Source organism: Spermophilus citellus (assembly GCF_964194105.1).
Source record: "Spermophilus citellus genome assembly, chromosome: 1".
Lineage (NCBI taxonomy): Eukaryota > Metazoa > Chordata > Mammalia > Rodentia > Sciuridae > Spermophilus > Spermophilus citellus.
The window spans coordinates 249,191,060-249,335,238 of record NC_138182.1 but is presented as its reverse complement, the minus strand read 5'-3'; the positions used below and the strand labels follow the sequence as shown (position 1 = coordinate 249,335,238).

Genomic DNA, 144,179 nt, shown 5'->3' with positions numbered 1-144,179 from the left:
AGTTTGTTTTCCTCTCTAGGCTATTATGAATAATGTTACAATGGACATTAGAATGCAGATATCTCTTTGACACACTGACCAAACTGATTATTTCTAAAACATTAGCTTATAGTTGGAGAAATAATGCGTCACCAAGCATACACTATTATTTTCCATTCAGAAATATTTACCACCAGTTTTCATATGCTATGATCAGCTTACTGAAATTGTCATCATAATAACCATAAGTCAATATTTTGGTTTTGCATTTATCACTATCTACTTAAGATATTTTCATTTTTTCCCATTATCTTTATTTTTCATGAATACTATGAATATATACTGACTTAATTGATCATTCCCTTTTAAAAATGTTTATTGTTTCCAATGTTACTTGACTCAAAATTTTACTGAATTTATTTTCATGTATAGAAACTTTTATTTAAAAATGAGTCATAACTACATATCAGGGATTAAAGGCAATATCTGGAATGAATGTTCTTTTTGGCATTCAAAACTAATATCAACTATATTCAAATTATGAATCAAAGCTTTGGATGATGTAGATTTATGCTGTGAATCCAAATGTTTCCAAGAGACAACAATTCAATGGGTACTCACACGTGTGCAGCACTGACTTAAGCATAAGAAGAAACAAGACACAATTTTCTTACATTGGAAAACATCATTTGTTGGTATAGATGAAATGTAGAAAAACACTTCTGATGCAAGGCAGAAATGGAATTGCAATGACAAAATTCAAAGAAAAAACAGCTTTCAGAAAGAATTTTCATTTACCAACAGAATTAAACTTTTAAAAAGAGTATGAATTCTGATATCTCATTCACTTATTACATGTCTACAGATTAATAAATTTATAAATTTAATGTTAAAAAATGTTTCATGATTGGATCATTAGTGTAAGAAATTTCTAAGGTGGCATTGCTACAAACTGGGATTTACTGCATAAATTTTTACTAGTTTTTTAAAAAATAAACAATCACACCACAATGCAGTGAAAAGAATATTGATAAATCTAGACTCTGGAGATTCAGCTATTTTCCCAGCTTCACAACTGCTTTGTAAAATCAGATCTGAGAAAAATTCAACCCATTCATTACACATCTCTGCCTTAGTTCATGATATATCAAGAAAGACCACACGTGTGCACGCACGTGTGCGCATACACACACACATACACACAATGTAATTTTCAAGTATTTTTAAGTAACAGGAGGAATTTTATGAAGAAGATCAACCTAGAAATCAGCTAAAATTGCAGCTACTATGTTAAAAGATGTGGACAGTAGCCCAAGAAGCCCAGATTAGCCCAATCTCTGCCTCTTCTCTTGCTTCATCTCCCCTACGTAGAGATATGTTAGATAAGAACAGTCATGCAGGAACCAAGCTGACACAACTAGGCCATGGTGCTTTAGAGGTTGTCTTGTGCTCACGTATTGGCGGTGCCTTGCCCTACTGGACCTAAACACAGCCACTTTGCAACCCTGTGTGACAAAACAAATCCACATCATAATTTCATCTAAGTGAGAAGAAAGCAAGGTCACTGGGAAAAACAATGGAACATCCAACATCTTCCCTCTCCAGGCAAGATGAGTGAACAGAGTTTTTCAATTCTCTGTAGTAACATAGAATACAGTAATGTACTTAATCTACTGCTTCTCTCCCCATTACAGCATTAGGCTGGACACCTGATCCATGGCTGGGGCAGCTGAGATTAATTAAAACACCTAATCCAGGGCTAGGGTTGCTGAGATTAAGATACCTAATCCAGGGCTGAGTAGGCCAGTAGTAGAGCACTTGCCTACCAAATGTGAGGCCCTGTGTCTGAACTCAGAACAACAAGGAAGAAAAAAAGGGGGGGGGGGGGCCTTGGTCTGTGTTTTTCTTTTATTGTGATGCTCTTGTTTAGCTTCAGTATTAGGGCAATGTTGGCCGTACAGAAAGGCTTGGCAAACATTCTACCTTCTTCTATCTTTTGTTAGCACTTTGTTTCTCAAATATGTGACATTCTTGCTCTTGTTTCCTAGGATAAATCTTTTATCACTTTTATTTTTATTTCTTTCTGTGTAATCTGTTTCCTATCCCTATTCCCATCCCACCCCTGCAGTCAGAGGAGGATTTAAAATTTTTCTTTTCCTCACTGATTTTGAGTAATTTTGTCCTGTGACCCCTTTGCTCTCATCTCTGTTCAGTCTCCTTCTTGCTCACTGTCCTCTTGACATCACTGTCTTATTTGCTATTTTCAGAATATCCTACATACACTGCAGCCTCAGAACCTTCTTTCTCTCTACCTGTATCCATCTTTGTACAGCTCTTCACCTCCTTTGAATCTTCACTTGAGCATCCTGAGCTCATTGATTCCTTCTGTGGTTACCTTATTTAAAGCCACAGTCCTCCTGGTACTTCCCAGCCACACTTCTTATTATGCAACATGATTTTCCAGAAGGCTTGTCACTTTCTGCCTCTCCATATGCATTGTTATGTTTCTGTCTCCCCAGCTGGACGCACATTATACAGGGCAGTAAACCTTGTCTATTTTGTTCACTGCTGTATACCCAGTTCCAAAAATGATATCTAGAACTGTTTGCAGAATACTGTATTGGCAGAAAATATTGTTGAAAAATTAATTACTGAATAAATTAAAATTGAAGACTAAATTGAAATTCTACTTTGAAAAGAATGTTTTAAATAATGTTCTTTTGGGTTGGGATCTACTTTATCTTAGGACATCTTTAAGACATTTTCTTCCAGGAAGTGAATAGGCCCTTAAAAAATATTTGCTAAATGATTAAATGGTAAATTTTACATTGTGTGCTCAAAGAAGGGGCACATATTGACATGATGTTCAGTTTATAAATATAATGGAATGCAAATCTAATTGCAATTTAATTTGTAGAGCCTCTGCCATTAACGATTTTGTATTTGTCATTAATAATCTTTACTGACATGTTCTTTTGCTACTAAATGTTTATTTTGGAAAATATTAAAACTGGTATGTATGATTTTAAGAGTATTTACATAAGGGTCAGAAAATTTAAATTTAAGTTCACTTTCTAGACTTTATGACCATAGGAAAATTTCTTTAACTTTCCAAATCTCCATTTTCTTATCTTTAAAATAAAGAAGTAATTTGAATTCCCCAAGTCTTTCCTAGAACTGACATTCTGAGAATCTATTGCAATAAATCACCTGTCCAAACTCAGTGTTGTAAAGATAGTATTTTCTCCTAGACAAGATTAGTATCATAATAACAAATGTCCATAATGATGACGTCAAGACATTCTGAGGTTCCAAAATTGCTTCCTGAATCATCCAAAATCTAATGTTAGTTTCTAGTCTGTCCTTACCAAGGAATTTTTTTTTTTAATTCTCCCATACATAAGAATTTGTAAGACACAGACAGAAGTCTTTTTTCCTGGTCCCAGAGTAGTGCATTTGCTGATTCTATTATTAGCCCATGTTGGCCTTTTGAAGAATAAATCTCTACTCAGGCTTTTTTTGCAATGACATAACATACTGCCCTAACCATAGTATCTCTAAAACTCCAGTAATCTATAAGTCTTGAATTTTCTATGTAGATCTACAAAAATATGTATTTGGGAGATTTTCTTGTTATCTGAAATACTGTCTGTCACCTCATGAATGCCTTTGCTGTACTGTGCACTGTCACTGTTTCCAAATGTTTGCTGCTCAATTGAAACTCTTGCTGTGGGAGATCCTAGGCTACAAAAACAGTTTTCCAGATAAGTATCAACAGAAAAGACCCCTCACATACTACAAACCCCATAACAAGCATCCAGTTATACATACATGCATATAGACGTAGGATTGCCAACATTGTATTGTGCCATGAACAATTTTTTAAAAGCAACTACCCTTCTTATCCTCATTCTGTAAATAAGAGAATTTTTCAAAAATAATAATATTAGAATAAAAGGCAATAATTTTTATTCTAATAAATACTCATTTATAAATAGCTCACTATAATGACATTACCCCCCCCCTCTCTCTTTCAGGAAATGACTAAGTGATAGCTTAGTCACAGCATGCCCACAGTTGTCTGAAGGTCTGTGCTCTATAGCACATCCTGTTGTCTCCTAACCAAATAGCCCAGAGATGTATTAATCATTTGATGCTCGTCATATCTGTGTGACGCTTAAATTTACCACAGATTTAGGGGGGGAAATCACCAAAATGATAAAATTCAAAGGCCACCTGAGAACTCAGGATGTGTGGGAATGCATGTCTCTGCAACAAGATATCGATAACATTCGGTCATTCTGTGAGTCTCTCCCCAGAGATCTGATTTGGTTGATGGCAACAGTACCAATTCCAAAAACATGCCAATGTGAGCAAAGACCATTGTGCTATATGGTTTATAAATAACAGAAACGTATTTCTCACATCTCTGGAAGCTGAGCACTCCAAGGTCAAGGTGCTGGTAGGTTTGGTGTATGACAAGGCTGCTCTCTTCTTCTAAGATGGCATCTTGTTGCTGCATCATCTGGAGGACACAGACACGGTGTCCTCATGTGCCCAAAGGGACAGGAAGAAGGTGGCCCACTCCCTCAAGCCCCCTTACAAAGTCCTTTTGACCTTTCAGAATCATAATTGTCTTCTCTCCCAATATTATTTAATGGACATTATTCCTTAATGATTTTGTTTCTTTCTATTCAACTATAAGTATATGAGGAGCTCAGTATACCTCCTCCATTTTTATACCCCTTTAATGCCAAATGGATTACTAAGCAATATTCTACACTCAGTAAACAATTATGGAATCAATATTATATTATTATTATTTAGGAATTATTATTACTAAATTATTAAATTATTATTATTAAATAGGAATACATTGAGGCAAGAAACCTGAAGTAGAAAATGGACCCTTTGGCTTTAATGCCAGCTTTCTTTTATTATTTGGTCAATTTTGCATATTTGACCAAAGTCTATTGTTATTATGCATAAGTGAAGTCGATTTTTATGCTATGCCTATTTCATATTAATATATGCAAGCACAATGGAATATTACTCAGCCATAAAGAAGAATGAAATTAGGGCATTTGCCTGTAAATGGATGGAACTGAAGAATATCATGCTAAGTGAAATAAGCCAATCCCAAAAAAACAAAAGCTGAATGTTCTTTCTGATTTGTGGATGCTAACCCACAATGAGGGAGGTGGGGCAGATAGAAGTTCATTGGATTAGACAAAGAGAAATGAAGGGAAGGGAGGGGTGGGTAATAAGAAAGACAGTAGGGGCTGGGGATGTGGCTCAAGCAGTAGCCCACTCGCCTGGCATGCATGCGGCCACATACAAATCCTCAGCACCACATACAAATAAAGATGTTGTGTCTGCCAATAACTAAAGAATATATTAAAAAATTCTCTCTCTCTCTCTCTCTCTCTCTCTGTCTCTCTCTCTCTCTCTCTCTGTCTCTCTCTCTCTTTCTCTCTCTCTCTCTCTAAAAAAAAAAAGAAAGAAAGACAGTAGAATTAATTGGTCATAAGTTTCCTCGGCTTGTATTTGAATACACAGCCAGGGTAACCCCACATCATGTACAACCACAAGAACGGGAATCTAAATAGAATAACTTATATTCTATGTATGTATAGTCTGCAAAATACATTCTACTGTCATGTATAACTAAAAATAAGATTAATCATGCAAACAAATGGAATAAATTGTTTTCAAAAGTGAAGAATACCCACCCCACTCCTCCCCCCCCCAAAAAAAAAAGCAGGAGAATCTGACAATGAAGTCTGAATTCTTTAAGGAACACTTTGGGAAGAAGAGTGTAGTTGGGTTTTATGTGTGATTACTCTTAGCATAAGGGACAGAAAAAATAGAAATACTGTTTCAACCAAGGGAAGGGTAGGAGGGCCAGAGGTCAAGAATGAATATGGCCTTGCAGAACAAGGGCCTAAATGACAGCCGTGGCCCCACCAGCTCTGCCCCATCTTGTCTGCACTTCTTATGCAGCATGCATCAAGAATACAACACCCTGAAATGGGCAAAAACTGTACGAACCCAGATTTTGTCCTCATACTTCCTAGAACAAGATGTCCTGCCTTGCTTGAGTTCAGCAATCCTGGTTTCTCCAGGGCGGGGGCTTTCAGAGCCCCTCAGCTGTGGTGTGAAGTGGGGCACAAGCAGACCTGGCTCCTTCCATCCTGGGCAGCTTTCTTTAACTTTAAGAGACTGACAACTCATGGATTTCAGGCTTTTGTTGATTTCCACTGCATATATGTGAATAATAAGTTTGCTTTGCCTGATTTGTGGTGCAAGTGTTCCATTTCACACTAATATTACGGCAGCTTGGTTTATAGAAAACCTCCTGCAAGATCTGAGAATGTTACCAAAAATGAGCAAGTTGTTTAGCATGTTCCCCTGAGATTGGTAACTGGTGCATGGTGTTCCCCTCCCAGGGACTGATATCCGTGCAAGGTATGCTATTGCATAAACCAAGAGAAACCAACCTACAGGCACTCATCCCTTTCAAATGAAATTGAAAACAAAGAAGTTTTTTTTTTCTGTTACTCCTTTGACAAGTTGGAAATACAGAATTTCCATTCTTTTTTAGTGAATATTTGACTCCGAGTCTATAAAATATCAGGAGGAATTAATTTAAAAAAAATAAAAGCAACCATTGCCCGTCAAACCAATTCTATCACAACATCACAAAAGGGAAGGAATACAATGAGAAGATATCTGGTCATATCTAGTTCTTTTAAGATTTGGTTCAGAGAATGCTTTTACTTTCCAGCCAAGGAGTCAACTTTTCCATGACTACAACCAAGTTTTACATTCTTTTTAAAATGAAAATTATTATTATGTCACAACATTCAGCATACACACAGAAATGCATTTAGTTGGTACAAAACCCCCAAAGAGCCTTAATTTTGGAAAGGATAGATTGATTCTCAGTCTTTAAGCTAGAGGTCTACTAGGCAGGTGTTTTTGTTGTTTTGTTGTTGTTCTTTTGTTTTTTGCTTTTTGTTGTTGTTGTTTTGTTTTCTGTTTTCTTGTGTGAAAAAAAAAAAAGCTATACTCCTAACCCTATACTTGATTCTTTCCATCCTTTTTTCTTCTCACTGTTAACTTGTGGTTAAAATAAACATGATATTCCTGGGAGAAATCTAAAATCCCCAAGAGGATTATTACCTAACAATAGGGACAAACAGGAAAACACATGAAGTTCATTTAGATAAGTTTCAAATCCCTGGCCATTCGACTCTAACAAACAAGTGTAAGCAATTTTAAAAATACCGTGACATCAGTGTGCTTCCCGCTGGCACTTGAGCCACCTAACTTCAGGAAGGGAATGCCTAGGAGTTGTTACCGATGAATTTAATAATCACATAACAGTTACTGTGACTTTTCTCAAGAATCAACTGAAATATATCCTTCTTTCATACTGCTCAATGTATAAACTTCTTGAACTTGAGACAAACTTTTATAAATTTTGAACTCATAAATATCATATAAGGAAGTACTCTTCTCGTTTTTACTTCTGAAGAGTGTATCACCAATCATAAAAGGAGGGGTAATCTCATCACATCACATTTCCTCAATATCTCAAATAAAAGGATTTTTTTTTACTGTTACTAGGAACATGGAGAAGGAACATCATTCATTGTTGAATATATTTTAGTGCAACTTTTCTACAAGACAGTTTATCATTTTTAAATGTTACCTAGAAATCCTACTGCTAGGATTTTACTCTAAAGAGACATGATTTTATCAGAATATACATACAAGGATTTCATTTCAACATTTTGCAGCTGCAAAAATAAAAATGAACAGCAACAACAAAACAGCAAATGCTAAAACTGCTGTTGTCAGCTGGAAGAATTCAAATCACATTTTTAACAATGATTATCTTTGAGAAGTGGAAAAAGAGCAAATGGAGGAAGAAGATTTTCATTGTGCTTTGGTTTTAGTTTTTATCACACACATTTAACGATCTGCAACTTGTCGTGATCTTTACAAACTATAACAAGTAATGAATTGTGTTTAGTTGGTGCAGAGAACTGATCACAGTTGTATATAAAGATGATGTTTGTTCTGTTTTTTAAAATACACTTTTATGTTTAATTCATACATCATTGTGTATATTAATAGGTTATAGTGTGGCAATTTAGTACATGTATACAATGTGTAACAATCAGATTAGAGTAACTGGCAAATCCATTGCCTCAGACATTTATCATTTCTTTGTGTTGGGAACATTCAAAATCCTCTTTACTGACTACTGAAATATTTAATTAACTGTTGTTAACCACAGTGACCCTACTGTGCTATACAACATCAGAATTTTTCCTCCCTTTCAACTGTACCCTGCACTCATTAACCAGCTCTGAGGAAGGAGGTTTTTGTTTTTTAATCCTATAGCTTTCCATGCTTCACTTCCTTTCCATGTATGTGCAAAACTTCGTTATTGTTTTTAATTATTTTTAATTCCACTAGTATTATTTGCACAATGAGTGTTTGGACAATAGTTCCTATTTGTGCTATAATATGCTTTTTGATGGGGGGCGGGGGGCGGGAATACCAGGGACTGAATTTAGGGGTACTTAACAACTGAGCCACATTTCCAGCCCAATTTTGTATTTTATTAGAGACAGGGTCTCACTGAGTTGCTTAGTGCCTCATTGTTGCAGAGGCTGGCTCTAAACTCGAGAGCCTCCTGTTTCAGCCTCCAGAGTGAGCTGCTGGGATTAAAGGCATTAATGTGCTTTTTTAAAAAGCATAATTTATAGATACATGTTATATTATACACACACAGTGAAAATGGGAAATGTGATTGCTTAAGGGATTTTATTATAGCAAAGAGTATGAGGATTTTCCAAGAAAGGAAGAAGGTATTCGTCCTCTTTCCAAGTTGTTTAACTGCAGAACCTATTTTTAAAGAAATATCCACAGACCAAATATTCCATACAAGAAATGTTACTAAGTTTTGATTTTAACAATCAGTAAAATCTCAATTGAATGGATCACTTGGTGGTGTTAATTATAGGGAGCATGATAAGATTTAATTGATTTAGCTATGAATCCTTTTATCTGGACATATATTTTATAACAGCTAAATTTATAATTATGTAATTTAGAGCATGGATCAGCTTTTTTTTGTAAAGGGCCAGATAGTAAATATTATCTGCTTCTTTATTCCAGCTACTCAACTCTATAGATATAGAGAGCAAGCAACCACAGACAATACATAAATAATTAGATGTAACTGCATTCCCATTAAATTTTATGTACAAAAAAAAGGCAGCAGTCTAGATTTGGTCCATGGATTATTGATTGCAAATCCCTAGTTAACATTATGTTTCATACGTAATGTTTAAACTAAGAAACTAAATGGGTCTATAAAGCTTTTTGTATGCTATGTTATTGGATCATACAATCTGTGACAGGCTATGCAACTCTGTTTAGCCAACGGTAATCCCATGCATTGCTGCCACCTGAGAATGTCAGCCTACAACATTCTCAGGAATCAGGAAAAAAGTTCCTTCAGTCCTAAAGGGGAACGCACACTTTACGCACTACACACTGACTCTCTTTCAACACATATATTTAGCATGAGCACTAACAAGAGCCTTTAGGGAATATCTCACATCCAAACCATAACAGGTGCTGAAAACTTATATTGTGTAAAAGATAGCCTTCTTACTAAATGGTACTGGGAAAACTGATTATCCATACATAAAAGAATGAGACTAGGTCCTTATCACTCACCCTACAAAAAAAAAATTAACTCAAAATGGAAAAAGACATAGAGATTAGACCAGAAACTATGCAACTTCTAGAAGAAAACATAAGGTCAACACTCCAACACTCTATAAAGCTCAGGATATGGTACCGAAAATTAATAAAAGGGACACCATTCAATTAAAAAGCTTCTGCACAACTAAGGAAACAATGAAGAATGTAAAAACAGAACTTATAGAATGGGAGAGAATCTTTGCCAGCTATTCTTCTTAATATATAGAATATATACAAAATTTAAAAACAAAAAACAAAAACTTAATACCCCCCCAAAAAAAAAAACTCAATTAGAGCTAAAGAGATAGTTTTCAAAAGAAGAAATTCAAATGGCCTACAAATATAAGGGGAAATTTTCAACATTATTAGTAATTAGGTAAATGCAAATCAAAACTTTATTGAGATTTTGTCCCACTCCAGGTAGAATGGCAGCCATCAAGAATACAAACACTAATATATGTTGGAGAGGATGTAGAGAGAAAGGAACATTATTACACTGTTGGTGAGATCGGTACAACCACTGTGGAAATCAATATGGAGGTTCTTCAAAACACTGGGACTGGAACCATATATCCAGATATCCCACTCCTCAGTATTTCTGCTAAAGGATTAAAATCAGCATATGATAGCAGTACATGCATACCCATGTTTATAGTGGAATGAATCACAAAAGCCTAATTATGGAATCAGCCCAGGTACCCATCGATGGATGAATGGATGAATGGAAAATGATATATTCACAATAAAGTTTTATTCAGTCACAAAGAAAAGTGAAATTATGTTGTTTGCAGGAAAATGGATGGAACTTGAGACCATTATGTTAAGTAAAATAAACCAAACTTAGAAAGTCAAGGGTTGTATTTTTCTCTCATATGTGGAAGCTTGAGAGAGAAAAAGAAAAGAAAGGTGTGATGGGTGGATCTCCTGAAAATCAAAGGGAGATCAGTAGAGTAGAGGAAAGGATCCAGGAGGAGGAAGGAGGGGAGGGAAAGCAGAAATGCTGGGGAGTGACATGGGCCAATTCATATTGTTACTTGAGCCAATTCATATTGAAGTGTGACAGTTTTATTAAACAATACCTATTGTTTTATTATTCTGAATTGGCCATTTGAATTTTCTTCATATTAATACATGTGTATGTGTTGATATATAACAATAAATCCACCATTATATGTCATTATAAAATCTATATCTATATCTATATCTATATCTATATCTATATCTATATATATATATATATATATATATATATATATATATATATGCTGGGGATGAATCCTAGGACCTCACACACACTAAGCAAACATTCTACCACTGAGCTACATTCGCTGTCCCATTTATCATTCTTCAACATAATCTCCATCTTTGCTTTAGAATTAGATCACCAATTAAAAATTCCAAATGCCATCAATTATTTTGTGAAGTGTCCTTATTATTTCTTAATTGGAAAAATCTCTTCTTTCTTATGTTACCTAAGAAATTGTCCCTGACAAAAATCTTGAATTGTTTTCATTGGTAGCCTTGATACCTAAGAGACAGTTTGCCTAGATAAGAAAGCCTTTTTCCTATGTTCTTCCCTTGAGTGTCCTGACAATGTTATTTGTTGTCTTGATTTCTGTGTTGTTTTGAAAAGATTGGTGGCGCTCTAATTTCATGATATGTATTGATTGATTGGTTGATTGGTTGGTTAGTTTGCTGATTCGTTTATTTAGGCCTGAGAGACCAGGTAATTCTTTTCCTTTGACGTTTGACAGTTTTAGTAAACAAAAACTAAGTGCTCGAGAATATTTTGTTTATTTAAAAATGTTTGTTAAAGATTCTACTTTCTGTGCATGGAAGAGGAAACTTTCATTCACCAAAATACTTACATTCTCATAATTTTTTCTTCTCATAAAGTGTTAATGGGGAATCAAAGCCCCTCTTACCTTGCATTTCATGGCCAGGACTATTGGCTTTGGGTGGCTTCAATACTCTTAGTGGAAGGATGACCTCTCTCCTCCCTTGTCAGTGAGGAAAAGAGAAGCTTCGTTAATTGATTATGAGACAGATTTTATGTTTTGTGCTCTGATTTTTCTCTTATAGCTCAATTTCCTAAATTTCTACTTGCTCCTTTTTTCCTTCACTGCACAATTTCTAAAGTTTATCTCCATCTCTTCCTTTTTTATCCATTAATGCCAGAAGCAATACCTGTCTAAGACTGCATCCTTTTAAGTCTCTTTTCTATGGCAGTGCATTGATATTCAAGGGCTTATTTTCAACATTTTAGTATTTAATATAGACTTCCTGGTGGCAATTTTACTTCAGTATGAAGCCCTTGATTTTCTCCTCCTGTCTTCAAATGAGTTTTTCAACTAACTACCTCCCTATTCTCTGAAAAGTTGTGTGGGAGCTCAAAGAAATAGTTCCACTAAAAAATTATGTTAATTTTCTTAAATTTGAAGTGGTAGTGTTCTCTGTTTCTGTTTATACTGCAGGCATGACATTCACAAGAACTTCTTTGCTGTTTTTGTTGATCTGTACTGTTTTGAAGGATATATTGGAAAATTTGAATTTAGGTAGCCACTGATACTTGAACTATACAGAATCAACATACATAACACAAAGAATTATAGTCATGTTTCATATGAGTTTATGTGCCGAAGAAAATAACTTTTCAAGATTTTATCCAAAATCCTTCACAATATGGGTCCTATTTATTTCTGCAGGTCCATCAACCCAATATTTAACTTGGATCCACTACTTCTGTAATCTCACATTTTAATAATTCATGCCACAGTTTTTATTTTTTGCCTAACATTTCTCATCTCTATGTCTTTGTTGGGCTCTTTTCCTCAAGAAAAATAAATAAATAAACCTTCACTAACTTATTCACTAGTCCAAATAATTATTTGTCCTTTAAGTTTCTGACTTTCCCCCATAGTATTAATTAAATTCTTAAACCATGGTTATTTGGAGAGAATTGGATCAGGACTCATTTCCCACTGTTGAGATTCAGTACCATTTAGTGGGATGACTAGAAGCCACATATGAGCAAAAGAATATATTTTCTATTTCTAAAGATAATTACTATGGAAGGAACAAATGCAAGTAAATCAGTCATCTATGATTCATTGAAATTGAACTCGAATTTCATATTTTGGTAGCATATGGCAACATTTTCCTTGGAAACATTGTAATTATCAAGTGTGGATTCCTTCAGTATTTCATATTCTTCCAAAGAGACATTTTTAAAGATATGAGAAATATTAAATTATTAAATGCATCATTGTTTCTCACAGCATGAGTATTTAATATCCTTGATTAACCACTTCATGGACAAAATTAGAAGATTGGATGCCAATTTCAAGTTTTAAAATAAAGATATGCTTTTTAGTAAAGAAGACACTTTGATATTTTCCAATTCATAACTGTAAGAGTTGACCTTAACCAACACTAGTGTTCATAAACTGGGGCATTATTTTGACTTTATCTAAACATCTATAATATTTACATTTATCTACCAATGAATTAAGTGAACATTTTGTAAAAGTGTAGCTCACTGACCTATGAAAATCTTCTGAAACAACTACTATATTTTAGTACCTAACCCCACTTAAATTGTTATGGGACTAGTCTAGTTAAACTAAATTTACACCCCCTTATAGAACCAACATGATAATTTAAGTGTATTGTTTATAGAGTCACATTTCCTTTACTGAAGAACATCCTAAGATAATTTTGTTCAACTCCGATTCTTACCACAATAAAGTATAAAAATATTGAAATATTATTCATCCTAGGCTATTTATATGCAGATAGCTCATCATTCATTTTTTTGCTCCATAGAAGACAGACTTTGAAGTCCTTTCTGTGCCACGACTCTCAAAGTGGTGCTTTCCTAAATGAGTGATTTCACTGTAGGAAGTAAAAGAAAAGGTGGAAAAAAAAATACACTGGAGAAACGAAAACCTTCTTTTTTTAATTTTTTTTTATTGTTGGTCGTTCAAAACATTACATAGTTCTTAATATATCATATTTCACAATTTGATTCAAGTGGGTTATGAACTCCCATTTTTACCCCGTATACAAATTGCTGTATCACATCAGTTACACTTCCGTTGATTTACATATTGCCATTCTAGTGTCTGATGTATTCTGCTGTCTATCCTATTCTCTACTATCCCCCCTCCCCTTCCCTCCCCTCCCCTCTTCTCTCTCTACCCCCTCTACTGTAAATCATTTCTTCCACTTGTATAATTCTTCTCTTACCCCTCATTTCCTCTTATATGTAATTTTGTATAACCCTGAGGATCACCTTCCATTTCCATGCAATTTCCCTTCTCTCTCCCTTTCCCTCCCACCTCTCATCCCTGTTTAATGTTAATCTTCTTGTCAAGCTCTTCGTCCCTACCCTGTCCTTGGTTACTCCCCTTATATCAAAGAAGACATTTGGCATTTGTTTTTTAAGGATTGGCTAGCTTCGCTTAGCATAATCTGCTCTAATCCCTCCAAATTCTATGATTTTGTCATTTCTTAATGCAGAGTAATACTCCATTGTGTATAAATGCCACATTTTTTTATCCATTCATCTATTGAAGGGCATCTAGGTTGGTTCCACAATCTTGCTATCATGAATTGTGCTGCTATGAACATCGATGTAGCAGTGTCCCTGTAGCATGCTCTTATTAGGTCTTTAGGGAATAGACCGAGAAGGGGAATAGCTGGGTCAAATGGTGGTTCCATTCCCAGCTTTCCAAGAAATCTCCATACTGCTTTCCAAATTGGCTGCACCAATTTGCAGTCCCACCAACAATGAACAAGTGTACCCTTTTCCCTGCATCCTCGCCAGCACTTGTTGTTGTTGGACTTCCTAATGGCTGCCAATCTTACTGGAGTGAGATGGTATCTTAGGGTGGTTTTGATTTGCATTTCTCTGACTGCTAGCGATGGTGAGCATTTTTTCATGTACTTATTGATTGATTGTATGTCCTCCTCTGAGAAGTGTCTGTTCAGGTCCTTAGCCCATTTGTTGATTGGGTTATTCGTTATCTTATTGTCTAATTTTTTGAGTTCTTTGTATACTCTGGATATTAGGGCTCTATCTGAAGTGTGTGGAGTAAAGATTTGTTCCCAGGATGTAGGCTCCCTGTTTACCTCTCTTATTGTTTCTCTTGCTGAGAAAAAACTTTTTAGTTTGAGTAAGTCCCATTTGTTGATTCTAGTTGTTAACTCTTGCGCTATGGGTGTCTTATTGAGGAATTTGGAGCCCGACCCCACAGTATGTAGATCATAGCCAACTTTTTCTTCTATCAGACGCAGAGTCTCTGACTTAATATCAAGCTCCTTGATCCATTTTGAGTAAACTTTTGTGCATGGTGAGAGAAAGGGATTCAGTTTCATTTTGATGCAAATAGATTTCCAATTTTCCCAGCACCATTTGTTGAAGATGCTATCCTTCCTCCATTGCATGTTTTTAGCCCCTTTATCAAATATAAGATAGTTGTAGTTTTGTGGATTGGTTACTGTGTCCTCTATTCTGTACCATTGGTCCACCCGCCTGTTTTGGTACCAGTACCATGCTGTTTTTGTTACTATTGCTCTGTAGTATAGTTTGAAGTCTGGTATCGCTATACCACCTGATTCACACTTCCTGCTTAGCATTGTTTTTGCTATTCTGGGTCTTTTATTATTCCATATAAATTTCATGATTGTTTTATCTATTTCTACAAGAAATGCTGTTGGGATTTTGATTGGCATTGCATTGAACTTATAGAGAACTTTTGGTAATATCGCCATTTTGATGATGTTAGTTCTGCCTATCCATGAACAGGGTATATTTTTCCATCTTCTAAAGTCTTCTTCTATATCTCTCTTTAGGGTTCTGTAGTTTTCATTGTATAAGTCTTTCACCTCTTTTGTTAGGTTGATTCCCAAGTATTTTATTTTTGGGGGTGGATATTGTGAATGGAGTAGTTGTCCTCATTTCTGTTTCAGAGGATTTGTCGCTTATATACAGGAATGCATTTGATTTATGCGTGTTGATTTTATATTCTGCCACTTTGCTGAATTCATTTATTAGCTCTAATAGTTTCTTTGTAGACCCTTTTGGGTCTGCTAGGTATAGAATCATGTCATCCGCAAATAGTGATAATTTAAGTTCTTCTTTTCCTATTTTTATGCCTTTAATTTCTTTTGTCTGTCTAATTGCTCTGGCCAGTGTTTCGAGGACTATGTTGAACAGAAGTGGTGAGAGAGGGCAACCCTGTCTTGTTCCAGATTTTAGAGGGAATGCCTTCAATTTTTCTCCTTTCAGAATGATGCTGGCCTGTGGCTTATCATAGATTGCTTTTACAATGTTGAGGTATGATCCTGTTAAACCTAATTTTTCTAGAGTTTTGAACATAAAGGGATGCTGTACTTTGTCGAATGCTTTTTCTGCATCTATCGAGATGATCATATGGTTCTTATTTTTAAGTCTATTGATGTGGTGAATAACATTTATTGATTTCCGTATATTGAACCAGCCTTGCATCCCAGGGATGAATCCTACTTGATCATGGTGTATAATTTTTTTGATATGTTTTTGAATTCGATTCACCAGAATTTTATTGAGGATTTTTGCATCTAGGTTCATTAGAGATATTGGTCTGTAGTTTTCTTTCTTTGAAGTGTCTTTGTCTGGTTTAGGTATCAGGGTGATGTTGGCCTCGTAGAATGTATTTGGAAGTTCTCCCTCTTTTTCTATTTCCTGAAATAGCTTGAAAAGTATTGGTGTTAGTTCCTCTTTAAAGGTGTTGTAAAACTCTGCTGTATACCCATCCGGTCCTGGGCTTTTCTTAGTTGGTAGTCTTTTGATGGTTTCTTCTATTTCCTCTATTGTTATTGGTCTGTTTAGGTTGTCTATATCCTCCTGACTCAATTTAGGCAGATCATATGACTTAAGAAATTTATCTATGCCTTCACTATCTTCTATTTTATTGGAGTATAAGGATTCAAAATAATTTCTGATTATCTTCTGTATTTCTGAAGTGTCTGTTGTGATATTGCCTTTTTCATCCCGTATGCTAGTAATTTGAGTTCTCTCTCTTCTTCTCTTCATTAGCATGGCTAAGGGTCTGTCGATTTTATTTATTTTTTCAAAGAACCAACTTTTAGTTTTGTCAATTTTTTCAATAGTTTCTTTTGTTTCGATTTCATTAATTTCAGCTCTGATTTTAATTATTTCTTGCCTTCTACTTCTTTTGCTATTGTTTTGCTCTTCTTTTTCTAGGATTTTGAGATGAAGTATGAGATCATTTATTTGTTGGTTTTTTCTTTTTTTAAGGAATGAACTCCAAGCAATGAATTTTCCTCTTAGAACTGCTTTCAATGTGTCCCATAGATTCCGATATGTTGTGTCTGTGTTTTCATTTAACTCTAAGAAGTTTTTAATTTCCTCCTTGATGTCTTCTAAAACCCATTGATCATTCAGTAACCTATTGTTCATTCTCCAAGTGATGCATGATTTTTCCTTCCTTCTTTTGTTGTTGATTTTCAATTTCATTCCATTATGATCAGATAAGATGCATGGTATTATCTCTACTCCTTTATATTGTCTAAGAATTGCCCTGTGACATAATATATGATCTATTTTTGAGAAGGATCCATGTGCTGCTGAGAAAAAAGTGTAACTGCTTGATGTTGGGTGGTATATTCTATATATGTCAATTAAGTCTAGGTTATTAATTGTGTTATTGAGTTCTATAGTTTCCTTATTTAACTTTTGTTTGGAAGATCTGTCCAGTGGTGAGAGAGGTGTGTTGAAGTCTCCCATGATTATTGTCTGGTGGTCTATTAGACTCTTGAACTTGAGAAGAGTTTGCTTGATGAACATAGCTGCACCATTGTTTGGGGCATATATATTTATGATTGTTATGTCTTGTTGGTGTATGGTTCCCTTGAGCAGTATGTAGTGTCCCTCTTTATCCCTTTTGATTAACTTTGGCTTGAAATCTATTTTATTAGTTATGAGTATGGACACTCCTGCTTGTTTCCGCAGTCCATATGAGTGATATGATTTTTCCCAACCTTTCACCTTCAGTCTATGTATATCTTTTCCTATCAGATGCATCTCCTGTAGGCAGCATATTGTTGGGTCTTGTTTTGTGATCCATTCAACTAGCCTGTGTCTCTTAATTGGTGAGTTTAAGCCATTAACATTTACGGTTATTATTGAGATATGGTTTGTTCTTCCAGCCATATTTGTTTATTAATGTTACTAAACCTGATTTGTTTTCCTCTTTGATTACTTTCCCCCCTTTACTGTCCTACCTCCCACTGTTGGTTTTCATTGTTATTTTCCATTTCCTCTTCCTGTAATGTTTTGCCAAGGATTTTTTGAAGAGATGGTTTTCTAGCTGCAAATTCTTTTAACTTTTGTTTATCGTGGAAAGTTTTAATTTCATCTTCCATCCTGAAGCTTAATTTCGCCGGATACACGATTCTTGGTTGGAACCCATTTTCTTTCAGTGTTTGAAATATGTTATTCCAGGATCTTCTAGCTTTCAGAGTCTGTGTTGAGAGATCAGCTGTTATCCTGATTGGTTTACCCCTAAATGTAATCTGCTTCCTTTCTCTTGTAGCTTTTAAAATTTTCTCCTTATTCTGTATGTTGGGCATCTTCATTATAATGTGTCTAGGTGTGGATCTCTTATGATTTTGCACATTCGGCATCCTGTAGGCTTCTAGGATTTGGGATTCTGTCTCATTCTTCAAGTCTGGGAAGTTTTCTCGTATTATTTCATTGAATAGATTGTTTATTCCTTTGGTTTGGAGCTCTGTGCCTTCCTGTATCCCAATGACTCTTAGGTTTGGTCTTTTAATGTTATCCCATATTTCTTGGATGTTCTGCTCATGGTTTCTTAGCAGTCTTGCTGAGCTGTCTATGTTCTTTTCAAGTTGAAATACTTTGTCTTCATTGTCTGATGTTCTATCTTCTAAGTGATCTACTCTGCTGATAGTATTCTCAATTGAGTTTTTAAGTTGGTTTATTGCTTCCTGCATTTCTAGGATTTCTATTTGTTTGTTTTTTATTATCTCTATCTCCCTGTGTAATTGATCTTTTGCTTCCTGGATTTGTTTATGTAGTTCCTTGTCAAAGTGATCTTTCATTGTCTGATTTTGCTGTCTCATGTCTTCCTTGAGACTCCAGATCATCTGAAGCATGTATATCCTGAACTCTTTATCTGACATTCCATCTGTTGCAGCTGTTACCTCTTCTAAAGTTGAGTTGACCTGCATTGCTTGTGGTCCTTTCTTTCCTTGTCTTTTCATACTGCTCGCGTTTCTTTCTGCTTGGTGAAACTGTTGTGTTTTTGAAATTTTCCCTCTATTTATTTATATTGCTCTTGTATAGTTGAAAAATCTCCCTTGCAGGGCAGGTAATGGCTGTGATCCTCCTCCAATTGGGGTGATCTGTCTACCACGCTGGCGGGCCGCTAGGTCTGCTCTGCTGGTCGGTCGCAGGTCCGCCTACACTGCAGGTGCGGGGGGAGGAGGCGGCTCCGCCCCTCAGCAGGCTGCTGGGCCTGATCTGCTGGTGGTCACAGTTCCGCCTACCTTGCAGGCACTGGGGGAGGGGGCGGGCCTGCCCCTCAGCAGGCCGCTGGACCTGTTCTGCTGGTGTGTCGCAGGTCCGCCTACCCTGCAGGAGCGTGGGGCAGCTCTGCCACTCCGCAGGTTGCTGGGCCTGACCTGCTGGTGGGTCACAGGTCCGCCTACCTTGCAGGTGCAGGGGGAGGGGGCGGCTCCGCCCCTCTGCAGGCCGCTGGGCCTGATCTGCCGGTGGTCACAGATCCGCCTACCTTCCAGGCACGGGGGGAGGGGGCGGGCCTGCCCCTCAGCAGGCCACTGGACCTTTTCTGCTCACGAAAACCTTCTTAACAGATGGTTCTGGGAAAACTTCATATCCATATGGAGAAGAATGAAACCAGATCTCTATCTTTCACAAAAGTCAACTCAAAAATGGATCAAAGACCTAGGAATTAGACCAGAAACATTGAAACTTCTAGAAGAAAATGTAGGCTCCATACTCCACGTATCTGTGCAAGCACTGACTTCCTTAACAAGACCCCTAAAGTTCAAGAAATAAAACCAAGAATTCATAAGCAAGACAGCGTCAAATTCAAAAGCTTCTGCACAACAAAGGAAACAAGAGAATTAAGAGAGAGCTCTCAGAATGGGAGATGTTTGCCAGCTGCTCCTCTGACAGGGGATTAATATCCAGAACATATAAAGAACTCAGAAAGCTTAACGCCAAAAAATAAAAATCAATAAATGGCCAAAAGAACTAAACAGACATGTCTCAAAAGAAGAAATCCAATGGCCAACAAATATACAAAAAAAAATGTTCAACATCCTTAGTAATCAAGGAAATGTAAAGCAGAACTACACTGAGATTTCATCTCACTCTAGGCAGAATGGCAATGATCAAGAATACAGACAATAATAAATGCTGGTGAGGTTGGTGGGGAAAAGATATAGACTGTAGACTAGTACAACCACTCAATCAAAGCAGTATGGAGATTTCTCAAAAACTAGGATTGGAACTACCATATGACCCATCTAGCCCACTTATTGGTATTTATCCTAAAGAACTAAAATCAGCATATTGTAGTGATACAGGTACATCAATGTTTAGAGCAGCACAATTCACAATAGCCAAGTTACGGAACCAGCCCTAGTGCTCATTAACAGATAAATGGATAAAGAAAATGTGATATACATACACAATGGAGTTTTACTCAGCCATAAAGAAGAATAAAGTTAGCCGAGCATGATGGTGCTCACCTATAAGCCCAGTGGCTCAGGAGGCTGAGGCAGGAGGATCATGAGTTCAAAGCCAACCTCAGCAAAAGTGAGGCACAAAGAAACTCAGTGAGACCCTGTCTCTATATAAAATACAAAATAGGGTTGGAGATGTGTCTCAGTGGGTCAAGTGCCCCTAATTCAATCCCTGATACCAAAAGACAAAGACAAAGATGAAGAAGAAGATGATGAAGATGAAGAAGAAGAAAAGGAGGAGAAGGAGGAGGAGGAGGAGAAGGAAGAGGAGGAGGAGGAGGAAGAAAGTTATGGTATTTGCAGGAAAGTGGATGGAACTGAAGAGCATCATGCTAAGTGAAATAAGCCAGACTCAGAAAGTCGAGGTGGAATATGTTTTCTCAGATATAGAAAATAGACCAAAATAAAGAAGAAAAAGAGGCAAGGAAAATAGGTAATCTCAAGGAAATAAAAGGGAGATTAGTAGAGTAGAGGAGGGAGATTGCAGGGGAAGATGAAGGGAGGAATGGTGGGATTAAAATGACTAAATTATACTATGTACATATATGAATATACCCCAGTGAAGTTCCCCTTTATGTATATCTATAAAGCACCAATTTAAAAATACTATAAATAGAAAGATGGCCAGTAAAGGAAGGAGCCCAGGAGAGGGAGGAGGAGAGGCAAAGAGTTAGTACTGGGGACTAAAATGGAGCAACTTATATTTCATGCATGCATGGTTACATCAAAATGACCCCAATATCATGTATAACTATAATGCACTGATAAATACCAAAAAAATAAGCAAAGGAAATATTTGTAATCAGAGATATTTTCCTAATACTTCTTATCATATCACTGCACAATCAGCTGGTCTTAATATCGAGATATGGAGATGGAGTACATCAAGTCATTTTGGAAATCAAATTCAGTGCACTTTCTCTGATGAAAACATAATGACTTGTTTCCTGGCTCTCTTTCTTTCCCCTCTACTTTGGCCTCAGGCATGCATAACACAAACTGCATGTTCATAACCAAGTTGGAAGATAGATCTGTTCAGAAATAAAGCAGAATTTTTGTCTCCTTGATGAAAAAAAAGCTGTGCATTATTAAGAATTATTAAGATGAAGAATTACAGGGAAATAGTCAAAATTCTAAATAAGTTTTCAAGATTATTTTTCTTGTTGCTTTCCATCCTGGCCCCCCATAAGAATGACTCCTCATTTGGCTTCTCACAGAAGAGATATCTGTATTAAGTGTAAATTATACTTCAGAATTTACTCCATCCAGGCTGGCAAGAGAATGATGGGAAATGTTTTGTCATGAGGTGTGTTGTGCAGTGCAAAATATGAATTTCAATGATTTCTCTAAAGACTAGTAGTGTACTGAACATGTGCTACTTTGTTTTGTCATGAATGTTGTACAAGTTATTAATATTTAATATACAGATAGAATTTTCTTTCAATGAGATTTTGATGAGCATTTCATTGGAGTAAGAATAAACAAAAAGTTTTCTATATTGACTGTATTCTTTTTTTTATACTGGGGATTGAAACTAAAGGGGTTTTACTGCTGAATCCCAGTCCCAGCCTTTTTGTTTTTTATCTTCAGTCAGTATCTCACTAAGTTGCTTAGAGCCTCGTCTACTTGCTGAAGCTGGCTTTGAACTTGTGATCCTCCCGCCTCAGGCTCCTGAGTTGCTGGCTGTATATTTGAAACAATATTAAGCGAATAATCAAGGAAATAAAAACATAAGGAAGAAACAACTGATATGTGGTGGCTAATTCTAAGCAAATTTTTAAAATTACAGATCTATTAAGCCATTACTAAGATGACTTTAATAGAATTTAGATTGTTATAGATTTTTAGGTGGTCTCACAATGTGAACTCTCCATTCTTCAGTCCTCCATTCTTCACATAGCAAGAAAAGGGATCCTTTAATAATTGTTATGGTCTGGATATTAAGTGTCCCCTAATGATTCATGTGTTGAAGGCTTGGTTCCCAATGCAGCAGTGTTCAAAGGTAGGGCTCTCTTGGGAAGTGATGGGATCAGAAGGACTCTGCCTCATCAGCAGATCAAACCACTGACGGGTGAAGAATTCCATGACAATAGTGGGAGGTGGTGGGAATCGTACATGGTGGCATCTAGTTGGAGGAAGTAGATCACCAGGTAAGGGACACCCTGGATGTGTACACCTTGTCCTCAGCCCCTTCCTGGCTCACTGTCTATGCTTACCAGCTTCTATAATCTGAGCAGCTTCACTCTGTCCACCATGCTCTTCTGCCAAGAAGTTTCTGCCTTGGAGTTAGCTGATCACGGACTGAAATCCCTGAAACTGAGACAAAATAAATCATTGCTCTTTTAGTTGTTTATGTCAGATATTTTGGTCATAGTGATGAAAAGCTGACTAATACAACAATGTAAATGAGTTTGTGTCCTGTTTGTGCTTGACACTCTCCAGAGACTTATGGCTTCAGAGTTGACTCATCATCCACTAATGACTGCTTACTATTCTTTGGAAATTGAACTCAAGACATGATGAAACAAATGATTAGAATTAAAACTACATTTCCTACTTTCTCTCAGAACTAGGGATAGCCATAAGACTAGGCTATGTTCAATGGAATGTAAGTAAAAGTGTCTTTTACACCTTCTGGGACATAACTTTAGAGACAGAAACTTTTTTCTCTCTCTCTCTCTCTTTTTCTTTTTTTCTTTGTGGTTTCTGGTGGTTGAAATGTCAGGTTGATGACTAGAGCTCATTCAACCATGTCAGTCCCTGAGGCAGAAGCCACATTCTAAGTATGATTGAATAGCAAAAGAGAAGAGTCCAGGTTCCTGCAATTTTAGGAAGCTAAACAGTGTGCCTATATCTTAATGTCTTTATATGAATGAGAATTAGTATTCTATCTTTCCTAAGCTATACATTTTTCATTACTTGAAATTATGCCTAATTCTAATTTTTCACAAAGTTGAGAATATAATTCAAAGTCCTTTCCTTCACCTGCATGTTCCTATGTGGTTTGATCCTGGGCTTTCTGCAGTGTTTCCACACCTCACTTTCATTGATCTCTTTTAGCTATATTGGACTTTTTTGCTGTTCCTTAAACATACTATGAATTTATTCTCTTAGGCTCTCTTTTCTCCAACTATAATGCTCTTGCCTCAGATATTTACATGACTTCTGTATGATCTCTGCTTAGACCTTCTCCAGAAAAGTATTCTATAAACTATACCTTAGTTAAAAGCACAGACTAGTCTTTCTTTTGCTGCATCACTTTTCTTTGTACACCTATTAATTGTAGTTAAAACATTAGATATTTTATTTCTTCTTAATTTGTCTATATTCTTCATTATAAAGTAAGTTCCATGGGAGCAGGTACTTTATTTTGTTTAATATACCATCTCTTAGACCAAACACAGTTATAATATATATTTTATATATTTATATAAATAGTGCATATAGATACTATACATTTGTATACACACATATATGTACACACTACACATGCATATATAGATGTGCTATATGAATGCATGAATAATTGATTATACATGTACTTATCTGTATAATTATACTATTATATGTTTATATGGTTCAAAATAGTATCTATCATAGTATATATTATATTATTATCATGAAGTAAAATTATATCCTTTCTCTCTTTTTTTTGAATATATTTATTTGTATATGGACACAAAACCTCTATTTTGCTTATTTAGTTTTGTTTTATATATATATATGGTGCTGGGGATCAAACCCAGTGCCTCACGCTTGCTAGGCAAGCACTCTACCACTGAGCTACAACCCCAGCCCTACTTATATCCTTTCTACAAGTTAGATAGGTTGGTAAACTTATATGACTAGTCATTTTTTGGATGATAATTTGATAAAGTTCTCCTAAAGAATCTTCAAACTACCATTTGGAGAATTATCGTATGTTTTTTTTTTTTTTTTTTTAATTTGGTGAGAAGAGAATGAAAGGGAAATACAATGACTTTTTTGTGCTTCAGCCTGAATTGTACAATTTTTGACTCAGCATGGTATGAACTAACATTATGTATTTCAGAATTCTAGAAATATGCTGATCTCACACTACTTTGGTGTATTCAAATATGGGTATGTTATGGACAGGACTAGAATTTTCCCTCAACAGATGTATGTGTTCCTAGTCATTGGTGTGGTTGATGGTCACTCAGCTATGTCAGTCATGGGGCGGGGGGGGGGGGAGGGGTCGAGATGCAGTGTCAAATCAACATGGACATCGGGAGCTGGTGAGAAACTAGCTGATGAAAAACCGGAGTCAACATTCAACAAACTCCGGCAACATTCAGCAAGCTCAAGCTCATTTATTTTTGGAATGCATACAGCTGTTATAGGGTTCAGGTAAGGCATGCCAGCCAATCACACATAAGCACCTTAACTTATATAAGCCAATCATCTAATGCCTAATGTAACCGCACTATGAGGAAGCACTAAATATTTCTGTCGTGATGGAAGGCAGTCTGGAAGGGTCTTTGTCCCTAAAGGAGGGGGGCTTTATGAGTTGGGGGGTTACATGTCCTGAAGCACTTGACTCTCGGTTTCCTGACTTGGTTGTCTGGTAGCTTGACAATGCTGACCACAAGCACTGAGGATGCGGTTTCACTGATGGCTCACTAGAGCAGAGCACCCCATCCTACAAGTGTTCCTGTCAGGCCTGTACAAGCATAGGTTTTCCTGCACTCTGAGCTGCTTGTAGCTACTAGCTGTGAACGGAAAGTTATTCCAACAAATAGATATTCTCAGAGTCAGGTATGCTGGAAAGAAATCGGTACTAAGGAAGAATATGAGCCTCAAGAGGTGCCCTGCAGGCTGAGAAGTGTAGACATCTATGTTGTCTCTGTGGGTTTCACAACTTGGCCTGCACACTTAGTCAGGAACTGTGATTTTCCCGTTGGTGAAGGAACCTTGGATGAGGACAGGCAGTGGGCCTGGTAAAAAACTACAGGGTAGTGCTACAACAGTGCAATATTAGAAAATTTTTTCCTATGCAGCATTCTCCTCCCAGTGCCGTCAAGTCTTGAGTGAAAACTTGACAAATGTTCTCTGTGTTAGGAGAACTTAAAGGAAAGGCATGATTCCACATCTTAGGATGAAGGCAGTCAGAGAGAACATAAAAGCCCCTTCCAAAACTCAGGGCTGGACTCATCCTGGGTGTAACTATACCCCAAAGAGTGGCAATTAACCTGGACAATATAGCTGAGGCAGCAACATCATAGGATAATAAGAAGGTCAGAGGGGCACCTTCATGGGACTTAACATTTAAAAGCCAGGACTCTAAAACATTTTTAAGAATTGGTAAAATGGAGAATTTGAGAAGGTATTCATTTCTGCAGAAAAGTCAATGATAAGTCATTCTTTTTTTTAATATTTATATCTTAATTTAGTTGGACACATATCTTTATTTTATTTTTATGTGGTGCTGAGGATCAAACCCAGTGCCTCATGCATGCATGCTAGGTGTGCACTCTACCACTGAGCCACAACACCAGCCCAATGGGAAGTAATTCTATTTTAAAGAAGGCTGCCAACATAAAGGTCCCTTTCTATACTCCTTTGAATTTATTCCAGAGATTATTCAGTAAAATATAATAAAAAATAAAGCATTTTTCACATTGTGTTAAGAATTATTGTTCATCTTTCTACCCAGCACTAGCCTATAAACTCTTTCAAGGCAGGAACTACTTCATATAGATAGATCGATAGATAGATAGAGATAGAGACATACATTATATATAATATGTTTATGTAATATATATAAAATATAAGCTACCATATAATATATTTTAGTATATAGATATATATGTGTGTATATATATATATATATATATATATATATATATATATATATATATAGGCTAAAATATATTTACTTCTGAGTAAAGTAAGACTGCAATAAATATTTAGAAAGCAAAAAATGAATCATTTAAATAGCATTAAAAGAAATTCTCATAATTTGAATAAAATAATATACCCAAAATATATCTTAATGATGTTAATTGAATCTTAAGTGATGCTAAGAATTGTGTACAAACAAAACCTTAAAAATTGAGCAAGGAAAATTTCAATATGTTTTTATTGCTAAAACACTTGGGTGTTGTATTAGAAGAAGAGGTTAAGTGAAGTGAAAAGAATACTCTGTAGGATTCAAGAATTTCTTCCCCACATTTTTGCAATTCCTATTCTGTATTTCAAAGTCATAAAACTGGAATTTGGGGTGGAGAGTAGCCTGGGGAAGAAATGTGGGAATAAAAAAGGCCTTTTCCCTCAGCACAGTTGTGACCTAATTCCAAGAAAACAAGCTAGATACAAATTATGATCTCTATAAATATCTTAATTTCCCCAAATTTAAGTTCTTAGGATTTCTAAGCAAAGAAAAGCAAAGACTGGCTGATGCTCAACTTTCTCCCTCACTACATAATGGTTAGCAACAGCCTTGCCAGATATGACTTACCAAACTCTACCACATCCTATTTTATATGTGTAGTGTAAAATGAAAATTGATAGAAAATAAACACATAAGTTAGTTCTTATTTATGATCTCAGTGGTTCAAAGATCATAAAATAAAGCATTTTGCCATAGCTCCCAGGAATTTGCAAAAATTCAGCTGCATCACATTTCATTTGTTTGGGATCATTCTTTTTGAGTCAGTCCAAAGCAGGGGCATTCAGCTCTTATCTTTTAATAACTATCATTTGAACTGAAAAGCTTCTAGCCTAAGCTCAATCCTATGGTTGATGATTGCTTTTCAGAAATATATTATTACATTAATTGGAGCCCATTTAGTCTGTGTGCACAATGGTAGGGAGACAGATACAAAGGAATTAGTACTTTGGCAAATTGATATGATTAAAACAGAAATGTTAAGAGTGGCAGATGAATTTCACATGGTCTAGAGTCTGACTAAGAGCCAAAAATTAGATAATGCTGTTCTCAACACAATGAAGCATCTGCCATTTATTTCTACAACTGACTTTAATGGGTAAGTTTGGGGATCAATGAGCTCAAACTGTATTTTCATTGTGAATTGTTAAGCTCAGAATAACACCATAGAAAATAGCAAGGCACTGCTTAAGTGTAAGAATAGATAACTCAAGTTTCATGACAGAAGACTAATTTTTTAATTGTAGTTTGACCTCTATATAAGTAGATATGCAGAGTCTTGTCATCTCTTTGTGTACTTCTATAACGTTGAAAAAACAACCTTCAGGAGTGTGATGTTAGCAAAGTGGAAAAATAGGAGGTCACTACCTTCATCACCCCCCAAAAAAACACCAAACTAAAAATGATACATGGCCCTAAATACTTCCATGGGTAATGTAAAATGTAGGTAAGAAATTGCATCACCCCAAACAATCACAAAACCAAGAGTGATCACATTGAAATAATCAGGAAAAGCAATTTCACTTTATCCACATTACCTTTCCACAAAACTGGTAGAGCTCAGGATCAAGGGAAATTGTCTTGCCTATGATATCTACTAAGAAAAAAAAATTCAAATAAATAAAATCAGAAATAATGGTGGAGAAATGATATTTGACACCAATAGAAATCAGTCTCTAATGGATCATAAAAGACTACTATTATAGATAACATGTGAACAAATTGGATAACTTGGAAGAAATGGAAGAATCATTGAATTCACAAGAAATTAATTTTAAAACTATGGGTAAATTGCAGAAAGATCAGTAGAGCTAAGGGAGCAGGGGGTGGGGGAGTGGAGGGGGAGTAGAGATACTAAAGACTTAATTAAAACAAGATATATTCCATGCTTTTATATAATGTCAAAATGGATTCTACTGTCCTGTATAATTATAAAGAACAAATAAGGAGCTGGGGATATAGCTCAGTTAGTAGAGTGTTTGCCTCACATCAACAAGGCCTGGGTTCAATCCCCAGCACCACCAAATAAATAAATAAATAAATGGAGCTGGAAGAAGGAGGAGAAGGAGGTGGATGTTTGGGGAAGAGAAAGAAGGAGAAGGAGAAACCTGAACCTACTGATAGTAAACAAGGATATTAAATCAGTAGTTCAAACCTCTCTCCCTCCCAAGAAAGTAAAGTCCAAACCAGATGCCTTCACTAGTAAATTCCAGTAAATATTTAAAAATTAACAAAATCCTTTATAAACTCTTACAAAAAAGAAAACAAAACTGAAGGACAAAGAACATTTCCAAATTCATTTTGTGAGGCTAAAATTACCCTGATATCAAAATCAAAGATACCATAAGAAATCTATAGGACAATATCCATGGTAAACCCAGATGCAAAATCATCAGGAAAAAAGCTAGCAAACCAGATGAAAGAGCAGAATTAAAAAGGTTTATGTATCATGATCAGTGAGTTTCATCCCTGTGATGCAAGATGGCTCAACATGTGAAAATCAATTAGCATTATATTCATTAACATAATGAAAAATAACAATCACATGATCATCGTAATAGATGCAGAAAATAATTTTACAAAATTAACACCTTTCATGATTAAAACTCTTTACAAACCTGGTATAAAAGGAATGGATCTCAACACAGTTAAGGCCACACATGAAACCCACAGCCAACACATCATACCCAATGGTAAAAAAAAAAAAAAAAGAATCACTTTTTCTAAAAGATCAGGATTCCCAAGACAAGCAACTTTACTATCATCATTTCTATTCAACATAATACTGGAAGTCCTAGAAAGAGCAATTAGGTAAGTAAAAGAAATAAAAAATAGAAAATTAGAAAGGAAGAGGTAAAATTATCTGCTTTCAAATAATATAATCTGACACATTTTTTAAAAACCTAAAACCCCACAAACACACACATATACACACAGTTAGAATTAATAAATGAATTCAGTAGTTTCAAGGTTTAATATTAATACAAAATAGCAATTCATTTCTATGCATTAACAACAGAAAAACTAAAAAAGAAGTCAAGAAAGTAATTCCATTTCAGGTAGCAACAGAAAGAATAAGATAGAAATAAATTTAACCAATGATGTGAAGGTATATACACTAAAACCACAAAACGTTGATGAACAAAATTGAAGAAGATACAAATGAATGGAAAGCCATCATGTTCATGAGTTGGAAGAATTAATATTATTAAAATGTCCATCCTATCTGTAACAATCTACAGAGTCAATGGAATACCTATTAAAATCTCAATGATATTTTCCACAGAAATAGAAAAAAAATCTAAAATTCTTATGAAAAACAAAAGGTTCTGAATAGCCAAAGCAATCCAGAGCAAGAGGACTACACTTACAATCATCATACCATCTGATTTCAAACTATGCTACAAAGAATCAAGAGTATGGTTCCACCATAAAACCAGACATCAAGCCCAATGGACAAGAATAGACAGACCAGAAATAAAACCTAGTTAAGTGATCTACAATGAAGATGCCAAGAATATGCAGTACAGAATGATTAGTCTCGTTAATAAATGCTGAGAAAAAACTGGGTATTCACATGCAGAAAAATGAAACTGGAACCTCACCCCATACCATACATGAATCAACTGAAAATGAATCAATTAAAGACTTAAATATAAGACCTGAAACTGTGAAACTCATAGAAATAGCTCTTGGCATTGGCATTGACAATTATTACCTAGACATGACACCAAAAGCACAGAAAATAACAGTTAAGAAATAAACAAATGGAACTACATCATACTAAAAATCTTCTGGACTCCAAAGCAAACAACCACTAGTGTGAAAAGACCATTCCTGGAATGGGAGAAAATATTTGCAAACTATATATCTGATAATGAGATTGTCTCTAAATGAATAAGAAATTCCTACAACAACTTCTTCTTCTTCTTCTTATTATTATTATTATTATTATTATTATTATTATTATTATTATTATTTTAAAACTAAAATAGGTGAAAGCCTTGGATGGACATTTCTCTGAAGAAGACATACAGGAGGTTGTAAGATGGCAGACCAAAGAGAGGCAGCATTCTGTGTTGCTCTGTGATCCAGATCTCACCTAGTGGGAATACTGAATCTCTGAGAGTGTTAGAGGACCCCTATACAGCTACTCTCTGCATAAATCACCAGCACTGTGACCCCGTGCAGGGTTCTGGGCCTCAGTGTTCCAGCAGGACCCAAAGCCCGAAGTTCCAGTTTACGCAAGACACATCAAGTGCTTTAGCAGAATTACCTATCAACACATCTCCAGACAGCAGAGACTTTGCTCTGCTCCCATGCAGATCACAACAGCACAACACCATTGCTCAGAGCCCCCAACCTCACCAGACACTCCAGAACTGGAAACAGAGTGACTCCATCTTGGAAAAACTTCCTCAGTATTTTATGGTGGGCGTGGCTATCAGATCAGATCACCATTTGAGCAGGTACCTGATTTCCAATTCCTCCCCCTCTACAACAGCATTAACTTGGCACAGTGGCCACCCAACACAAGAACAGCTCTCAGTTGGACAGGATTGCAGTGGGAACAGGGCGCCGCCCACCTGGTGTGAGCCTGCCAGTGAGAGTTCCCACAGTTGGGAGCTGATAAATAAGAGAGGGGAGAGGACTAAAGTCTGGAGCATAACAGAGAGATCAGGATTTGGAAAAGCTCCAGGCAAGAGATGGAAACGATACAGGGGGCTCAAGTCAGATGAGTGGTCACAAAAAAAGACCCCATGAGGCACTATTTCCCTGCTGGGATTGGTGTGCGACACTCCCCACTTCCAGGCACTTCACACCAGGTCCAATCTTCACATCCTGGTTACCTACACCTTCTGGAGGGCAGAGACACCTACTGCATGAGACAACCCCACCAACTGGATGATAGGAGAAAGAAAGGATCTCTAAGAGTATTTTTTCTCTTCTTTCTCTTCTATCCTTCTATCCTCTAGCCCTCACATCCACAACATATGTAAAATCAAGAACTTTGCACAAAATAGGACTTTGAGGACTGAGTCACCTGAATAATATAATATAGAGGAATTGCATAAGCTCTTTTATTTCTCCCTTTTTTCCTTTTTTTCTCTTTTTTATTTCTTTTTTTTCCTTTTTTTCTCTTTCGTCTTCCTTCACCCTACAAATTATACTTTTTTAACATCTTGTATTTTTCTAAAAACATGTGTGTTTGTTTTATGTACAAACGAGGGTCTTAGAAGAATCTTCCCATGTAATTGTCTACCCCAAATTACCTCCTATGTATTCTCCTGTTACTTACCCTCTTCACTAGATTTCTCCTTCATGTTTCCTAAGATATATTAACTATAAATGCTCACATCTTCTCCCCTCAACATATTACCCTACTCCTGACCCCTAGTTCATTGTCTACCACCAGAAACTATAAACCTTTTTATGAAACTACTGATTATATTTTAAGTAATAATTGAATCCAGCATTTCTGGACATTGAGATTAAACTTTAAATGTCTTAATAACAATAATCTGTTCATAAGTGATGTATTGTTGAAATTGGGATCTGTTAACATTGTCCTTTCCCACAAAGGAGAGATCTTGGAACTCTACAAAAGCACTATAAATCTATAGGTTAAAAACAATAATACACCATCCACCAAGCTGGAAAGGAAGACACATGAGCAACATGAATAGACAAGGGAAAAAAGTACCACAAACAAATCAAGACAACACATCATTAGAAGAATTGGCAGCTACCGCAGAAAAAAATTACAAAGAAAGATTTCAGGGTATACATGGTTAAAATGTTTTGGGATCTCAAAGAAGACATAAGAGAACAAATACAGGCAGTGAAAGATCACTTCGAATATGGGCTACATAAACAAATTCAAGAAGCAAAATATCACCTCAACAGGGAGATAGAGGTTCTACCAAAAAACAAAACAGAAATCCTTGAAATTAAAGAAATAATAAACCAAATTAAAAACTCAAATGAAAACATCACCAACAGAATAGACCATTTAGAATATAGGACATCAGACAAAGAAGACCAAATAAATCATCTTGAAAAGAACATAGACCACACAGCAAAAATACAAAACCAAGAGCAGAACATTCAAGAAATATGGGATAGCATAAAAAGACCAAATATAAGAGTTATTGAGATAGAGGAAGGCATAGAGGTCCAAACCAAAGGAATGAACAATTTATTCAATGAATTTAAAATCGGAAAACTTTCCAAACTTGAAGAATGAATTGAAAATCCAAATTCAAGAAGTCTACAGAATGCCAAATGTAGAAAATCACAACAGACCCACACCAAGGCACATTATAATGTCCAACATACAGAATAAGGAGAGAATTTTAAAAGCCACAAGAGAAAGGAATCAGATTACATATAAGGGAAAACCAATTAGGTTAACGGCAGATTTTTCAACACAGACTCTGAAAGTTAGAAGATCCTGGAACAACATATATCAAGCTCTGAAAGATAATGGGTGCCAACCAAGAATCTTGTATCCAGCAAAATTAAGCTTTAGATTTGAAGATGAAATTAAAAACCTTCCACAATAAGCAAAAGTTAAAATAATTTATAGCTAGAAAACTACAGCACAAAACATCCTTAGCAAAATATTTCATGAAGAAGAAAGGAAAAACAGTAATGAAAATCAGCAGAGGGAGAAAAACTAATCAAAGAGGAAAAACTAATCAAAGAGGAAAAGCAATTCAAGTAAAATAATAAAAATAAACAAATATGGCTGGAAATGCAAACCATGACTCAATAGTAACCCTAAATGTTAATGGCTTAAACTCACCAATCAAAAAATCTAGCAGACTGGATTTAAAAAAAGACCAAACAATAATCTGCCTCCAGAAGACTCATCTGATAGGAAAAGACATACACAGACTGAAGGTGAAAGGTTGAGAAAAATCATACCACTCACATGGACTGCAGAAGCAAGCAGGGGTTTCCATACTCATTTCAAATAAAGTAGACTTCAAGCCAAGGTTAATCAAAAAGATTAAAGATGGACATTGCATACTGCTCAAGGGAACCATACACCATTACATACTGCTCATTACATACTGCTCAAGGGAACCATAACAAGACATAACAATCATAAATATATATGCCACTAACAATGGTGCAACTCTGTTCATCAAACAAACTCTTCTCAAGTTCAAGAGTCAAATTGACCACAACACAATAATCTTGGGGGACTTTAACACACCTGTGTCACCACTAGATAGATCTTCCAAACAAAAGTTGAATAAAAAAACTATAGAACTCAATAACACAATTAATAACTTAGACTTAACTGACATATATAGAATATTTCACACTGCATCAAGCAGATACACTTTCTTCTCAGCAGCCATGGATCATTCTCTAAAATAGACCATATACTATGCCACAAAGCAACTCTTAGCAAATACAAAAAAGTAGAGATACTATCATGTATTTTATCAGATCATAATGGAATAAAATTGGAAATCAATGACAAAATAAAAAATTAAAATGTCTCTATCACCTGGAGACTAAGCAATATGCTACTGAATGAACAATGGGTCACAGAAGACAAGAAATATGGGATAGTATAAAAAGACCAAATATAAGAGTTATTGGGATAGAGGAAGGCATAGAGGAGATTAAAAAATTCCTAGAGGTAAATAAGGACATAGACACAACATATCAAAATCTCTGGGAAACTATGAAAGCAGTACTAAAAGGAAAATTCATTGCATGGAGTTCATTCCTTAAAAGAAGAAAAAGTAAACAAATAAATGACCTCACACTACATCTCAAATCCCTAGAAAAAGAAGAACAAACCAGCAGCAAAAGCAGTATAAGGCAATAAATAATTAAAATTAGAGCTGAAATCAATGAAATTAAAACAAAAGAAACAATTGAAAAAATTGACAAAACAAAAAGTTGTTGGTTCTTTGAAAAAATAAATAAAATTGACAGACCCTTAGCCTGCTAACAAAGAGAAGGAAAGGGAGAACTCAAATTACCAGCATAAGTGATGAAAAAGGTAATATCACAACAGACACTACAAAAATACATAGGATAATTAGAAATTATTTTGAAATCTTATACTCCAAAAAAAATACAAGACATTGAAGGCATTGACAAATTTCTTGCCAAGACTGAGTCAGGAAGATATACACAATTTAAACATACCAATATCAAGTGAGGAAATAGAAGAAGCCATCAGAAGCTTACCAACCAAGAAAAGCCCAGGACTGGATGGAAACACAACCAAGTTCTACAAGACCTTTACAGGAGAACTAATACCAATATTCTTCTATTTATTTCAAGAAATAGAAAAAGAGTCAGTAATTCTAAATTCATTTTATGAGGCCAAAATCACTCTGATCCCAAAACCAAGCAAAGACACATCAAAGAAAGAAAACTTCAGATCAATATCTCTAATGAACATAGATGCAAAAATTCTCAATAAAATTCTGGCAAATCAAATACAAAAACATATCAGAAAGATTGTGTAACATAATCAAGTGGGATTCATCCCAGGGATGCAAGGTTGGTTCAACATACGGAAATCAATAAATGTAATTCATCACATCAATAGACTTAACAATAAGAATCATATGATCATCTCAATAGATACAGAAAAAGCATTTAACAGAATACAGCACCCCTTTATTTTCAAAATACTGGAAAAACTAGGGATAACAGGAACATATCTCAACATCTACGTTAAGCCTCAGGCCAACATAATTCTAAAACAGAGAAAAATTGAAGGCATTCCTCCTAAAAACTGGAACAAGACGAGGACGCCCTCTTTCACCACTTCTATTCAACATAGTTCTTGAAACACTGGCCATAGCAATCAGACAGATGAAAGAAATCAAAGGGATATGTATAGGAAAAGAAGAATTTAAATTAGCACTATTTGCTGATGATATTATTCTATATCTAGAAGACCCCCAAAAAAACCAACTCCACCAGAAAACTTTTAGAACTAGTAAATGAATTCAGCAAAGTAGCAGGATATAAAATCAACACCCATAGATCAAAGGCATTTCTGTATATCAGTGACAAAGCCTCTGAGAAGGAAATGAGGAAAAACACTCCATTCACCATAACCACATAAAAAATAAGATACTTGGGAGTCAACTTAACAAAAGAAGTGAAAGATCTATACAATGCAAATTATAGAACCTTAAAGAGAGAAATCAAAGAAGACCTTAGAAGATGGAAAGATCTGCCTTGCTCTTGGATAGGCAGAATTAATATTATCAAAATGACCATGCTACTAAAAGCACTATATAGAGTTAATGCAATTCCAATCAAAATCCCAATGGCATTCCTCATAGAAATAGAAAAAGCAATCATGAAATTCATCTGGAAAAATAAGAGACCCAGAATAGCTAAAGCAATCCTTATCAGGAAGAGTGATGCAGGTGGCATCGGTACCCCAGGCCTTAAACTATACTACAGAGCAATAGTAACAAAAACAGCATGGTATTGGCACCAAAATAGACTGGTAGACCAATGGTACAGAATAGAGGACACAGAAACTAACCCACAAAATTACAATTATCTTATAATAGACAAAGGTGCCAAAAACATGCATTGGAGAACAGATAGCACTTTCAACAAATGGTGCTGGGAAAACTGAAAATTCATGTGCAACAAAATGAAATTAAACCCATATCTCTCACCATGCACAAAAGTTAACTCAAAATGGATCAAGGACCTAGGAATTAAACCAGAGACTCTGTGTGTCTAATAGAAGAAAAAGTAGGCCCTAATCTTCATCATGTCGGATTAGGCCACAACTTCCTTAATAAGACTCCTATAGTGCAAGAATTAAAACCAAAAATCAATAAATGGGATGGAATCAAACTAAAAAGTTTTTTATCAGCAAAAGAAACAATCTATGAGGTTAACAGAAAGCCTACATCCTGGGAGTAAATCTTTACCCCTCACACATCAGATAGAGCACAATCTCTAGAGAACTCAAAAAGCTAAGCACCGAAAAAACAAATAACCCAATCAACAAATGGGCCAAGGACATGAACAGACACTTCTCGGAAAAGGATATACAATCAATCAACAAATATATGAAAATATGTTCATCATCTCTAGCAATCAGAGAATTTCAAATCAAAACTACTCTAAGATATCATCTCACTCCAGTCAGAATGGCAGCTATTATGAAGACAAACAACAATAAGTGTTGGCAAGAATGTGGGGAAAAAGATAAACTCATACATTATTGGTGGGACTATAAATTGGTGCAGCCAATATGGAAAGCAGAATGGAGATTCCTTGGAAATCTGGGAATGGAACCACCATTTGATCCAGCTATCCCTCTCCTCGGACTATACCCAAAGACTTAAAAACAGCATACTACAGGACACAGCCACATCAATGTTTATAGCAGCACAGTTCACAATAGCTAAACTGTGGAGCCAACCTATGTGCTCTTCAGTAGAAGAATGGATAAAAAAAATGTGGCATATATACACAATGGAATTTTACTCAACAATAAAAGAGAATAAAATCATAGCATTTGCAAGTAAATGGATGGTGTTGGAGAAGATAATGCTAAGTGAAGTTAGCCAATCCCAAAAAAACAAATGCTGAATGTTTTCTCTGATATAAGGAGGCTGACTCATAGTGGGGTGAGGAGGGGAACATGGGAGGAATAGATGAATACTAGATAGGGAAAAGGGGAGGGAGGGAAAGGGAGAAGGCAGAATTAGCAAGGATGGTGGAATGTGATGGACATCATTATCCAAAGTACATGTATGAAGACATGAATTGGGTGTCAACCTACTTTATATAAAAACAGAGATATGAAAAGTTGTGGTATATATGTGTAATAAGAATTGCAATGCATTCTGCTGTTGTGTATTTAAAAAAATAAAAACAATTTTAAAAAAAGACATACAATTGGCTAACATATATAAAAATCTATATTACTTCACCAATCATCAGTAAAATGCAAATTATCTTACAAACCTGTTAGGATAACTTATCAAAAAGAAGATGTGGAAAAGTTGTATATTTTATACGCTGACAATGGGAATGGAAACTCGTGCAGGGCCATGGAAAGTGATGTGAAGGGTTCTCAGAAAATTGAAAATAGAGCTACCATCTGATCTAGTAATTCCACTTCTAAACATATATCCAAAAGACCTAAAATCAAAGTCTGAAAATGAAGTCTGTATTCCTATGTTGGTTGCAGCATTATTCACAGAAGCCAAGATATGGAAATAAACTATCCATCCAAGATGAATGGATAAAGAATAATGGCAAATGTGTACAATGGAATATTATTTAGCTTTTAAAAAGAAGGAAATCCCACAATATACAAGAACATAGATAATTATATTATGCTAAGTGAGATAGCCAGTTGTAGAAGGACAAACACTATGATTCCACACTATGATTCTAATACATAGTCAATCTCTCAGAAATAGAGAGCATATGGTGGTTGCTAAAAATTGGTGTGAGGGGATGGAAGCTTGCTGTTAAAGAATATAAAGTTTCAGGTTGGTCAAATGAATAAATCCTCGTGGCGCATGCCTGTAATCCCAGCAGCTCAGGAGGCTGAGGCAGGAGGATTACGAGTTCAAAGCCAGCCTCAGCAAAAGTGAGGTGCTAAGCACCTCAGTGACACCCTGTCCCCCCAAAAAAATACAAAATAGGCCGGGAGATGTGGCCCAGTTGTCAAGTGCTCCTGAATTAATTTTTTTTTTTTAAAGATGAGTAAGTCCTAACAACCTGCTGTAAACATTGTACCTATACTTAACAGCACTGCATTGTGCACTTAAATTTTGGTTAAGGAGATATAAGGCTAAGTGTCTCTACCACAACAAAAACTGAATAAAACTTTTTTTAAAAATAAACTTTGGTTTCTCTTTACATAACAGCTATTTTATAATGTTTTAAATTACTCTATTTTATATTTAGGCTTAAGGTTTTTCTTGGCCCAACACAGGAAATTGTGGAGAATAACAAAGAACAGAATTAGAGTATATTTTAATAAGTATTTTTAGAATCTCAGAAGAAGTTTTAAAAGCATAGAAAAAAATATTGCATGGAATTTTAATGTTGTAATAGAATACACAACAGGCTGGTTCATGGTGTTACCAGGCAGATAGTGTCTCATGAGCACATCCTGTTTAATGCTATATCTAGCCACAACTCTCTCCTGCTTCTACAAACCATTGTGAACTCTGATTGATCACTCTTGTCTTCTGCTCTACATTGTAGCTACAATAAAGGAGCAGAATACCTATTCAAAGAGCATACATATGAGAAAATACAGTTAGGATAGGGATATGATTATTTGCTCTGATGTTTTTGTATATATAGAGATATCTTTGTAAATGTGCAAGATTTTTATTAAACTTTGATAATATCTTTACTTCAGAAATAAAATAACATTTTTCAGTATAGAATATCTATTGTAGCAATGGTTAAATGCAATGAAAGATCTAATATAATTTTCCTTTCTTACACAACTACAATAATACAGAATAAAGATACTTACACATAGATTACCTTTATCAAGTTTATATATAAATGTTGTCAATCATTCAATGGAAAGGAGGGATTTTTAAATGCATTGTAATTTAAATAGGAATAAAAAATTTTTTTTGCAAAGTCTGGTAAGACATTATAATCTGAGCACAAGTTATACCTAACCCTATACTTTGCTTTTTACCAATGGTTTTAGCTCATCTTTTAGATTGACTTTCTTCTACCTGAATCAATAATAAATAAGTAGAATTCTAAACCATATTCTTGTCTAATATAGTACTAGTCATCTAATGCTTAGATGATATGATTTTTTTTTGAGAAAATGATAATCGTCTCAGGAAGTTCCAAAGCTAGAGCAGAGACCCATTCCTACTAATTCAGTTTCCTCCTATGACATGAGCTTATGCCTTAAGTTATTATAGTATCATCTCCAAAGAAGGAAATTGACATTGATATAACATGTGTATATAGTTCTGTTTTGTGTCACATATGTAGATTCATATAATGACCAAGAAAGAAACGTAACCCATCTCCACAAGTATTTCCCTATTACTACCTCTTTATAGTCTTCTTCACTTCCACTTGCCCCTAGAATTCCCTACCTTGGCAACTACTAATTTGTTCTTAATCTCTACAATTTCATCATTTGGGAGATGTCATATAAATGGAGTCACATCTCTTGAGATGTGCTTTTTTTTTTAAGCTCAGCATAATGTCTTTGAAATCCATCCAAGTGGTTTCAAGTATCAATAGTTTGTTCCTTTTATTGCTGAGTAATATTACATGCTGCAGGTGTATATGTTAATCACCTTTCTGTTACTTTAAGAAATACCTTAAGAAATTAACTTACAAATAGGAAAAGTTTTTTTTTTTTTTTTGCCTCACAGTTTTAGAGGTTTTGATTTATGATTGATTGGCCCTGCCACTTTGGGCCTGTGGCCAGGCAGTACATCACGGCAGGAGAATATGGAAAAAAAAATTCATCTTGTAACTGGGAATGAAAGAGAAAGAGGAGAAATCAAGAGTCCCAACATTTCCTTCAAGGGCAGAGGTTTTGACTGGAAGACCTCCCGGAGTCCCAATCTCTTATTAAAGTTTCTCCCACCTCCCAATAGTAATAAGTTGAGAACTGAGTCCTCTATCTCATGGGCCTTTGGAGAACAAATAAAATCCAAGCTGTAGCAGTATAGTACAGTTGTTTAAATATTTACCTATTTAAGATGTTTGTTTCTGGTTTTAAACTATTATAACTAAAGATGCTGTAACAACCATGGACACTTTTTCTGTGTGAATATTAGTTTTTATTTCTCTGAGATAAATGCTGAGAAGTAAGATTGTTCGATCATATCCCAAGTGCATGTTTATATTTTAAGAAATTTCAATATCAATTTCCATAGTGTCTATGTATTTCTACAAACAATGTATGAGATATATGATTTCTGTGCATCCACACCCAGCATTTGGGTATTTTCAGTATTTTTATTTTTGTTATGCTCATACATATATAGTGATATCAAAGGCTTGGATGTTGAATGACTTTGCCTATGTTTCTTTGTCATGTTCAAATGGTCCTCAGCTTACAATGATATGATGCCCAGATAAACTCATTCTAAGTTGAAGGTATAATCAAGTGAAAATGCATTAAATTTATCTAAACTACCAATAACTATAACTTAATCTAGCCTACTTTAAATGTGCTCAGAACACATACATTAAGCCTACAGTTGGATGAAAAAAAATCTTAACACAAGGCATATTTTTAATAAAGTTTTTAATATCACAGATAACTTATTGGAAACATTATGTATACTGCAGAACATCAGTCATTTACCCTCGTGATACATGGCTGACTAGGAGCTATGGCTAGGTGCTGCTTTGCAGCATCAAGAGAATATTATACCATGTGTCACTGGCCCCAGAAAAGATCAAAACTCAAATTCAAAGCAAAGTTTCTACTGAATGTGTATAACTTTGGAATTATTATAAAGCCAAAAATCATAAGCCCATGGCTATGGGTATAGTTCATAGTTCATTGGTAGTGTATGTGCCTAGCATGTGTGAGACCCTGAATTCCATCCTCAGCACCAAAAAAAAAAAAGAAAAGAAAAGAAAAAAGAAAAAAAGAAATAAAAGGAAGAAAGAAAAAGAAAGAAAACTAATAACATCAAGCAATCATTAGTTGGGAGGACCATCTGCAGCTGTAGAGCTACTCAATTACTTTTTGCATATTTCAAGATCTATGGTGGTTTTCGTGGTCATTGTGTGGACCATTTTATCTAAATTGCCTAATTTATGTGTCAGAATTGTTTATACTATTTATTATCCTTTTGATATATCTAGGGTCTACAATGATATTGCTTTTTACATTTCTGGTATTGTTAATTTGTCTTTTTTCCCCCTTTGTAGTCTTGCTGGAGGTTTGCCAATTTTATTCATCTTTTCAAAAATTAAAAAAAAAACTAGGATTTTGTCTCATTGATTTTCTCCATTTTTTGGTTTCAATTTCATTGATTTCTGTTCTTGTCTTCATTATCCTCTTTGTTTTGCTTTCTGCTGCAGCCCAAGACAATAAGAAAGTATCATACTGCAAATTACTGACTTGGAAAATAAGACTAAATGCTTTAGATTTATTTGTTCTTTTTTCTAGTTTCTTGGAGTAGGAGCTTAGGGTGATTTGAGACTTTTTCACTTTTCTAACATAAAATTTTAATGCTCCAAGTGTCCCTCAAAGCACTGCTTTTGCTAAGTCACAGATTTTGATATATTTTTCTTTCTGAACAATGTGCATTTTAGATTTGCCTTAAAACTTATTTAACTCGAGAATTATTTACAAACATGTTAACATCCAAGTGGGGGAAAATTTTCCCATTATTTTTTTTTATTACTCATTCTAGTTTGATTCCATTTTGGTCAGAAAAACATACTCTATAATTTCAGTGTTGAGAGAGGACTGTTGAGGTCTCCAACTAATTGTAGATTTGTCTATTTAGTTCTCTAAGTTTTTGCTGCTAGGTGTATCACATTGCAAGTTGGTTGTCTGGTTTATATTTTCTTGCTGGGTTAACACTTTTATTATGTGTGGTGTAATGTCCTTTGTTGTTCCTGGTAGTTTTTTTCTTTTACTCTGACTCCCATTTCATCTGATATTAATACAGTCACTTCTGCTTTCTTTTGGTTAAAGTCTATTTGGCATATATTTCCATCTTTTCATTTTCAGTTTACCTATATTGTCACATTTAAATTGTTTCTTATGGGCAACATATAGTTGGTTTATTCTAAATCTATTCTGCCAATCTCTGCCTTATTGGCATAGAAGTCTATTTAGACTTACAAAAAAATATTTTTTAATTTATATATGACAGTGGGATGCATTACAATTCTTATTACATATATAAAGCACAATTTTTCATATCTCTGGTTGTATACACGGCATATTGACACCAATTCATGTCTTCATACATGTACTTTGTATAATGTATAGTGATCATCACATTCCACCATCATTAATAACCCCATGCCCCCTTCCTTCCCCTCCAGCCCCTCTGCCCTATCTAGAGTTCATCTCTCCCCATGCTCCTGCTCCCTATCCTACTATGAATCAGCCTCCTTATATCAAATAAAACATTTGGCATTTAATTTTTTGGGATTGACTAACTTCACTTAGCATTATCTTCTCTACCTCCAGCCATTTACCTGCAAACGTAGACTTACAAAATTATTGGTGCTATTAGGGCCTAACCCTGACATTTTCTTTTTCTGTTTATTGTTTTTCCTGTTATGTTTTCCCCTGAACTTCTGTGGAGTCATCATAACATGTTTTAGAATTTCACTTTGATTTATCTGTAATGATTTTACCACATCTCTTTTATAGCTTTCTTTAGTGGTAGCTCTCGGTATTACACAATTTTATGTATAATTTATTACAATTTACTATTGCTGACACTTTACAATTTGAAGTGAAGTATAGAAAACTTACCTTCTTTCATGTCCCTTTGCATCCTCACTCAATACTAAATATTCATAATATTAAATATTTCCTTTACATTACATTATATTGGCAACCAGATCAATATTGTCATTCTTTGCCTTAAGAGTCAAACATAAGAAAAATCAGAAAAGGAGATGCTGTGTTTATTGATAATTTTATTCTTTTCATTGTTACTTCTTCCTTCCTGATGTTCCAAAATTCCTTTTTTTTTTATCATTCCCTTTCTCTTTGGAGAATTTCTTTAGCCATTCTTTTGAAGTGAGTCTGCTGGTGACAAGGATTTTTATTGTCCTTCATTGAGAATGTCTTGATTTCCAAATGCATTACTAAGAATTATTTCACCAGATGCAGAATTTTACTGGCAGTAAGAGCATCTGACTAATGCTGTGACACTTTTCTAGGTTCTATGTCTCTGATGAGAGTACGCTGCCATTCAACTTGCTTTTCTCCACTAATTGATAAGGTATTGTTTCTGTATTGCTGCTCTCAGGATTATCTCGTCTCTAGTTTTCACAATTGTGATGATGGTGTACCTTGGCAAGGATTTTATTGAATGCACTCTGCTTGGGGTTTTCTCACTTTCTTGACTCTATAGGTATTTGTTAAATTTGGGGAGTCACAAAGTCCAGGTTCCTGCCAGGCATGGTGACACATTCCTGTAGTGCCAGCTACCCAAGAGGCTGAGACACAGGATCACTTGAGCCCAGAAATTCAACACCAATCAACCCATGCCAAATATCAAGACTTCATTTCAAAAACAAAAAACAAAAACAAAAGTTCAGGTACCACACTCTGCCTCCATTGACAATATAGAAGAAGGGTATATAGCTCTTCTAGGGCAAAAGCAGAAGTTCAGAATTTTCAGTAAGAATGAGAGGAGTTTCTCATTATCAGGGATGAAAAATTTTAGCTCCCATTCCCAACTCTTCACTCAGCATTTGCTGCTGAGGGTAGGTTTGGGGCAACACTAGTAATGTTTGGCTCATGTCAGAATCATTGTTTGTTTTGTAAGGCCTAACATTGTTATCTGCACTTAATGGAATAGGAAAAAACATATCTACTCCAAATTTCAGAGGATGACCTTCTAACCATGGTTTTTAATCTAATTTCTGCAAAATACTATTGCTCACTTCCTTCAAATTGGCCACATGTTTTAGAACACAGATACTTCTTTGTTAACCATTGGTAATTTAAATATATATTTGTTTTATTAAAGTAAGAGTCAAATATAATACATAATAAGATATTCTAATATTCTCAATATTTTTCTCCTTTAACTATTAGAATCATTAAAATGCACTAATTAGAATATTGATTCTTTTTGTAGCAGTAGACATTTTAATAGAATACAAAATTAACCATAATTTTTGCTCAATCAATCCAAAATGGTACTGAAAAGTTGAAAAAAAAAATACCCAGGACCATGAGCAAATTTATTCTATGCATCAATTTCATTTTAAATGTTCATTTTTATCAAAGTCATGGTTGCCATTTAAATTTTAAAAAAATATAGTTTAGTACATTTTGAAAATTGCTTTCTGACTAGCTTTCAATTTGATGTGTCAAACAAAATGCAGTTTCAGTGGCTGGGGCTGCAGCTCAGTAGCGAAGTACTTGCCTAACACCTGTAAGGCAGTGGGTTTGATCCTTAGCACCACATAAAAAATAAACAAATAAAATAAAGGCATGCTGTCCATCTACAACTACAAAAATAAATAAATAAAATTTAAAAAAAAAACAGAGTTTCAGCTTTGGTGAACTTTTGTGTTAGGCTTGAAAAAAGATAAATTGTCTAATAAAACTTTAAGTTTCTTATGAGTACATACAAAGAAAAAAATGTTTTCTATTAACATTCATTTATAGATACTAACAATGTAAAGTTTGAAAGTATATTTCCAATATTTAAATTTTTAATTCACAAAATTTATTTCCTTGAGTTTAACTGTATATTAGATACATGCTGGGTTATGCAAATGCAACACAAAAAATTTTATAATATTCTTATACATATATTTTCTGTACTATTTACACAATACAGAAAGGCATTGATGAGAATTTACACATGGGCTAATAAAAGAAATCATTACAATTATTAGGAAATATGTCATAATAAGTCAATGGTCCTTGACTTAAATAAGATTAAAGTTTATGGTCAAATTTTAACTTAAAAGGTACAAAAACAGTTAATATAATCATATTTTGTGCTATTCATTTTACAGTATTAAATAATATTACAGTTAATTCCATATGTAATAAATCTAATATTTTCATTTATTTATGAAACTTTAGAAAAAATAATTTGTGATAAATAATTTTCTGAATTAAATTAAAAATTGCATAGCAAAATTAATTTTCATGAACAACATTTTAAAACATATTAGATAACACACCAAAATAATATGTAGATTTTAACCAGTACTCTAAACAGGTTTCCCTCACATTTTCCCATGGGGTAATGAAAGAGTAAGAAATATAGATGTTATAGGTTAGTCGTGGAATTAAAAGAAATTTTGACAATGCTATTCACAGGAAAATATTGTAATAAAGGCATAACGGGGCATGCCTGATTCACCTAAAACCCCAGACATTATTATAATGATGAATTAATCAGAGGATACACATATCCAAATAACTGTCCAGTTCATCCCATAAGCTAGCAAAAAACAAGATTTTATTTGCCATTTTCTCTTTTAACTTGTGAATCATACTTTTAATGCCAATAAATCTGAGTCATATCACATACTTGCACAAAGTATTAATGAAACTTTAAGCTTAGTAGATGGTCTCACTATAGGCACTTCTCCACAGTGACATTCATCTGACATTTATTAAAAATGACTATTTTCAGCATTACCTAATTGGCTATCCTCTGAAAGTTAATTTCTGTTAATCATTCAAACTTGCTGCAGATGTTACCACTGTGTCTATGGTAGAACATCCATAAAATACTCAGTTCCTCCCTGTAGGCTAAAAGTGTGACCACCAGGTTCATTTTCTGTCTTTTGTCTCGGTGATTCTATAATTAACATCTTCTTTCATTTTCAGTGTTGTGAAAAATTTTATGGTCACACTCACCACTCACAAGTAGAATTAGAAAAAGTGTTAAAACAAATTAAGGTATTTTGATTCCCCAGCACCAATGGAGAGACACAGGATGCCAAAGCATGGGTTCCCTATATCTTGAGAGAAAGATTATGGAATTTATGATATAATTGGCCAGCCAGAAGAGTGAATTTCAAAAATCACAGAAAGATAATACATAATAACCTTATTTTCTAAGAAGTGTGTAACTAGCAGGTAGAGTTGCTCCACAAGGTAGATAAGCCTAAGGCTTCTGAAGCACTTGGGATTTCAGTCCCAATTCTAAACATGACAGGCAGGATGACTTGAGGCACTTACTCCATCTCTCTGAGCCTAAGTTCCCTCATCTATAAATATAAAATAGCAGGAAATAACTGTTTAGGATGATGTGGAGAATTAAATGATATAAAATATTCCAAAGCATTTTGCATGGTGCCTATCACACACTATGCACTCAATAAATGTCAGTTGTTGTTATTAAATAATGTAATATTCCTTAATGAAGAACTCAGTTGGCAAAAAGGCATATAACTGACTTTCCAGATGGAGTGCAAAGACATCTCTAAGTGTGGTATGAAAGAAGTGCACATAGTGCCAGTTTTCTTTTTCTGTATGATAGGATAAATTCGCAGTTAATCAAAATCAAAGTAGACATGTATAAATATGTATGATTTAAGATTCCAAAATAATTGAATCATTCCTCTATTTCTCATTCACTTCATAAATATTTATTCAGAGCACCAACAAGTAGGTCACTGTCTTTTAATTAATACTGGAACACATTCTTGAAGTCATTCCTATCTAAAGTTGAGTATCGCTAATGTGAAGTAAGTCCCCAATTCCGTGTATAGATTTGTTCAGTTACAGAAGATTCATTTTCCTACCAAGAAGTAGAGCAGATACTCAGTAAATCATTTTGCATAAACCTATTTAAGTGCCTCAAAGATAAGGACCCAGTGCATAGGCAAGCAGAACTGACAATTTTTCCTTTTGATGAATTTGATGAAAGGTATGCTTTCAAGTATCCAAATTAAAATGTTTTTTAAAAAAATTGTTTCTTTTAAAATTAAAGTCTGAAGTGAATTCTGAGAATAAGGTATCAGAAGACACTGTCAGGACAGGGACAGTGGAATGAGATTAGTGAAGTGGACACAACTATCAACTCTCCAGGGAACCATACAAAAGAATATAATTACTGAAATTCTTTACATTTAAAGTCAACACATTAACTTACAAAATAAAAGAAAAAATGGGCTTACCTGTGTACTGTCCATGAAACATGGAGGACAATAGGAACTTAAGTTAAAAACAATACTTTCTGTATAATAGTTTAGGCAAGTTATATGATTGTTTTCCCCTGTTAAAATATTTTTTAAATTCTGATTTGTCACCATTTAAATTGTTTCTCTAAAATAAGCACAAATTTACAAAAGTTGATTTAATTTTTTTTTTAGTTATAGATGGACACAATGCCTTTATTTATTTATTTTTGTGGGGCTGAGGATCAAACCCAGTGTCTCACATGTGCCTGGCAAGTGCTCTACCACTAAGCCATAAGCCCAGCCCAAAACTTGATTTTTATTAATAAATTTATCCATTCAAAACACATTTTCATGACATCCTTAACATATGTTCATTGTGGTAGATACAGGGCATAAAAATAAAAGGCAAAATCCAGGAAAGAGTCCAGCAAATATATTTTATAATACAGGGCAATAAATGCAGAGAAGTTTGTGCACCTAAGTACATGTCTCACTGGGTATGAGAACTACCCAAAGTCATAAGATCAGCATAAAATTATGACAGGTAGTCTTGAGCTAGTGGATTAGGGAAAGACATCAGGGAGAGCATTCTGGGCTCAATCTCTATGTATAAAAGCTACTTCAAGACATTGGAGAGAGATCAGCAATTTGGTGAACTGCAATATTAAGAAACGGCAATGGTGAGCCTGTAGCAATTTGGCCTGGAACCTATCAGGTGAAGTTCAAAAGTGAGATTTGTATTTAAGAAAGAGGATCAAGCAGCAGCACAAAAGATGGGTTGATAGAAGATGAGACTGGGGAACAAAAATCAGCTGGTGAAGGTGGGATGGGGGAGGCAATGGGATGGATTAATGAGGTATTAAGGTAAAAGAAATGGAGATTCATGACCCATAAGTAAAGAAGAAGAAAGGAGCACAATCAATTTTAGAATTGGGCCTACATAAGTAATGCTAGGGAAAACAGACTGCAAAAGGAAAAGATATGCATTTTCATATAAACTGTATGTGAAAATATCTGGGAATTCTATGACATCATTAAATCCACTTATTATTCTGAAAATCCCCATGAGCTGGAAAGAATCACAAAATTTCCCTAGGTGTCTAATATATAAAGCTGGAGTGGTTTCTCTGCTTCAGCTTTTCTTCTGCTTAGTATCTGTAGTCCATTGACAATTGGACGTTCTTCATTATTCCATTTATCTTTTCCATGAGGTGAGGTAATGGAATCATTTCATTTTTAATAAACAGTGCTAAAGCAATTTTCCAGAGCCCTCCAGAGAGACTCTGAAAAGCCAAACATCAACTTAAATGTTGGAGTACCTTTTCTGCCTAAAGTTATTAAAATAACTTGTCTTTGCTAGAAAAAGTAAATGGTAAGCATTGCCACTTAAAAGCAATGCCACTTAAAATTTCAATTTCCTAGATAAATGTTTCAGATCATTTAACCTTAGGGCACCAATTTTCATTTTTTTTTCTTGAAATCTATTTTAACCTAAACAGTTGGTGGTGTCAAAATAGAAGCATGTATATGCAAAAGAGCTACACTGATTTGGTGTTGTACACAGCTAGTCACAGGTATACCAATTTGAATTGGACTTACTCAAATAACAGTTTTGATTAATTTTTCACTGAATTCAAGTTGTTTGGATTAAACTAACTGCCATGATATCACCCAAGATAATTTTTTCAAATTAATAATGAATTAAATCAAAACAAATGAATGGCTCTAAGACCAATAAAATGAATTTGGCCACAAAGCAGTGTATTCCAGTTTGATAAAATTTATATGTCTACTCAACCTGTTTTATGACAAAAGACTGCACTGCTGCAGCAATAAAGTAATGAGCAGTTTCCAAGTGCTTACTTTATGTGTATTACTTATGCTATTAATATTGGTAAACATTAGATAAGATACCATATAATTTTCACTATTAGAATCTTATAATTTTCTTAACCAATATGCATGGTGCAAGTTTCTATAAAATATTTCTTTTCAAATCACTGAATTTTCTTCCCTAAGTTTTAACCCTTTAATCACCAAGAAATGTGAATTTTTAACATAGTCCCAAGCTCTTCCCTCTTTGCTTCTAATTGTTCTTAACCCTGCTGCCCGATAAGCAGCAGGACCCCAGGTCCTTAAGTATCAAGAGCAACCAATCTAGTATGAGGCATAATTTCCATATTTCATTTAAAGCCATTGATCACTTTTCCTATCCATTTAGATTTCATTTCATTTAGTTATAGCGACCTTAGAGAATACTTCAGTTATATGTGCAATAAAAACTATTTTTTTCAAGATAAGTCTAAGGCATTTGCAACAACATAGAAGTACTTTAGTACTTTCAGATTTCAGTCTAAGGAATTATTATCATAAAGCATCAATTGTGTATTTTTACATATTTAACCAGTCATAAATTCTAAGAAACTACATAACAAATAAAAGATACTAGGAAACCATGAACCACAGATGAATTACAGATAGTCACAGTGTTGCATTATGACTATATAGTTCTGCAACTTAAAACATGAATACCAGGAGGTGTACCTGAAAAAGTTCAAATCCCATGGCGGGGAGAAGGGGATTCTACTTATAAAGACTAAGCAGATCTTTGGTTTGGTGTAGGAAAGCAATGGAAATGAGTGGATTAAGATTAGGAGGATTTGCTTTTGTAGTGACAACACTTTGGGACAAGCAAATGGTTTTATTTCCTTGCTTTAAACCATCATTTATGGATTAAAAGTATATATTTCTTCTACAAATTGTAGGATAACCATCATTAGCAAAAGCACAAAGTATTCATTTCCAAAGAAGACACATTATTTTACAGTATCACAGAAGGAAGAACTTTACATCAAAATTGTTACAAATACTTCACATACAGAGAAAGATTTGGGAAAAAAAATAACTTTTTTAGACAAATGGCAAAGGCTTTCTCTTTAATAAATTCTTTGGTTTTAAACAGGTCTTAAGTGACATTTGTTCAATAAACTATTAACTGATTTTGCCGGTGACTGTTCTGTGTGTCGGTTATGGAGCAGGCTGTAATTCATTATCTTGGGTTACAACTCATAGAACATGTTTGAAACAATTTACCTTGCTTTAACGTAAAAACAATAACAAAATAAAAATATATCTTTAGATATGAGATAGCACATTTTGTTTATGAAGCTACTACTTTGTGTGTTGCATAAACTTTTTATCTTTTAAAAAAATAAAAACTCTGATGGTCTTAAAAGAAAGGATAAACCAAGATGAAATACAAACTCTGCACACATCTTCCCATGACCCCTGACATGATCTTTCCATTTATTGGTTCCCAGATTCCTGCATTAAAAAAAATAATAAAACATAATTAATGTCCTCATTATTCTATAATAACTATCACTTTAGCAAAACAAAAATACTGGGAAACAGGGGTAACCTACTACCAAAGTGAGGAGCTCTGCTGTTGATGAATTAAGAAAATTTTAACTCAATAAAAAAATCAGCAATTATGAATTAATTCACAGCACTAAATATATGGGAATATATGAAAATAAAATGATAGAATAATACAGAAAACTTGAGAGAAAGAAAACGTTATGTGAAAAATTGTAAAAAGAAACTAGCCCAAGGTGATAAAAAAACAATACATAGAGAGTGCAATTGATTTACTTTTAGATTGGTTGCTACCTATTTTCTGGTGGGGAGAAGGATGCTATTAAGTTTTATATAACTATATATCTTCTTCTATAATAGTATAACAAGCATATTCAAGCACACTGTCAATCACTATGTCTGTTTTGAAACTCAAAAGAAACTGGATTAATAGCCTGTGTATATTGGATTTTGCCTTGTAGCTCAGTGATCATTTGGAAGTAACTTACAATTTTTCTGTGTCTTGGGGCATTATTTTCTATACCATTGCTATCATCTGATTTCCTGTGAGGAAAACAAAAAGGGAAATCATCATATGTTTACAATGCATAAAATTAAGTCAGTATATACCATTTACATCATGGCAATCAGGATAAAATGGAAAATGCCAATGCAGACAGAATGCATTTTTCTAAAAATTTTTTATTCTTAATGTTGATTTTTATTTTTGTGTCACTGCTTGAAGAAGGGTTGTTGCCTTGATGTCGATGATAAAAGCAGGTTTGTTCTATGCAAAGGGAAGAGCACGAATGGGATTTGGGCATATAACCATAACTTAGGCATTGTTTGGAATCATGCAAGATAATAGCCAATAAGGAGCTCAACTAGGTTGTGTCACACAGGTGTCATGCTTTGATGTTTATTACACATTGCATTAGAGGTCAAACACGATTCTTTACCCAATGTACATCAGAACAAGACTATAAATGTGGGCTTCAGATTCTTAAGAATGACTAAACTAGGTAACTGTTGTGCATTGTGAATGTCCTTGGAGATCTATGCAGGCTCGAGCTCATTAAACTACTGCCACTAAGCAATAAATTCAACCACCCAATCAATAATGTCAAAATTGGAGTGTGTGGATGGTGGTAGGTGGAACTGTGTGGATTATACATCCTTATACACCCAAGTAGAGCGAATAAATGCACAATCTCCTTATTGAACTATTTGCAGTAACTAGCTTGTTTTGATGTTATTGTGTATAGTATTATATTTTTAGATCTTTTTCATCAAGAAACTCCTATAATCATGGGGAATCTAAGTACATATATAAATGTTATATGTAAAATATATTTTGTGTATAATACATAAAAATATTTTCTGCCTCCCAAAATTATCTCTAACAAAAACACCTAAAAGAACATTGTTACAGGGTACAAGGTTGGGTTGGTCTAAATGAACTTAGAGTGTCCTCGCTCCTTGTACTAATCTTTTACTGAGATAACCTAAAAAATTGAGATATTTTCAATGATTTCTGTGGTACAGTGAAAGACGAAGAAAATCATGTGCACTACCCCAGTTCTCAAAAAAAAAAAAATTTCATTCTTTGTATTATAGATTGAATCAGTTTGATATTGTCTCTAAGATATCCTAAGGAAAAAATACTGAATAGGGGAGGCTGCGTAAATGACCATGAAATTATACAGAACTGACAGTCCATTCCACACTGTTCAGGCAATCTGCTTCTTAGTATGTCTTGCACAAACTAGAATGCAGCCTCTACTTGTGACCTCACAGGAATGGTCAGGGACTCTATGGAGGCTGAACCAGGGGAATAGAAGAAGCAAGGCAAGGTTATGCCTGTCTTCCAGTATGTGAACAGCTGTTGCATATTTAAGATTCTAAGAATAAGAAAGAGGTCCAATACATGGGAATCAGAACAATTCAAAGTTCAGGTCACAATAAACAAACTGCCCAAGTTCTCCAGGAAGACAGCAGACTGCCTTGGAAGAAGTGTGATTGCCAACCAACTGGGAGAATGTCAGATTCCAATACAAAGCCTTTTCTTCCCTACCTGGTTTCATGGAACTCCCTGTTTTAATTATTTTGTGCTATTAACTTGGAGGTCACCTCTTGATCTCTCCCTCTCTCTCTCTCTTTTTTTTTTTATTTAACCTGCTATTTGTGAACTGAGTCAAAATGCCTGTTTGAATGTCTGTGAATTGCTGCAGGACAACTGTCTGGCCCAATACTGTTCTTTCAGGTGGCTTCAGACTCACACCCCAGGACACCTAAGGGCTAATAAGGAAAAACTTCCAGTGTCATTTTGTGTTGGTGACAGTTGTCCAGATCTCCCACTTCTCAGGTTTTTTCATCTGCGATAGACTCACATTCTCAGTCTGTGGCCCTTTGCTCTGTTACTCAGACTTTAATCCCCATCTTGGGCACCTCTGTCACGGGCCTTCATACTTCATACTTCATTTCCACCTTCCCCATACCGAATTATATTCCCAGCTATTTTATTCCCAACCTTCCTCATGTTCTACTCTAAAAAGGGTTGTAGAAGAATTCATGACAAAATCTGTATTCTCTCAAGAATAATCACTAATAGAATTACAAACCAGTGATTTTCATTCTGACAATCAGAACTACTGGTAGATGTTTTCAAGAAATACAAATGCCCAGACCCAATCCCAGAGGTTGTGGTCTGGGGGATCCAGCAAGGTCTGAGTCACTGTATCTGACTATGTAGTCAAGAATGAGAACCATTTAAGCAAATAATATTTCCCTGTGGTCATTGAACACTGATGCATTAAAGCCTATGCTGAGCATTTTTACATTTATTATTTAATCCAATAGGTTTAAGTGATAAATTCTACTATGAACCCATTCTGTAAAGGAGAAAACTGAAGCACAGAGAAGTGTGGGCAGTAAGTGATACAGGGGAATTATTCTGTAGTTTTTATTGTTTTTAATCTTGTTTTGTAGTTATAAATGGACGGAATGCCTCTATTTTGTTTATTTTTATGCAGTGCTAAGACTCAAACCGAGTGCTTCACGCATAACTCTGCATCTGAGCTACAGCCTCAGCCCTAGATGGGGATTCTAACACAGGCAGAGGACTCCAGATGCCAATCTTCACTACCTCATGGACATGTTCAGAAAATAACATGCATATCATATATTCTGGTGCTTTTTGTGTTCCTGACTGTAAATAGTTCATTCAGTTCCATATTTATCTGTATTTAACTGAAGCAAAAATGAATCTGTAAAAAGTAATACTTACAGCTGTTCAATTTGTTCAAATTCTTTCCCTTCCTCTGTGTAACAAAAGAAGAATATGAGAAGAAAGGTTTACTATTTTGAATGAAACATACATGTTCAATTTAACCCCCCTCCCAAGCTAAGAATGCCCAGTGCTGCTCTTCCTGTTTGGAATAAAGCTAAAACACATTATCTTAACCAGAAACACCAACGCAGGTGCTCCTGCTTGCCTTCCTCTTTATCTACAGACTTCATCTCCATTTCTGACCAAGAAAAGCCTGGGATTTTCAAATATATGATTGATTATCTGCCACTATTTAAGTTATTAAAAATTCAATACAAAATCAGAAAAGAATACAGAATGTATAGTAGATTCTTTCAAGGGACCATTGGTTTCTCAACCCATATCCCATCAGGCACAGGCTACAAAAATAAGACACTGATTTTAAGAAAATGCCAGAATATTTGATAAAAATATTTTAAAATGAATTATCCAAGTGAAAAAAAAAACTGTCTTTAAGATCTTCTATATTAAGCAAAGCAGATTTTTCTAATATTGCAATGTCAACTGTCACATCCCCTCATTAGTGCTCAGGTATCAGTAGCATCAAAAGAAAAAAGTTAATTTATTACTAATATTTTTAAGCAAGTTGAAACAGGAAGACCATCAATATAGGCTCACAGCTCACTATCTCCCTTGTTGTTAACATAAATACTGCTGCAAATAATAAAACGGGATTCTTTCACAATACTTCAAAGTCACTGTGATATATTAAGTCATAGTACATATCATAAGTAAGTGATATCATAAATAAGTAACAATGAAAAAATAAATCCTACCTGGGTGCTTCTTTTTCTTTTGCGTGTACATTTCACAAAGCAGAATAAAAGCCACTAAAAGGATAACTTCAGCAATGATTGCAAGAAAGGGTTTGAGGGGCACCAAAAAGCTCAGCACAACAAGTTCAATGTGTTCCTCACTCTCGCCCAGCTGGAATATTGCATGGCACCAGTAGGATCCACCATCTTCCTCCGAAAGATGCATTATCTTGAGCCTTGTTTCATTAGCATGTTTTCCATTGATAACATATTTATCATTCACGTGAACATCAACAGGAACCTAATGTAAGGAAATGTTAAAATCCGATGCTATCATATCACATAAAAGACACATGTCCTATATGATCTAATTTTGAGCAAAGTTATCATGTAATGCCAAGAAAACTGCTTCCTGGAAAAAAGGCATACTAAAATTTGTGAGACCTTATATACAACAGAATTAAATCTTATCAAAGTTTCATCTTCCAGGTAGCAAATCAAGGAATAAATATTCTCTGTGATAAGAATTTAGCACTGAATGTTTTTAAAAAGTGAATAGATCATCATGGGTGAATATTACATGAGAATAAAAAACAGAAGAATTCCAGCCATCTGGGTTTTACATTCCAAGACTGACCAGCTCTTCACAAGCACAAGTACACAGTGAAACAACTCCCAACCCTGAAGCTACCCACTGTTTCTGATCACTCCCATGAAAGTCGACCACTAACCCTGACAATGGGAGCTCTCCACACTGGAACTGAAGCTGCAATCTTCAGGCCTTCCAAGCTGATACAAAAGCAATGGAAAAAGAGATTTGCTATCTACAGGGGCTTGTACCCCTTCTTATCCTTCACATCCCAAATTCTGTCTCACAGGCAAAATGGCTTCTGAGATTCTCTAGGTTTTTGCCAGGCTCATAACAGTCATACTAAACTATTTGGAAGCTACTATATTTAATCAATTTAAATCAGATTTTATTCCTAGGCCCATCTGATGTCTTCCCTGGTCTCACTGTTCAATAAATGTTACTCTGCATAAAAATATTCTCAGAGGTTACCTGAGGAAGAACTCTCTGTGAGTTTCTTGTTGGTCAAAAACATTGTAGTGACCTGACTCAATGTACATGGCACTGCCAGGGATGTTTAGGACAAATGCCCCCTCCCAGAGTCAGAGATGAAAAGTCAAAGTCTTGCATTTAAAATAAGTCCAGCTGATTCTGAATGCAGATGGTTGGTTACATTTTAGAAAAATACTTGACTTAAAGTTTTGACCTTGGACCTTCTTCCCTGCACTTTTCTCACATTTATTATGACCCATGCTCAGAGTCAACTTAAGAGAATAATTTGCCTAACAAATGGACAGAAGCACAGGTATATATATGTAAAATGACATTCTAAAAGTTTAATATAATTTATTTAGGGAGTTTTGTTCAGTAATAAAGAGAAATGAAAATATGTCATTTGCAGGAAAATGGATGGAACAAGAGGATACTATGTTCAGCAAAATAAGCCAAACTCAGAAGGTTTAAGGTCATATATTTTCTTTCACATGTGGAAGCTAGAGAAGAAAAAGGAAAGGAAAGATGGCGGAGGGATCACAGGGAAATCAGTAGAATGGAGAAAAGGGACAAAGGGCAGGGAAGAGGAGAAGGAAAGAAAAAATATATATGATTCAATTTAGGCCACCGTTTGATATCATATATGCACATATAAATCAGGTTGTGTATTTCAAACACTTGATTTATTTTTACGAATTTATTTTTTTAATATTTGCATACACCTTTCCTAATCATCAGTAACATGACAAAGAGAAGTATTAATTGGGTAAGTCTGCACAACCTGGAGCTATTGTTTGAAAACTTAAGCCAATGTTACCACAGAATCAGTCATTCCTGCTTTCCAAGTTCTCCCTCTGTCATCCTTCAGCTGTCTATGAGTCACCAATTTTGTCCAAGAAGGAATTTAACATTTCATTATAAAATCTATTCTGACGCATATGCTTCTTCAAGAATTATAGCCTGCCTTTAACAGAGCTTTAATTTCAATGATCATTAGCAGCAGAGCTAGGGAAGGATGTCCCTGAAGTCTTCTAGCCATTTGAGGCTATGTGGGAGGAAGAAACCAAAATTGATTTATTGAATCCTTTTTTCTTTCCTTCATATCAGCTCTTTGAATAGTCATTTCCCTTAAATAAATGAAAATTAAAGTACAGTGTTTGGCTCCCATCCAGTGACTGGAAGGCCAAAAAAAAAAAAAGCATATAGCACTTACAGATAGAACCTAAGTTTGTTACCAAATTTTCATTATTTTTCTCAAATGGAGTCTTATGTTACAATCTATCACAGATACTTCATAAGACAGAAATGAGAAATGAAGGAGTTTTTTTTTTTTCCAGTTACTTTCATGGAAGGTTAGGGAAAGAATCTCTTTTGATAAGTTTATTTCTAAAGTGGTTAACTATAAATGAAATCTAACTTCCTTTTGAAGAATTTAAATAAATTGCTAAACCTAAAAAAAAAAATTAAAGTACAAGCTAACGAAACTAAGATATCTTCATATGTACAATGCAATATGCTGAAACACCAAAAGACAACTCCATTTATCACTGTTCTTTCATTATGAGTACATACCAAAAAAATAAACATAGTAGGCATTTTGAGTCTATTATAATCTTGTTATCTATAAACTAAAGGGGTTTTGTTGGTGTTGTTGCTTTCTTCAAATCAAAGACGCAAGCTCTTACCTGTACACTCCCATTACTACGGTACCATGTCCAATTTGTAGGAAAACAATGTTCACATTTACACACCAGGACAGTAGAATCTCCCACATACGTGATCAATGGCTTGTGTTTTCCATGAAGCTCAGGAACTAAGAGAGATTTAGAAAAAAATGTACATACTGAAACTGTTCAAGTAAAAGAAATGTCTTAAATTTGAAGACATTTTCTCCTTTAATTTTCTCAACAATATGTGATTTGATTTTCTTTATGTTGTTTGAGTTATAGGTGAATTGAAACAAATTAATAGTCACTAGGGTATAGTTAATAGTAGTAAAAATACTAATAGCTAGACAGCTGCAATATAATTGTCTCCAAATTAGAAATGGAAGAAAGCTCTTCTTTGATTGAACCTAATAACAATTATAGCACTGCAATAAACTGTGACATGCGGCAAACACCTGTAATCCCAGCAACTCTGGAGGTAGGGCAAGAGAACCACAAGCTCAAGGCCAGCCTTGCAACTTAGTGAGACCTTGTATGAAAATTAAAAAAAAAATTAAAAGGCCTGGGAATATAGGTAGGTGGCAAAGCATCCCTGGGTTCAATCCGTGGTACCAAAAAAGAGAAAGAAGCTCCATGTTTCCAAGTTTATTATTCCTACCTATTATGTCACCATAGAGCAATCATTTTCTTCAAAGTTTTGCTTTTTGAAGGCATTTGAATAAAAAGAAAATTACCAAATGAAAATTGTTGGTTGATATAGATTTACCACGAATGGAACTGGAGGCTATCATGCTAAGTGCAATAAGTCAGTCCCAAAAATCTAAAGACTGAGTGTTCTCTATGATATGTGCATGCTAACATACAATAAGGGGTGGGGTCGGGGGAAGAATAGAAGTTCACAGGATTAGACAAAGGGGACTGAAGGGAAGGGAAGGAGGATGGGAATAGGAAAGACAGTAGTATAAAACCTATGTTCATATATGAATACATGACTAGTGAAAATCCACATTGTGTACAACCACAAGAATGGGATCCTAATTAGAATAAGTTATACTCCATGTATGTATAAAAAATCAAAATACACTCTATTGTCATGTACATCTAAAAATAACAAATATAAATAAATAAATAAATAAATAAATAAATAAATAACAGATTTATTAGAAGCCAGCAAAGAGTTAGAGAGGGTCAAAACATTAAAAAATAATAATAATAAATTAAGAAAAAAGAATAGTGTAAGAAAAAAGGTTAAATTGAAAAACACTTCATGTGACTTTTTAAAAATATATATGCTAATGTATACGATGACAAATTTCTTAGGTAAGTTTAACATAGATGTCATTATAGCAATAATTAGGTTTTAAGATTTGAACAATTAAAAATTAGGTTTTAGGATACAAACAATTTGGTGAAGAAAATTTTTAAAAAGAATACAAGTAATACAATAAAAACTCAGGCCTACATGAAGAAATCAGTTCCTCTGATTGACCTCAAAAGGATGTATCTAGAATGAACACTTAATCTAGGGATGTCAACTGATCAATGATGATTACTCTTTTTGATTTCTTTCTTGTTTTTTTTCCTTTTACTAACTTTAGCACATTATTTATTTTATTTTTTTTAACTTGTGTTTATTTGTTTAGTTTACTAGCAGGGGAAGAATGGATAAAATTATGACTGTCTAAATTTTTTATACTATGTTGTCAAATTTCATAGGTATTTTAAAAATTTTACTCATTATTCTATTTTTTTAGATTTTATATTTGAGAGGGACACAGTAGAAAGTGGGAAGATCAATTTTAATTGCTAAAGTTAAATATAAGATTAAATATATTTTTCAAGTACTCCTGAGTTCCTTCCTATTACCCAAAGATAATTGTGCAAGTATTTGCTGGAGGTATAAATTTTAATGATGAGCAAAAGGAAAATAATTGGTAATGACTGGGAAAAAATTCTAAATTGTGTAGCCCTAGACAAGGGTTTGTTGGAGAGCAAGGTTTCTTCATGGGTTCTGTCCTTCAGTGATTAATGTTACAATGGCAAGTGGGCAAGCCACCTTGTATTCCTTACTGTTTAAAATGTGCCTACATCATTGTCTCCAATATAATTAAACATATCCCCTCTTCATTGGGACTGCTGAGCAGAAGAGTACTGAATGAGACACTGTTAATAATAAAGAGGTGCACATAAAAGGAAGGTATGTCACCCCGAAGGAATAAATGCTTGGGTAATCCTAGCAGAGATGACAGAGAAATCTATAAATCAGAGGTTCCCATACTTTTAATAGCCAACTAAACATGTTTTGATTCAACTGAATAGGCAACAATTTTACATAAACCAAAGATGTGAAGTACCAGTCAGAATTTGCAGTCACCCCCTAATAAACTTTGGGCATCTGCAGAGGAACTATTCAGGTGCTTCTGAAGAAGCACATTACAGGAAGGTCGAGAGTATATAGCTCACTCAAGGTGCTGCTCACTACAGTCATCCCAGCCAGAAGAAGCTTGGTGGCTAATCTCACCAAAGATCTTCTTGGCATTCCTTTTGAAAGACTAATTGGAACTCCCTGTCACCATCAAGCTAGGGAGCATGAGGTTAAGTTCAAAGATCAGAAGTCAACACAATGTCACAAAGACAAGATTTGGGTGTAGGAGATACTTGACTTAGGACTACAGTTTTAGTGGTACCAGCTTTAAGGCTAAGGGTAGATCATCCCCATCCTGCGGTATTACAATAAAGATTAAACAAGAAAACATAATGTCCTTGGTGCATGGGAAACACCATAAAATTAAAAATTTTATTAAGATTATACACTGCTACTGCTTTCTTAATTAAGTTGTTTTATAATCTGCAATGCCCATGGCCCTTCTATGTCCTGTTCATTGGCCGAATTAATAGGATCAATTTTTTTTATGTGGAAAAATTATTTCTAGGCCAGCTAGCCCTGTGAATCAGAAAAGAAATAAAACCCAGGAAAGAGAGAGAGAGAGAGAGAGAGAGAGAGAGAGAGAGAGAGAGAGAGAGAGAGAGAGGAGAGAGAGAGAGAGACCTGGAAATTAACTGAACACATCTCAGAACCATGGGAATGAGAAAAAGATGCTAAACTGAGTCCTTTATGAAACAAGTAAAATGACAAAAAGTAGGAGATAAATAAGTAAAAAACAAGGGTCATGAAAAGAGTGAAGAAATAGAAGCGCTGAGATGCTAATTATGTAGATATGGCCCCAGTCCATCCCTAAATGGCCCCAGTCCATCCCTAAATGTAACTATCACTACAGAAAGGTAGAAAATCTTTGCCACCTGATCCTCACATAGAGCATTAATATCCAGGATATACAAAGAATTCAAAAAAACTAACACCGAAAAACAAATAACCCAATCAATAAATTGGTAAAAGAACTGAACAGACACTAATCAAAAGCTATACAAATGGTTGACAAATACATGAAAAAAATATTCAACATCTCTAGAAATTAGAGAAATGCAAATTAAAACTACTCTGAGATTTCGTCTCACTCCAGTCAGAATGGCAATTACCTAGAATACAAGTAACAATAAATGTTGATTAGGATGTGAGGAAAAAGGCACACTCACACATTGCTGGTGGGACTGCAAATTAGTGCAATCATTCTGGAAAGTAGAGATTCCTCAAAAAAAAAAAATTAGGAATGGAACCACCATATGACCCAGCTATTCCACTCCTTGGTATACATCCAAAAGATATAGCATATTACAGTGACACAGCCACATCAATGTTTATTGCAGCACAATTCACAACAGCCAACATATGGAGCCAACCTAGGTGCCCTACAACAGATGAAAGAATAAAGAAAATGTGATACACACACACACACACATATATATATCCAACAGATAAATGGATAAAGAAAATGTGATACACACACACACACACACACACACACACACACACACAAAGGAGTATGACTCTGCCATAAAGAAGAATGAAATTACGGTGTTTGTCAGTAAATGGATGGAACTGCAGACTATCATGCTAAGTGAAATAAGCCAGTCACAAAAAGTCAAAGGTAGGATGTTTTCTTTGATATTCGGAAGGAATCTAAAATTGGGAGGGGGGAGAATACAAAATAAAAGAATGATCAATGGAGTAGATGAAGGGGAAGGAAGGAGGGATGAGATAGCGAAAGACAGTGGAATGAATCTGACCTAACCTTCTTATGCACACATATATGATATACCACAGTGAATCTCACCATCATTACATTCACAAGACACTAAAAAAAAAAAAAAAAGGCAGGAAGATCAGTAGAGTAGAAGGAGGAGAACAGGAGAGGGAAGAAAGGAGGGAAAGAGGAAGTACTGGGGACTGAATTAGAGCAAATTATATTTCATGCTTTTAAAAATATATCAAAATGAATCCTAATGTTATGTATAACTAAAGATAATCAACTTTAAAAAAAAAAGCAAATTTCAGTGAATCCTACTGCTTTAACCACACATTCAAGTGGTTGGCTAAAGCCGCTAAATAAGATCATTGTGTTTGCAATGGAGTTTCATTCAGTTATAAAGAAGAAATTGTGTCATTTGCAAGAAAATGGATAGAACATGACAGCATTATATTAAGAAAAATAGGCCAGACTATATGGAGAAGGTAAAACGGAGAAAGGGGGAAAAGAGGGCATGGATCTCATGAAGACAGAAGGAAGACTGGGAGAGTAGGGGAAGAAGACAAGGGGTAGTGAGGAGGGGAGGGAAGGAGAGGCAATGGGGAATGAAACTGACCAAATTTTATGTGCATGTACAAATATGTCACAATGGATCCCACTATTATGTACAATTATAATGTAGAAATAAAAATTTTAAACATTATTGTGTTTGCATAAGCATTATAATTCAAACAAATCAGTACAATTTAAGTGAGGGTGCCCAGTTACTGCACCTTACAGATAATGCAAAATCAAACTGGCTAAAAAGACCTATGTAGTATGTAAAGCAGAAAGCATACATGAAATAAAATATAAGAATTAAAAAGGAAATAGCCCATTCCCAACAAACTAGTTTTAATGAGAAAAGGCAGAAAAAAAATCAAGTAATACTTTGAAACAACCAAGAACTAATTTTTTTAATAAAAAGACAACTGCAGTCTAGCTTATTTAAAGGGGGGAAAGGTTCTCTCTCACATAGGTGTTTTGCCCTATTAGCTAAGGCTATTTTCTTAGTTTTCATTTAATTTTCTTAGTGTGCAGCTACCACTTCAGAGATAGCACAGACATGGAGGAAAGTAACCAATATAAGAAATTGGAAGCAACTCTAGGATCCAAGAGAATAAGGGGACCATCTGTCTTAATATTAATGTAACAAGTATATTTTAAGTTCTTGAGAAAGAGAAAATGATTAAATGTTAAAGGCTCAAATCGGCTGAATCATGGAACATTTTGTTCTCTATTATTTTCCTTGGGGCAGAACCGATTTTTGCACTAGATATTTTAAGGCTGTGGTTAGAGAAGGCTGGCAATGCTCTACAGTCTGAGGTCCATGCTAACCTCTGTTATCAACTCCTTCCTCTTGTTCAGCCTTCTTGCTTTCCAGCCCTAAAGAGGGAGGCTATCCTCATATTATAGGGCATTAATTAGGCCCTATTTCCTATAACTGGGAATTTGGAAGCAGAAACAATTCAGCCCCATGCTCATCAGTTTTGTTTTTTTTTTTTCCCTGGTTGCAGGTGAATTATCTTCTTCTGTAGAATAAGTAGTACCAAACTGAGTTTGGGTTATGAAGGGATAGACTAGTTTACTTTGGCTTAAAGGCTAGTAACACCTAGCTGGTGGGCCAGTAATAATCCATCTTGGTTCCCCTTTCTGTGTGTATTTCCACAGCTTACATTTTGCTGTGAGGAGGAGTAACCGGATCAGTTCAGGGCTAATTTTTTTCCTGAATACCCTAACAGAGCACTATCAGTCTATCAACTCAATACTACTTTCTAATCACACTTACAGATTAGGTGAAGTATTAAAACACTGAAGCATTTGAAAATTAATGTCTCACTTGAAAAGATCAACCCTACTCTAGAACAGGTGTCAACTAAAGACCTGCAGTGGGATCCTCCACTAAAGATCTTTGCCTCACAAGCATAAGGCCCTGATTCAATCCCTAGCACCCCTGTCCCCCCCCCAAAAAGACACAAGGTTCCCTCCATCCTCAGATGGAGCAGAGCCACACTGCTTGACTTCTGTGGGAGAGGTACAAAGTGTATTCATGAAGCACTGGTCTTTGGCCAGATTAGGATCACCTTAGCACAAACACTGTTTAGAAGTGCAGACTTTGCAAATGGTTGTGCTGGGCATTGGTCAAGGCCAGAGTTTCTGCTTTCCTAGATTGGTGATCTTTCAGATATGCTATTTCTCAATTTCAGTATGTTTCCTTCCATAGATTAGGTCATGCTTTAACAGAAAATGTATTGAAATATAATCAAAATATTGAAAATTTCCCACAGGTTAAGAATCAAAAGTGGGAAAAGGTAACACTGGGAGGAAAACATGGAATATTATTTTTCAGCAAGTCTCCATGAGGCACATGCTTGGGACACATATCTGGCAGCTGAAAGGGGTTTTCTAGGAAATACTTGGGTATTATACAAGATCCAGGTTAGGATCACATGGCTATGCTACTTACCATCCCAATTAAATGTTGGGATTAAGCTGTACACTACAAACAAATGATAATGACCGAGTGATGACAAGGAGAAGATGAAACAAAATTCTGTTTTCTTTTTTTATCTCCTCTGTTTCCTTAACTGTCTCCTGGACTAATGTCCAAGTTCACATTGACCATTCCTCTGCTCTGCTTTATATGGGTAATAACAGCAGTGTGGGCTTGAATGATACAATGTACCATATTTAGAGAACATTAATTTGTTTGAACTATTGGGGAGGGAGGGTGGTCACAATTTGTTCTGGGTCACTACTTATGTTTGGAAATATTTATTAATATAAGGACAGTGTGACAGTATTCTAATGTGCCTTGCTGATTTTTTAAACTCTGGGTAAAGTAGGACACATGAGAGCCTTGGGGTTGGAATAATCAGGTTTGAAGGTAGTGAAATGGCTGATTTAGGATACTGTCTAGGAAGGTGGGTTCGAATCTAGCCAGTGGAAAAGTAGCTCTCTGGAGCTAGAAGGTTGGAGATCTGCATTTGCATATTAATAGACTAGAATAGATTAGCTTAAATGTCACAGTTGGTTTAAGGACATTTAGATGCTATCATATTAGGACAAAGATTCTTCCATATGGTCAAAGACAGCTAAGTGGACTTCAGCATGAAGACTGAGGACTAAAGTCCTAGCTACTTCTATGATGCTACTTTTCCACACTTTTACTTCTTGGATACTTCCCAGAGAGGACAGATGGCTGAGTCATGACAAGTCTCATAGCATTTGGTCCTATCAAAATCTCCCCATGAGTTCCAAAAAGTTCTCGTTTGTAACCAATTTAATTTTTGCATACTTTCTACAGAGATTTTTAATATTGATTCATATTATGGAAATTTTCAGCAACTAAAGATATTTGACCCACTACTGAAGAACTCTCATCTCTCATCTTTCTTGGATGAAAAATAATCATCAGCAGCTAGAAGCTCCCGACGTGCACTTTTGCTGTCTTGCAGGTTCTGGCATCCACAGCCAAACACACAAAGTCAGCGGGGGGTTTTGCCTTGTACTAATCAGTAATGTTGAAGCCCTGTTATACCCTTGTAGCAATAAATCAACTGGCTCCTGTAAAGACAGAAGCAGGGACTTTGAAGATGATTTTTTTCTAAGGGCTCAGGCTCGAGCTATAGTTGACTCATATAGTCTATGACCCCCCCCCCAAAAAAAAATTATTTTGGCTAATTTTAAAATAGTGGATAAAACAGGCTTTTCATGCACATTCAACTCTAGAGCTGCTAAGAAAAGAAAATTCTTCTTAGGAAAAACCATAAGCAAACCATGTAGAGAAAATATAATAGGACAGTGTTTTAGTCAGCTTTTCCCTGCTGTGACTAAATGATCTGACCAGAACAACTATAGAGGAAAACGAGTTCCTTTGAGGGCTCACAGTTTCAGAGGTTTTAGTCCTTAGAAGGCTGGCTCCATTCCTGAAGGCTCGAGGTGAGGCTGAACATCACGGCAGGAGAGGGTGGCAGAGGGAAGCAGCTCACATCACAGTGATCAGGAGGCAGAGAAAGAGACTCCACTCTCCAGATACAAATATATACTCCAAGCCATGCCTCAATCCCCACCTCCTCCAGTGACACCCTACCATTTTAGTCAACACTCAGTTAATCCCTATCAGGGGATTAGTTCACTGATTGGGTTAAGACTCTTACAACCCAATCATTTCTCCTCAGAACCTTCTTATGTTGTCTCACACGTGAGCTTTTGGGGGCCACCTCACATCCAAACCGTAACAGACAATTATAAAAATATAATATACAACACTCCACAAGCTTTACAGACCTAATAAAAGAATAACTATAACATTAATTATTGTGTTGATATCTTTAAATTCTACATAAATGAAATCATTTCTCCAAACAATATTCAACCTAAATGAATTATTATTTTTACCAAGGAAGATCTGGAAGGACTCAACTTATTAATTTCATAAAAACCTTCAGGATATAGTATGTACTTAAATGTTATATTACTGTGAAGCAGCAATTAAAACAAAACAAGTTATCTGGACACAGGGGTGCCTGTCTGTAATTTCATCTACTCAGGAAGCTGAGGCAGGAGGATTGCAAGTTTGAGCCAGCCTGAGAAACTTAGCAAAATACTGTCTTGATATAAATAGGCTGGTGATCACGCTGCTCAGTGGTAGAGTGCTTGCCTAGGCAGGCATGAGGCCCTGGGCTCAATCCCCAATATCACAAAAATAAAGAAGAATTTGAACTAAATTGCTTCACACAAATTAAAAAACAAGAGAAAAATGCAAATATTCAGTGGTTTCTTTGCATGCCTGAAAGACTTGATTTAAAAGCTCATCCCTGTATTGGTCAACGTCAGCTTAATAATGTCAAAAGAGTTGAGGAATCCAGAGGCCTTCCCTAAGAACACTTGGCATGAAATTGATATTTTTGAAAAGTAAAATGCTTCCAGTAATATTCACATTAGAGCCAAGAATGGTCATATATAGTAAATTGATTGATCTATGATGAGGGCTAATAAGGAAAAAAAATGTTGTATAGTCAATACTTAAACTTTGATCAGGCATGATAAGTCTGTATTTCCAGAAAACAATGCAATGTAGAGGACAGAGAGGAGACACACCACATACTAATTTTCACTAATAAGTGAAAAAGTATTAAACACACACACACACACACACACACACACATACACACACACCATTTAAAGTTGAATTTCCTGGGAGCACTTAAGTCATGAGATTTGGTGAGCAAAGACCTATAGGCCTTCTTTACATATTTAAAGGACACTCAATAAAATGTGATCGATCATTGGTATTTTGTGTGTATATATGCATGTGTGTGTTTAATACTTTTTCACTTATTAGGAATAGTGAAGGGGGGAGAAAAAGGAAAGAAAGAAAGGAAAAGGTAATAGAAAAGAAAAGGAGAAAAGGAGCAAAGAGGAGAATGAAAGGGAGGACAAGACAGGGAAAAGAAGAGAGGAAAAGGACACAGTAAGGAAATGCATATGGTCCATCCACTCCTCCACTAAGTTAAATTAGTCAACAGAAGAAAGAAGATTAAGAAAGAATATACATGATCAAAATAATCAAAGGAAAAAGACAATTTCTGCCTTTAGAAAGACCAAGGACTTGTTATCTTTACTAAATTGGAACATTTACAAAACATGCAAAGGAGGTGAGTCCCAGTGCAGAGAGGGCACAGGGAGGGACGTGGGAATGAACTACCTTCAATCGTGGAAATAAAGAAGCAGGTTATTCTGCTACTGGCAGGGCCTTCAGGGTAGGATCAGTATTCTGTTAGAATAAAGTTTTTGGAAAAAGGAGAAGAGTTTTCCAGTTCTCTGGAAGATTAATGTGTAGCAGAACTCTACACAGTTTTCAACAGGCTATATTTCTCAAATACCGGCATGAACACTATATTTCCTTAATCTACCACAAAACATTGGAATGTTCATAAAGATAATTACCCAACTCAAACAATTTGTCTTTATTATGGGACTATTTGAGTTGGATAATAGAGATTGTGACTTTGTAAAGTTTTGGTTTAATGATAGTAATAGTAAATATACCAATTTGCTTATTTCTATGAGGAAGAACTGTAGATTATATTGTGGGGTTTGAATAGTCATGTGGCACATAATGACATTTCAGTCAACAATAAATCCATATACAGTGGTGGTCCCAGAAGATTATAAGGGAGCTGAAAAATTCTTATTACCTAGTGAGTGAGTAACTGAGGAAGAGGCAAGAGAAAAGGAAACTGCAGGACAGAAGGGAAAATTCCCATGAAAAGTCAAAGTAAAGTGTTCAGCAGAAGTGGAATACTAAAGCTCCTTAAAAAATTTACAAGCATGGACCCGGACACAGCAAGGTTTTCATTAAGGGAGGAAGATTCATGGTGCATCATCTGCTTAAAAGCAAATCTATGACAAATCCGATGAAACAAATCAAGCAAACCACTCTGAACAGATTTCTGAATAGGTCTTCTGAAGAGAGCCTCATGCAGGTCCTTCAAGAATGTTCCAGAAAGAGAACTTGTTATCAGAGAGATGACAGCTCCTTGTGTGTTGCTGCCCCTAAAGACTGTCCATGGGACAAGAGGTGGCAGTGAGGGCACTCTGTGTAGGTCTAGACTCACATGTGTGTTTGTGTCTTCGCTTTAAACAAAAACATTTACAAAGTTAAAAAAAAAAAAGACTCTTTAATAAAAACAAAGGTTTGCAGATTAAGGACATGGAGAAAATAATTTTGCATAGCTATATAATGTGTGTTTTAGCCTATTAGAAAAGTCAAAAAAGTTTTTAAAAAGTTTAAAATTTATAAAGTAAAAAGTTACACTAAGCTAAAGATGACTTATTATTAAAGAAATTTTCATTTATAAATTTAGTGTAGCCTAAGTGTGCAAGGTTTACAAAGTCTACAGTGGTAGACAATTAAGCCCCAGGCCTTGACCCATATTCACCACCCACTCACTGACTCACCCAGGGCGACTCCCAATCCTTCAGGTCCCATTCACGGGAGCACCCCACAAAGGCATACCACTTTGTATCTTTCATACTGTATCTACTGTACCTGTTACATGTTTAGATACACAAATTCTTACCACTGGTTACAATGGCAAACAGTGTTCAATGCAGTAACACACTCTCCAGAGTCCTAACCTAAGAGCCACAAGCTCCACTACAGAGCACAGGTGTGTCGCAGGCCAACAATCAAGGTTTCTGTAAGTGTTCTGTATGTTTCCCACAGGAAAGCACCTGATGACACATTTCTCAGACTGTATCCTGCTGTTAAGGGATGCGTGGCTGTATTTTTAAACGGCCATACGTGATGATATAAAATGTACTCAACCCTTTGTGCATCTCCATACTATTTTTAAATTTTACAGATCTCTAAAATAACAAGGCCTGGAGTCAGTGATGTAGTACACCAAACCATATTCTCCTAATCTGGGAGAGCACAGTAACTCAGAAATCTGGAGGACTATTATAAAAGCTCTAAATTTAGAGGGCTGAATTAATAAATAAATTAAGAGACTAATATGATTTATGAAAACCTGGCAGGCTGGCCTTTGGAAGTAAAACCTGTATTTAAACTAAGAGATGGAAGCAGAGAGGGGAGTGGATTAGGGAATGCAAGACCATTTTCAAGGTCACCTTTGTGAGTCAATGGAAAGCATGTAATTTTTTTTCCAACTTCATTGTGTGTATTATTACAATAATAATTAAAATCAGGGACTTAAAAATCTAAGAACATAATGCTGAAGTTATTATTTCTCAAGTTATTAATACTGACCTTTGATATTAAATGTTCCCTTTTGTTCCTTTTCCTCTTCAAAGAAACAGGAATAACTTCCCATTTGTTTGCTATTAATGATGGTGAACCTAAAGGTAATTTAAATTATTAATCCAGGCTTAGTTCTTCAAATACTTCTTAATGAAAATGAAGACTTAACAATTAATCAAAATTTAAAAACAGAAATAATTCTGTAAACATGCAAATTAGAATATTAGCTTAACATTCATTAACTGCAAAGGAATTTTTTATTGTCAGTAAAAATATTTAGGATAAAACCAATTCTGGCTATTTGAAAATCTTGTATACTCACGTGTATTGGGTATACAGGGTGTTTCCTGATGCATTAATGAGATAATTATTATTCTCAAGTAGCTCATCACCTTTTCTCCAAGTAATGTTTATTGAATTCAAATCTCCAGATGTTGTGAACTGGCATGTGAGTTCCATATTAGAAGGCTTTTCTAATGTGATATTTTTTTCTACTAGCATACTGGACTTGTCTGTAAGTATGAAAGACAAAAAAATGTTTTAAAAGTTACATTTGCAGGGAAATCCAATATATAAAACCTTTTCTAAATTTTCAATGGTGCTATGTGAACAGTTTCTCAACATTCCATCCATTTGTTTGAAGAATTATTCCTCTGTCAACATAGATCTGGTTACTTTTCTTATTCTCCTTCACAGGCACAGCTGAAGAAAAGTTTTGATACAACATTAACAGAATCACAAAAGCATAAGTCTGTGATATTTATCTCTTGAAATCATGATAGCTAAATAGGATATAGGGAAGAGAGTACTAAAAAACATACTCCATATGCTCTGAAAGTGTGGGAACAGTATAACTGTAAACACCAACCCACACTAGTGGGTTGAGACTAGAGGGCCTATTTCAAATCTTTTCAATAAATATAGTGTTGGAACATGTTGCAAGAATGCTTTGTGTGTAGTGTGGATTGGACTGAGATGCTATATTCTGTCATTCCTGGTATTCTTAAGAACCTGTAAATCTAAAAAAAGAGAATTTACATAGGCATCCTATAGTTCTAAATTTTAACTGAATTCCAAACATCAGTATCAATTCATAAGATGTTATGAATTGATAACAGTCATAACATCTGTATATACACATATGTACACACCTACATATAGGAAAGGAGTTCAGGATATGCCAATAAGTATAAAAATTATTTTGTATATACACATATGTACACACCTACATATATGAAAGGAGTCCAGGATATGCTAATAAAGTATAAAAATTATTTTGAGCAGCAGACATTGAGTTCCTGAAATCTTTTATCTGACTAAACACAGAGCCTCCAAAAAGCACTCAGAAGAACTCACTTGTCATAAATCCCCTCCCCAGAAGCAAACAAGGAAGATAATTCTCATCACTAGAGAAGTCTCCATTCCACATCTGAACGGACACTGCCATAAAAACATCATGTCTGCTATCTTTTCTCCTATGGGCTGGCTTATCTTTCCAAGAAGAAATCTGTTTTGTTTGTTTGTTTGTTTGTTTGTTGTCCATAAGTAGCCCTTCGCCCCTCTCCTTTCTTTGTCAAGATGGTGTATGGATGAGACTGGAAGATATTGTTTAGTGAAGCATCAGGCACAGAAACTTACTTACCCTGTGATCCCAATTATACATGTAAGCTAAGAAAGCTGATTTCATAAAAACAGGGAGTAGAATAATGATTATCAGAGGATGAGAAGGGTGGTGGAAAGGCAGGTGGAGAGAGGATGGTTAACAGGTACAGGGGTAAAACTGGACAGAAGAAATAACTTAGAATGTTCTTCATAATAGTAGGATAACTAAGGTTGACAACAATCAATTGCATATTTCACAATAGCTAGTAGAGAAGATGTTGAATGCTCCCAACATAAAGAAATGATAAATGATGTGCAAATTATCCAGATGTGATCATTTACCATTATATCTTATATCTAAACATTATATTGTACCTTAAAATACATGCAATTATTATGTATCAGTTAAATTTTAAAAAATTAAAAGCAAAATAAGCCTTAATTCTAACTCTCTTTCTTTCTTTTCTTTCTTGCTTTCTTTCTTTACTTTTGCAATGCTGGGGATAGAGCCCAGGACTTTTTGCGTGCCAGGCAGATGCTCTACCACTAAGCCACATCCCCAGCCTCCTAACTGCCCCTTTGAGTCACACTGTTTCTGTGAACTACTATACATACATAATTAAATCTTTTTTTTCTTTGATAATCTTTCATCAATTTAATTAGTGGAATCTAAAGGGGAAGAGGAGAAGCTTTTCTTCCCCAATGTTTTATTTTTTTATTTTTTTTATTGGTTGTTTACAACATTACACAGCTCTTGACATATCATATTTCATACATTAGATTCAAGTGGGTTATGAACTCCAAATTTTTCCCCAATGTTTTAGCAATGAGGATGGGATACTAGGAACCAATCCTGTTCATCCTGGAGTCTGCAGTTGAGATTTCAGGACCTCTGACCAAGACAGCAAGGATAAGCTTTATTAACCAGTCAGGCTCAGCAGGGGGTCCAGTAGAGTCAGGGTGGCAGGAGCCACTCCTTATCTATTTTTCTGTCTCTCTCTTACACACACACACACACACACACACACACACACACACACACTACCATTTACAGAGGACATTACAGTACCAACTTTCATTCTGAATAGTGGTTAAGATAAAGGAAAAATATTAAGCACATACCTTGACACCAGCTCTACCACTAGCTGACCAAACAGTCAAGGAGAAGAATTCCACCCAATAAATAAATAAACAAAACATATAAATATAACCCAGTGATGCTCAATACCAAGGGAATCGTGGATCTCAGCATTTTGTATTAACTGTACTGTCATTTCAAAAATAGAATGATACCCCACCACCTGGGCAGTCATCTGTCCAGAAGAGGGAAGGGGAATCCTGACACAGAGGAAGTCCCCACGTCCAACTCCCAGTTTACAGGAAATATAGAGAATAAAAGAACATATTGAACCATATCCCATGGGAGTCAAGAACATTCAGATTGTGAGAAAATGTTACATGATCTGCTTTCTTCAACAGACAATTAAAAACAGGAGAGACAGTCATGTTGAGAAAGCTGAAGATAATAAGATACTTTAAAACTAATGTATCTTTTCAGGGGCTGGGGTTGTAGCTCAGCAGCAGAGTCCTCGCCTAGCGCATGCTTGGCCCTGGGTTTGATCCTCGGCACCACATAAAAATAAATAAATAAAACAAGGATATAAAATAAATATTTTTATTTAAAATAAAATTTAAAATTAAATATTTAAAAAACAAAACTAATGCATCTTTTTTAAGAGAAAGGTAAAACAAAATTGTAATATTTAGGGACATGATATTTATCACACCTGGGTAATACAACATGGAAAAGCAGGGAAGCAACTGTGCAGTTCCTCAGAAAGGTCAGGGAAGGGCAAAGGCACACTGCATTACGTAAACCAATCTCCCAAGTCCCTCCTGTGCATTCTTGTGAAATGCAGAGCCAAAGTTTATAAAGAAAAAGAAACATAACTTAAGTGAAATGTCCTATCACTTTTAATTACATTTAAAACTGCATAAAATGCTTTCTCAAGCAATGGCAAGGTGCAAAGTTTGCAAACAGGGAAATACAGCCAGTGTGAAGTGCTTTGTGAGCACAGGCTTGAAATAACTGCTTGTGTAACTGCAAAATTGCTGGATGGAGTTTTACTCTTAAAAAGAAAAAAACAAAAGCCAAGGTATAAAAGACCTGAACAAGAGTCAAATTATACAGGGTGAAACTGAGTAAGTAAAAGCTGAAGGAATTTACACATTTCACTGAATTGGGTGAGTGCTTACCACACAGTAGGAATTACATGTGGTAGTAGCTATGAGAGAAAATATTTTAGGGTCAACTGTATTTTTGGTCCTGAAATTGTTATCTCTAAATGTTCCTCATTTCACATTTAGCTCTGGGGTACCCTTCAAATTTAGTTCCATCTTTTAGTGAAATTTCTGCCAAAAAGAATGACAGAATTAGTCAATTTCTTCAAGTAATCAACTTCGCAGTCTCTGATCTCAGCTGCATTCCCACCTCAATACAACACATTTTGGTGTCTTCACCCACCATATTAAAAAAAAATGCTTTCACTTAGGTTAAAAAGGGTCTACTACTTAGCCTGATGACCTATTTGCACAGCTCATGCTTTACATATTTCATGTCCCTGGAATAACAAATATTGCTAAAGACTACCTATCCCTTGAAATTCGCTTTACATTGCTTCTATTTCACCATCCTAACTCTGACTCACATGCAATAGGATTCAGTTCATCTCACCTCTGAAATGTCAATCAAATTTCCTCACTGTAAGTCTTCATTACCTTTCACCAGAACCAGTCAAATGACCTCTTTTCTTGCTAGCTTCTCTTCCTTTATCTATTTTTTATAACATAAAAAGTTGTTCTTTTGTAAAAGTAAAACTCAGATTACTTAACTGCCCTGATGAGACATCTTTCATTTGCAAAAAAAGAAAAGAAAAAGTGTCTATGAAATGAATACCGCAGTTTCCTTGTTTGTCCCATTATCCTCATTGGTAAATTAGGACAATGGATATTTTCATTAGACTACAGAAAATGCTATCATATGAAAGAGCACTGATGATATAATATAGGAATTGTTCAATGTATGCTCCTGGTGTGGCTTGCATGTGATGGATCCTCCAAAAGCTCCTGTGTTGATGCAGAAAGATTCAGGGGTAAAATAATTAGATCATGAAAGTGGCAACCTACAAATGGATTAATCCATTTGGTAGATTAATAATTTCAAAGGATTCACTGGGTGGTACCTATAGGCAGGTGGGGTGTGAATGGAGGAGGTAGGACACAGGAGTGTTCCCTGCAAGAGTTTATCTTCTCTGCGGTCCCTTTTCACCCACCAGCTCTTCTTTCTTCTATGGAGTACTGAGTAGTTCTTCTCTGCCACGCCCTCCTACCATGGTGTTCTGCCTCACCTCACACCCAGAGCAACTGAGTTGATTGATCATGACCTAAGGCCTCTGAAACCAACCAAAATAAACTTTTCTTCCTCTATGAGTTATATGCTTAATCTTCAAACAGTTCTCAGAAGTATTATGGTTATCATTCCTACTTTATAGATGAGCACCGAATCTCAAATTTAGATTCAGATCCTCCTAACCAGTAGTACAAACCCACTCTCAATGATATGAAATTCTTGTAACAATGAAATTAACTTATTCATCACCTTCAAACTGTTCAATCAAGATTTTAAATGAAAGAAAATCTTAATAGAAGATGAAACTAACTTAGAATTTTAAATGTAGCGAAGAACAATGTGAACAGGATGATATTGACTGGCACAACCAGCACATTTAAAACATTCGCTCAGCCACACCCTCACCAAATGTTCTTTTATATGATGTAAACCACAATACAGGCTTTTCGAGTGTCAGACCATCCTCTGAGACTAATTGTTGTCTTATGTTTTCCTGTAATATTTCTGCAGCTTGCTTTCTTCCTGTCAAGTAATCACAGTATCATAAATACGTAGAAAGTTCTACCACTCACATTAAAATCTTTTGTGGTTAGCCAACAAATGTGAACTCAACAAACAACATTTCAACTTCCTGAATATTGCATAACTGCAATGCATTTCTGCTGTTTTGAAGTTTTGCAAAAACATCCATGACATTACACTTCTAAGACGGTAGAAACTTGCTCACTTTCTGAAATACATTCTGAAAAGACTAAAGTGATTTAAGATCATTTCAAAGAAAAATGGGAAATGGTGGTGCACAGTTCTATTTGAGTTTCAAAACTGCATCTTTCTTCTTGTTTTCAACAATATAATATCTGATTTGTGGAAATAACATTAATAATCCAAAAATTAAACATCTTTCCATAGTATAAAGACTGGAACATCACAGCATTATGTTTATCAGTTCCTAGAAAGCCATAGAAAATGGTTATATTGTTGTATTATGATCAAATTGATGTGCTGTTATTATTTCCAAGTAATTAACATGAAAGTTATCCAACACTATAGCAGTGGGTTTTATCACTATTGGGGGTGACAGGAATCTCAATACCCTTCTACTCCATGGAATACAAAGAAAGGGAAAGCTCTGTACTCAAGTGCACACCTAGAGCTGGATACTCCTCCCCTATGCCCTTCAGGCCTGGACACCTCACAAATCATATCCACCTACGCAGGGCTTTACAGTTAGGAAGGAGTCCAGAACTGAGAAACTAATCACAGTAGCAACAGCAAGTATACAGCAATCATAGGAAAGACAGTAGAGTGAATCAGACATAACTTTCCCATGTTCATATTTGAATACACGAACAGTAAAACTCCACATCATGTACCATCACAAGAATGGGAAGTGATTATTATGCATAATATGTCAAAATATACTCTACTGCCATGTATAACTAAAAAGAGCTAATTAAAAGATATAGAAATCACAGTGCATCACTATTCATTCATCCATTTGTCCAACTTATTTATGACATACCTATTACATGACGTTCATTTACCTATCCATGTAACAGTTCTACTAAAAATCTACTGTGATGGGAAAATAAACAAGGAGAGAAATGAATTACAGTAGATGGGGTAGAGAGAGAAGATGTGAGGGAAGGGGAGGGGGGATAGTAGGGGATAGGAAAGGTAGCAGAATACAACAATTACTAATAGGGCATTATGTAAAATTGTGGATGTATAACCGACGTGATTCTACAATCTACATTTGGGGTAAAATTGGGAGTTCATAACCCACTTCAATCTAATGTATGAAATATGATATGTCAAGAGCTTTGTAATGTTGTGAACAATCAATAAAAAAAATAAAATAAAATACAAAACACTTTTAAAAAAATCTACTGTGTGGGGCTAGGATTGTAACTTAGCAGTAGAGCACTTACCTGGCATGTATGAGCACGATCCTCAGCACCACATAAAATAATTAAATAAATAAATAAAGGTATTGTGTCCACCTCCAACTAAAAAAGTATTTTTTAAAAAAAATCTAGGGGCTGAAATTAAACCCCTATCTCTCATCATGCACAAAACTCAACTCAAAGTGGATCAAGGACCTAGGAATTAAGCCAGAGACTCTTCATCTAATAGAATAAAAAGTAGGCCCTAATCTTCAGCATGTGGGATTAGGCCCCAACTTCCTTAATAAGACTTCTATAGCGCAAGAATTAAAATCAAGAATCAATAAATGGGATGGAATCAAACTAAAAAATTTCTTCTCAGCAAAAGAAATAATCTGTGAGGTGAATAGAGAGCCTACATCCTGGGAGCAAATTTTTACCCATCATACATCAGATAGAGCACTAATCTCTAAGATATATAAAGAACTCAAAAAGCTAAACACCAAGAAAACAAATAACCCAATCAATAAATGAGCCAAGGACATGAACAGACACTTCTCAGAGGAGGATATACAATCAGTCAACATATGAAAAAATGTTCATCATCTCTAGCAATTAGAGAAATGCAAATCAAAACTACTCTAAGATATCATTTCACTCCAGTCAGAATGGCAGCTATTATAAAGACAAACAACAATAAGTGATGGCGAGGATGTGGGGGGAAAGGTACACATTGCTGGTGGGACTGCAAATTGGTGCAGCCAATATGGAAAGTAGTATGGAGATTCTTTGGAAATCTGGGAATGGAACCACTATTTGACCCAGCTATCCCAGTCTATACCCCAAAGACTTAAAAACAGTATATTACATGGACACAGCCACATCAATGTTTATAGCAGCACAATTCACAATAGCTAACCTGTGGAGCCAACCTAGATGCCCTTCAGTGGATGAATGGATAAAAAAAATGTGGCCTATACACACAATGGAATTTTACTCAGCCATAAAAGAGAATAAAATCATGGCATTTGCAGGTAAATGGATGCATTTGGAGAAGATAATGCTAAATGAAGTTAGTCAACCCCCAAAAAACACATACTGAATATTTTCTCTGATATAAGGAGGCTGACTCATAGTGGGGTAGGGAGGAGGAGCATGGGAGGAGTAGATGAATTCTAGATAGAGAAAAGGGGTGGGAGGGAAAAGGAGTGGGCAGGGGATTAACAATGATGGTGGAATGTGATACACATAATTATCTAAAGTACATGTATGAAGACACGAATTGGTGTCAACATACTTTATATACAACCAGAGATATGAAAAACTGTGCTGTATACATGTAATAAGAATTGTAATAAATTCTGCTGTCATATATTTTTTTTAAAAAAATCAATTAAAACAATCTACTGTGTGCCTCTATTCCAGGCACTGATATCAAGATTGTACAGTACCAACAGTAATATCCTAACCAGACTTATTTCAGTATTCCTTACTGTCTGTCCTCCTTAGGTCCTTGGCATTTCCAGGACTTGGGTTTCCAGCCTTCCCCTCAATTCTGCAAGGAAAATCTATTCAATAAATCATTTCCTGCTTCACTGATTAAAGACTGCTTCTATGGTTGAGATCATGAACCCAGCTCATTCTCACCTACCAAGATTTACAATGGCTGTTTCAAATATGCCTTCTTCCACTTCATGATTAATATTCCATAGCAATTGTGTTATTTGGTGCTTATAAAAATATGGACCATCTTTAATACTTGGCCCTCATAATAAATTCTGCAAGGTGTTAATTATAATACCTATTCAGGCAATCTAAAAGGCAAACCCTGAGGTTACATATAGGGGTGCAGGGAATGCAAGGTCTAGGTTTGGGCAGCAATCCAGGACTCAGAACAGCCCACCCCTGCCCTGTGCATTCCACTCACAGCTAGTCCTCGTTTATTTTTCCTGGAGCTATAAATCACATTTTTTGCATTTTACCATCTCTTTTGCATTCGCAAATTAAGAAAACTTCATGCAATAACTATCCTCCAACTTCCACCTTCTCTATGTTGATGAAAAGTTTCTACTTACTTTGAACCATTTTGTACAGCTTCATTTTATTTATTTATTTAGGTACTGGGGATTGAACCCAGGGGCATTTTAAGTTGCTTAGGGCCTCACTAAGTTGATGAGGCTGGCTTCAAACTTGTGATCCTCCTGCCTCAGTCTCCTGAGTCACTAGGATTACTGTCATGTACCACCACGCTTGGCCAGTACACCTTCATTTTAAAACAATGTAAGAAAACAGCAGCAAATGAAAACATTGTATATATAGATTCCCCAGTACAAGGGACTATTAAATTTTGAAATTTTCTATTGGCTTTAAAAATTCTTTTAGTAGCAAAACTAATTTTAAAATAAATCCAGGGAATCTTATGTAGAACCTCCCCCCCCACACACATACTGTTTAGAATTGATAAGTCTGTGGCTATGATGAGTTAAGACTAGGGTATACAAAGCATTCAAAATTGGCTTCTTCATCCCTTGGTCTTCTTTCTGCACCATGGATATATCAAGGGGATAAAGATTAAAAACTAACTGGACTTCATCAAAGAATTATTAAGCACAGATGCCTTAGGACTCACCCAATCAAGTGGAGAACTCATGAACACCTAATGTTTCATGACCCACTATTTTGATAAAGATTGTGTCCAGAATGCAGGTGATTGCAGATTCATGTCTATCCTGGAGATTTCACCCCAGCCAAATGGTTCGTGTTTCAGGCTATCAACTTCTAAAATTCTAAAAATGCAGATACCCAGGCCTCCTCCTCCCAGAGATTTTGATTCTATAGTCTTAGTAATATGCATTTTAGTACAAGCCTACATGCCTCCTTCTCAAAGAGGGCTCCCCTACCTGCTTTTTCCAACTCTGCTCTCCACAGTCACTCTTTATCATATCACCTTTGATTAATTTCCCTGCACTTGAAACTGCCCAGTGTTATCTTTTTAATTAATTTGTCTACCTATTTATTCACTGCCTGTCCCCACTGGAATGTAAACTATAAGATATTCAGGAGAGAGCAGTAGAAAGATGCCTGCTTTGTTCACCACTGTAAACCCTTTCTTGATGAATTTTTGCTGAACTGATTTTAATAATGCAAGTGGATCCTGGAATATAGAATTTAAAGTACTGAAACACTTCTCTAGATAGATCAGGTATCTTGCCTTAGAAGTAGTTTCAGGCTTACAAAAAAAAAAATGCTGCCTGGGGAGGTGAATGAGAAATTCTAGGCACAAAATACTTAAGGAGATATTCAGGAATGAATAAGAGGTTTATGTCTCAAACAGTTGATTCAGTTTTCAGCCAAAACAAATTTGTTCAGTACTATTATATGCTATGCATGATACAGAGGTTAATTAAAAATTGTTCTTGGTGCAGAGAAGATAACAATTCAAACATAAATAAACACAATTAAGATTAACTATAGTAGACACCCTAAATCAAATGAGATCTAGATCACAAGTGGCACTACTATATTGCAAAAACCATTCAGTTCTCCTCAACATTAATCTACAGATTTAAGGAAGGATCAGTCAAAACCCAAAAAGTACTCCTTTGCTTTAAAACATCTAAATAGTGGGGGGAAAGTCACACTCATACATTGCTGGTGGGACTGCAAATTGGTGTGATCAATCTGGAAAGCAGTATGGCAATTCCTTAGAAAACTTGCAATGGAGCCACCATTTGACCCAGCCAATCCACTCAATCTATACCCAGAGGACTTAAAATCAACATACTATAGCAATGCAGCTGCATCAATGTTTATAGCAGCTCAATTCACAATAGCTAAACTGTGGAAGCAACCTAGATGCCCTTCAATAGATGAATGAATAAAGAAATTGTAGTATATATACACAATGGAATATTACTCAGCATTAAAAGAAAATAAATTTATTACATTTGCAAGTAAATGGACAGAATTGGGGAATATCATGTTAACAAAGTAAGCCAATCCCAAAAAACAAAGGCCAAATGTTCTCTCTGATAAATGGATGCTGATCCATAATGGGGGTGGGGTAGGACATGGGAAAAAATGGAGAAACTGTGATTGGGTAAAAGGGAGAGAGGGGTTGGGAGGGAGCATGGGGGCAAGAAAGATGGTGCAATGAGATGGAATCATTACCCTAGGTACATGTAAGAATGCACATACGGTGCGACGCTACATTGTGTACAACCAGAGAGATGAAAAGTTGTGCTGCAATTGTGTACAATGAATCAAAATGCATTCTGCTGTCATATATACCTAATTAAAATAAATAAGTTAACTAATAAAAAAACACTATAGGAGGGGGCTCTTTCACCGTCATTTTATGAAAAAAATATGAACAGGAATTTTAAGAAAAATTTATTTTTCTCTTTAATAAGATTTTTTATAACCAATATTAGTTAATCTAATTGCCATAGCATCAATAGCAATACAGAATGCAAAGCAAAAATTCACAAAAGAGGGAACTCTGGATTGCAAATGCAAGTGTACCTTAAAGACTATCAAAACATCCCTTCATATTCTTCTTAGTTAGATCTAGAGTAAATATTCATTTCTGGATTGCACCTGACCTGGTTCTCATTGTTGGAGATAAACATTTCCATTTGTGGAACATGCTTGTTTTCCAATTCAGAAAGATCTTGTGCTTTGATGACATATCCTTTCCCATAGATTGCATCATTCATAAGATTTGTTAATTTCTTTTAGTCTTCTGTGCTGCTTCCTACCTCTCAGTTCGGGGACTCCTGATTTAAATGGTCTGACAAAACAAACCTGTTTCCTAAGACTAACATGAGGATGGGGAAGCAGGTGGACAATTTTTCCTGCTAATCTCTTTTCTTTACCCGTATGTGCTTTAACACATTTACTTTCCCCTCATCTTCTTTCCCTTGCTCTTTTTTTTTCTTCCAGCAATTCTCTATAAATGGAAAGAAGAAGAGAGGGAAGGAAAAAATAGGAACAGAGGAAAGAAGGAAGAAGCCTGGATGCACTGGATGGAAGTGATCAATGTCAAAAAAAAAATATGGCTGGGCTTCTAATAATTTATGGCCTTCGGTGCGCTATCAAAAAAGAACCAGGTCCCCACTGGCTGCTCTGAAAAGCCATCTTTGCATTGTTCCTGGGTCCAGCTCCCCACTCGCCGCAACCACCTCTGCCGTGCACCTCCTCCTCCTCCGCGGACTCCGGCAGCTTTATCACCAGAGTCCCTGAACTCTAGTTTCCTTTTTAACCCACTGCATCGCGTGCCCCACCATGTCAGACGCACTAGCTCTGAAATCACCACCAAGGACTTAAAGGAGAAGAAGGAAATTGTGGAGGAGGCAGAGCATGGAAGAGACGCCCCTGCTAATGGGAATGCTAATGAGGAAAATGGGGAGCAGGAGGCTGACAATGAGGTAGATGAAGAAGAGGAAGAGGGTGGTGAAGAAGAGGAGGAGGAGGAGGAAGGTGATGGTGAGGAAGAGGATAGAGATGAAGATGAGGAGGCCGAGGCAGCTACGGGCAAACGGGCAGCTGAAGATGATGATGATGATGTTGATACCAAGAAGCAGAAGACCGATGAGGATAACTAGACAGCAAAAAAGGAAAAGTTAAACTAAAAATAAAAGGCCACCGTGACCTATTCACCCTCCACTTCCCGTCTCAGAATCTAAACGTGGTCACCTTCGAGTAGAGAGGCCCGCCCGCCCACCACGGGCAGTGCCACCCGCAGATGACGTGCGCTCTTCACCACCCAACCAAAACCACAACGTGAATTTGCAACAGGGGAGGAAAAAAGAACCAAAACTTCCAAGGCCCTGCTTTTTTTCTTAAAAGTACTTTAAAAAAGGAAAATTTGTTTGTATTTTTTATTTACATTTTATATTTTTGTACATATTATTAGGGGTCAGCCATTTTTAATGATCTCGGATGACCAAACCAGCCTTTGGAGCATTCTCTGTCCTACTTCTGACTTTACTTGTGGTGTGACCATGTTCATTATAATCTCAAAGGAGAAAAAAAAAAACCTTGTAAAAAAAGCAAAAACAACAACAAAAAAACAATCTTATTCCAAGCATTCCAGTAACTTTTTTTGTGTATGTACTTTAGCTGTACTATAAGTAGTTGGTTTGTATGAGATGGTTAAAAAGGCCAAAGATAAAAAGGTTTCTTTTTTTTTTTCCTTTTTTTGTCTATGAAGTTGCTGTTTATTTTTTTGGCCTGTTTGATGTATGTGTGAAACAATGTTGTCCAACAATAAACCGGAATTTTATTTTGCTGAGTTGTTCTAACAAAAAAAAAAAAAAAAAAAGAACCAGGTTACTTGGGAATTAGCCAATTTGTTCTAGCTAATCCAACACCTTCAATGGTATGCAAGTTAAAATGACCCATAATGAAATATCAGCACAGTGGAAATATCAGCAACATTTAAAACCTGCAGTCAAATCTGAAATCTACCTTTAGTCAAAAATCAGAATTCACAGCAAAAGTTTGGCCTTTTAACAAAGAAAATGTTTGGGGCCCCCGTACATGTATCCCATGGACCACCCAGGCATTGCTAAAAAAAAAATCTAAATGCAAAAGTAAAAATCCAAGAATAGTAAAATCTATTTAAAAAACAAACACAAAGATATGAGATGTGTTTAAAAAACTAATATTAATGTATTAATGCAGGAAACATCAAGAAATCAATGGAATAAAATAGGCAGAATTTTTCAAGTTGCAAGTCAAAACCTACTCACAAGTCAGAAAATAATTTAGTAGTTATGACCAGATTTGCTTTTTCATGGGTTCAGAAGAGCAAGAGAAATTATCCAAATGTAGCACATGTATGAGGGGGTAAGGGTTGTTTGATGAAACTTTTGTTTCATGTGTGTGAATGTGTAAGCAGTGCATCAGATAAAATTTATTTATTACTTTGGGTAGCTTGAAAAATATTCAAACAGTTGAGAAACAATAATATAGGAATCTAGACTCTAACTAGCATACAGTCCAGTAAGATATTTTAAGAGTGATGACGTTTACATACTTTTTATTATTGTTGTTAATCTCTTACTATGTCTAATTTATACATTAAACTTTATTATAGATGTGTACATACAGGAGAAAACATAGAACAACCATCTCCCAGAATCTGTGAGGTATTCAGAATCCAAAATCCATAAATACTCAAAGCATATGATCTACATATATCCTCCTACACACTTTAATCTCTGGATTACTTAGAATACCTCATATCATGTACATTGTGTGTAAATTGCCATTCACTGTATTGTTTAGGAAATAATGACAAAACAAAAAAGCTGTAAACGTTCTATACATGTTTTTTCCCTAAATATTTTTTAATATTTTTGAATCCACAGATTCAGAGCCCATGGATAAAGAAGACTGCTCATGTACTGTTCAGTACTATGGTTTGGGGCATCCACTGGAGGTCTTGGAATATTCCCCCCTGAAAAAGGGAAGACTACTGAATGTATATAAAACAGAAGTATATGGTGCATATACTATATACACACACATATGTGTAAGTATATATATACACATATACAGTACTATATGTTAAAACAGTACTATAGAGTTTTCATATTGCTCATGTATATGCCACACCTGTGCATGCATGCATGCACACACATACAGAGCATGGGAAAGAAGCACACATTGAATAGAAGTTATCACATGAAAGAGGGGAGAGAACAGTGATAGAAGTGCTGGGTAGCATCAGGGCTCTGACATGGTCTGTCAAGTTTGTGACTTTTATCTCTAGAAGTTCTGTTTGGATAGTACAATGTTCATTTCCCATGTTTCTCATGTTTCTAACATTTGTTCCTTTGTGTGCCTATCTGGTACTTCTGTGATCTAGTACTTCTGTGATGTGAAGTTCAGGAACATCTAGTCTACAGCTCCTTGGCTGGCTCGCAGACCAGGGGTTGCTTTGTTAGAATTTCTCTTGGGTCACATTCTCAATATGGACTGCATAGCCAGGTGGACAATGTGTCCTTCCATTGACAGTTTTTATGGTTTTCCTGTGGAAAAAGCACCTGCCAGGGATCGTTTTCTGTTATTTGTCAGCTTGTAATGCAAGTAATATAAATGTGCAATCTAAACATCCTCCAGCACAGGCCCATATCTTTGAATAATCAGAGAAATATTTGGGGGGGGGGGGGTTGGGGTGTATTTTTAATTGACAGTAATGGGAACCTTTTGTTTTTAATGCAGAAAAAGGCAAAACAGAGAGACCAACTTGTCATCACCTTGTGCTATCAGCTGATGCCCCACCCAGCTGTCAGCTGATGCCAGGTCAAACCTTCCACTGTTTGTAGCCAGGGAAGGATCAGCTTTCTGGGGTTTTCCAGTTCCTACTCTCCTCTCCTGGCACAGATTCAAGGCTGTGTTTTTATATCTCTGTGGCTCTTAAAACTTAAGTACTTGGCCATAGACACAAGGAAACCCAACACAACATCAAGTCCCAGGCTTGACACTCTGATTTCCAATTTTGGTCAGTAGAAATTGTCTTCACTTTCATTTGTCCTTGGCTGTATATTTAAGATAAGGTTTACTGTACTGAAGACACACTTAGATGTGGCAGGAGGGTTTTCAGATTCTTTAATTTATTAGAATATTGGAAATAATGTTTTAATGTTTTTTAAAATAAATTCTATTTTACTTACATAATTAAAAGTTCATAAAAAATATATACAAACATCAGAGAAACACGTCGCTCTTATCTACCTGAGCCTTATCAGAGATATGGTTTTTGGCTTAATTCTCTAAAATAGGGAGCATTTGAACAGAAGCAGAAAGGAGGGATGAGGTGGAATTATAATAGATCTGGTTTGCTGTCCTGCTTGGGCTGTGTCCTGGACCTCTGAGCAAAAACATCTGCCCTTTTGGTGTTAATAAAGTGTCTGTGATTATTAAATCATATGTCCTTCCATGGTGGAGGGATGAGGAACAGTTGCGGGGTACTGTGGTTTAGATGTGAGAGGTTCTCCCAAAATTCATGTACTAGAGGCTTGTCCATGAAACAGCAGCATTGAGATGTTGGAACCTTTAAGAGTGAAAGGTCCTTAGGTCACTGAGGGCCCCACCGAGGGATCAGGTACCTCTCTGGGGAACCCTGAGTTCTGGTGAAAGGGTTGTTATAAAAGGAGCAAGCCTGGCACCACCCAGATCCCTGTACCTCCTGACTTGAGATGTGAAGCTTCCTCACACATTCTCTACCCCGTCCACCACAAGGCCTCCCAAGATCCTGTGCCATGCTGTTTGCACTTTGAAACTCCAAATTGTGAGTTAAACAAACCTTCTGTCTTCATAAGTAGTCTGCTTCAAGTATTTCATTAAAAACAGCTCTCTCAAAAACCAGATCTACTCTCTTTTACATGTAGAGCAGAGAGGGCAAGTGGGATGATTTTGTCTTCCAGGGGACTTCTGATTTCCTATCTAATAGGTAAAAGCCAGGATGCTGTTAAAAACATCCTACAGTGCTCCAAACCACCCCCTAGGATAAAGAATTACCCAGCCCAAACGTCATCATTTCTGCTACTAGAAGCAGTTCTCTGATGGAGAACAAAAGTCACTCGCAGCTGTGCCACTTGTACTGCTACTGTGAAGCCCTGTCCATCTTCTCTTTCACTCCCCATGAACATCAGGACTCATATTTTATCTTCTCTGTTCATGAAGTCTTTACATCAGGTTCAATGACTGCCTCTGAGAAATATTATGAATAGTCACACATCATTAGAGTCATTCTAGAATCGTCTAGGTAGCAAAAGTCTGGACAGCCAAATAAATAAAAGGAATTCTCGTTTCTTTTCATCGGCTCAATCATCCTACTGTAAAGCCTGAGTGCTCCTGACCCAGAATTCTCACCTGCCTGGGTCTAGAAAACATGGCTGACTTTCCTCAGTGTGACCGATCTTCCTAAACTTTACATTGTGCTTAATTTGCTTACCTGTAGTTTCAACACCTGCTTAACCCACCTTGTCCCCTCTTTCCTCACCAGGCTAGCTGCTCACATCAGCATGGTAAATACAATGTGCCATTGGGTTACCAGGGTGACAAATGATGGCAACATCAACAGGCTGCTCAAGAAAACTGCCAGCTGATGTTTTGATTTTAATCACATTGGTTAAACTATAACGAACTATTGAGACTCTAAATACTACAATGTGAAAAGGAGGAAAAGCACACACACACACACTGAAAGTAACAATACAGAAACATTCTAAATGTGATAATATAATAAACGACTTCTGAATACTGACAATGGAGATCAGAGGATATAGCTCAGTGGTAGAGCATTTGCTCAGCGTGTGCAGGGACCTGGGTTCAATTCCCAGCACAGCAAAGGGAAAAAAAAAAGTCCACAAATATTAACATTGGAAAACTTAGAACTGTGATATAAAAACAGTCCATTATCAAAAGATGTTTCAAAGCTTAGTGATACAATGGAGTCTCATTCAGCCATAAAGAAGAATTAAATTTTTATGTCATTTGCAGGAAAATGGATGGAACCTAAGAGCCTTATGTCAGCGAAATAAGCCAAATGCAGAAAGTTAAGGGTTGTATTTTTCCCCCTCTAGTATGTGGAAGCTAGAGAGGATAAAGGAAAAGAAAGGTGGGACACAGGGGTTTCACATGAAAATAAAAGGGTGACCAGTAGAGGTAGAGGTAGAAGTAGAGGCTGCAAAGCACAATGGTTAACAGCACAGGCTCCAGCATCAGGCTGTTTGGATTCAGAACTGATCCCCAACTTGGGACCTGTGATCTTAGTCAATTGACTTCATCTCTTTATGCTTCTCTTTTCTTATCTGCAAATTATCGATAATAAACATGCTCACCTCAGAGGGCTACTATCAGAATTAATTAAGTTATATTTAGAAATATGTACATAGTACACAGTCAACATCGTGAGTTTATAAAGGAAATAATTAGCAACATTTTTAAAAATATTAAGTAAGTAAACAAGTAGGCCTTTTGTAAGTCAAGGGTCATGTTTTTCATTCTTCCAGGCACAGGGCCCCAAATGTTTCCCATTCTCACTAAGTAAATATATGAAGAGGAATAGCCAAGATGGTCATTCTGGTCCAAAATTGGTTGATCTTTCTATAAGAAACACTTTAACCTAACAGTAAGACCACTTCTAAAATAGCCAAAGGGAAGGAAAAAATAAGTAACAACATAAAAATATTAAAAGTACTGTTTATAGATAAATAATAGCAATGATAAAAATTAATACAAACAATGATATGACAATATGAAAATACTCCATTCATGAAGTAGGTTAAAAACCCAAATGAGTTAAAGTCCTTAATATGAACCATCATGAATCGTAAGAAAACTTAAATGAAACCCTAAGAAAATTCTTAGATCCCAATAATCATCAGCATGCCTTCAAATTTAAATTCTGTGCTCTAGTAAACGTAAATCCTAAGACCAAACTTTCATGAGAAGGCAAGCGACCCACAGCCCTACATGGAAACCCAGCCATTCAATTCACAAAGCACAGGGCCAGTGTTGCAGAACTTACATCAGACCTTTCCTTTTGTCAGGAAAAACAAAAACAAAAACAAATTCAGATCCTTTTTTAAAGTCTTAATCTTAAAAAGACCGTGCAACAGGGAAAAGCTCCAAACTTAAGACTTTCAAGTGTCTCAAAAATCAATCAGAGGCCTTCCTTTATCAGGACAGACAAGTAAACCAGCAGGAACATTGAGGGAAATTGAGCAAACAAATGTGTGTACAAAGATGGCACAATCAGGCTGTGTCACCAGTTCTCAGATGTTCTGCATCTCGGTGCTTGCTCAGACTGGGGGCAAGCTGAAGTTCAAGGGTCCATGAGGAGAAGAAACGACACACTGAAGTTTTCTCTTTGTAACAGTAAGAAGACTGGTTTTAATTGCATTCTTAGAATAAAAGGGTTGCTAGGTTTTAAATCCTCCAAACAGGTCAAGTAAATAACCAGCCTGGTATCAATTTAAAAGGCCATTTCTTGCTGTTCTATATGACTAGCTGTTCCAATAAGTGAAGGATACCTGCTGCCCACACGGCCAGACTGGCCAAAGAATTTGCAAACTTAGGTCTTCATATGAATCTCTCTTATGGAAATACCTCATCTTAAGGAGGTAACCAACAACCAGAACTTGAAAAAAGTAAAGCAACAAGTAACAATACAGATATGTTGTAGTTGTTTTTTAAAAGAATAAATTCCAAATATCAGAAGGGGGACATTTGGAAACCAAAAGAACTGCAGGGTTATAAAAATGTTCTACCCAACATTGATATGACCCCTTCTAGTCACATGAAACACAAGTAGAGAAAGATTTCACACATGGAGGAAACCATTATAAACTGGACATAAAAGTAGAAAATACCGGTTATTGATTTAATAAACAGGTTTTAAATATTTCAAATTCGAATTGCACTATTTTACAAGACAGTTGTTACTAAAGCAGACCACTGTTACTACTTTAAAGAACTCTCCAATTACTTTTGAGGTCCTGGAATCCAAAGCTGTGAAAGAGCAAGCAGAAAAAGCAGAGCTGAGTCTGGCTTGGGGATTCTTCACTGGTTTTCCCACAGCTCTGTCAGTGACTTATCTCAGACCATCATTAGTCACTCTGGCTAAATGGTTTCCAGAAGACAGATGAGTTCTCCCCTCAGTGTAGCATGGTTCTAAAGGATATACCAGCAGGAACTAATGAAAGCATAAGAGAATCTGCAAACCTCAATTAATCCTCCCCTTCCCCCAGGTGACCCTCTTTCAAAAAGCCTTTCTCAGACCAAGCAGGTCTGGAACAGCCTCCACCTGCCTGAAGCCAAAGCATGATGTGTTACTCACAGGGTAGTGGACTTGTACGGGTTACATGTTCACTTCTCCCACCAAGCCAGGAACAGGGATTAGAACTTGATGAGTCAGAGAACACTGGCTTGGTTAAATAATGTTTAAAAAAACAAAATTTGTTGACATTGTAGTATTTGAAACATGATATGTTTACCTGTCAGTGATATGCTATGAATCTCCAAGGACAGGTTAGAGTATTTTGTCATCATTTCTTCTCCATCAGGATTTGTAAAAGCTGAATCTGTAAGAGAAAAAACGTGGGATCAGACATCTCATCAAGACTAAATGACTATCTGAAAGTCAGCTTGTAACAGCTAAAATGCCATTGTACACTATTATGGATAAATAACATTTTTTTCAGGATTATATTAGGCTATTAAATGTAACCAAATTTCTTAATTTTTTTTCTGTTTCTTACTTACCTAAATGTACTGGGTATTTACTCAGACAGCTGTTTTCTTTAATAAATACCTCCATTTTCTTATTCTACAATTACAGATCCCTTTAAAAACATAAATGAATTGAAAACACTGAAGAATTAGATAATAGTGACAGAAAAGGAAATGACAGAATGAGGCAAAGCAAGCAGGACATGGTGGCACATGCCTATAATACTGAGGGTGAGGCAGGAGGATCACAAGTTTGAGGCTAGCCTCAGCAACTTAGGAGGCACTGTCTCTAATAATAATAATAATAATAATAATAATAATAATAATAATAATAAATTAAAGCAGAATCAGGAATATAGCTCAAAAACAAAGCACACCTGGGTTCAATCCCCAGCACCAAGAAAGAAAAGAATGAGGCAAAGAGAGATGAGAGAACAAAGAGTGATGAAAGGACTATAACAAAGGGCAAGAGAAAATAAACAAAATAAAAACTTTGGGCATTAGAGGCAGAGGACAAAATGGCTGCATGTGAGATTGTTTTCCAGCTATGGTTATAGTGTAGCATGCCCTTTAGCAACCCACTTCCCTTTCCTCTGTCACTGGGTTTGAAAATTTTCATGAAAGAAACAAGGTTTCCATTTTTACCACACTCTCTCTTCAAAGCCTCCCCCTCTGCCCTTCCTCCTTCTTCCACAGCCTCTTGCTTCTTTGAGTAGTAGACCTCACCCTAGCAAAACTCCAACAAACTCTAAACAAGTCAGAGAAGAAAACAAGGCTTCTCAACTTGGCTGCATTCTGAAATCTTCATTCAATTTAAATTAAACCTGAGCCTTTTTTTATTGCACTTTTTAAAAACACTCAGAAAGTTATTTCTAATGCAAGATTAGATTTCCAGTCTTTTCCTTTTCCTAAAGGTATGAAAAATGTTATCAAAGTATATCACCTTTTTCACTTAAATTTTACACATGGCTTAAAACACTGCCTAATAAAAGCATGTACCTACAGAACCTAATTCTCCAATAAGCTGTTTAAAGGTTTAATCATTTCGAAAACAGCTTTGAAGGCTGAAATGCACTTTCTTATCATCTTTAATAACATATTTAAGTCATCCTGTCCTTTGACAGTGATTATATAGAAAAATATGTCCTGAGTTTCTCACTGGACTCCCAGAGATGGAAAACCTCTTCTCCACCCACACCTAATATTTATTCATTCACGTTCATATTCTCTCTCCCACCCACTTCCAAAAGCAACATGGGGCAAAGGCATGGGGATAGCTTGCTAAAAGGGCTCCCATTAATATTCTCTTCTTAATGAAGATTCTGGGTTTTGTTTTTTTCTTTCCATTCCAGGACATAGCTCATTTAGAGGTTGTTTTAAAGAAAAAATACCTCAGGAAAATCAAGGCAGATACCACTCACTCATGGATAGGAAGAAAAGAGCTGTTCTGTAAATTATCAATCTGTGAAGTTTATAAAACAAAGTTTTGGTATCTGCTTCCTTGCTAGGGAAACCTCCTTTCTTGGCCTATCCTACTATGGAACAGGATGCAATGGTGAAGGTTATTAAGACACTCCTCATCCTGAAACAAGCCCAAACCCCTTTTGAGAATCATCAAACATCAATTGTTGTTGTTGTTGTTCACAGTCTCAGTAACAATAAGAGAATGACATATGCTTAAAAAGTGATTTCTGGGGGCTGGGATTGTGGCTCCGTGGTACAGCACTTGCCTTGCATGCGCGAGATACTGAGTTCATTCCCCAGCACCACATTAAAAAAAAAAAAAAAAAAAAACTAAATAAACAAAATAAAGGTATTGTCCTCATCTACAACTAAAAATATTTTAAATGATTTATGTCTCTCTTATTTCTATTTCATATAAATAAGTTAACATATAAAGCACCTGACACATGTTTAATGCTGATGAGGAGTAAGAAATAGAGTAAACTTAGATTTTTCCCAAGCTAAGGTTAGATCCCTTTTTTCTGCTTGTTGGAATGTAGATCCTAGATGGGTTCTTCTGTCAAGAGGTACCTGTTTGGTACATCATTCATAACGGTAGCTAATAGGGCCACAATTTGTGATTGAGTCATTAAGATTTCAGAGTCACACTAATTCACTATCACCAGCCACCAGCCTGTGTGTTTCACACATGCTGACATCTAGGCTGGACAGTAAGAAGCCTGAGCCTGGCAGTGGGATGAGGGTGAAGGTGAGGCCAAAGAGATCAGCCAAGGCTGGAGCTCCCTTCCTTTTACTCAGGACCTGTTAGGGAAGAACCCATCTAGGGTCTACCTTCTAGGAAGCAGAGAAAAGGATCTAAGCTGAGCCTGGGCAAAATCTAAGCTGACACCAGTCAAAGGAATAGGAGAGGAAAGAAAAAGCAAGCTTCGGGGATAGTTCCAGAATATTCTAGCTGTTTTGCCAACTTTAAATTTCCAGTCCATATATCAGAAGGACAATCACACATCCACAAACCTGGCACACTTACTCCAACTTCACATCCTCTTTAAAAACATCAATCCTCACCAGTCCAGTTTCCACTGAACAATCCCCAAGTACAAAAAAACACACATATAACCAATATGATTTCTGCTTTCCATTTAAGAGGCAATCTGCACACCCGCCATGATCAGGGCAAGAGCTGTTAGAATAGTAAAAGTGAGAAGTTCTTTGTTTAGACACTTTTTGATCAAAAGAGTGAGAACATAAACCTTATTGCTTTCAGTAGGAGGACAGCTTGCAGGAGAGTGGCTCAGCTAACTCTGGTATATAAAGAAAACTGGCAGGGGGCTGGGGATGTGGCTCAAGCAGTAGCGTGCTCGCCTGACATGTGTGCGGCCCGGGTTCGATTCTCAGCACCACATACAAAGATGTTGTGTCCACCGATAACTAAAAAATAAATATTAAAATTCTCTCTCTTTCTCTCTCTCCCTCTCTCATTCTCTCTTTAAAAAAAAAAAAGAAAAGAAAACTGGCAGGAGAGTCAGGCAGATTTGGTTTGAATATTTCCCTGAGAGGATTAGGCTAAGTCACATAAAGAGGTGTAACATGGAGAGGCGGGAATTTTGTGTTCCAATCCAAGTTCTGCCAGTTACCTACTACTTGGGGTTTCAAAATATGATACATCTAGCTCAGTGCTTTGATGTTCTCTTTCCACTATAAACCTCATCTCATAGGGGAAAAAAAAAGGGAGGGAGAAAAAGGGAGGATTGGAAAAGTTGTGTAAACACTGAGAGATGAAGCCAAGGTCGTGGTGCACATTCTTTAAGTTATCATAATTATCCCTTTCTTAATCCTCACTGGAAGTTTTCTACCTGGCACTCTTTTGCAGATAGTGGCCAAAATGCCAACATAAAAGAGTAACATCTAGGGCTAGGGTTGTGGCTCAGTGGTAGAGCAATTGCCTAGTATATGTGAGGCACTGGGTTTGATTCTTAGCACTGCACGTAAATAAAAAAATAAAATAAAGGTCCATCAACAACTAATAAAAATATTTTTAAAAAAAGATTAACACCTAATAGTTATTCCAGAAATTAGAAGATTTCTTTTTGTCCTTCAACAGTAGCTGGGACATGAGAGTATTACATCGAAGAACTGAGTAACATCCCAATTTTCACCTATTATTACTTTATGTCAAAGAGCAAAATGGACAACACTTAGATGTGTTTCACATATTACCTTTTAAAATTGCTGGAGGGGCTTATGATTTATGCTATTAACATTTTCAAATAAATAATTGTGCCATTATCTACCCAAAATATTAAGGTAACATTTTTACCAATTTAATTTTGGGGCTTCATTTAATTGAATCAAATTGGGGAGGACCAAAGGGAAGAGTATGAACTTCATGTATGAAACGGTCAAAGTTGGGACTGGGAGTATATAGCTCAGTGGTATAGCTCTTGCCTAGCATGTTCAAGGTCTTGGGTTCCATCCCTAACAACACAAAAGAAAAAGAAAGCATAGATCATTATTAAAATAAATAGAATTTTTAAAAAATTTTCACCTATATGCCGATTGCTATCAATATACATAATTTAAATTATTTTAATAATTTCTCATTTTAACATTCTAATACTTAGCATTGTAAATGTGCAACCCAATTATAAAAGCAGTACAATTTAGGAATCAATCATATATACTTTATATAAAACAAAGGTTTAGAAATCAGAATATATTTTTTTCCATAGGAACAATACTGTATATAACCATGAGAGCCCATGACCAGTGGTAAAAAGCCATTTAAGCCGGGACAGTTTTAAAACACCTAATTACCAAGAAAAAATGTTGCCTATAAACAATATATTTAGAACTGCATGAAATAGTCCTAGCCCTTGTCTATAACTATAATAATAGAAAGAAAAGAAGGGAGAGAGTAAGGCTACTTTGGGTCCTGGGTATTATTCTCCAGTGGGATTTTTGTCAAGAAAAGAGGTGTGTCAAGAAACATAAGCAAGTTATCCTGATGGGGCCATTTATAAGTCAGCCCTTATAAGTCAGAAGAGATAATAGCCCAGATAAGGAATGGATAGTTTTTATATAATATTAGGAAACTACTGGGCAAGAAAGCCATTTACAAGCAAGTTAAAAGAAAAAAAAAAAAAAAACCCTAATGAAAAGTACAATGTTTACTCTTATACAGCCTTACAAAACATTCTACAACAACAGTCCCCCACAACAAAGAGTTATCCAGTCCAGAATGTCAGTGACCCAAAGCTGAGAAACCTTGATTCTGAACACACATACCCTCAACCTTGATTCTTCAAAAGGCCTGTGACACTGTGGTCAGTCCTGTTCTACTTAGTTGAAGTATAAATATTTTAAAGCATGAACATTTTTTGCCACCCTTCCCCAACAACCACCACCTCCCACCAGGGGCCTATTTTGAGGGCCTTTTAAGAAGAAAAACCACATGTTGGATGGAGCCCTAAAATGCAAACCAGGAAACCAGCTACAGCCATTAGCTAGCTCATTGCACTTGACTAAGCACAAAAGCACTTTGGGCTTCAAGATCAAACAAAATCCTTTCAGATTCTCAAAACTTTGTAACTATAAGGCTATAAAAAGATTCAGTTTGGGGATTAGGGATATAATAGTTATGATAACCTCAATAACTTTAAGAATGCAAGAAAAAGCTTATTTTCAATGAAAAGAATAACACTATTTTAAAATATAACATCTATTATTTCTATACTAACATTCCTAACATATTTTGTTATCCTTGAATACTGATGATGTCTTAAAAGTACAGTTTATTTTTAACAAAATGTTATAATGTTTTTTTTTTTTCCTTCTATGTAGGAACATGTGTCCTAGGTTGTTTATTCCTAATATTCACTTTATAATGTGAAACGTATGGCCAGCTATACAAAATTAGCTTCAGAAGATTATAATCTAAGACAACCACCCTCAACATATATACTCTATTCCTCTTTAAGGACATATAATTATTTGGGAAATAGAACTGAAGAACAAAATTACTAAATTATTTTTTGTTGTAGTTGAATGCCTATCTTAAACCAAACTTCCCCCGCAAAAAAAAAAAAAAAAAAAAAAAAGAACTAATTATTTTTCTCTTCAATCTCAAATAACAGAAGGATTTCAAGAACAGAACTTTTTTTCCTGAACCGTATGACAATGACATTGCTGACCACATGACATTACCGTATATTTCCTACAAAAGAAACACTCCAATATCATCCCAATATAGCCTGAAGATCAGGGGACTAACATTCATGCATGACCAGATCATCTCGGCATTCTAGATAAGTCTCCCTACAAAGTACATTTTAGCAAAAGGTCCAGCTCAGTATCACATGCTCCCATTAGCTGTCATATTTCTCCTCCTTCATTCTGGAAGAGCTTCAGTCTCCTCCTGACTTTGATGACCTTGACTCATGAAAATCCCAGGAAAGTTCTGCTGTAATATGGACAAATACAGGGTAGACACCTTTGGCATAAATATCACTGCACTAATACTGTATTCTTTTCCTTGTACACCCTATTAGAGCACACAGTTTTTTTCCACCTTTATTGATGGTTTTTGGTTTGACCTTTGATTAAGGTCGAGCTTTGATTAAGGTCGTGTTTGCATTTTTTCTTTTATCCCCTGTGAATCTATAAGAATTATTAGGGAAATTACTTGGTAGCTGTATAATACTTTGTACCTCATTAAACTTTTCATTGATTAATTCATAACAGTATGTGCTCAAGATTTCCCATATTATTCAGTGGTTTATAACCCATTAGTATCATTATCTACCTTGATATTCAATTTGTCCCAGATTGTCCAATGGGAGCCTCTTTTCAGTAGCTCTTTCATTCTTTTGACATGATTTGCCATTCTGTAAGCACTTAACTGTTTTCTGACACAAGATGTTCCAGGCTTATTGTCTTTCTCACCCTAACCCTGAAATCAACCATTTCTCCAAGAAGTCCTGCTTACTCTTAGTAAAGAATGGTACTTTCATCCAAAACCAGGGTGCTAAGTATTCTTATTCACTGCTTCATCTCAGGAAACAGAGCCAAAAATACATGCAAGCATACTCATATACACATACATACAACACATATACATATGTGTGTATATTACTTATACATATATCATATATATTATAAGGACATTTACACATACATACACACATGGATACTATCAATTGCAATCCAAAACCACAGCATTCTACTCGCCCCTCCCACCCACTCCCCGCCACAAGCATATCTTCATTTCCTTCTTCTCTAGTGGAAAACCTGGGTCCTAATATCCTCGATAGATTTACTTAGTTGATCAGTTCCCCTGTATGTAACTAATCTCCCACTGCTGCTGCCACACCTGTCCCCATGTTCCTCACTCACTCAGGTTGCTTCTGCCTCCTGAACTGGTCTGTCTCTCCTATATGCCTTACCTCCATGCCTTGATGGGGATCAGATACTGATGTCTAGCTGCCCTGGCATGACAGCCCTTGTCACCCTGCTCAACTCTTGAGACCTTGCACTAGAAAGAAGCACCCTCTTCACTATGATAGGCTTGAACCCTACACCTAGGTTGCTCTCCTACCTGGATGCCATCCCTACCAGGATCTGGATGCCTTTGGCTCCACTCCCCATGTGAGGATGCTCCCTGTTCTTCCCCTCCCAGTGGCTATCCATTGAGGGCAAGAGGAGACAGAAGGGAGAGAGCGGGGGTAGAACACTAGGAAGTGAGTCAGTTGAACTAGGTCTTAATAAATGCTTATATAATTCATTTTAATTATGATGATAAATTTAGGTTAAAATTTTTGATGGTAGGCTATTATGGGTAGGCTTACAGTAAATCTATCCCTTTAAACAGTTTAAATGTCTTTAAAGATACAAACTGCTAGCACTTTCTCCTAAAATATAGGTAATACAATGCCAGGAAAATGTGGGCACTTGAAAAATAGTCTCTTCAACAACTATTTATTCTGGGCACTCTTTGTGGGATGGTCTAGCAGGGAACAAAGTTGATCAAGGAAGCACACAAACCACGTCCTCTGTAAGTTAAAATGCCAATTTCAAACGACTTCACTGCAAACATTTCTCAAAAAATAAACATGAACCATTTATCCAATTTTTTCATATAATAGTAATGATAATGATGTTGAAATATTCCCATTCATATTTCTCTTTTACAAAGACACTTTACATTTCTTATATAAATGAAAAAAAAAAAAAGCTTCACAGAGTCAAGGTGAGTCCCTGTGCCTAATTCTTTAGGGACTCAAACTGTCAACAAGTCTTATAGCTCATACCAAACACTGAGACTAACTGTATTGTCAAGTGGCTCCAAATGTTCATAGGCATATCGAATTATCTCAAGGGACATCTCAGCGTGTAAGAAAACAAGCTCTGGAATTGGATTGAGTAATACTAAATTTCCAGCTACACTGCTTTACTAAATATGTGCACTTGGGCAATTACTTAACCTAAGCCCCAATTTCCTCATTTGAAAGCCAGGAATAATAAAGCTAACTCATTGGGGCTATAAGTTGCACAGTGAAGTAGCTGGCACATAACTGTCACATAGTAAACATTATAACTTATAACCATGTTTATTATCCAAATTTGCTGGAAGACTGGGCAGAGTGGCCCCTGTCTGTAGTTCCAACTACTCCCAAGGCTGAAGTGGAAAGATCACTTGAGGTCACCATTTGGAGATCAGATTAGGCAACACAGAGACACCTGCCTTAAAAAAAACAAAACAAAACAAAAAAAAAAAAAAAAACATTCAGCAAAGTCTTAGTTTAACAGAACACCTATCTCCAAGCAGTTCAAAGCATCTACATTAAAAAATATCCAGGGGCTTAAGATGTGGCTCAACTGGTAGTGTGCTCAACTGGCATGAGTAGGGCACTGGGTTCGATTCTCAGTTCCACATAGAAATAAAATAAAGATATTATTTTTTTTAAAAAAGTATCCAGTAAATTTTACGGTACCCTTTAGCAAAAAAGAAACAATCTCATGGAGAGCGATATAGAGTCTAGAAAGCAAGTTTTGGGTGCCTGATCATTTTAATGCTAGCTTAAATTTAGATGCTTATTTCTTGCCTTGTATATGTCATATGATTTTGTAATTTTAGCTTTACATGGAAATAAAATAACAGGACTTACATACATACATAGATATTTCTCTCCCCATTCATCCCTTTTGTTTCCACCTTCATTTATTCTTCTTCCATTTGTTTCCTAGCTTCCTTCCCTTTGGAACCTGCTCCAGATATTTGCTTAAACCTGTTGTCAACAGAGTATCAATAGTTCACTCTCTAGGTCATATCATTTTAAAGCAGTAGTTTTAAACTACATAGAATCACAAGAGGAGTTTTAAAACTACTTATGTATAGGCCGAATCTCAGGCCAAATTAATCCATTTCTACAGGCAGGAACCAGATATCAGTAATTTTAAAGCACTGGTAATTCTGACATAGAGCCAAGGAAACCATACTTTAAGTACTAACCAAGAACTAATTGATTCTCAAAACTACAAAGTTCTGGAGCTGAAGGGTATGGCTCAGTGGTAGAGCTTCTACCCAGCATGACTGAGGCCTAAGGTTCCATCCCCAGAACTGGAAACCAGTGGGAGGGGGAGGGGAGAAAGAGCGAGGAAGGAAATTAGGCAGGCAGAAAACCACCCTATTCTGAAAATGAATGTTGGGTGAATGGGAGATAGAAAAACTAGGGATATTGGGGGGGGGGGGGGAATCGGGACAGTCATTTTTAGGTGGTCTGATGGAAAAGAGAAGAGGCAAAGAAACTTAAAAATTAAAGCAACCCAAATGATTTTGTCCAAGTTGTTAACAACTAGGCCTTTTGGAGGGCATGTATAAAACAAAGAATTGTCTTGGATCATCTTTCCTTCTTCATGGTATGTTTAAAAAAAAATTACGGGCTATAGCTTCATAAAAATAAATTACTGTGAAAGGTTGAACTTAGCACACAGAACCATGTCCCTCGTGGGCAATCTTTACCACTTAAGGGGCAGTGTATTCTTCTGTCCTTGCTGCATGCTAACGCTTAAGATATTTACTAGCACAGGAAACCAGGTTACATGGAAGAAAAAAAAAGTAACTATAAACAGGTGAAGCTGAAATGGCAAAGCTGTCTTAAGCAACACAACCACCACAGGGGGCAGGATGGGGGTATTGTTTTCAAAGACTAAAGTATACACACAAATTATCCTGTAGATTGTGAGGGCTTTGTTTTCTTGGTTGGTTGGTTGTGGTTTTTTTTTTTTTTTTTTTTTTTTTCATTTTTTTCACTTTGCTCTGCAAAACATCCTCAAAGCCAACACCTGCCAGGAGGAAAGGTGATATCTGGGTCTTACTCTCAATTCAAGTAAAGGGAGTTGGCCTTGGAGAATGCGGATTTCAAAACTCACGCCACATGAGCAGAAGCAAAGTCACCGACTTGTGCCCACACCCACCCACACATGCTATCGCCCTCTTCCAAAGGAAAAAATCTCGACCCTGCCCGAATACCAACACCCCCGACGATTCTGACTTGCCCGGCGCCACTCGTTCCAGATTCACTCCACCAAGCACAGAAGCCCGAGCCTCTCCAGTTCCCAGGTTCAGCTTAGGTAACGCACGCCCAGCCAATGGGAGGCCGCCGCTGCCGCTCCACAGCCCGCCTACGCCAGCATCCGCGCGCTGCTCCCCACCACCGCCGCCCCAGCGCGCCCGCGATGCCCTCCGCCCGCGAGAACTCGAGCTTTGCGCGCCCCTTCCAGGCGCGCCCCGAGCCCTCCCCATCCCGGCCCCTGCATCCATCACACCTGGGGGATCGCCGTCCGCCAAGCTCCAGGGCGTCCCAGCTATTAGGTACACTAGGAGGAGCGGCCAGGCCCAGGGCGCTCTGGGCGCCCGGGGCCCCCGCAGGCCCGTGAGCGCTCGCATGGGGCCAGCGGGCTAGCCCTGGTCCTCGTGGACGCTGCTTTTTCCTTAGCTCGCCGCCGTCGGTGTCCCAGGACCCGGCGCACAGTCGCTGATGGCTCGGGGCTCACTGCCAGTCCCGGGGTCAGGACACGCGAGAAAAGACTGAGTGGGAGGGGCCCAGCCGCCCTGCCTTCCTCCCCGGAGACAGACTCTCCGTACCCGAGGCCGGCCCAGTGCTGCGCCCAGCCCCCCATGAATTATGCAGCCCGCAGCCGCCTGCTGGCGCTCCTGGATGTGCAGTGCCACCTCCGCTCCGCATCCTCTCAGGCCTCCGCCTTCTCAGCTCTACCAGGTTGGGGAGGGAGCTTGCTGTAGATGCTGGGTAGGTGATGGCGAGCACATCACTTTGGGGATAGGTTGAAACTCTCCCTGCAGACTATTCTTTGCGTGCATCAGAGGCAGGGTTCGCTTATTTACTTTGATGGGACAGACAAGAGAATAGAAGATACTTTTGCTCCCTCAGACATCTTCGAGCTATCTTATTAAGGGGATTTATTTTTCCGCTTGTGGAAGGCGCTGTCTAGCGGCCCTACACCCTGGATTTGCTTTAGCTCTTCCTACCAGTTATGCACACCCTTCCCTCCAGTCTCTAAAGGCATAACTGGGTCTTTCCGGAATAAGGCTTCAGAGCCCCCAAGGCCCTATAGTGTATCTTTTTATTTTCCCTTTGTTTGCTTAGCTTAACAGTTTTTGAGGTGCCAAAAAGAGCCTAAGAAACAACTACGTAAAGGACATGCTGTGTAAAATGCACAAAGACGTTGAACTTGGTCAAACTCATACACTGAACAGCATTTAACATAATGCTATCCCTTATCCATCAAGGCCAATAGCTGGAAATTTTTTTATGCTTCCACCAAATATAAGACAACTAAAAAACTTTTTTTTCCTTCTTAAAAAACGGGATCTCCTTTTGTTGCCTACACTGTTAACCAACCCTTGAACCCCAACGATTCTTTGGCCTCAGCCTCTGGAATAGCTGAGACTACAGGACTTCTCCACACAGAAGATATTTTTTACAGGTACATTATAATTATACATAATAGTGAGATTAATTATGTCATTTTCGTGCATATATACAGAATATCTTTTGGTCAATTTCATTTCCCATTTCCCATTATCTCCCCTTTCCCTCCCCTTCTCCTTCCTTTATTTTACTGATCTCCCTTATATTTTTTTCCCCTCTCCCTAGCTTCCACATATCCAGCACTCCATCCTTGACTTTCTGAGCATGGCTTATTTCACTTAGCTTTGTAAATATGGCTTATTTCTGTTAACAAGATACTCTCCAGATCAATTCATTTTCCTACAAATGACATAATTTCATTCTTTATAATTGAGTATAAGTCCATTGCTTATATATATCATGTTTTCTTTATCCATTCCTCCACTCACAGACACTTAGGCTGGTTCCATAACTTGACTGCTATAAACATGGGTATGCAAGTATCTCTATAGTATGTTGACTTTAATTCTTTTGGAGAAATACCAAAGAGTAGTATCATGAATGCCGTGATGGTTCCATTCCTAATCTACAAAAGATATATTTTTTAAAGTATCTCTCATGGGGCTACTCAAGCGGTAGCGCGCTTGCCTGGCATGCGTGCGGCCCAGGTTCAATCCTCAGCACCACATACAAACAAAGATGTTGTGTCTGCTGAAAACTAAAAAATAAATATTAAAAAATTCTCTCTCTTTCTGTCTCTCTCTTTAAAAAAAAAAAAGTAAAAGTTTGATCCTTTAAAAAAAAAAGTATCTCTCATGAGTTTTGCTCCTTCTTCCTTTCCTTATTGCAGATCAGCATGAACCAAAAAATGAAAGAGAACATTAGATACAGATTGTCAGGTTGAACTGCTAAACAAGAAAGATATGCTTACTCCAGAGAGCAATGTTTAATTTTAATTAGTGTGTATATCTAAAATACTCCTGTTTGCAGCTTAGTATTATATAGGTCAAACTTTGGAAAATAATAGATTATTCAAATAAGTATTGAGAGAATAAGAATGATACAATTCACCAGCGATATTAAATATCTACCAAGTACCAGGCACTTTGTTCAAAATAGACTGCATGACTGGGCAGTCATGGAATCACAAGTTTAAGGCCAGTCTGAACAACTCGGATAGGCCATAAGCACCTTAGTGAGTCTCTGTCACAAAATAAAAAAAATAAAAAGGGCTGGAGATGTAGTTCAGTGGTAAAAATCCTCAGTACAAAAAAAAAAAAAAAAAAAAAAAAAAACACTCTATGTGTACTAAGGGGGCTCCTGTGTATGCACAAGCACACACACATATACAATAATGAATGTGGAGAGCTGTGTATCTGTGAACTACAAATCTAGGGAAAGCATCTTTTTTATAAGGAAATTTATACTTATAATGATTAAACTTATCTGAACAAAGCCTTATGATATCCTAAAGGACTAAAACATACTGTGACTATACCAAGACCTTGGCTAGGCTTGCTAAACCCAAATAACCAGATCAATGGCTACTGAATCATGCCCATCTTGCTGCCCTGCATCCTATTTCAATGCTAACTGCAAACATTTCCCTGAACCTTGGGAGAATTTTTTAAATTGGCCAATTTTCAGGACAAACTGAACTCTGACTGACCTTTCCCAATTAGTCTTATAAAATCTTTAACCTCAAATTCCCCCTTCTGCAAATGAGATGACCTCATTTAAAGAAATATTATCTTTTCAGTTGAATCACTCAGTTTATGAAGAGAAAAAGTGACTTGCCTAAGCTGAGTCCATTTCCCACTGTGAATTTTGTTGTTGGAGCAAAACAATCTGAGAAAGAAATAGAACTCCTGTTTTGCTGAGCATTTTGGAAGACTTTTCCCTGTTGTTACTGTTTTATATTTAGATATATGTTATTTTTTGGCCTCATCTCCACTCCACTTTTTCAAAGCTTTATATCCTTTAAAAACAGCTCATCTACTACTAATTTCCCTGTACAGATTTTTCTGATCTTTCTATTCCAATTGACCTTTCCCTGCCTGCTGAATTGAATATGGCTGCAAATGCTTTTACATTCTCTTCATTTGGTGTGTTGAGGGCGGGAAGGAGGGTGTTAAGTTTCTTCTCCTTGAGCTGGATGAGCTCTGTTACACCCCTGACCTCTGAATATTGCTAAAGTGAGCAGTGCGCAAGCTTCCAGGTACAGACCCCCCAAAAATGTCACTTCGTTTCCCTTGTAAGCCTCACCTTAAAGACAGCCACCAGGTAAAAAGCACTACTACCCTGAGATTATCATGCTGTGAAAAGCCCAAAGTATAGGGAAGGCCTTATCACAATAAAATCATATCAAGTCAAAAAGAAAGGTAAAAATTTACTGTGCATTCAGAAGAACAGCTGGTGAACTGGGAGACTTCAAACCCAAAAGAGTTTGGCTCTTAAGGTTACACTACAATTTATAAAGCATAAATAAGGAAGTACATTGATCTCTATTGTTACTGGCTATTAAAAACCTAAATTCGTTTTAGAGTAAGTACAGCTGTATAAGCTTATTTGTCTATGTCCTTCTGACAAGGAAGAAAAGCTTAAGTTTATTTGTTGAGAGCTTGCATTTCAGAGAAATCAGGATAGCTTGATTTTCTGTTATGAAGTGATGTTTGGTTGGTTGTTCTTGGGTATACCGAAACTGTGGCCTTCATTTTTATTATACTTTGACAGTCTCCCCTCCCTTTTGGTCATTCAGCTGACCTCAGACTATGACCAGGTCTTAAGCATTTCTCTCATTACCACGTTTTTCTTTTCATGATCATCTAAAGATCACAAAGCAGAATTTAAAGGGTTCTTCCATATATTCAAATTCATGTCGTTTTTGTTGTTCAGGGCCTGGTAGAGTTCATCTTAAGAGTCAATGAATGCTGACAATCATTTACGACTCTTAAGAGAACACAATGCACAGAAATTTTATCAATGTGACTAATGGGGAGATAATACCAAGGGTTTGAGAAAGACTGTGAAGCCAAAGCCAAGATTAGACTAAAAAGATCAATTGATTGTGCCTTTATAATCTGGTGAGGTATCTGTATCTGATCTTTAACTTCTCAAACTGTGAAGCTATGCATTTTTCCCTCAGCATTTTCTAATAAGGACTTCTACAGCCTGATTGTGTCATTCATATACAACAAAAGGGTTTGGAATAATTGGGAGCTCTAACACAGGAGGACTGCTCAATGACCATTTAAGTTCCAGGGGGACCTTCTCATGGTTTGTGTCCCAAAGAAGAGGTTCCTAAGTGTTACTGTTGCTTATCTCATGGAGTAGAGAGGATAATAAAGAGAAAAATCATGGACCCAGGATCTACAATATACTGCAAATCCAAGGAATCCTCTGAGTTGCCTTTTAGTCACAGACCTGGGATAATTTTGTATAATATTTGTTTTTTCTGAAAACAGAAAGTCTTTTTTTTTTTTTTTTTTTGCAAATAAGTCATGACCTAGATAATGCACCACTTCTTATGAGAATTAGAGTTTATCTCGACAAGTCTTCAGGCACCAATAAGCCAATTATTGTACTATACACATTGAGTCCATTTCTGAGTCCTTGTTTGATGAGGAACAAAGAAGTAAATCACCTACATATTGAGTCCAGATAGAATTTCTGGGAAATTGCTGTGTCCTAGCCCCAGTGTAAAACTTGTGAACAGTGTGAAGTAGCATCTGCTTTTCCTGCGGCATTATTACCCAAGTACATTGTTGATTTTTTAAGTAAAAGCTAACAAACGCAGGTAGTCTTTGTCTCCAGGAATGTTAAAACAAAAAGAAGTAAATCAAGTCTACTACTATGAACCACTTGGATTCAGTGGGTACCGGTTTGATTTGGTACCACTGGAACTCTTGGTACTACAATTTTATTTATAATTTTCAGGTCCCGTACAGAACTCTGTCCCTCTTCCCAGGGTTTATTGGCAGGAAGACAGGAGTGTGACAAGGATTAGTACATGTAATAATTAATCTCTGACTTATTAAGTCCTCTTTTATCAGTATGAATCCCTATATTACTTCAGATGTCAGAAAGTATTGAAATAATTTAAGAAGCAATTTAAAAGGGTCAATCAGAATTTTAATGGGTTTGATATTTTGAATCCTTCCCACATCTGTAGAACAAGAAGCCCACAGAGTGCCAGGAATTTCAGAAAAGTATATATCTAGATGTAAATGGAATTAAATATTTCCTTAGGACAGTCAATTTGGGCTTAAAGAACCCATAGTGTTTCAGTGTCTGATGAATCTAAGGTCATTTCGCCAGAAGAGAATTTTATTTAGTTTCCTATGTCAATTACAGATGTCTACCCAGGAAGTTACAGGACCAATGTCACATAACAAGAAGGAGCAATTCTCAGGGAAAGAGCCAAAGGCATATTTATGAGTTCTGATATGGGAACCCTTGAACTTGATTTGAAATTCTCACCACTCAGATATTTTCATGATCCAAGAAAGTTCATTATGACAAGGCATTTCTATCAACAGGAGCAAAACTTGGAGCACATTTTTAAAAGTTAGTCAAGGTCCCTCCAACTATTGTAATTGAGTGGTTATTAGTTTATTTGCCTGATGGTTTCTATTCTGCTCTAATTTCCTTTCAAAATGTCCTAATAGATATTGCAATTCTGTTAAGGGAGCTACTTCCCATTTTAATTTATGCTTCTTTAGTGAGTCACTTATTTCTATCTGCAGTCCATTAACAAAATGGACAAATAAAGCCACTTCATCTTGGCCTTTAAGGCAGGAAAATAGTTTAAAATTTTCCTATAGGCAGATTCAGTAGTCCATAGAAGATTAGTTCGTTTTTTTTTTTTTTTTCTTTTTCCTCAAGGTTGGGTTATGGCCTAATTTGTTCTCACAGAGAACAGGAATAGCTTCAACCATTGTTGGCCCATTTTTCTAGCCCATCTTATCTTCTTTAAAGGTCTGGTTGACAGGATCCTCAAGATATCTAGTTGGAAGCTAGTTCAGTGGTAGTTCACTGGTCTGGCATTCTCAAGGTCCAGGGTTCAATCCCCTGTGCTACACAAACACAAAATAAGGCATCTTAGTTAGAATATCACAACAGGCTTTTTCTGGCCATTTTCAAGCATTTCTTGTATCAATCATAGGGACAAATTGGTACAAAACAGGAGACATGAATCAAAGACTCTGCTCTGGTTTGGATATTTAGTGTCCCAAAGGTTCATACGTTAAAGGCTTGGGTTTTAGGGTAGCACTATTGAGAGATGGTGGAACCCTTAGGAGGCAGGGACTGGTGGAAGGAAGTTAGGTCATTGGGGGTGTGCTCTTGTAAGGAAATTCATATGCAACTTCTTGACCTCTCACAAGTAGATTGTTATAAAAGTCTGAGCTTGGTCGTGTCTTTCTATCTGCTCAGATTTGAGGTGTGACCCTTTCCTCCTAGATGATCTTAAATTTTGAGCCTCCAAAAGAGTGAGCATCCTTTTCTTTACAAGTAGCTTATATCAGACCTTTTGTTATAGTGACGAGAAGCTAACTAATGTAAGCACCCAGAAAATTTTTAAATTCCTCTGTAAATTTGGTTTGATCTCTTTGGGGATCACAAACACCCTGATCCATATACAAGTAGGAAACAAGGATTTTAGAGGGAGATAGGGAAGGGGTCATGTAACAGATGGAGTCCATCTTTGCCTAAAATGCCCTAAAATGACTGTATCTATATAGGGAAACTGGTAATTCTACTGTTGTCCAGAAACCCAGGTAATACCAGCTATTTTCTTCTTATGGACAAAAGGATGTCTTACCTTGAAGCTTCAACAAAATACAGGTATGCACAACAAAGATAAAGAGCTCAAAGTGCAGAGAGAGAGCTCACACAGAGAGACTTACCCTTGAACTCTGCGGTCAGCAAGAAAGCAGTGAGTGCACTGGGCTCTGTCATTATTGGTATGTGGCTATACTTCCCAGCCTTGGGGATCCTCAAAGATATTGTTCAGATCTTACTTCTGACACTATAAACTTCAAAATAAGACCAGATGAAGTACAAAGGAAATGAGAGTTTATTGTGCATACAAAATTTTTGTAAATGAAGCAAAAAAAGTGAGTAAATGCAGTTTTAAAAAGTAAAAAAGAAATAGTGCTTATACAAGAAAAGATTGTGAACTGGGAACATTCAAAGCAAGTCTTAAGAAGCTGGAATCACAAGAGACATATAGCTTATAAAATCAATGAGGAAGTAATTGATCTCTGTTATGATTGGCTACTATGTAACTACATTACTTTTAGCACATGTAGAGCTATACAAGCTTATTCATCTGGAGCTAATGGGTTTGATTTCATCATATTGACAAAAAAGAAATACTGAAGTTTTTATTGCGGTTAGAACCCACATTTCAAGAGAAATCAGGATAGCTTAAGTCTTTTTTATAGGGTGATGGGTGATTGGCTTAAGCATACACATGAACTGTGGCCTCCATTTTTACTTTTTTAATAGTCTTAAATGATAAGATGCCATACAGTGAGGCAGAGGCGGAGGAGCAAGAAGTTAATGGATTTATGAGGGACCCTTTTTGGAACCCTCAGAAAAGACCAGCCCTCAGCTGAACAGTGCACAGTGACCCCATTGATACTCCCTGGAACAGAAGAATTGCCCAGCTAAGCCCTGCCCAAACTCCTGGCCCACACAATAGTGAGATATGATAAAATTGTCATTATCTTAAACCACTATGTTTTGGCATAGTTTGTGTCGCCATAACGAATAATTCAAACCCTCTTTTCCAAACGCATGCTGTCTGTAGGATTAACTTGACAATTAATAATTTGCAGCTTTATAGTTGAGCTTTATTGTTAGCTTGAACTCCAATTTACATATTTCCTTGTTATTCAACTTGTTGTGTGATTATGACTTCTTTCACAACTAGGATACAATTCTTTTTAGTATCTGCAAATGATTCTATAAATAATATTATTGATGTACATTGTTTTTACTTACTAGAAAATTAGTAGAGGAAACCCTCTTTTCTTTTTTAACTAAAATTTGTGTTAGTTTTGCAAAATAATACACCAAATTTTTTTTTATTTTTTCCCTTCTTAATATATAAGTTGTCATCAAATGAAAAGTGTCTGTCAGAGTCCTAGGAAGATATGAAATGATAGAACTAAGAGTTAACTATTAATTAAATTAATTGATTCTTTAAAAAAATTATTGGAGAAAAACATGTATCAGATAGTATTAAAGTACTATAATAAAGATGAAAATTTGTAATGACCGGTAGTAGAAAAGATACAAAAAAAAAAAAAAAAAAAAACCTACAAATAGAAGTCCAGGCAGATTCTTGTGATGTGCTCCATGATGACTGTCTCAGGTACATACGCCTTGTATAAATCTCTCCCCTGGAGTGTGGGCAGGTCTGTGGAAGTGAAGAGGTGGGTTATTCTCTTGAATAAGTTACATTTGGTAAGACTCCAGTTTAGTCAAATGAAGGGAATGATTCCTGTGTGCTCATTTGAAAGGAATAAACAACCTCACTGTAGACTGAAAAGGGTCAACCTTCAGGAGCTGAACTTCAGTCCCCAAACCACAAGGAATTGACTTCTGCCAACAAGTGAACTTCGAATATGTTCCAAAGGATCAAACAAGATTACAGCACTGCTGATACCTTATTTGTGGCCTCCTGAGATCTTGAGCAGAAAAACCTCAAAACTGTATCTGGATTTGGGAATTTGTCAGATCACAAATTTATCCGGTTTTAATCCAGTAAATTTTTGATAATTTGTTACAAGGGAACAGAAAACTAATACATAATTGCCCATCAATTGTAGTTCTAGTTAGATTGTACTAAAATTGTTCCATATTTTAACAGGGTCAGTAATGGGTATGGAAAGAAATGAAAGACTTCTCTGGTTAGTTCTGATTCTATCAAGAATTAATGACAAGTTCTAGACCACTTGGTAAATTGTATCATTTCTAAATTGAGACCTATGACCAACTTCCAATCACTTCCTCTCTGTTAAAATATCCTACATTATACACACAACATCTGGAGAAGTCTCAATCTTGGGGATGGAAATTTAACACACCCCAAGCAATAAATTAAAACTTTCCTATGCCAGGAAGTATAATCTGATTCCCCTTAGCAGTGGTGCATGGAGAGGGGAAGCATACCTAATGAGATATAAGAGCAAATCCATAGAGGAGTTTCCTCATCTAGGGAGCAAAAAAGCCTCAACTAGACAAGATCTTTTCCCCAACCCCTTCACCTCCTCTTTCAACCCTGAATTTTAGCCATGAGACCAGCATTGACAGTGGCAACTTTGCATTCATTTAGTGACAAGCCAGAACTTCTCCAAGAATATAGAGGAAAAAGCAAAAAGAATCCTGATGCCTTGGCGACATCACTGAGCTACTACAACAACTCTCAGATGCCTTCTCCAGGCTTTACATAAAATAATGATAATAATTATTAGCATAGCACTGTGTGGATTTTTTTGTTATTTGACAGCTGAATACATTTCTGTTGATTCCAGGACTTTCTTTGACTGGTCTTGGTTTAAATATAAAACCTTGCCTTCTGCTTTAAAATTCCTATTGTAGGGCTGGGATTGTATCTCAGTGGTAGAGCACTTGCCTAGCATGTGTGAGGCACTGGGTTCAATTCTCAGTGCCACATATAAAATAAAGGTCCATTGACAGCTAAAAAATATTATTTAAAAAAAATTTTTATTGAAAATTTCCAAACAGAAGTCTCCTTCTACCTTCTAAGTTTAAGGACTGCCCATTGCTTTTACTATAAGAATAAAATTCAGTAAGGTTTTCCATGATTTGGGCTTTAAATAATTCTTTAGCTTATCTTGCAACATTTCCCCTAGTCCGAGCTATATTTGTTCAAAATACTTGAAGTTCCCACAAAGTCAGCTCTTGTAAACTCCAAAGCCAGTTCTTGTATGCCTCATTGACTTTCCCTCTAATTCTCTCTTTCTCTCTCTCCCCCCTCATCCTTCTCTCCCATCTCTTAGAATGTTTAGGATAGCTTTGCCTGTAGCAATGCTGCCTAATTCTCAATTCAATTTCTGTGTGCCTTTTTTTTCCAAGAAGCTTCTCTGATTATCCCTCTTCAAGAGCTTCCTCTCTTAACTTCCACAGCATCTTGTGTACATCCTTATCCCTGTACTATATCATTTGGATCTGGAATGTCTCCATCACACTCTTGTGCTACAGGCTTGTTTCCCAGCCTGTTAGCACTACTGGGTGGAACCCTCAGTAGGTGGGGCCTAGTGGAAAGGAAATTAGTTTTTCCACTTTGCTTCCCAGCTGCCATGAGATGAATAGGTTCCACCACCAGGCACCCCAGCCATGAAGAAGTACTATGCCACCATAGACCCAAAAGCAATAGGGCCAAGTGACTGTGAATTAAAACCATGAGCCTAAATAAACTTTTTTCCCCCTCTATTTATTTTATTCTGATTTATCTTCAGTATTTGTCACAGTGACAGAAAGCTGACTCACATCCACCTCTTAACACATGATGCTGTACTCATCAGTTTCATCTCTACCATTTAGCTCCCAAAATGCTGAGCCAGAATCTGGTCAACGTTTATGACCCATGCACCACAATATCCACTACACATCTGTCCTTACATAGTGATCTGTTTCACAGATGAATGAAAGAAATTCAAAAGCTACAAACCTGTATTCATCAAAAAGCAGCCATCTCCTCCACCCAGCCTCTCTCACCAGAGATGAACATCATAAATTACTGCCTTCCTCCAGAAATGTCCTAAATCTATGCAAACATTTCTGTTTGCCTATTTCTTTCCTACAGATGATGGCATTCTTGCTCACTGGCCCACTCATAGCTTTTCTACTTTAATAATATGTCTACTGATTCCCATAGAGAGCTTTTCCCTTTAAACAGATAAATATTACTTCGCTCTGTGAATGTTCCACCATGTACTTAACAGTTACCAACTGACAACATTACATGGATTTTGATGCTCTCCACTTAAAAATAATTCAAAAATGAAATCATTGTACATTTATTCAGTGGTTCATAGGAATGTATAGATAGAATATAGTCATAGAAATATTTCTTTGTCAAATGATATTTGTGTTTAAAACTTTGAAAGATATTTCCACATTATTTTCCTTCTAGATTGTTATAGTTTGCATTTTTCCCAACAACGAGAGGAACTGTTTTCTCATGAGAATGTAACTTTGTCAATCTGAGATATGGAAAATGGCATGAAGTTATAGTTCAATTTGTTTTCCCTTCATTGTAAGTTTGGGTGAGCACTTTTCGTATGTTAAAATACCATGTGCAAATCTTGTTGCAAACAACAAAAACTCGTCTGGCTAGTTCAGCCAGAATTATAATCTCTTAAAGGTAATAAGGTACTACTTGAGATTGTTGAAGAAACAGACACAAAGATGGAGACATCAAAAAACAGACAATAAATTGACCTGAAATGGATACCAGTAGTTCTTCCACTGAACACGAAATGCCAGAGGCCTCTGTATCTACTACTCCCTCCATCTCTGACCTTACCTGTGAGCAGGTACTTATTCCTGTACTTCTTGCTGCCACCTACACAAGAAAATGGGAGCAATCTTTTCTCACCTCTAAAGCAGTCTCACTAGGGTGTTTCTGAGTTCTGACCTCAGTGTAGGAAATCAGGATCCTTAATGTGCAAACTTCCCCAAGTGTAGGAAAGTATTCAAAATATGACAAGAAGTCTTAGCTATATTAAATATACACCTCAGTACTCCACACTATCAATATGCAATCTTTTTTCTTTTTTTTTCTTTTTCTTTCATTCTTAGAAACAAAAGCAGATACTCCCCTGATGCACTACACCTTTTATACATTTCCAAGCAAACATCCCCTTTCTACCTCAGAGGAAGATGAGTTTCAAAAGAAGGGGAAGTAGAGTTTCTGACTTGTACAGATGCATTGTAAAATCTTAGAAGAGCTAGCAATATATTCATTTGCCATGTGCCTTTGTAAATTTTTCTAAAATAAGCTATTTTAACTGAAATTATTTAATACTATCAATTAGTCCTGCTCGCTATTCTCTTTCATCAAACTTTGCCACACCAGATGGCATAATAAAAGGAGATGAGCTAAGGATACATTTAGTAAGGACTTATTATAATATAGTTTTGTTCTTTAGCCACTTCTGTGTATTGGCTAGATATTGCTAACTAATCCAGTATAGAAATGGTTTTAAGAAACACACAATTGCTAGGCGAGGTGGCATATGCCTGTAATCCCAGAGGCTCAGGAGGCTGAAGCAGGAGGATTGAGAGTTCAAAGCCAGCCTCAGCAATGGTGAGACACTAAGCAACTCAGTGAGACCCTGTCTCTAAATATTAAAGTACAAAATAAGAGTTGGGGATGTGGCTCAGTGGTTGAGTGCCCCTGAGTTCAACCCCAGGTAGCCACCCTCCAAACACACACACACACACACACACACACACACACACACACACACCCCTTCTATTGTGTGATGTGCCCAACACTGTGACTGAACATTCTGACTTGAAGGTGCAATGCCAAAGACTTGGTCCTAATACTCTGGTATCACTTAGCACCAGAAGTAATTATGGAATAAAGGAGATACTAGGTTACAAATATCTGGAGCTAGGAGCTGGACTGTGGAAAATTCTTTTAATCATCACATCTATTGAATTTAAGGGAAGTTTTCAATTCTCGTCAGCATTTAGTCAGAACTAAAATTTGTCCTATCAGGAATATGTTTCATAACACAACTTTTTCTTTCAGTGCTGGAAGTGGAAACCAGGGCTTTGCACATGCTAGGCAAATGCTCTACTCCTGAGCTACATCCCTCGCCCTAATTTTCTTTTTTGCAGCAAATAAAATCCAGCTGTGCAAAAGAGAAGCTATACAAGTGAGAAGAATGAGTCTAGATTATTGCAAATATATTTTCAAAGGATTATAAATATATTTTCAAAGTTAAATATAAAATGAGACCCTGTTGACAGATAACTGAGCTGGAGCATGATGATATTTTTTATGAATGCTATCATTAGGGGATCCAAAAAAATTTTTGCCAAGTACTGGATATGATGTTCAGTTTCTTTGGAAAGCCAATGAATACCATACAATTTCTTGCCTTTTTTGTTTTTTTCCCATATTTTATTGGTGCACTTTAATTATACATAAGAGTGAGGTTTGTTTCCATATTCATACATGCATATGATATAACAATATAATTTGGTCAGTATCATTCCCCAGTATTTCCTCTTTCCCTCCTCTCTTTCTCTCTTTCATCTTCTCCACCTTTCTTTTCCTTTATCTTCTCGAGCTTTCACATATAAGAGAACATACAACACTTGACCTTCTGAGTTTGGCTTATCTCACTCAACCAAGTTTTATCCATTTTTCCTGCAGATGGCATAATTTCATTCTTCTTTGTGGCTGAATAAAACTCCATTGTGAACATATATATAACATTGTCTTTATCCATTCTTCCATTGACGGTCACCTACACTACAGTTCCATAGTTTGGCTACTGCATAACACAACATATTTAATTAAAATGCACTTTTCTTTTATGGTGTTAATTATGTGAAATAGAAGGTGTCAGAAAAGGAAGGTTAGTGGGAAGAGCCAGAGCTACTGCCACACCACAGCTGACCTTGGCAGCATGGTTAACACTCATGGTCTCCTTTGCATTCCCTCCCATCTGATTGCCTCTGAACTTATCAGCTAGCATGCATTCTGATTTTAGTGTCTTACTTGAATGCACAACATAAACCGTCATCTCAGAAGGGACTGAGCTGAAAGTCACCATGTCCTTTGCAGGCCCTCCTGACCTCTCACTCCATTTACCATAAATGGATCACTTATGTGACAATCTTGCCAAGATGGTGACTGTATGTCTCACCTTCTGGTTCTTTGTCATGATGAGGGCAAATTGTCCAGGCAGCAACAGTATCTTATAGTTAACGAAACTCTTTCTGTGTCCTCTCATAGAAGTCTTCCCTCTTCAGGAAGTAGGAACTATAAATCCACACAACCCAGAGTCCTAGGGATAGGAAATACCAATTCCAAATTTCTACTACTTTGTTCCTAGTTCCATATAAATTAGCTGAATTTGTTCATTTGGAGTGTATACTGTGTCTGGCAAGATGACCCTCTAATCTGTCAAAGTACCATTTCTAAACTGTCACTTTCAATCATGACTTCAACAGGCATTTCTATCCCTCTCATGATGGAGATGACCAGTGGATCCCATGATAATGTGCACACTCCTGCAAATTTGTTGCTACAAATGAATACCTTAGTCTTTCACAATTTGTGTGGGATTCTGTACCAGGGGATCAAACACTTAGTGAGCCATGGGGAAAAAGTGCAGTATGAGGTTCTGTAAACAAGAAAGACAAACCAGACCAAGAACACAAGTCTGTTTCTATTGAAATGAATGACTTCTCTTTCTAAGGAATGAAGTATGCAATACAGTCAAGTTGGTTGGCTCAATATGGTTCCCCAGTATTTTTCCTTTCCCTTCTCTCTTCTTTTCCCCTGGTTCTGATGATTTTGCTTTATCAAAAAAGTAGTATGGGTTTCTGTATTGATGGCTGGAAAATTCAGCATCAGCAGAAATGTTTGATCTTCCTTGGTGTTGTGGATTTAATTTAGTTCCCCAAAATTTATAAGCTAAAATCCTAACCCCTGATATCTCAGAATATGTGTTTATTTAAAAAAAAAGATTGCTGCAGATTAGTTAGGATGAGGTCATATTAGAATAAGATGGATTCGCCATCGAGCATAACCATTGTCTTTATAAAAATGAATACCATTTGAAGGGACATAGAAATGCACAGATAGAAGACAACATGAAGACACAAGGTGAATGCCATCTACAAGCTAAGGGATAACTAAGACAATCAGTAACTGATAGTGAAACATGGAAAAGATACTCCTTCATACCCCTCAGAAAGAACCTACCTTCCCAATACCATGACTTGGGTTCCCTAGCCTCTAGAACTGTGAGACATTTCTCTTGTTGAAGCCACCTAATTTGTGGCACCTTTTTATTTCAGACCAAGGAAACTCATACACTTGGCAAATAAGAATTCATGCAGTTGACATTGCTTCTAGCTTCCATCTCTGGTACTACCATGTTTACTCATTTTAGGTGACCACTGTCTCAACACTGAGCCTATCCCATGTCAACTTGCTGAGTGAGCATTCACATGAAATACAAAGACTTCACGATTCCCAGATATGCATCCACAGGCATTGTACCCAGAACTCCCTTTTGTCATATTTTCAGCTTTTCCATTCTGTTTCTCAGACTAATTGACCAAGCCATTTTCCACCATCCAAGAGTCTATGCCTATTATAACCCTGAGTTACTTTTTTCTCTTCAAAGTAGACCTCCTGAGGCTCTGCTCATTGGAATTTATTTCTCCTCACCACTGCCTTTCAAAGTCTACTTTCAGTAAATGGGCCTCGGTGTGGCTGCGATGCATAAAGCAAGCTCAGAATTGTTGCCCCTCCATCAGCTAGTCATTTGGATCCTTAACATACCCATAGTGAGAGATGGAAGAAGCACTGGAACAAAAGTGGTGGATGCCATGAGGGCTTATCTACCTTCTCATTCAACTTGCTTATGCCGCTGTCTTTCCTCATGCTCCATCCTGGATACCTCTCTACCATCTTAATTGCCATTAGTTCTGCCCAACTTTAGACTATGTTTATCTGACAAACTATTGGGTCTCATGGTCATTTATTACCCACCGTTCAGAGTTCCAGAACACCCAAAAGCAGATTTTCTTGACTGATATATAATCTTTTCATGCAATACCTCAACTTTTCACAGGATCAACTGAGGTGTATGCCCAAGAAGCATGGCAGTCTGTGCCTCAAACTGGATCTGCTGCAGACACTTTTCTTGTCACTTGGTGTGGTTCAGAGAAGTATTCTCAGCTATGGAAAATTCTGCTTCAAAATCTGAAGAAAACTACCAGATCTTGTGTTTACTTTTGCACAATGGAAAATAAACATTGTATCAATTCTGCCTTTATTTCAGAAGGATATTCTAGTAGGCCCCAAACCACTAGAGACCTAAATCTGAAACTAAAATGATGAGCCTTTGAATCTTCATAGGATTTATTCTTAAACCTTTGGAATATAAATATCTTACCAAGGACTTTAAAATGTTAGCCACTTCTTGTTCATCCACTCTGATTAGCATGATGTCATTGACATGGTATAACAGTGTGATACTCTTCAAGATATCCAGCCAGGTCATATATCTCCAAATTCTATCATGACAGAAGAGTAAGAAAACTGATATAGTCCCAAGGCAAGGTGGGAAATGCATACTATTGTAAGCATTTGTAAATAAATGTGAATTATTTCTGACTTTTTTTTTTGAAAGGAGGGGAAGGGATGTATTTGCAAGATCCCAGTGTTATGGACTGACTTGTCTTCCCCCAAAATTTGTATAAGGAAGCTTTACACCAATTCCTTAGAATATGACTATATTTCAATATAGGGCCTTTTAAAAGGTAATTAAGGTTAAATTAGGTCATTATGGTGGGCCCTAATTCAATGTGATTGGAGTCCTTATAAGAAAAGAGAGGGACACCAGGAATGTGCACAGTCAGAGAAAAGACCATGTGAGGACAGAGGGAAAAAGGTAATCATCTACTGCCCTAGAGAGAGAGACCTAGAGGAAACCAAACCTGTCAATATCAAACACATTGATTTTGGATTTCCATACTCCAGAACTGTGAGATATAAACTTCTGTTGTGTAGGAGACTCAGTCTGTGGTGTTTTGTTAAGGTGACTCCAACCAACTAACACAAGCAGCTACATACCATGTAGCTGAGTCTTTGTTAATTTACTCTAGTAAGGGTACCACGTTTAGCACAGTAGCTATAAGTGGACTACCACTTAGTTAGGTTAGCAATAGTGTACTATCATTCTATAGGAACCATGTTTATTTTTGTTTCAGGGGAGGTAGTGGGAGCTAAGTGGGATAAGTTGAAGACTGTCACTGCTGCTTGCTTTTGCCCTTTAGAGTGGTAATAATTATTGCCTTACCCTAGAATGTGATATTAATTTTAATTTACTATCTTGCTGAGGTTAGGAGAATTTTCAGAGACTTCCATTTTTCCTTCCACATCATAATGACTCATTCTAGAGCTTGAGAATACAACATAAGTGTTGAGCCAAAACCAAGAATGTTTATTCCAATTATGCATTCAAAAACTGATAAAGCGATTACCCCATAGGTCTCCAGATCCAGATCACTCATGTTGAAGCAAACCTAGACTGGGATTTCTTTTATCATATGATCCCCAGTAATAATTTCCAATCCAGGGAGTTGACTTTTATTGGCCTCCTGGTCAATCCATCCTGGATTTGTTTGTTCTTTTTGTTTTGTTTTTGTTTTTTGATTATACAACTGAATACCCTTGATGACTATCTACTTTGTCCTAAGGATGCCATATTTTATTTCCACAGATACCTATGTGTTAAGATCCTTGGTTGCCTCTCTAACCTTTCCATTTATCACAGTAATTTTGTCCACTTAGCTTCTGATGATTCAGTGCCTCCATCACCTAGTCTCTATTATTTCAATTCGCTATTGCTTTTATCAGTGAGCCTACTTCTGTAACCTTTCTTATTTCCTTAATAACCAGGAACATTTTAGTGATTCTTTTTTTTTATCACCAGTACATTTTATTATTGCCTCCAGAAATGATGTATCCCTTGTGCCCTCCCATGTAACCTAGCCAAATCATAGGTTTACTAATTTTACTTATTTGACTCTAGCATACCCTATAAATCTCTGAGCTATTCATTTTTTTTCTTCCACTATCAGACATAGTGATTTAGCTGTGGGGTATGGCTTTTTCCATACTTCTAGAAACTACCCTATTAGTGCCTTTGCACCATCTTCTTGAGTCCTTAACATGATGTTAATCCCATGTTCCAGGACAGTGCTCCACAGCCAAAAAATTCTCCCTTATCTAACTCTGTGTTCTCCTAACTCACATCCCCAGTCCAGTTTCCTCAGAAGGTACCCTTATGTGTGATTTTGTGGGTACTTGCTGGAAGTGTAAGTATTCTATTCATGAAATATAAGTGCATCTTTGGACTCAGGTTCAATCCTGTCTATTTTGTATCCCATTTATGAAAGCATGTTGCTGAACACTATGCCTTATGACTTCGTAGTTCAGATGATATTCTGTTCATGATGGGCGCAGCTTCACTCAAAGATGATATATAGTGAATGCCCATGTATGTACATGCTGCCATTCAAGGAAGCAAAGCTCATTGAGTTTTGTATTTTTATTTTAGTGCAAAACAATGCACTTATACCATGTTTTATTGGTTTGGTTTGGTTTTGTGTTTTGTTTTTTCATTTTGGTAAAGAATTCCCAATATACCCCAGACCATGGTTGGCATGGAAATCCCAAAATATGCCTGAGGTGAAGACATTTGTACTAGGGAAATGGGGTGTCTTATCCTCTAGTATAAATGCTTTACCACAGCATTTAGATCTTGATAGTTTCCACTTATCAGATTCTGAATGTCAGAAAAAATATAATTAAGATAGTAAACTAATATAATGTCCTATTACAGTGATCCAAATTATTGTATTTTCAGAACACATTAACACAAATATTCCAAAGTTATTGTATAATCCATTGCCTTCTTGAAATTTTTGGCATGCATGTGACCCCTTGGACATGCTGGGATTACACTGAGGTTATAAGTGCAATGCAGGTATACTTATAGAAACAACTGAGGAGGATTAAGTTCTTGTAAGATAATTGCCTCAAATGACTAAATTACTGAATCTTTTTTGCAAGCAGGAATCTGTTTCTTCATGAGGAGAAACAGGACCTGTTTCTTTTATTAGGATCATTCCATGGGGTTTGGGCATTTAGAAAAACTCTGAGCCATCTGAATTTTCCCACGTGTCTTCACTCTAATTCTCAGAGCTCCATTGTCTTTCAGTAAATGTTTCCTTTCATATAAGAGATCTATAGAGTATGAATTCAACTTACTATAAATACAGCAACTCAAAGGATGAAAATTTTATTTGATTTTTTAGTTTCCTTAATGTTTGAAGTTGCACATGACAAAGTATTATTTTACAATTGATGGAAATGTCTTGTTTCTATAACAGTGATTTCAACCAAGATTTCAGGATTTTGAGATAATCATTCACATTTGAAATAAGCAGTCAATCCCACAGTCCTTGAATGTTCAAGGTTAATACACTGTTCCATATTTTTAGCAATTGACTTGCAAGGCCTTCCCATCAATCATACTCCATTCTAAATAATATCTGAGTTAGTTGTTTTGTTACCATGTACTATTAAGGGCCACAGCCTTTCTTTCAATATTAGATATATTCTCTCAGCCTTTCTTTTTAGTGCAGAAATCTCATCATGCCCCCAGAATAAACCTACTTTTCCTGTTTTTTTGTTATATCCTTTTCTTTCTACTACTTACACATTGCTATATTATTTATGAATCTTAGCAGCAAAGATACAAAATCATTCTGGTTAGTTTGTCCAGAAAAGGACAAAATCACATATGAACTAGAGAAGGCTCGAGTCTTATGCAGCCAAGAAAAATGTGGTTTAACTATATCACACACCTTCAAAGAGGAAACTACCACTCTAGCTACTGCCTTCACTAGGAACCCTAAAATCACTGAAACTCACACAAAGTCAGAACTTCTACTACAATCTACAGTAGCAAAAACAGAAGATCTTCACAAAGCCTGTTTTCCTCTAATTTATCAATCAAGACTTCAATTGGTTGGTTGTGTGACTGGCAGAGGCTAGGTTACATGTTTGTGTTCTTAATGGCTGGGAAGACATAATTGATGACATATTCTCCAAATTGTTATATTCTCCAAATATAAGGAAGTTTTTCAAAAGAAAATGGGAAGCCAGAATAGGACAGATGCACATGCACATGGTAGCACATTCATTTTCATTTTGATGAAATACGTATTCAGGTTATTTGTCCATTCTTTATTTAGGTGTTTTTAATATTGACTTTTCCCAGTTTGTCTTTTCTTGCAATACTGTTTGCACCAGGAATTATTTGTTATATATTTAAATGAACCAGAATTTTATGTAAAAAAAAGAGTTCTGTTTATGTCAAACAGAAAATAAAATTTTCATTATTAAAAAACAAATAAGAATACGCTATATTTTCTTCTAGTATTTTTTCTTTTTTTTTACATTTGCATTTGCCATCTTATACCTAATAATTATGACTCATTTTCCTTTCAAATTCAACCATCTTTTAATTTACAATTTCAAGTTGCTTCTGCATTAATGATAGCAAAATAATGCTGTCATTTAAATGAATTATTCACTTATTATTTTTAAAAATATTCTTAGCTTTAATGAAAGTTATGGGAAATGGTGGCTATCAAACACATGAATGGGAAAGGAAAATTGAACATCCATATTATTTAATCCAATGGAAATAAGCATTTCTTAGCTGCATTGAATTTCAAGAGAAGTAACTCGTAATCACATTTTACAGATGAAGCAATTTATAGAAGATGAAATCAGAAATGTCAAAGCCATTACACATGAAGTTTTATCTCAGCCTTTACAAAAGGGGGCAATCAGTGATTTAATAATCTCAGTTTTTGTCCAAAATGCTTTAGTTTATGCAGAGTTTTGTCTCAAAACACAGTCAAAATAGTATTTCATGTGGTATTTTAACTGCTTTGTTAAAATTTTTAAAAATAAAATTTAAAGTTACAAGAAAGGCAATTCATATCTCAGCTTGGTATCTGGCCATCTATGGCAGAGAACACGTGCTCTGTTTTAGTTTCATTCTACAAATGACTTTTTGAAAGTGTGGCTAAACAAACAAATAGTAATTCTTGTCTAGGGTCTGGAAAAAACACTTCTGCTTTCATTATGGGAGATTAATGATTTGCTAAAGAAAGTGTTTAGTTAATAAACTTAGCATTGTTTGTTTAAAAAAAAAAAACTCTTGACCAAAAGGAAAAGGCAGAAGAATTAGTTTCTCTCAAAAAAAAATGAGATAAGATGCATGGTATTATCTCTACTCCTTTATATTGTCTAAGAGTTGCCCTGTGACATAATATATGATCTATTTTTGAGAAGGATCCATGTGCTGCTGAGAAAAAAGTGTAACTGCTTGATGTTGGGTGGTATATTCTATATATGTCAATTAAGTCTAGGTTATTAATTGTGCTATTGAGTTCTATAGTTTAAAAACAAATGCCAAATGTCTTCTTTGATATAAGGAGAGTAACAGAGTAGGGACGAAGAGCATGAAAAGAAGATTAACATTAAACAGGGAAGAGAGGTGGGAGGGAAAGCGAGAGAGAAGGGAAATTGCATGGAAATGGAAGGAGACCCTCAGGGTTATACAAAATTACATACAAGAGGAAGTGAGGGGAAAGGGAAAAATAATACAAGGGGGAGAAATGAATTACAGTAGAGGGGGTAGAGAGAGAAAAGAGGGGAGGGGAGGGGAGGGGAGGGGGGATAGTAGAGGATAGGAAAGGCAGCAGAATACAACAGACACTAGTATGGCAATATGAAGAGAAGAAGGAGGAGTAGGGAGGGGAGGAGGTGGAGGAGGAGGAGGAGGAGAAGGGGAAGAGAAGAAGAGAAGGAGGAAGAAGAAGGAACAGAAGGAGGAAGAGGAGGAGAAGGAGGTGGAAGAGGAGAGGAGGAGGAGGTGGCGGAGAAGGAGAAACAGCAGCCTGGGTCCCTTAATATCTCTTCTTACCACACTAAGAGATGTCCTCAGCCCTAGGCTCTATTGCATCCACAGTGATGTTTTACCATTTAGGAAGGAAACTCCTCCACTGTTTATGGAAAGCAGCAGGCATTCAAGATTTGAGTGGTCAGCCATGTACTGTAGTGATAGAAAAATGTTAAAGGCCAAAATGCTATGACCTTGATGCTCATGGAAAGCTGGATTTAGGCAGAGCTGCTTTTGCAGAAGAAGGAGGAAGCATAAAAGGCAGTGCTAAAATAATTTAGAAACAAGTAATGACATGCTGTTAAACAAATACTCCTCTTCCACCCTTGGAGAAAGCAGGAGAGGATAAAACCAAGAGTCTTTTATTTAGATTTGCAGACTTGAGGGTGTGGGTGCCCAGGACTTGATACATAATTTGTGGGACCCAGTGCAAAATTAAAATGCAAGCCCTTTGTTCAAATATCATTAGCAATTTCAAAATGACAATAACAGAATTAAATTAAGCATAAAGTTCTTTTAAACATAGGATCCAGTGTTACTGCACAGGTTTGTCTTGTGCTTCTGTAGCTGGATGCATGGGTGTTTTACTGAAAATAAAAGGTGTATTGTCTTTTGCACCCACCAAATGCTGAATGCTGAATGCCAAGAACCCCTCACTAAAGGGCCTTGCCTTTGATATTAACACAAGAGATTAAAAGAATATTTTCAGGTTTATACTACCAAAGCAAGTGTCATCAAAAACATTACTCAAGATAGCCTTCACTGAAACTCTAAGCCAAAAAGTTACCAGCTCAGTGATTAAACTTTTAATCCCTATAATCTTAAACAAGAATAAACAACTAAAGATGGCCAAACACACAAGGAAAGGATTTAAAATAAAAAAGAAAGCAAAACAAAGGAAACATGATTCATAAGTTAAAAATATATAAAGTGTTGAAATTTCAAAAGATAATTATCATACAAATCATCAGATTAAATATGATATTGCAACCATGAACAAAAAGTATTATGAAAGGGAATATTCAGGGGGAAATGAGTAGATTTAAAAACAGGATAGAAGAAATGAAAAACTTAATAAAAATTTCAGAAAATATTGTGCTGTATACATGAAATAAGAATTGTAATGCATTCTGCTGTCATTTATTTTTTTAAATCAATAAAAAAAATTTCAGAAAATAAATTTGAGGAACTCTCACAAGAAGTACAGTGGAAGACCAAGAGATGATTATCAGGATAGGAACAAACATAATAAAGGATTCATTCAAGAGGCCCAACACTCAAATAACAGATGTCCAGGAGATAAATGGGGAGGATGGAAGAAGGAAGTCAACAATGATAAATAACTCAAAATTGACTAAAACAGAAGAAAAAGTGTTCCAAATTCCAGTCCAATGGATAAAAATACACCCACTCTAAGGTGGATATTGTGAAATTTCAGAACACTATGGACAAGAAAAAAAAAATCGCACAGGTTCTACAAAAGGAAGAGTTTGCAAGTAGTCAGAAGTTAAAATGATTTCAACTTTCTTAGCAAAAGAGAAATGTCTCCAAGATTCTGAAGGAAAGTGTTTCCAACCTAGATCCTATTGAAATGTTAATTAAACAGGAGGATGGAATAAAAACATGCTAAATTATGAACTGTTTCAAAGGTCTATTTCCCATGCATACTTTTTCTCACCAAAATCAAGAGCAAATCCAACTAAAGGAAAGGATATGGTAACAGGAATCATCAGGACAACATTAACTGGCGATTCCAGGATAGTAATGCCACCTAGGGCGAATCCAGATAAGATTAGAGTAACTGCTGAGGGCTCTCATACCCATGCCTCTTTCCTTGTTGCTTGAACTTGACCTGACTTATTAGGGCAAAATAACACATTCGACCAAATAAGAGGAAGATAGGGACCAAAAGCAATAAATGTAAGCCAGAAGAAAGACAGGGAATTCACGGTGCCACAGAAAAGAGACATCCTGGAATGACAGTTGTACTTCAGGCCTGAAGTACAACCAGCTGTGGAGACTGTTTCCAAGAAAATAACTGAAATGTCTGAGTTTATCTGACATCATTGACCTTGTTCAAAATTATACTTATTAACTATTTAAAGACAGTGGGCACAGCAGGGGCAGGAGACGAGCAACAGATACAAAAACACAAGGGAAAAACAAAAGGAAGGGAGTAAAATTAAAGTGTTCATAACATGCCCAAATCATTCAATGTGAAACGTATTTGCATGGGCCTAGTACTGTAAACATTGAATAGTGACTTAACAACAAAACCACAGGGTCAATCTGAGTTCACCTTGAAATCCAAGGAAATAATCTAACATTAGGAAATCTATTCATTTAATTTGCTAATGTGTATTAAATGTATCAAATATAATATATTAAAGATTTAATGTAAATGTGTTATACTTAATATATTCGATATTTAATATAAATATTTCATTTAAGTATATAACGTAAAATTATACTATATATGTTTAAAATACATTTGATAAAGTTCAACATCCACTTTTTGTCAAAGCAACACCACCCAAAAATCCTTGGTAAGCTAGGAATTTTTTTAAAAAAATCTTTCCTTCCTTCATATAAATATGGGAACTGATTAACAAGAAAAAATGTACTTAACAGTATAATAGTGTAGGAATTCCAATTAAAGTAAGAATAAACATATAACATACTGGCTGGTGCAGTGGTATGTAGCTAAAATCCCAGTTACTTGGGAGGCTAAAGCAGAAGGTTCTCAAGCTCAAGGTCAGCTTCAGCAATTTAGTAAGACCCCATCTCTAAAAGTTAAAAAGTGCTGGGGTTGGAGTTCAGTGGTAGAGTGCCCCTAGGTTAAATCTCTAGTACAACCAAAAAAAGAAGAAGAAAAAGAAATTTTGAGTCTGGTTATTCTATTGTTTGAAATTAAGCACCATGATCTTTAAGTAAAATTTCTAACAAACAAGAAATTAAATAAATATTTGAAAAGGAGAAACATATTACTGTGAATTATAAACTCCTATTTTTTACTGTAAAAAAACTACTAGACTTAATGTAATAATTTAATAAAATGCTCAGTTGTAAGACAGTGTATATAAGTAGTACTTTTTGGATTTACAGAAAGAACACCAAGAAATCCACATGAAATATAAAGAACCCACTTGAAAAGAAACTGGTATGGAGTAGATTTTGAGCAATATATAAATAAATTAAGTTTAGTCTAAAAATTTGGAGCAGTACTTGATGATAGTTCTTCAGATTTCTTCACTGAGCTCTAAATACAGCAGATCTCATTTCGTGACTTTTTGCACAGACCAGAATTAAAAAGAACAGATAAAGTCATCAACCAGAGTCACTGTACAAACATCCTGAAAAGTGATTGGCATGTTCATTCAGATAATGGGGTCTTAGAGGAAGCAAGGTGCAGAATCTCAGTATCTTCCTGACCTCTGAGGGAATGAATAACACTCTCCATTTTCTTATGGCACAGCAGGCCTCCTTAGCCCAGGGAAAAAAAAAACCTCAATTGTCCTGATGATGCTTTGAAAAAAAAAAAATTTTAATGCTGTTCCTGTTTTTAGAGAAGCAAGTGAACAGAACAGACTTCGTGCAGACCAGGGCAATAGGGTGAGACTAAGTGATTTGGCCCCAACAAGCTAACAGAGAGAAATTGGAAGACTTACCACATGAAGGAAACAGGAATTATATAGTTAAAGACAAAAATGAATGGCAGCACCTGGAAGACCATGTCACTGACCTCCCTACGGCAATCACAAGCTCTCCAGGGTTTCTGTTAACTGGGCAGGAACAGCTGCATGATATGTAGCATGTGGTACAAAGTATAAGCACTAGCCTGTATTAATCAGCTTTCTGTTATCATATTACTTTATATAAAATAATCAACTTAAAAACATTTATTTTGGCTTACAGTTTTAGAGATTCCAGTCTGCGATCCATCCTTGTTGTTTTAGACGCGTGGCAGGACAGCATGTCATAAGAGGGAGTGGTGATAGGGGAGCCTGTGCACCTCTTGGCAGCCAGGAATCAAAGACAGAGGAGGGGCTAGGGTACAAATACCATTCCCCCATGAAGATATTGACCTAAACTTTGCACTACACTCCAGCTCCCAAAGGTTCCACCACCTCCCCAAAAGTGGCACAGGCTAGAGGTCAAGTCTTTAGCACATGGGCCTTTGGAGGATATTCAAACTGTAGCAAAGACCCCTGATCACAGAGCCCAAACAAAGGTACATTAAAAGTACTAAACTAAGTCAAGCATCCCTATGTCTCAAGAGGCTGAGACAGGAGGATTGCGAGTTCAGACTCAGCAAAAGTGAGGCGCTAAGCAACTCAGTGAGACACTGTCTCTACATAAAATACAAAATATGGGTGGAGATGTGGTTCAGTGGTCAAGTGCCCCTAAGTTCAATCTCCAATACCAAAAAATAAAAACAGTAAACTAGGTTTGCTGTGAGAGGTTTCAAGATGGTGGAACAGAGCAGGTCACTTTCCTAGCTGCTCCATGGCATGAAACTGAGAAAGCAGACAGGTAGCTTCTCAGAAAGTGAGGTACTAGAAACCTTTAGAGACACTATAAGTCTACAGGGTAGGCATTCTACTGCCTCACATCCATACTGTTAGATGGGTAGGCACACAAACAACATGAAAAAACAAGGGAACAAATCACTCCAAAACAAATCAAGATACTTCAACAACAGAATCCATCACCACCACAGTGCAAGAAATGTCAGAGAAGGAGTTTAGAATGTAGGTGAAGAACTATGTAAGGAGTGATATCAGAGAAAAAAATACAGGAAGTGTAAGATCACTTCAATAAAGAGAGATTCTTAAAAAAAAAAATCATACAGAATGAGCTGGGCGGCCCCCCTGTGCAACAGTGGCCAGCAGCCACACTGGCCCTCCTCGACTCGACTCGTTACAGAAGCCAGGCCTGGAGGCTCCACGCCAGCACGTGGCCTTCCCTGCCTGCCCCAAACACTGTCACAGCCGTGACGGCCGCACACATCTTGCACCCAGTGAAGAGCATGTGGGTACTAAGACCTGAACCACAGACAGCCGTGGGGCCCTCCCACCCTGCCTGGGTGCCTGCACCTGCCCCAGCCGCTGAAGGCCTGGACTCGAAGGATGAGTGGCCTGGGAGCCACTGCTGTCTACCCACTGGATGTGGAGTACAGTGGCCCAGACCGCAGATGCCCACCTCCACCCTACCCCAAACACCTGCTGCTGCACAGCAAGTCCGAGCAGTACGTACGACCTGGACAGCCTATGTGCCGGTGTGGAGCAGAGCCTACGGAAACGAGCGGCAAGAGCCACAAAAGTGCCAAGGGGGACAAAGGTGGCAAGGATAAAAAGCAGATCCAGACTTTTCCAGTGCCAGTCTGCAAAAATAGCAGAGATGAAGAGAAGAGGGAATCCTGCATCAAGAGCTACTCCCCCTATGCCTTTAAGTTCTTCATGGAACAACACGTGGAAAATGTCATAAAAACCTACCAGCAGAAGGTCAACCGGAGATGGCAGCTTGGACAAGAAATGGCCAAAGCTGGACTCTGTGAGGCTGAGCAGGAACAGATGAGGAAGATCCTTTACCAGAAGGAGTCAATTTATAACAGACTAAAGAGGGCCAAGATGGACAAATCCATGTTTGTGAAAATCAAAACCCTGGGTATCGGTGCCTTTGGAAAAGTATGCCTTGCTTGTAAGGTGGACACTCCTGCCCTGTATGCCATGAAGACCCTGAGGAAGAAAGATGTCCTGAACCGGAATCAGGTGGCCCATGTCAAGGCCGAGAGGGACATCCTGGCTGAGGCAGACAATGAGTGGGTGGTCAAACTCTACTACTCCTTCCAAGACAAAGACAGCCTGTACTCTGTGATGGACTACATCCCTGGAGGGGACATGATGAGCCTGCTGATCCGTATGGAGGTCTTCCCTGAGCACCTGGCCCAGTTCTACATTGCAGAGTTGACTTTGGTCATCGAGAGTGTCCACAAGATGGGCTTCATCCACCGAGACATTAAACCTGACAACATTTTGATAGATCTGGATGGTCACATCAAACTGACAGATTTTGGCCTCTGCACTGGATTCAGGTGGACTCACAATTCCAAATACTACCAGAAAGGGAACCACATCAGACAGGATAGCATGGAGCCCAGTGACCTCTGGGATGATGTGTCTAACTGTCGATGTGGGGACAGACTGAAGACTCTGGAGCAGAGAGCACGGAAGCAGCACCAGAGGTGCCTGGCACACTCCCTGGTTGGAACCCCAAATTACATCGCACCAGAGGTGCTCTTGCGCAAAGGGTACACTCAGCTCTGTGACTGGTGGAGTGTTGGTGTGATTCTCTTTGAGATGCTGGTGGGACAGCTGCCATTTTTGGCTCCTACTCCCACAGAAACCCAGCTAAAGGTGATAAAGTGGGAGAACACGCTGCACATTCCATCCCAGGTCAAGCTGAGCCCTGAGGCAAGGGACCTCATCACCAAACTCTGCTGCTCTGCTGACTGCCGCCTGGGGCTGGATGGAGCAGATGACCTGAAGACCCACCCTTTCTTCAGCTCCATCGACTTCTCCAATGACATCCGGAAGCAGCCTGCCCCCTACGTTCCCACCATCAGCCACCCCATGGACACCTCAAATTTTGATCCTGTAGATGAAGAAAGCCCTTGGAATGAGAATAGTGAAGGCAGTACCAAGACCTGGGACACTCTCACCTCCCCCAATAACAAGCACCCTGAGCATGCGTTTTACGAATTCACCTTCCGGAGATTCTTTGATGACAATGGCTACCCCTTTAGATGCCCAAAGCCTTCAGGAGCAGAAGCTTCGAAGTCTGAGAATACAGATTTAGAAACTTCTGATCTGGTGGACCAGAGCGAAAGCTGCCAGCCGGTGTAGGTGTAGGCTGTGACCAGGTGCCCACAGCTCGTGTCTTCAGAGCCCGGGAGCCACAGCAGGTTCCTGAACAGGCAGATGGGAAGTGCAGGGTGACTTTGTTTGCAATAAGTCTGTTGATTACATCACTTGAAATTCTGGTCTTCACCAAGAAAACCCCAAACCAACAAGAAACTGAAAAAAAAAAAAAAGAGACTGAAGTCTAGAAGATCTTCGTTTCTAGATTCTGTTTGATGGGTGTCAGGAAGGTTCAACAGGTCTTGGGATTGGCTTTGAGGGCCTTCACTGAATTAAAATAAGATTTTTAACAGTTTAGTACAGTTTAGAAAGAGCACTTATTTTGTTGATATCCAATTTTTCTTACTAAATTATAGGGATTAACTTCGACAAATCATGCTGCTGTTATTTTTTACATTTGTATTTTATCCATAGCACTTATTCACATTTAGGAAAAGATATAAAAACTGAAGAACATGTGATAAGAAATCTCTGTGCAATAATGTTTGAAAAACAAAAAAGATAAAGCTCTGCTCAGATGTCACGGAGACCATTTTATCCACACAATGGTTTTTGTTTTGTATTTTTTCCCACATTTCAAAATAGTGATATAATGTTAAAAGCTGCTTTTATTATAATTTTTTTGCTTTTTGCATATTATAGTATAATAGAAAGTGTGAGCAAAGTGATATGGGTGTGATTTCAGGTGTCTGGCGTGTGGAAAGTACTGCATGAGCAGGGTTTATCTATTATAAAATTACCGTATCTTGCCATTCACAGCAGGTCCTGTGAATATGTTTTTACTGAGTGTTTTTAAATGAGGTATTTTAGACAATGTGCTGATAATGTAATGTGTGGGTGAATTCTTCCTTATGATTGTATCCCTTTTTGTTTTGTTAAAGAAATGCAGATGTGTAACTGAAAAAAAAATCATACAGAAATCCTCAAAATGAAGGTGTCAATAAACCAAATTAAAAATTCACTGGAAAGCATTCCCAACAGACTAGACCAATTAGAAGACAGAGTTTCAGGCAATGAAGACAAAATATATAATATTGAAAATAAAGTTGACCATGGAGAAAAGATGTTAAGATATCATGAACAGAACTTCCAAGAACTATGAGATAACCTGAAAAGAACAAATTTAAGATTTACTGGAATAGATAAAGGCTGAGAGATATAAACCAAAGGAATGCACAATATTTCCAATGAAAGGATATCAGAAAATTTCCCAAAACTGAAGAATGAAATGGAAAATCAGATTCAGGAGGCTTACGGGATTCCAAATATGCAAAATTACAAAAAAACGCACATGAAGGCACATTATTATGAAAATACCTAACATACAGAATAAGGATAGAATTTTAAAGACTGCCAGAGGAAAGTGTTAGATTACATTTAGAGCAAAATCAATTCGGATCCCAGTTGATTTATCAACCCAGACCCTCAAAGCTAGGAGGTCTTGGAATAACATATACCAGTTTGAAAGAAAATGGATGCCAACCAAGAATACCTAGAAAAATTAAGCTTCAGATTTGAAGATGAAATAGAAACCTTCCATGATAAACCAAAGTTAAAATAATTCACAACTAGAAAGCCTGCACTACTTTCTATGAAGATGAAATGGAAAAAAAAAATAAAAGTAAAACCAGCAAAGAGAGAAACTACACCAAAGGAATAGTCAATCAAAGGAGAAACTAATTCAAATTAAAAACCAGAAATAAACCAAAATGACTGGGAATACTAATTATATCTCAATCATAACCTTGAACATAAATGGCCTAAACTCATCAGTCAAAAGATATAGATTGGTAAATTAGATTAAAAAAAAGAACCAACAAAGTGTTGTCTCCAAGAGACTCACCTCATAAGCAAAGCAATCCATAGACTGAAGGTAAAGAATGGGGGAAAATATATCATAGATCTTGAAAACAAGCAGGGTATCTATCCTCATATCAAGTAAAATGGACTTGAGGCCAAAGTTAATCAGAAGGGACAAAGAAGGATATTTCATACAGCTTAATGGAATTACACATCAACAAGACATAATAATCATAAATATTTATGCCCCAAACAATCAAGCATCAACATACATCAAACAAACCCTTCTCAACTTAAAGAATCAAATAGACCGCAACATAATAATACTGGGTGACTTTAACATACCTCTCTCACCATTGGATAGATTCTCCAAACAAAAGCTAAATTAAGAATCTATAGTACTAAAAAATACAATTAATAATTTATACATATATAAAATATTTCACCCACCAATGACTGAATACACTTTCTTCTCAGCAGCATATGGATCCTTCTCTAAAATAGATCATATCTTAGGCAATAAGGCAACTCTTAGGAAATACAAATGAATAGAGATAATACCTTGCATTTTCTCAGATCATAATGGAACGAAATTAGAAATCAAGGGTAACATAAAAAAAATAGAAGCTACTCTAACAACAGGAGACTAAACAATACACTACTGAAAGACCAATGGCTAGCAGAAAAAATCAGGGATGAAATTTAAAAAAAAATACTTAGAGGTAAATGAATGATACAACATATCAAAGTCTCTGGGACACTATGAAGGCAGTGCTAAGAGGAAAGTTCATTACTTTGTGCTCATTCATTAAAAGAATAAAAAGTCACCAAGTAAATAACCTAACATTATATTTCAAGGCCCTAGAAAAAGGAGAACAAATCAACACCAAAAGCAGTAGAAGACAAGAAATAATTGAAAGCAGAGCTGAAATCAATAAAATTGAAACAAAAGAAACAAATCCAAAACTTGACATAACAAAGTTGGTTCTTCAAAAAAATAAATAAAATTTATAAATCCTTAGCCAAGCTAACGAAAAGACACAAAACTAAAATTTCTAATGCGATACAATTTCTTTGCAATGAAGAAGGAATTATCACACAGACACTACTGAAATATAGACAACAATCAAAAACTATTTTGAAAACTTATACTCTAATAAAATAACAAATCTTGAAGACATTGACAAATTTCTAGAGACATATGACCTACCCAAACTGAATCATGAGGCCATAGAAAATTTAAAAGATCAATTTCAAGCAATGAAATTGAAGACATTATCAAAAGCCTTCCAACAAAGAAATTCCAGGAGCAGATGGATTCTCAGCCAAGCTCTATCAGAACTTAAAAGAAGAACTAACACCAATACTCCTCAAATTATTTCATGAAATAGAAAAAGGGGGAACCCTTCCAAACTCATTCAATGAATCTAGTATCACCCTGGAACCAAAACCAGACAAAGACACATCAAGAAAAGAAAACTTCAGACCAACATCCCTGATGAACATAGATACAAAAATTCTTTATAAAATACTGGCAAATCACATACAAAAACATATTTAAAAGATAGTGCCTCATGATCAAGTGGAGTTCATAGCAGGGATGCAAGGTTGGTTTAACATACAGAAATTAAAAGCCATAATTCATCACATCAGTAAACGTAAATACACACAATAATCACATGATTATCTCAACAGATGCAGAAGAAAGCATTTGACAAAATACAGTACCCCTTTATGTTCAAAACACTAGAAAAACTATGGATAGTAAGAACATAGCTCAAAATTGTAAAAGCTATATATATGTTAACCCAAGGCCAACATCATTCTAAATGGAGAAAAATTGAAAGCATTCCCTCTAAACACCAGAACAAGAATGGGATGCCCTCTATCACTACTTTTATTCACTATAGTCCAGGAAATTCTAGCCAGAGCAATTAGACAGAAAAAAGAAATTAAAGGGATATGAATAGGAAAGAAGAATTCAAACTATCCCTATTTGCCAACAAGAAGTTCAAACTATCCCTATTTGCCATTAGAAAACTTATAGAGCTCATAAAAGAATTCAGCAAAGTAGCAGGATATAAAATTAATGCACATAAATTAATTGCATTCCTATACATCAAGTGATGAATTGACTGAAAGAGAAATTAGAAAAACTATCTGCTATGGTTTGTCTGTAAGGTGTCCCCCAAAAACTCACATGTAACACAATGCAAGAAGGTTCAGAGGAAAGATGATTAGGTTGTAAGAGTCTTAACACAATCTGTGAAATAATCCCCTGATAGGAATTAACTGAGTGTTAACTGAAATGTTAGGGTGTTACTGTAGGAGGTGGGAATTGAGGCATACATATGTGGGATATATATATATGTGTATCTAGCCAGTAGAGTCTCTTTCTCTCTCTCTCTCTCTCTCTCTCTCTCTCTCTCTCTCTCTCTCTCTCTCTCTCTCGTTCCTGATCATCGTGATGTGAGCTGATTACCATCGCCACACTCCTCTGCCATGATGTTCTGCCTCACCTTGAGTCCCAAGGAATGGAGCCAGCCCTCTATGGACTGAAATCAGGAGCTCTCAAATAAACTTTTCCTTCTTTAAAATTGTTCTGATGAGATCTTTTAGTCACAGCAGCGAAAAACACTATCACTTTCACTAGAGCCTCAAAAATAAAATAAAATACTTGGGAACCAATCTAACAAAGGACATGAAAGACTTCAACAATAAAAACTACAAAACTGTAAAAGAAAGAAATAAAGGAAGAAAGGGAGAAAGAAAGAAAGAAAGAAAGAAAGAAAGAAAGAAAGAAAGAAAGAAAGAAAGAAAGGAGGGAGGGAGGGAGGGAGGGAGGGAGGGAGGGAGGGAAAAAAGAAAAGAAAAGAAAAGAAAAGAAAAGAAAAAAAGGCAGGCAGGCTGGGGATGTTGCTCAAGCAGTAGCGTGCTCACCTGGCATGCATGCGGCCTGGGTTCGATCCTCAGCACCGCATACAAATAAAGATGTTGTGTCCGCTGAAAACCAAAAAATAAATATTAAGATTTAAAAAAAAAAAAGCCAGCAAAAGTGAGACACTAAGCAACTCAGTGAGCCCCTGTCTCTAAATAAAATACAAAAAAAAAAAAAAGACCTGGGGATGTGGCTCAGTGGTGGAGTGCCCCTGAGTTCAATCCCCAGGAAAGAAAGAAAGAAAGAAAGAAAGAAAGAAAGAAAGAAAGAAAGAAAGAAAGAAAGAAAGAAAGAAAGAAAGAAAGAAAGAAAGAAAGAGGGAGGGAGGGAGGGAGGGAAGGAAGGAAGGAAGGAAGGAAGGAGGAAGGAAGGAAGGAAGGAAGGAAGGAAGGAAGGAAGGAAGGAAGGAAGGAAGGAAAGAAAGAAAGAAAGAAAGAAAGAAAGAAAGAAAGAAATTGAAGAAGACCTTAGATGATGGGAAAGATCTCCCATGTTCTTGAATAGGCAGAATTAATATTGTTCAAAATGGTAATACTACCAAAATCATTATGTAGATTTAATGCAATACCTACTGAAATTCCAATGATGTTCTTCATAGAAATAGAAAAAGGAGTCATGAAATTTATTTGGAAAAATAAGAAGTCCAGAATAGTCAAAACAATCCTCAGCAAGAAAAGTGAAGCAGGAGTGATCACACCACCAGACCTTAAATTATACTGCAGAGTTATAGTAACAAAAAATGGCATGGTATTGGTACCAAAACAGACATAAAGACCAGTGGTACAGAACAGAAGACACAGAGACAAACCCACATAAATACAATTATCTCACACTAGACAAAGGTGCCATAAAGATACTTTAGAGAAAATAAAATCTCTTCAACAAATGGTGCTGGAAAAACTGGAAATCCATAAGTAGTGATTGAAATTGAACCGCGCTATATCTTACCCTGCACAAAACTCAACTGAAAGTGGATCAAGGACCTAGATGTTAGACCAGAGACCCCGTGCCTACTAGAAGAAGAAGTAGGCCATACTCTTTATCATGTTGGCTCAGGAATGGACTTCCTCAATAAGACTCCTAAAACAGGAGAAGTAAAATCAACAATCAATAAATGGGATGGATTCAAACGAAAAAGCTTCTTCACAGAAAAGGAAACAATCTAGAACATGAACAGAGAGCCTACAGAATGGGAGAAAATCTTTTCCACATGTACCCCAGATAGAGCATTAATCTCCAGGATGTACAAAGAACTCAAAAAACTCAGCACCAAAAAAACCAAATAACTCAATAAATGGGCAAAGGAACTGAGCAGACACTTCACAGAAGAAGAAATAAAATGGTCAAAATATATATGAAAAAAATGTTCAACATCTCTAGCAATTGGAGAACTGCAAATTAAAACTATACTGAGATTCCATCTCTCTCCAGTCAGAATAGCAATTATTGAGAATATAAAGAACAAAAAATGTTAGCAAGGATGTGGGGAAAAGGTACACTCATACATCCCATTCCTTGATTTATACCCAAAGGACTTAAAATCAGCACACTATAGTGACACAGACACATCAGTGTTTTTAGCAGCTCAATTTACAATAGTTAAGTTGTGGAACCAACCTAGGTGCCCCTCAACAGATGGATGAATGAATAAAGAAAATGTGGTATATATACACAATGGAACATTACTCAGCTTTAAAGAAGAATGAAATTATGGCATTTGTCAGTAGACTGATGGAACTGGAGACTATCATGCTAAGTGAAATAAGCTAACCCCCCCAAAAACAAAGGCCAAACATTCTCTCTGATATGCCAATGCAGACTAAGAATAGATGGGGGAGGGTGGAGGAGAAGTTCACCAATTGTACAGGGGGGAATGAGGGGAATGGAGAGGGATGGGAATGGGAAAGACAGTAGAATGAATTGGACATAACTTTCATTTGTTCATATATTAATACATGACCAGTGTAACTTCACATCCTGTACAACAAAAAAATGGGAAGTTACACTCCATGTATATATAATATATCAAAATATATTGTACTAGGGCTGGGGCTGTAGCTCAGCGGTAGAGCACTAGCCTAGCATGCTTGAGTCACTGGGTTCAATCCTCAGCACCACATAAAATTAAACAAATAAAATAAAGGCATTCTGTCCATCTACAGCTCAAAATTGTTTTTAAATATATTCTACTATCATACATATCTAAAAAGAACAAATTAAATAAATAAATAGAGAGCCTACATCTTGGGAGCAAATATTTACCACTGACACATCAGATAGAGCACTAATCACTTGGGTATATAAAGAACTCAAAAAACTAAACACACACACACACACACACACACACACACACACACAAACAAATAACCCAATCAATAAATGGGCCAAGGACCGGAAAAGACACTTCTCAGAAGATGATGTACAATCAGTCAACAAATACATGAGAAAATGTTCATCATCACTAGCAATTAGAGAAATGCAAATCAAAACACTTTAAGATTTCATCTCACTTCAGTCAGAATGGCAGCTATTATGAAGACAAACAACAATAAGTGTTGGCGAGGATATGGGGGAAAAGGTACACTCATACACTGCTGGTGGGACTGCAAATTGGTGCAGCCAATATGGAAAGCAGTATGGAGATTCCTTGGAAAATTGGGGTGGAACCACCATTTGACCCAGCTATCCCTCTCCTCCATCTATACTCAAAGGACTTAAAAGCAGCATACTATAGGGACACAGCCACATCAATGTTTATAGCAGCACAATCCACAATAGCTAAACTGTAGAACCAACCTAGATGTCCTTCAGTGGATGAACGGATAAAAAAAAAAAAAAATGTGGCACATATACACAATGGAATATTACTCAGCAATAAAAGAGAATAAAATCATGCATTTGCAGGTAAATGGATGGAGTTACAAAAGAAAATGCTAACTGAAGTTAGTCAATCTCAAAAAACAAATGCCAAATGTTTTCTTTTATATAAGGAAGCTGATTCATAGTGGGATAGGGAGGAGGAGCATGGGAGGAATAGATGAACTCTAGATAGGGCAGAAGGGTTAGAGGGAAAGGGAGGGGGCATGGGGTAATTAATGATGGTGGAATGTGATGATCATTATTATCCAAAGTACAGGTATGAAGACATGAGTTGTTGTGAATATACTATGTATACAACCAGAGATATGAAAAAATTGTGCTCTATATATGTAAAAAGAATTGTAATGCATTCCGCTGTCATATATAAATTTAAAAAATACATTCTACTGTCATATATAACTAAAAAGAACAAATTAAATAAATAAATAAAGATGTTTGCTGGGGAAAAAGTACTAAACAAGCAGGTTGTGCTGGTACACCCCCATAATCCCAGTATTTAAGGAGGCTGAGGCAGGGTTACAAATTTGAGGCCAGACAGAAAATTAGCAAGATCCTATCAACAATTTAGCAAGACTGTCTCAAAATAAAAAGCTAGGGATGTAACTCAGTGGTAAATAACTTCTGGATTCAATTCCCAGTATGAAAAAAGAAAACAAAACTAAACTAATAGAACTGGGGTTGTAGCTTAGAGGTAGAGCACTTGTCTAATATACAGGAGGTCCTGGGTTTAATTCCCAGTACTACATATAATACTAAACTTTCATATTGTAGTTTATAAAATGTAAATTTTGATATAAAAGCTAAATATAGTTTTTAATCTTTCTTCTATAGTCTCTCTCTTGATTTGCTTTTTCTTTTCTTTTCCTTTTTTGTGGTACTGAGCTACATTCCCAGCTAGTTTTCATTTTATCTTGATAGAGTCTTATAATTTGTCCAAACTGTTCTCAAACTTGTGATACTCCTGCCTCAGGCTTCTGAGTAGCTAGATTATAGGCAGGCACCACTATGTCTGACACTATGTGTTTCTTATTTGCTAAGTAATGTTGTTCAAGTAAAGAAAAATATATATATTTTAAATTTTTTAAAGGGGGGGAGGAGGGCTGGGGATGTGACTCAAGTGGTAGCGCACTCGCCTGGCATGCCCAGGTTTCATCCTCAGCACTAAATATAAACAGAGATGTTGTGTCTGCCGAAAACTAAAAAAATAAATATTAAAATTCTCTCTCTCTCTCTCTCTCTCTCTCTCTCTCTCTCTCTCTCTCTTTTAAAAAAAAGACTTTTTTTTAACATTGCCATTCATCTTTGTATTGTGTATTACCAGATTAAGATGCCAACATAAGAGAATTTATGTGTGGAATCACTGAAATTAATTGATATTTCATATCCATATGTATTTTGTCCTTACTAAATAGCAGAAATGCTGCATTAAAGAATCTCCACTCTATTTTTTATTATTTTATTTTTTATACATGCGCAGTCTACCAACACTCTCTAGTTTTGGCTTACTAATTAGTAAGAAGGAATACAAGGAAAATAAATTATGTTTACTCTATCCTTTCCTTTCCTATACATCATCATTTTCAGCTGAAGTGGTCAGCTAAGAAGGAAGGACCATAAGTAAGAAAGTTTGTGATCATATTCCTTGCTTATTTCTGTTTTGTGGAAGGTCCTTGCCTTCTTTCTGCATGTGAGGCAAGGTCTTGTTCACAGGAGAGAGTGGCCTCTAGGGGCTGTTAGTGTCCCGTCCCCCAGTCATAAATAAAGAATGCCCTGTTTCTCTTTGAGTCTTCCTGAATTCCCACACGTGGGGAGGGGGTGCTGAAATCCTGTGCCTCTTGGGTGTAAGTGCTATCTGCAAATAGGGTGCACAGAACTACAGCGCACACTTAGGCTGAGGGTGTCTCCTCTGCTGGTGTTGATGTTCCATTTTCCCCATTAAACTCCACTTAAGAAACACAAGTTTAAACATAAAATGAAGAATGTCAAGAAGGTGACAACAGAGTTAAATCAATTGTGGAAGCTTTTGAGAAGAGTGCTCTGTGTAAGTCTAGTGAACAAATGCTCACCGGGCCTACCCTTACCCTAACCGAATTCTCTCTAAATCCTGCACAATAGCCAGAGGGGGAGAAATTTTTAAATGCCCGTGGTGACAAGGGGGTGGTGGTGTTATGTGATCTACTTTGCATCAACTCCCATTCATCAGTTTTCATAGATGTCCGACACATGGTGTCTTCTGGAATCTCACAAGTCAAACAATCGTCCCCTGGCTGCAAAAGCAAAAGGTAAATTCAGTTTTCATTTCAGATAGAAATGTACCCCAATTAAAAATCAATATTGTGGGTTTAGTTAATACAGAGGAAAATGTGACTACATTAAACATTAAATTAATTACCAAAACCTGACTCTTTATTTTTTTTCTAGATAAAGACATCCAAATGCAAATTTTATTTTATTTTTCACCTTAAACAATATTCTAGAACATTCTCTGAAATACATATATTTCACTTTAGAAGCTACTTATTTAAAGAATTTAAAAATTATTCAAAAGTGATATATGATGACTAGTATTTTATATATGCTGATTTCAAAGCTGATGCATTCTTTTAACCAGCATTTATTAATACAAATTGGTACTTGAAAGATGAAAATATACATGCAGTTAATACATATTAATATATTAATTATGTGTTATCAGAAATAATTCTATAATTAATATATAAGTATTTAATTATTTTCCTGAATACAGTAAAAAAATCTTGAAGAAAGATATTAAAAAGCAGTCAAAGGTTAAAGTTAAGTATGCTGATTAATAATGTCATATTAGGGTAGTAAGTTTTAAAAAGAATGCACAAAAGACATTTTGGATTACATATGTAAGCCCATAGTACGCTCAAACACACACACACACACACACACACACACACACACATATTCATGTGTTCATTCAACTTTTGCTCCAAAACTAAAAATGAATGCATTTTTGAAAAACTAATTTAAATTCTTCTCCAGGTTGTCAGAGCTAAAATTTATCTTCTGTTTATAATTACACACACACACACACACACACACACACACACATACACATACACATATACACACACATATACAGAGAGAGTACTGTATAATGTATGTAATATATATGCTATTGTACTATTTATAGAATAGTGTTATTTCTTTGCTGATACTATTTTTAATAAAGATCATATAATAAAACGTTAGAAACTGTAAAGAAAATGTCTGATATTTTAGGTTAACTAAGCATTTTTTACTTTAAAATAGCATTAGAAATCATTCTATAAATGTATGGCAAACATATTTTTAATTAGCCCTATCACATTTTAGAAGCCACAGTATTTTTTAATTTCTGGAGTAATTTCAAATAACTAACTAAACCTATTTCTGGCTTATATTCCCTGTTTCTTGTTTCAACAAAGTCATTTATCTTTGAGGTAGAGGAGTCTGAGATCAGATATCCTTGCTCCTCAAGAAACTGAAATTCTAGACATCTCTTTTTCAAAGTTTCATTTCTCTAATGTATGCAAGTTTACAGGTGAGAAGGCAGGAAACATTTTCTGTGTCTAAAAGAGGAGAGGACAGAAGAAAAGATGAACTCTTGTCACTTGGTTACTAAAAATCCTCCTTGGTTGAATTTGCTTTTTTTTCAAAATTCCCACTATTCTACTAATTGTATGTACAATTCAGTTAGCAGTAGTATTTGACTGGGTTAGCATCTCTGCACTCATAGTTATTGTTTATGTAATAGCAATAGTCAAATTTTTTTCTAATGTCTGAATTTCTTAAAGTTTTAAATAGAATCTGGTACCAAAATTGTAGTTGTGCATGTGTATGCATGTATATATGAAAATATTTTTATGTGTAATGTATGTAATTACTAAATACTGTTTATTATGCTCTGTGATGTATCATACACACAAATTTAAGCAGAGTAAATGCAAAACTTATCAGAATTATAATATTTAACTTTTCAATATTACATATATTCATCAGATAACTATTCTGCTATATTCTGCCTTGTATTTAAACATATTTGGAACATAGCATTGTGTTCTTCCCTATATTCCCACACAATGGGGAATTACATTAACATTATACTATATTACAGTAATTGCATGCCCTTAGACATCAGATTTTAGGGTTCTCTGCAGTTCTCTATTTACTATCCTTTTTTGTTAGATGGAATTACAACTAATAATCTAAAACATATTTTTATACTTTGTCTAAAGTACAAAATTTTCCTCAATTCTATTTTTTTTTTTTTTTTTGCTGTTACTGTTGGTACTGGGGGGTCAAACCCAAGGCCTTACTTTTGCTAGTGGAACACTCCACCACTGAGTTACATATTCAGTCTTTTATTTTTTCTTCAATTTTATTTTGAGACAAGGTGTCCCTAAGTTGCTGACGCTGGCCTTGAACTTGCAATCCTCCTGCCTCAGTATTATGGTTTGGATGTGAGGAGACAATGTAAGAAGGTTTAGAGAAGAAATGATTAGGTTGTGAGAACCTTAACCAAATCAGTGAAACAATCACCTGCTACGATTAATAGAGTGGTAACTGCAGGCAGGAAGGCTGGAGGAGGTGGGCACTGGGGGTGTGTATGTGGGGTATTATTTGTATCTGGTAAGCGGAGTCTCTTTTTGCTTTCTGATCATCATATGAGCTGCTTCCCTCTGTCACACTCTTTTCTGCCATGATGTTCAGCCTCACCTTGAGCCCTGAGGAATGGAGCCCTCTGTCTATGGATTGAGACCTCTGAAACTGTGAGCCCTCAAATAAACTTTTCCACCTCCACAGTTGTTCTAGTCAGGTCTTTAAGTCACAGCACTGAAAAAGCTGACTAAAACACTCAGCCTCCTCAGTCACTGGGATTACAGGTGTGTACCACCATACCTGGCTGCAATTCCTTCTTGTATGCAAAAAGAATATTCAGAAACTTTCAAATAACAAAACAATGTTGCCCTGAGGACATGGAAGCATATTAGAGCATCTTAAAGTACACAGATTCATTTCAAATCACACACATATAAACACACAAATAGATACATACATGTGTATATATAGTTCATATAAATGATTTCTAATTCACACGTATGACATTTCAGTTTAATAAGTTTGTATCACCAGAAAGTATAATTAAGTCAAAAATATTTGACTAGAAAGTCCAAATTCTCCATGAAAAAGCAAAACTTAGTGTGTATTACTCTTTAAAATATGAAGCTATATGTACAACTTATAAATTATCAGAACACTTTTGTGTAAGAGGTGATTCATTTTTCTAATATAGCAATGCAATCTTGTCAAATAGCAGCATCTGCTCCATTTGAACTCTGAATTTCTGTCACAGATGAAAACCTGAGCTTATTTCAATTCCTGCCTTTTTCAAATCACACTATATACCAAAAAAGACAATGCAAAAAAGCACTGACTGATGATTGTCAAGGATATTTTACTAAAAAATAATTCTAAACCAACAAAAAAATTGAAGTTTCTCACAATATAATTGTTGTAGCAGAGTACAATTTTAACACTGTAACTAATTTTAGTTAATTCAGTTTTAAAATCAAGCCTCTAAACAGTAATGCTCTTTAATACTTCTGGATTGTATTCAAATCAGTATTGGCTTTGAAATGTTTTGTGGTTTTGAATTTGGTGTGGCTGCTTTTCTTCGGGCTTGTCTTATCTCTAATATTTTGTTATGGAATAATTCAGAACAACATTCCAGGATCTTCTTGATGTGAGAAATAGTGGCAAGGTAGCATACAGCCCAAAAGGTGGCAGTGTTTGTGAAGAAGAGCAGCCATCAACGTTGACCTTGATGGAAGGGGGAGGCACTAGGTGGCTTCTAGTTCTGAACCATCTCTTCCCCTTTGGAGATGTCTTCCTCTCCTGATCACCCCACACTCACCCACTTGCCACAGTTTCCTCTTAAGGGCAACCATTGCTGATAAATTTCTCTCATGGATGTTATTGAGTTTATAAGTCTATGGTCCATTTAATGCAGAAGAGAAATAGATCAATAGAAATATAATTGAAAAACTCTTGATGCCTCAAATTGTTCTAACTGTGGACAAAAATATTAATAAGCTGTGGAAGCCATGAATATATTTTCAAGGAAACGACCAGTTTGTGGAACATGGATCAAGTCAGAGTATTTGCTGGTATTTGATTTACAGGTGACCCAGGTAGACAGTTGTGATCTAGAACCAGGAAAATGTTTGCTGACACAATGCCACCTGTAGGTACCGCTAATGTTCAAATAGTAGATTCGTGACATATATTAGAAGGCAATTGGTGGGGGGTCATGTAGTTGTGTCATTTGTCTAATTAGTTCATTACCCTGTGCCTTAGACTCTGTTTCTCAAAATAGTTGCGTATCAAATTTCTTCAAGTACAGTTTTAAAGTACAGTCCAATTCAGTTCTAGTGAATCAAAAAACTTGGGAGAAGAACCTGTAAAATTTTTCCCTCCTTCTGCACTCTATCCCTTCCTCCCCACCCTCCCCCACTCCAGGGATATGACAAAGACAAAAACCATTGATGCAACGTCTAAAAGAAATAGGTAAAAAACAATAATCAGATTCCAACATGGCGGTGGGCGCAGAGAGATCAAGTCTCTGATCTCTTCAGCTGTGCAGGCATAGGGAGTCGTAAACAACCTAAATCTGTTTGCTCAGGACCACTAGGCAATGCTGAGCTGACGTGGATCTGGGGCGAACAGTCTGGGCCTCTCAGAACACACACTGAGCCCGAATTTGCTGAATTCAAGCTCCCGTTCGCCTGCTTCTCGCAGACAAACAGCTGTGACTCAGCACGAATCCAGCCGGCTAAAACAACTGGTCAGCCCTTCTCATCCTACAGAGGTAAATGCCTACCGAGCCTTCATAGGTAGTGGCCACAGGTTTGAAACGGGGCTTGGGAGAGACAGTAAGGACCCACCCGTTGCATTGGTCGTCCAGCAAAGGGAAACGAACTGTCGCCATTTGCAAGAGATACCACCATGGCAGAGAACTGACGTCATCAGACTGCAGCGGAGAAGATAACTTCATTGAAACCTGCAGCTACAGGTGTGTAATTCCCTAGCCTTCCCTCTCCACACATCGGGGAAACCTTAAGGGCCCATCCCAGCTCTCCCGTGAGCACGATAGCCAGACCGAGGGAATCAGAGGTTGTGCAGGACCCGTGGCGCGGAACTACCGCTCCCACCACTGCTGACAGCTGAGGTCTCTTGCACCAGCTACCCGGGGCGTGGCTACCGGAGGGCAAGTAAAATTCGCTGAGGATTCTCAGCCCCAAGCTCTACAAACTTAGGGTCTGAGGGAATGGCAAACTGGAAGAGTGTGCCCAGTCGTTCATGAAAACAGGGCTCCCGGGAGCAGCAGACCTGGCGTGTAGCCAGTATTGTGGTGAGTGGCACCCGTGAGAGGGGCCTGGCTAGAGGAAAAGTGGGAAGTGACTAGACACAAGAGGAGGTCCTAGGCACTCAGGATTGGAGACTCGCCCAGTCTGGGAGGAGCTGCTGCACAGTGATTGGTTCCTGCATATTGACAGGAGAAACTTGGCCTGGTGGGCACAGCGCCACCTACTGGAAGAGAAGTTAATCAAACTCTAAGACTGCATTTATTAGTTTTTTTTTTTCTTTTTTTCTTTTCCATTTTTTTTTATTTGGGTATTTCTTTCATTTTCATTTTTCTTTCTTGTTGTTTTTTTAAATTTTTAAAAAATTTTTTTTAAATTTTTTTATTCTAATTTTAATTTTAATTTTTTTATTATTTTTTTAATTTTTTTCTTTTTTTATTTCCTATTTTTTTCTTCTTTTGTCTTTTCATTTCTTTTCAATTATCTTATCCCCCCTTCCTTGAATTCT

At 36.4% G+C, this 144,179-nt stretch overlaps 1 protein-coding gene and 2 pseudogenes across 3 annotated transcripts; 2 read left to right on the top strand and 1 right to left on the bottom strand.

Annotated features, from left to right (window-relative positions):
• Positions 1-44,961: 44,961 nt before the first annotated feature.
• On the bottom strand, positions 44,962-100,231 carry EMB (embigin; the record flags this gene model as incomplete). The annotated part of the gene is given in 10 exon segments (XM_081294995.1): positions 44,962-50,647; positions 51,190-51,244; positions 53,967-54,000; positions 54,785-55,064; positions 57,509-57,636; positions 69,455-69,543; positions 69,768-69,957; positions 89,356-89,442; positions 99,878-99,932; positions 99,935-100,231. Coding segments are annotated over 10 exon segments (1,233 nt in total). The 3' UTR covers positions 44,962-50,629.
• On the top strand, positions 81,421-82,661 carry LOC308652554 (annotated as a pseudogene). Its single transcript has one exon. The product of its transcript is annotated as an uncharacterized misc_RNA (transcript).
• Positions 100,230-128,855, top strand: LOC308657247 (serine/threonine-protein kinase LATS2-like; annotated as a pseudogene). Its single transcript has 4 exons — positions 100,230-100,329; positions 122,287-122,306; positions 125,869-125,991; positions 126,613-128,855. The product of its transcript is annotated as a serine/threonine-protein kinase LATS2-like (transcript).
• The last annotated feature ends 15,324 nt before the right edge of the window (positions 128,856-144,179 follow it).